Below are 102,818 nucleotides of genomic sequence, written 5' to 3'. Positions count from 1 at the left end.
TTGTCGTCTTATATATGCGTATAATATATTATATGCAAAAAAAAAAATATTACCAGAGTTGTCATGCATATAACTGCATGTACATGGGAATACGCCCTGCTCCTGTATGTATGAAATATTATATGTTTACAGTACGCACACGTGGATATAAAAAATAATATATTGTGAGACACTTTTCGTGTATTCCTTTTCAAATACATCGCGTTTTATTTTTTTGCCCATCCCTGTGAAATACTTGCGGGAGCTACAAAAAAATAGAGCGGGAAACGAAATTCATTTCCTAGCACATTTGCGAGCTGTTCATGTGATTTTTTTAGGAATTTCATTTCGCTTTCATTTGTTAAAATTTATTTGACGAGTTTGCCGATAAAATTTGCCTCACAAAATTTATTATACAAAATTGCCGTACAAATTTGCCGAAAACATTTGCTTAAATTTGCTTCACCTATTTATTATTTACCGCGCATTTTTGCGCTACAAATTTGCCTTTGAAATTTGCATTTTTCTTTGGTGTCTCGAAAGAGGGGCAACCATATGAGAAAAAGAAAAAATTTGTCTGTTATTTATTTGTGCACTTTAATTTTGTATGCAAATGGTACAAAAAAATAAGCAGATATATATGTTTAAAAATATTCTGTAGCAAAATTTTCACTTATGTACCATTTATATTCTTCCTTTTTCATTATTTTTTACCATTTTTTAATTTAAATATTTTTCGCATTTCGTGTTCGTATGCGCTTATATACTGGTGCACTTGAAGGATTATGTTATGGCATGACGAAAAAATTGTGAACGTGTATTTTATGTAATGTTTAAATGGTACCATATTTTACGGCAACGACTGTACAATCATTTTATAACCTTATCGTACATTATTTTGTACCATATGGTATAATGAGAATGTGAGATAAGCATAAATGCAAAAAAAAAAAAAAAGCAATTATAATCCGCATGTATAATATTTTTTTATTCAATTTGGAACCCCGTGTTTATAGTTTATATTAATTTGCGCTCCCTTTTGATTCTTTTTTTATTTTTCCCTCAAATAAAAGTTATACATACGTGTATATATATATATATGAATAGAAAAAATTCAATATAAATTTCTTTACGCGAAATATAAGAATTTATTTTCCTGTTGTTTTTATTCATTCATTTTTTTTTCTTTTCTTATTAAAATTAAAGAAAATTTCCAAAGGTAATTTTTTATATAAATTTACCGAAGCGAGTATCTTTTGTTCCTTTGCTTAAGTTTCGTTTTATGTATTCATGTTTTTATTTTGTATGAATGGTTAAGCGTTTTGAGAAATCATAGAGAAAATTCGCAGATATGTTACATTTATATGTATGTTTGAAAAAATAAACAAGTGAATAGTGAGGCTTCAAAAAAACACTTTTGGTAGCCTATACATATATGTGAATGCATATTTTAGCACACGTTGAACGCAGAGTATGTACTTAAATACGCAAGTACATATTTTAATACAAGTTTAACACATTTATATGCATTTTTATGATTTTCCCCACGCTCCTTTTTTTTACGTTCTTTTATTTTTGTTCGTTTTACTGTTTCACCCAAACCCAACCCTTCGACCTTTTGAGTGTTATTACTTTTTTTATTTCATCGTATCACCCGCACAGTCCTCACATCGCTTTGGAAAAAAGCATTATTTATTTTTATATCGAAAGGTATACTCTGGCGACACAGAGGGAGAAGATAGCATACTGCATCTTTCCCGCGTGTATATGTACATAAAACATATGCACGCCTATTGCAATCCGCTCCATCTCTGAGCGGCATATGCATGTCCCTATATGGCTTATAAGCAAGCAAAGCTTTTTGAACAGAGCCATTTTTCTGTTCCATTTTTCAGTGTCATTTTTCAGTACCATTTTTCAGAACAATTTTTCAGAACCATTTTAGAAAACACATTTGAATAGTACATGCACTCCGTATGCCATTGTGTGTATTCGCAAAACTGCAGTGTGCATGTTTTTAATTTAATATTTCGCCCTGCGTTTAAGCAAGCGTGTATGTGTATATGCATATAGTACATATGTGCATACGCATATCGCTGCCTTTTTTGCCTTTGCGTCCACCACCTACTCACATATAGTGTGTACCTGTGCGCTATCAGTTAATTACTGCTACACTGGTAACAAATAGGAAAGATAATCTTCCTTTTTTTACGTTTTCATGTGTAACAGTATGCCCGTGTGCATATAAATATATGTGCCATAATATATGCTTATGTGCACATGTGTACGCATCCCTTTTGTAAACACTTCTCTCTGCATATTTCTGACACACTTGTTTGCTCAATAATTGGCCTTTGCGTTTTCCCATTAATTGTTCGTTTTGGCTTCCCATTTAGACGTTTATTTTAATTTTTATTGAAATTTTTACTCAAAATTTCGTCATTCTTTTTTTTTTTTTCATCTTGAGCTTTTAATTTTAATTTTATTTTGACGTTAGTTATGTGCCGCCCGTGAAACGCGCCCTTTTTTTTTTTTTTTTTTTGGACCACTGGTTTGAGTTTACGTGATGCGCGTGTATGTGTATATGTGAGCATACGCATGTGTGTACATATATATATTACACTATATATACAGTAGGTATGCGCATATATATATACTCACACAACACGTGTAAGCATTTTTTTTTATTTTTATGCATTTTCGACCCTGCTCATACCCCTTATTTTTTTTTAGCATTCACTGAACTGTGCCAGAGCTACAAGCATATGCGCACGGATATGTGCAAACGCCATTTCGTTTGGTAATGTACATATGTAAGAACACATGCATGATCATTCATGCACGTAAGTAATGCATATTTGCGCGTATGTGTATACACATATAAGCAAATAATGAGCAAATGTTTGTGTACCAATTTATATATACCGCGTTTAGTCCTATATATAAAATATTCGTATTAGCATTGTATTATCGTTAGCATAGCGTTAGCGTAGCATTAGTGTGTTTATTGTGCATACTTTTATCCCTAGACTTCTCTTTGGCCTATAATTTGGGAATATTGTTCCTTTTTACGCCCTCCCCTTTTTTTTACTGAACCATATTTTGCCGTATTTGTATTGCATCTGATAATTATCGTGATAAAAGAAAAAATTTTTTTTTTCACCTTTTTTATTCCATTCTTTCGCTCTTTATCATTTCATCATTCTTCTTTTTCGAAAGTTGTCTTTGTTTACGAAAATAGCCCATTTAGTGAATTCAGAGAACTTGGCACACTGGAAATTAGCGAACGGGCAATTAGCGAGTGAGCAGTTAGCGAATGAGCAATTGGCAAAAGTAAAAGCAAAACCAGTTAGCAGTTAGCAAATTTAAAAAGCCCATCCACTTTTGTCCCAATTGCTCATTTTGCTTTTTTGTGTGCTATTTTTTATGAGTTTATTTGAAGAACGAATAGGGTTATTTATTTATTTATTTTTTTTTTTTTACACATGTGTATATGTAACATCTACCTTATTTTGAAAATTTCTGTGAGGCATATGTAATTTATTTACCATTTCTTTTTTTTCCACACTTTATTACCTTCGTAATTTACAAGATTCCCATTTCCCCTTTTTTTTTTTTTTTTATGTGATGCAATATTGCTTCAGTTTATAAAGTTCAATGATTTAGCACCAAGTTATTTTTTCACACACGCGTTTTTCGCAATTTACACAATTTGCGCATTTTTTAAGTTCGAGCATACACGCGCGCATACGCTGCGTATACCTAATATGTACCGCTCTTTAACGTACGCCCCACTTTGACCACCTTCCTGAACACCTTTTTGCCCAGCCCTTACACACATTCTCGTACGTATGCCAAGTGCCTGACCAGTTCACAAGCTGACCAATTGGCCAGTTATTTTATCACCCCTTTTTTTTTTTCAGCGTTTCGCATATATATATGTACCTGTGTGAACGCACATTTACATAAAAAATTGTGTATATGTGTAAGCACATGATATGCTCATTTGCTCGCGTATGTAAAACCGTACCTTCTTTTTTTTCTTTTTTTTTTTGCTCTCATTTTTTACGTTTCAATTGTAATTGTTTAAATATAATTGCATTATAAAAAAAAAAAAAAATAAATATAACAAAATAAAACAAAACAAAATAAAATAAGATCAAGAGTACATTGCGGATTACGGAGAATCTTACGAGAATAATGAAATTGTACACAATCCAAGTTTGCCAAGCAAGGAGTACTTTTTATATTATAAGCTACCCGAACAGGAATTTTGTACGCACAGTTTTTACAGTTACACCTTTTTTCACGCCAAATTTGTCCCATTTCAAAGGCGTCATATAGTACACACCGTGTGAATGTGCACAATAAGTGTTCCAAAAAAGTGGCTACACGTGTAATATAGGTTACGTGAGAAATATATACATATTTGCTGTACGATATAGTGGGTATGTGCCTCTAATTTTATGTGCTTGACCAAGCCAAGGTGTTGTTACAGTTCCGCCCACCGCGTCCTATTTGCCCAAAATTTACATAATGCGTAATATATGAACGGAACATTTGTCGAATGACATAACACAGCAAACGCGCAACTTTCGCAGTTTGCACCCGTTAACGGTTATCTTACCCATACACGTGGGAATTGTGTTCAAGCATATGTATTTATATATGTACGTACCGACCAAGCATCGTTTGGAAATTTTCTTGAGGGTCAAAAGGAGGCACAATCCAAGGTAGAGCGAGAGAGAAAAAGACACAGAGCAACCAGCAGACACTATTTGCAGCTTCACGGAAGGAAAAGGGACAAGCGCACAAGTGTATTATTTGACTAAGCGAATGAACTTTTGACAGCGAAGCGATATTCCATTTTGTTACTGGAAAGGAATACGTGTGGAAGTTAAAAAATTTTTTTTCTTCTTCCTGCGGGGGTGATACCTTAATAGAAGAAGCTTTTCGCTTTAGCGAGAGGGCAACACGGATAAGGAAATCTCTTCATTAAGCGTATTCTCCATTTTAGAGAAGTGCACATTTAGCAGCTGCGGAAGAGAGTCTGTTTGACAAAGCGAAGAATTGCCTCCGTTACGAGAATATATCCCCAGTTCGATTCATTAGAAGAGTAGCACTACCTACCAGTCCATATTGTTATTTGTCCACATATTTGACCCAACATGATGAACAACAAAAACGTGAACAATAACACCCAGGGACAACAACAGTCCTCCTTGGTGGTGACCCAAATTCCACGAAAGAAGCAATTTTACAAGACGAAGATGTGCCCCTGGTTCTTCTCTGGGAGGTGTGACAGAGGCGTAGACTGTTTATTTGCACATTCACAGGAGGAATTAAATCCAATTCCTGATTTATCCTTCACTAGTTTATGTCCTTTGGCCAAAAAAGCAGGAGTATGCAAAAATGAAAAATGCAGTTATGCGCATTCTGTTTGTGAGTTGAGGCCTACTGGAGATTTATACAAAACTGCTCCATGTACGAAATTTCTGAGAGGAAAATGTAACGCTGAATCTCATTGCAGGCATGCACACTATATTGAGGAATTACGTCCCCTGCCTGGAAATATGTCCCCCTCGCAAAATGCCATCAACCTTATGCTCGCCGCCCCATTGGCCGGTTCGACTCAAAAGGGCAGCAAAAATAAGAACAGCGGAAATGGGGCAAATAACGGAAACGGTGGCAACAGCGGCAGCAATAGCAATCACACGAACCACGGCAACCACAACAACAACAACCACCACAACAATCACAACCGGAGCAGCGCCAATGGATACATCCAAGAGGAGAACAAGAACAACGAAAACATGTTGAAGCCGACGAATTCGTTACTCTGCAAGTTTTCTACACAAAACGGAGCGAACGGTAACAACCGATTTAGCAAAAATTTCGAGAAGAAGGGCACGCCTGAAAATAACATAAGCAGCAACGTGAACAATGTAGGTGCAACTGGCAGCATGAACGGCGGAATGATTAGCTGTAACGTGAATGGCAATGTCAGCAACAATGTGACGAGCAAAATGACCAATAAGCTGAGCAATAATTTGAACGGTCATGTGAAGAACCAGATGAACGGAACGGGCAGTCGTGGCATGAATCGCAATTTGAACAATAACAACATGGGCAATGCGATGAACAGTTGTATGAACATCCGTATGAATGGCCGTATGAACAGCCGCATGAACAACAGCGCAATCAGCAATTCGATGAACAGTGGAATTAACAACGCAGTGAACGGCGGAATGAACAGTTGCATGAATAGCCCCGTGAACGTGACCAGGAACTACCAGAAGAGCTCATCCTACCCGAACAATCTGTATGCGCTGCTAAAGAGCAAGGAAAACAACGAGGAGTACAACAACGCAATGAGCACAATGAACACCATGAACACAATGAATATAAAGAATTACATGATGAATAGCAACGACATGGAGAGCGCAAACGGACTTATAAATCCCTTCAATTTGAGGAAGTTGCAAAATATGTGTAGCGGATCGAATGAACCAAATGGTGCCTTCAAGTCAATAAACGAATTGCTGAATCAGGATATGAACATGAATCGACCGATGAATGGAAACATGCACGGAGGGAGTCTACCCACGAACCTAAGTAGCGGCATGACCAACATGACGAACAATATGAGCAGCGCCATGGTGAACAACATGGGTGTCATTTCGAGCCTCTCCAATGGCAAGGCAAACATGAGCAATATGAGTAACATGAGTAATATGACCAACATGACCAACATGACAAATATGAGTAACATAACAAATATGAGCAACATGACCAATATGAGCAATATGACCAATATGACGAACATACCCAGCAGTATGAACAGCACCCAATACTACAATATGAGTAAGCCAAAGAAGAGTGACGTGTTGACCAAGTACCCCTCATTCCAAAGTAAGGATTCCTCCTCGTCTATGAGAATATCGAGCAATTCTTCGAAGGAATATTCACAAAATAATGAAGAGAAAAAAATAGTAGATACCATCGAACACATGGAAATTACAGCACAGGATAGTGCACTTAAAGTTATAGAGGATGACAACGAAAAGTTGAACATTGCCGATATTAAGAATTTTCTCAAGTTGTTGCAAATGACGAATGCGAATAATTACAAGGAGGATAGCTTTCTGCTGAATGAGGAGTTAAAGAATACTAGCACCCACCTCATGCATGAGCAGCAAGCGCAGCCAACGCATCAGGCACAACATATGCAACACGAGCAACACATACAACACACGCAACATGCACAACACGAACAACATATGCAACACGCGCAGCAGTATAATAACCCCACACCAGCGGTAAAAAGCGGCAACAACCACCCAAAGCAACAGCCTCAAAATATGGAAGTTATGCCTGGCGCCCATTTACCCGAACATTTCGTACACACCGGAAATGTGCCCCACGTGCAAAATGAGGAAAATAGGATGAACAAGTATGACGTAAATGGGGATGTAAAAAATATTTACAAGTTGAACAACAATTCACTGATTAGCTGTTCCAACTTTTGGAATTACCCAGAAGATGAGCTCAACACGACAGCTTCGAAAATTGTGCAAAACGTGGAAATCTTCGATTACTAGAAGGGCTATGCACAAAGGGAATAAATGAGGAACAATGGGGAGGAGAAGCATTAACATATGATATTTAAAAGTGCATGAACAGTGTGGCAATTTTTCTCCGTAAATTTGCAAAAGGGTCAAAGGAAGGTCGTCCAACGCATATATGTATACATATATATTCACATGCACCCGCGTGAGAACAGAACGACTAAGCAAATGAATAATCGAGTGAAGAGAAAAATAAGTCACATGATTCCTGTTGTTCCTGTAATGTTCGCCTTTTAAGCATGCAAGTATAAAATGTGTACACAAATGTGTGCGTGCTGCGTGCACGTCGGTATACGAATCGAGCATATGCGGTTTTCCCCATCCCCGCAGCAGCAAACATTTTCGACGGTTGTAGTTTTCCCAAACGAAGCAATCGAATAAAATATCTCTTATTTTAAACGTGTCAATTCATCCATAAAGTAGCAAAAGTTATGTTTTTTTTTTTTTTTTTTTTTACATATGTTCGAGGACCCTCTGCGTGGATATCAGCGCAGATTCCTGCGTGAGCACCTGTGCTCACCCCTACACCGACCCGGGTGTAAAATATATATACCCCGAAGTGTGTGTTAAGGCATATGACATATATCATACCTTAACGTGTATAATATGTGAAAAATACGAAAGAATACCATTTTTTTTCGCCCGCCATAATAAGCACATAATTAAGAATGTTATACATGTATTATGTATGTTTTTATATATTTGTATATATTCGTATATATTTGTATAACATAGGTAATTTTTTTTCGCACTTGGTTTTCTTCACCTGCCTGTTTTTTTCGCACCTTTTCTTCCACCCGCCACTTTTTTTTTTTATTTAGTACCAACCATTTGTCTCAAGTTTCCTGAGTAATGTTTTATTTCCCTTTTAAATTACCATTTTTGTTTTAAAATTATTCGCGCATCCCATTATATTTCGCCTCCTTTTCTTGTTTTATTAAAATATAAGTGTGCTATAAGCAGAACTTCTATATTTTTATGGGACAGTTCGAAAATGAAAAAAATTAATATTATATTGAAATATATGTAAACATTCAGAAATAGTGTAAAGTTATATACCACCGTGGGGTGCACGAGCCCTTATGGGCAAAAAAGTGGGTAGCTTGGCTTGCAACTAGGCAACACAAAAAGCAAAAGGGAAACAAATTAAGTTAACCTGCGATAGAGCCATAACATTTCCGTTGTGCGAATGCAGGATGGAACGGCCAACTCTGCAACATGTTGTCCTCTCATCGCGAACAAAATGGATGCGCGAAATATGTGCTGTTCTGTGAAGGTGAGGAAAACATGCCAACCTTTTTTTTTTTTCCAGTTTGAAAATGCACCCCATTTAAGTTGCGCTTGGAAGTATATTACCTGTAACGCTTTTTCCTCCACAAGTGATAAGGAGAATTACGTTTAGTTCTAGCAACTGCAACTGCAGCAACTGCGCTTCCACATTTGCGTAAGTATCATAAGTTGCAATCCTCGGCAGTTACAACACAAAGGTTGTGCCTTGTCGGAAGGCTAATTATTTTCTCACCATGCAAATATTATTTAGTAATTACCTTTTAACAAATCGAACAGGAACAGGAGTTCTTTTCTCTGAGGGGTAAAAACGACATACGCATTACTGAACTAAAAACGATCATCTGTCTTTGTGCACACACGCATTGCCCCAAATGGGCCTACAAGTACACGAAGGGGAGATGCGCTTATTAAATACTTTTTCCCCATTTCGTCACCTTCGAATTATAAGAAATGAGAAAAATATGCCCACTTGCCAATAGCGCGATTGCACATTTGCACATTTTCAAATTGACCATACGTATGACAGCACCGCGATAGGGTGTCACAAATGGTGTTAATAAGAACGACCGAGTGTTGTATTCCCCTTACTTTTGCGCCAAAATGGTTTATCAGAAGGGGGGGAAGAAAGTTTTACAAAAAATTAAGTCACCTAAAACTTGTAAATTAATTTATGTACTCACGAAATAGTGTGTATCACGTGGTATGCGCGATGTAGGTCATCGCTGTGTGTGACGAACTGTTCTTTGTCTTTTAAATTTGTGTTGCAAACCAGATGCGCGAGTTTATATGCATTCGGGATTTGCGCCCCGGCTAGGCTACGTACAAGCCTGCCCGTATTAATTTTTTCCGAGTTGGCGAAAGGGCCATCACTCTCCTGGATGCCCATTTTTAACTTTCAAATTGTTCTGCATCGGTTGAAAAGCAACTCCCTGGGGCATATAAAAAAAATGTTAATAATTTTACACCTCTGAAAAATTGAAAAATAAAAATTGACCCTCGAACATTGACAAAAAAAAAAAAAAAAAAAAAAAAATTTTCCCATCTGAGGAATGGCGCAGATAACACTGGCAATGGTTATATTACAAACAAACCGAAACGCTGGAAGAATTTGTGTGTAAAAATGTACGAACAGAAGGAGAAAAAAACAAATCGTCATTTGTGAAGGCACACGCCTGTGGGCCAATCGGGCAGTATATACTGATGGAGAAAAATGAAAGTAATTTTTTTATACTTAAATTAACCTAATATGTAAAAAAAAAAAAATTGTTAATTGTTCATTCATGAACACCTTGTTTTTAGTGCAAAAATGTAACCTAGTAAACGCAAATTTAGCATTGCAGGGAAAGAGAAAAATGTTACGTTCACATTTGCAATCATAAGTTGTGCTCGAAAGAAGTTGCAGGAATACAGGAATGTGGCACCCAATGCACTTAGCATAATCGGGAAGGCATGGTCCGAGGATAAATGCCAACCAACACGTGTGCAATATTACATTAGCACAGAGCTAAGATGTACCCCCCTTAGCACAGCGCACATACAAATAATACATTTGAATATTAGCGCTTAGCGCACATTCTTGTAAGTATAAAAGAGAAAAAAAAAAAAAAAAAAATGGCTTCCATCAGGCTTTTTTAACGTATGTGTTTAATGAAGAACATTAAAAAGGGAAAAAAATCAGTGTTGACTTTATTTAATTTTTTCAGCAACTCTTTTTCCGTCATTTTTATTCTAATTTTGACTCCCACTTTGAAGTAGCGCTTTTAGCTTCGCATTTTAGCGGCATATTGCATCTTCACACTTTAACTTCCCATTTTAACTTCCCATTTTAACTTCCCATTTTGCTCCCATTTTTGTTGCATATCCTTCGGAACGAACTTAGCAGAGAGCATCCAACCTGCCGACGACCGAGCGATCTGCAAAGATTTATACACCCACATAATATATGCACATACGTACGTACAAAGGTACATATGTAAAGGCACCATATTGGTACGTCGACCGATGCTACCGTGTTCGTTGGCTTAAGACCATAGATGTGATAGGGCCTCAGAGTGTTACTTCCTTTTTAGGTGTATCCAGACGAAGTTTTTTTTTTTTCCGACAGAAAAGCGCACTGTTGTTTTGACAACTGAACCGCATATCACAGATTGGTAAATTAATCGTAAAGGTAAGTTTAACCGAACGTACACGTTACCCATGTGGAGGTTACCAATTTCGTCTTCTGCGCGTGCTGCACGAGTTTTGCTTTATCTGAAGTTTGAGGTCGCGCTGCAAATATATACTCCGTTAAATAAATGTGGAGCACTGTGGTTTATTTTATTTTGCGCAAATAATTATACCTAGCGGGAAGTAACCCCTTTTTGTGTATGCGTTATTACGTAAAATCTTTTGAAAGAACACGCAGTTATCAATCGCATGTCTATTCGACCCCGCATGGATGACTACGCTAAACAGTGTGCAAACTTCATTCCGCTATGTATCACATTGTAATGTCGCCTTTTCCCGTTTTGCTTCTTTCCTCTTTTTAGTTATACCCCCAGAAGGAGACTCTCCCCCCCCGTGCCGCGCCACAGAACCCCTGTATACTTGAATCTTCGAATAGACTCCCCCATAAGGTAAAATGTTCAAGACTACAGGGGAACTTTTGTACTCCGTGAAGGTGAGTGAGCCCACGAGGGAGGACGCAACGGGGGCGTACAGGAGCCCAGAGTATAAGGACAAGCTATATGATAACTTCGAAGATAATCCACTGAACAATATGTGGGAAATGTTCGATCGGGTGGCAAAGAAGTACAAAGATCGAGATTGTTTAGGTACTCGAGTGAAGGTGAACAACAAGTTGGGTCCTTACAAATGGAAGTCATTCGCGGAAGTAAGGGAATTAATTTTAGCAGTAGGATCAGGTTTAGTGAATATGAATGTATGTCCAGTGATCAGATGTGATGACACAAAAGTAACGAGGGCAAGATTTCTAGGGTTCTACATGCCAAATTGTGAAGAGTGGAATATTTGCGATTTGAGTTGCAATGCATTTAACATAGTAACGGTGCCGTTATACGATTCATTAGGTATAGAATCGAGTAGATTTATTCTAGAGCAGACATTAATGCAGACGATTATTTGCACTAAAGGATGCGCCATGAATTTGTTCAAGTCGCTAGATACGTGTGAAAGAATCTTTTTAAAAAAATTGATTTTGGTGGAGAACGAAGCTGATGCAGAGGTTAAAAAGGCTTGTGAAAAACACCAGCTAGAAATTATTTTGTGGAAAGATCTAATTGCAGCTGGGAAGAAGAAGTTACAAGAACCGAGGCCAGGCAATTTAAAAGACATTGCATGTATTTGTTACACATCTGGAACGACGGGATACCCCAAAGGAGTTATAATGACAAACGGAAATTTCGTAGCTCAGCTAACTTCGTCAGTAACAGGCCCTTCAAGAATAACCCTTTTGGATATAAACGAAAATGACACCCACATTTCGTACCTGCCACTGGCGCATATATATGAAAGGATTATGGTGCTTGTTTTTTGTGCACAGGGGGTCAGAACTGGATATTACTCAGGGAATATCCAAACGTTAGTGGAAGACATTCAGGAGTTGAAGCCAACTTTGTTTATTAGCGTGCCTAGATTGTACAACCGAATTCATGAACGCATATTAAATTCGTTGAAAAAAAAATCGTCAGTGGTTCAATCTTTGTTTAATAAGGGGCTGGAGAGTAAAATAAAAAAGCTAAACAGCACTGGTATGCCCTATCACTTTTTCTGGGATAAACTCGTTTTTAATAAGGCCAAGAAGATCCTTGGAGGAAACATTAGAGCTATGTTGAACGGATCGGCACCGATAAGTCCCGATGTTGTGAAGAAATTGAAGGCCATTTTCTCTGTACCCATATTTGAAGGTTACGGAATGACAGAAGCACTTGGTCCAGCTTTTATGTCACACAGCACAGATGTGAATATAGGCCACATAGGGGGTCCTGTCCCGTGTGTTGAATATAGAGTTGTATCTGTCCCGGAAATGAATTACCTAGTTACAGACAACCCACCTAGAGGTGAACTACAATTGCGAGGACCAGCTATCACCAGTTTGGGTTATTTCAAACTGGAAAAGGAAACGAACGAATTTATCGACAGCGAAGGATGGATAAGCACAGGGGATATTGCGTCCTTTAGTGAAAATGGGTCCATTACCATTATTGATAGGAAGAAAAATATTTTCAAATTAGCACAAGGGGAATACGTAGCAGTGGAAAAAATCGAATCCGTTTACAGGCAATCACTATACATTAGCCAGATTTTCGTTTTTGGATACTCGTACGAATCTGTCCTTGTGTGCATTGTGTGCCCCTCCTTGGACACCATAGAAATATGGAAAAAGCAGAAGAAAATTAATAAGACGGATGAGGAGGTGATGCAGATGCCCGAGTATAAGAAGGACGTTATGGATGATCTAATCAAAATGGGGAAGAAGGATGGGTTGAAGGGGTACGAACAAATTAAGGACGTGTACTTTGCTACGGAACCCTTCACCATCGAAAACGATTTGCTCACACCGACGGGCAAGATCAAGAGGCACGCTGTGCAGAAGAAGTACAAAGAGCAGATCGATAAGATGTACGTGAAGCTGAAGGCGTCGGCTTGAGTGAAGGGGTCGTCCACTGAAAACGCATTGAACGAAGAACCTTTTATCGAATCCTTTGTCAGTCAATTCGTTCCCTTTTCTGTCAGCGATCCGATTGCTAATTGCATACGTAGCGTAGTACATACTAGGAAGAGGCCTTCCTGCTACTTGTTTTTTTAATTTTCTGTGGGAAGGATGGTGTTCATGTGGCGCTCTCTGTAAGTTATGTGGCTTCCAATGGAATCCCCTGCAGATATAACGAACCAGATAGGCAGGCACAGAGAGCCCATCTCCAGGCAAGACTACAATTCGCTCCGCTACATGAGAAGGGTGCCAGATCACCCATGCAACATGTTCGCATAGGAGTGGCACCCATGGGGGTGTACTTGCTCGGCGCTTCCGGTGTTCTCAACGTAGGACGAACATGTATGTACATACATAAGTAGGCATATATGTATATATATGACGTTATGTTTGGCACCTCTTGTCTGGTTATCGAATTTGTTTTAAGCCGCACATACGTATATACATATATATGTGCATATGCTTGCACGTGTATGACCCGCCTGCGAGAATGTAGGAACATGTGTACCCATCTTTGCCCCCACCATTCTGAAGAATTTTTCACTTCGCGCTTGTCACGGCAGAGGCATTCATACACAGAACAGTTATCCCTTTTTTTCTTCTTTTTACATTGTAACAGATTGAAAAAAAAAATTTTTTTTAATAATTTTTAAAACTTTTATGCCATGTTTAAATTGTTTCTCAATAAGGAGAATCTTGGGGGACGGCCCAAGGTGAAAATGTGAAAATGTGAAAATATGGACGTACACGCAGGTAGACTAGACGGGTGTGTTGTGGAGGGAAAAATACATACATAAATTTATATATGTATATATTGTATATGTGCATGTGCTACATTACAGTTGATGCTGCGTCAAACGGGGGTTATTTCTCACCAATTGGAAGGTCTTCACTGGAAAACTGCCAAAAGGCGAACCTTTAGACCAAGCGGATGAAGCGAGTTACGCCTTACCATTATTCCTTTTGTAAACGAGTTGTGAAGCGCGCTTTTTTAAGGTGTTCCTCCTTCACAGCATGATGTGATATCATATGACGACATAACCAGTGTATTTTTTTTTTTTTTTTATTTTAAATTTCCGAGGTGTACGCATATGGGACTACTTGCGAAACAGATACATACACTGGTCACTCGTCGGCAATTTATCTCTTTTGATATGTTTTTGAAAATTGTATTTTGAATTTTTTTTCTCCCGCACGTGGTGAATTTTTCCTTTTTGAAAAAGTGTGAAAAAAGGAAAAAACTTGAAACCGTCGCAAAGGAGGCGAATTTTTTGTGCAAAATGTGCCTGGTACGAGTGATGCGAAATATAAACATGCACAGAGAAGATTTGCAATCCTGGGCAACTACTTTTGTCACCCGATATTTGGAATGACCGCAATGTTATTTTGAAGGAAAATTACAGCAGACCTGTTTCTGGGTGTGCGATTGGATTGGATTGCTTTATTTCCCCCCCCTTTTTTTTTTCCACCGTTCTGAGGTTTCCATTTCAGGAGAGGGACGCACACGTGAACCCCAATTTTGTGTGCATTTTTGGCTACTTGTTGGATGGGCGAACAATTTTTTGTCATTGATCTGTGGTGGTTATTTTCCGCTCTAATTCGCATAGCTCATTAGCACAGCCCATTTTTATGACCCATCCTTTGACCCACTTTGTAAGACTTTTTTTTTTGTCGCCAATTCGACTGAGTGGCCTTTTGGGCTTTCATCCTCGCAGCTTACATCGTTAAACATGTGACGCTTTTAAATTGGGAGGGGGTACTTCCGGAAGACTAGCGCAAGCAGCGAACTTATCCACGTGGGATTGGTTAAGAAAGAGGAAAAAAGGAAACACCAAAGGAATAATCAAACTTACCCAATTAAGCAGAATAACCAAGTTAACGTCAGCGTAAAAACGTATAAGAACATTGCTGTCACATGGAAGGAGAAAAGAGCCAACCTGCTGTGACCCCCACTTGCCGTTCACCACCCGAATGGACAAATCGCCAACCCCTTATAACATGAAAAACTCCGAATCGGGAAGCACGGCGTCGTTAGAGAGCGGTACGAACGTGCATGAGAGGAATGGATTTTTTGAAGGGAAGGAAGGCATGTCTAGGTGCAGGAAACGGAAGCGAAAGAGGAGGAGGGGACATGCACACGAAGTAGGCACGTCGGACGAATGGGAGGAAGAGAAGGACGCCAAAAGGGAGAAACGAAAGGGGCGTTCGCGCAAGAATGAAGACCTGCAAACCAGTGACAGCATTAGTAACTATGAACACTCCAGCGGCATTTCTTTATCAGATGGCAGCTGGTTTAAAAGGAAGGGTCACTCTCCTAGTGGAGATGACGAAATGAAGGTTAGTCTGCCGCATCGTGGGGATACCACCACTGGCAGGAGAATGAAGAGGAAAAAAAAAACCTCAAAATTGGGAAAAGGGAAACAGAGCAGCGCTGACGATTATGCGGAGAGCCACAAAGAGGAAGATTTTTTTACATACCACTCCCAAATTGACAGTGTGTTCAAGGGGGAACAGGAAGAAAAAGAAGTGGAAGACGCGAACTATGAGGAGGACAATGGTAACTACAACGGCTTCGATAGCGGTGCCGAACGGGATGACCACTTATCGGATGGGAGCCCCCTCAAGGAAAGCGATGCGAATGTGCTGCGTGATTGTGACCTGAGGGACTTCCACGGAAGCACGGGGAAAATAATCAAATTGAGAATCCGCAATTTTTTAAACCATGAAAATTTGGAGATGTCTTTCAACTCAAATAAAAATATAATTATTGGAAAAAACGGAAAAGGAAAAAGTGCCATCGCTCAGGCCGTTGCAGTGGGGTTAGGGAGTCAAGGAAAGCACGCAGGTAGAGATATCAGCCTTTCAAATTATATAAAGGATTACGATAAAAATAAGAAAAATTTAGTTTGCTATATAGAAATATTTTTGTCCAATTCGGGGAAGAATTCTTATAAGAGGGAATTATACGGAGATATTATTGTAGTAAAGCGGGTTCTGTCCGCTCATACTAGTAAATTCTTCCTCTATGGAGTGAAACAAAACAGGAAGGATGGTAGTTCCATGTATGTGCACGCCCTAGAGGGGGAAACGCCAGGAAGAGCGAACACTACCCCGTGTGGAACTCCCCACAAATGGAGTCAACCGAACAGAGCGGATTCGCAACTGCATCTGCGTAACTCAAACAGGAGTGCAAAAAGAAAGGCATTCATAGATAGCTACCTCAACTTTATCAAACTAAATATAAGAAGCCCGTGTGTGTATTTGGATCAAGAAAAAGGAAAGCAATTTTTCAGTAATATAACGGAAAAGGCATTGCACAAATTTTTTATGAATTCAGTGGGGCTAGATATAGTCGAATCGGAAATTGAAAAAGAAAATGAGTTATTACAAAATTGCGTTCTTCAAATAAAGCACAAGGAGACGCAATTATCCCCACAGGTGGAAGAAATGAAGCGAATGAAGGAAAGAAATGAAATGCTAAAAGGTGAATTTGAAATTTTGAAAAATTTGGATAATAGCTACAAAATGGTCGTCTTCTTTAACCTGCTAAAGAATACCATCATTCTCTTCAATGAGTATTTAAAGTCTGAAAATTTAAAAAACGAACAGGTAATTTTTAGTATACAGAAAAAGATGAATGGACTTGTGGAGAAAATTGAACTTGTCAAAATGGATGTAAGGAAGGTCATCGAAAGGGATACAGAAGTGTACCTTTTTGTAAAAAAGAACCAAGACAAAGTGGAAAAGTACAAAGACATGATTTGTCAGCTGAATGAACTGAAGCATGAATATGCCAACCGGAAAAACGAAATTGTGAATTATTTAAGTTCGTTTGAGAAAGCCAAGGAAAATAAAAACCTCCTGCAGGAACATTTGCATAATTACCAATCTGAGATGGACAAAATTAATGAAAAAATGAAGGAAGAAACGGAGCGTGAAACACAACTGCGTAACGAAATCAGCAAAAGGGAAAACCAAATCTACGAGATGGAGTACACCATAAATAAAGGAAAAAATACGCTCGAGGAGATAAGTAAACAAATGCATCTCCTCAAAATACACTCCAATAAAATTCAAAAAATAAAAAACACACAAATAAAAAGGAAGATATACACGTATGGGTATGACATATACTCAGTTAGAAGTAATATTTTAAAAAATTACAAAATAGTCAATTCGTCTGAGGAGTTTTGCTCCTCTGTGCTTTACCCACCAGAGTTGTTTCCCCAGGGGAAGAACAGCGTGCTGGTCCAAAACGAATATGTGAAACAAACAAATATAAAAGAGGAAAACCCCGATTTCGTATTCAAGTACGAACCAATAGGACCAGCGGGCGAATACATACGACTGAGGGAACCTGTCCTGAATGAGAAGGTACTATCCATCATCGAGAAGCATCTAGGGGATCTCTTCTACTCCTGGCTGGTCAGCTGTTATGAAGACAAAAATAAACTGAGTAACATGGAAATAGAAAATAAGAACAAAATTAGCATAATCGTAACGAACGCCTTTCAACATATAAACAGAAAAACGCTGCTGCAAAATATTCACTCGATTCTTAGCAAAATGAATGGAAAAACTATTTACTCCTTTTTGAATGTCGATCTTCTTCCAACTGCGCTGCTCTTCTATCTGCATGATAATTTCAAAGTGGTGCAAACTTTAGTGTGTAACAATTCGGAAGAATTGCATGAGCTGTTACGAACAAACGATAGGAAAATTGTTAAGTCGATCTACGTGGTAGATGAATTTGTTGTAGTGAAGGTGCTACCGAACGGGGGATTGCATTACCAGCCTTCCAAGGATGACTACTACAAAAAGCCCATGTTTCTAAACATGCACAATGAGGAGAAATCCCTCTATAAGGCAACTGAAGGGGGCACAACCCTAGACCACAAGCATCAGAACGGGACGAATGTTGTCACAAATGGGGCAGTTGCCACGGTAGGGGACTCCAATGGCGTAACCTTAAACGCGTCCACGAAGCAGCACCCTCCTGATGATGTCGTGACAAATTCAGATTACAAAACGAATGAAGAAAATCTGAACGAGTTAGAAAAAAGGAAGGAAGAAAAGAATGAAGAAATTGTGAAGACGTCGAAAAAGTTACTATCTTGTAAAAACGTCCTAGAAAGTTTAAACGAGTCTTTGAAAAAATGCCAATATGCGCAGGATGAACTGAAGTACCAACACCGAAATATCGAGGAGCTAATACAAAACCATGATGACATTTTTTCCGAACAAATGGACTTAGAAATTAAAGAAAAAAATAAAGACATCGATGAAATAAATGAAAATGTGACAGAAATTGATCAGTATGTAGATACACTGGAAGGGAAGAAGAAAAACACCCTTGATATTTGCCTAACACACAAACGGTTAGTATCAACACATGCTCATTACTTGAGTGAGAAAAAAGACAAAATCGCTAGCATGATTGAGGAGTATAACAGTCTGTGTGAAGTCTTAACCAAACTGGAGCGAGACAAACTGAGAAATGATGAAATCGCTTCGAAAAATAAGAGAAATTTCTTAGTAGCCATAAACAAGCTACACAACATTTACTTTGAATACCTTACAAATGAGTTCCCTATCTCGGAGGCACTTTTGGAGAGTCCTTTCCTGGTGCTAAGGGGAAGGACCGCTAATGTGCCGATAACGAACATTCTCATAGACCGCTCTGGGGAGGAGAACCAGGTGAAAGATACCAAACCTAACGGGGTGGAAGAACCCCTTGGGGAAGACAGCACCAGGCACGACCAAAGTGAGGAGGAAACAATTGAGCAAGGAAAAAATGACGACGCTGCAGAAGAAGGCACAGTGCGTGTTACCTTCACTGTGGAACATCCGAACAGCGGTGCAACCAAGGGGGAGCGCATCTTCACCCGTGTTCCCCTCTCAAATCTCAGTTCCTTTAACCAGCTCTTTGTCCTCTCGAGGAAGGACGAGGGTGGGATGCACAACGAGGAAAGTACTTGCAAAGTTCCTGTCAACTCGTGTGATAAGAAGAGGGAAAGCGAAATAAAGGCCCTTCGCGATTTGGGCCAATATGTAAAGGGGGTACTAACCGGGGGTAGTACTAGCACTACCACGATCAGGACCAGTGGGGCTCCAGCTGGGGGAAGTCATGACAATTTGTTTAGCAAGGATGGCGACAGTTGTGAGGAAGACTCAGCGGGGAAACCTCCGGACGATGGTGCCGAAGCGGAACATATCTCCGTTGACCTGCTGGATGAAAACTACGCCGACGTGCTGTGGAAAAAAAGGTGCGATAAAAAGAAGGAAATCACGGAGCTGCTTAAAATAAACGGCTTTAGCCAAAACGACGGCACAGACAACTCCATAAAAAACTATTTCCACAGTTTAATTGAGCAGTACGAAAATGAAGAAAAAAGTTACAACACACAAATGAAGCAAATTAACGACTTGAAAAATAACTATGATATGCATTTGGCGAACATAAAGCTGCGAAGATCCAAATTTTGTCACGTTTTAAAAAAAACAAAAGAGCAAATAACTGCACACTTTAAAAATATGCTGAAAAGTATGAACAATTACCAAGGCAAAATAGAGTTTGACGATTTGAATAGAAATTTAAAAGTTTTGGTTTCCATTAATCAAGATTTGTCCAAGAATATTTTTATGGAAATCAGCTCCTTGTCCGGTGGGGAGCGGTCGACCATTCAAATGGCCCTCCTGGCATCTTTGTCCCTCACGGAAACGTCTTCCTTCCACATCTTCGACGAGCTCGACGTGTACATGGACGAGCTCACTCGGGTGAAGAAGTAAGGCGGAAAATGCGCAAAAAAAAAAATAAAATAAATAAAATAAAATAATGTGCAGAGAACTACCCGGGAGACTTACCAGAGAAGTTGCAATTTTATCCCCACGGTGTTCACATACTCCCCAGGAAGGGATGCGAAACTGTGGAGTGTCCATAAAAGTGCTTACCCGCATTTTGCCCTCCCATGAAAGACACATTGCAACATTTGCAAAAACGCGCACACATATTATTTTTTTTTTTTTCCCACACCATCCTCATCAGCATGCAGCGCTTTTGTGAATTCATAGAACAGAACAACGACAAGCAGTACTTCTTCATCACGCCGCACATCGAAATAACGGAGTTGTTTTTAGGTAAGACATGCGTTGAGCAGTGCAGTAGTGTTTGTGTCTACGCATAAGGGATAAAGATGTTAGTAAAACTGCCCTCTTTGCAACACATTGCTATGCTTGCCAGCTTTAATCCCATCCAAGGAGTTGCGCATGTTTAAATGAAAATGCGTGAATCCTTTTTTTTTACCCCCTTTGCAGGAGATGCCAAGGAGAGGAAGGCCAAAATATTAAATTTGTCCTGAACATTTGAATTAAAAAAGTATGTTTTTTTTTTTTTTTTTTTTTTCCCACAATTCCTTTTTTTTATGTTTAAGTTGTTTTCTTCCTTGATAAACCGAATTATTAAATGGTGTGGTCGTACGTGAGCGCGTATGGCCCCGAATGGTTTGTCGCCCATTCGTTTAGTTGCTTCTTCCTATTTTCCTCTTTTTTTTTTTCTTTTTTTCGTGTTTGTGTGTACAAGTACACAGTTTTACAAAAACACTGTCAATAAACAATTGCTCAATTTTGCGCTTTCAAAAAAGGAAAATATGTAACATTTTAAATGATCACACGGTCAAGCATGCCTTTGGCTTTCTCAATTGATAAGAAAACCGTCACATTTATTTACTCTGTGGGCTTATCCATTACACGCTGCAACACAGCGATACATTCGCCGCCCAGAGGGACACAACAACAACGGGTGGAACCACCTCTAAAGGGAACAATAAATCTTTCACTGTTAATAATGTTAATTTGATGAAACGTTAAATGAGAAAAAGACGACAAATTGTTTAAAAAAAAAAAAAAAAAAATTAAACTGATATCTCGAGGATACTATGGGTACGTACACACCAGGACTGGCACAGCGTACAAGTTAATTTGCACATGCGACATCACACATTAGGCATGCGTTTGGCATTTTAAAATTAGTACTATTAAGGTGGGGGGATATTCAAAAAAAGGAAAAAAATAAGTGAAAAAAAAGCGAAGGGATAGAATATCGAAATGGAAAAAGCGTAAAAAGGGAACACTCTCGCGCGATTAGGAAATATTTTTATAAACACGATTTGTTAAACGAAATTTAGACAACTGGGAAATTAAAAGTCTTAAAACAAATTAAAGAAATTTTTTTTTTTTTTCTTTGTATAGTACGTGATGGAACTATATCACACTTTAAAAGATTTTATGAATAACATTGAAAGAGCGCAGGGGTGGAAGGGGAAAAAAAAAAAAACAAAAAAGGACAACAATTGCAATGGTATCGCAGTGGCATAGTGGCAAAAATGAAAGGCAACATGGGTGGAAAAACAAAAATTACTCCAGGTCAGAGATCCCAACTACGTGATGATACCTCCGACGGTGAAATTTGGAGGTGGTCATACGTGTATATTACACGATACGCGCTTCGTTTTTTTTTTCTTTTCCCATCTTTCCGTCCTTACTGGCGATCTCTCAACTGATCAGAAGGAACACGAAGAAGACATTTCAACGAATCATGAAATTCTCACAATGCTCCATTTCCCCGTGTCATAAAAAGTAGCTATTCTTATACACATTATCACTTAAGCCATAAATTTTATTCGTGTAGGATTGAAGGATGTTATTTTCCTGACTGTTGTCATTATCGTAATAGTTGCTTAAGTTCGATTTCCGGCTGTTGAATTCTCCATTTTCATGGTTTGAATGAATGCTTTGGTGTATATTATTTATGTACTTGGATATTTGGTCTTGGTTTTGTTGCAAGAAGCGCTGTGCTTCATTGTTTATTTGTTCATTGTAATTTTGCATGCGTTCGTTGATGCCATTTTTTATTCCATTTAAAGTGTGTGAGTTTTTTAAAAAGTTTCCTGTTTTGTTTTGGCTTTGTGTCATTTGCGCGGCTCTCTTTTTTGACGTGGCGGCTGGGATGTTTTGCAGACCTTCATTCTTGTCCACTGCAAAGTGGGTCATCACGTTGGATGGGTATTCTTCTGCGCTTTGAGGGAGTAGTGCGTTGTACTGGCCTCCACCGACGTGGTTTCCCATTAAGTTGTTGTGGCTATGGTGGTTACTGCCGATTCGGTTGCCATTGACGTGGTTGCCATTGACGTGGTTACCATTGATATGGTTACCACTGATATGGTTACCACCAACATGGTTACCACCAACATGGTTACCACCAACATGGTTACCTCCAACATTGTTCATGCCGACGTGGTTGCTGCTCATGCGCTTGGTACTCATGTCGACGCAGCTGTCGTAGATGCCTACCGTGTTGTCCACGTATTCACTGTCACTGACGTTTTTGTCATTACCCAAGTGCGAATTGCCGTTCACTATGTTGTTGAGGGCCATTATGTTAAAAACGTTCTCCTTATAATCATCCGTGCATGAATGGAACTGGCTGTAATAATCGTCCCCATGGTTAAAAGAGGAACCATTCTTCTCGTCTTCATTATTCACACAATGATCACAAGGATTATTAGTCAAATTCAGTTTGTCCTCATAATTTCTTTCACAGTTGTACTGTCCTAGGTTATAATAATTTTCGCTAAAAACTGGGAAATTCTTGCTGCGATTATTTTCCCTTGCATTAATATACGTCGAAAAGAATAAAATAAGTTTCAGCTTGGCAATTAATCCAAGGGCTGCCAATACGTACAGTCTTTTAAATTTATCTTTTTCCTTTTCTGACATATTTACATAATTCAGTAAATTGATTCTCAAAAAGGTTAGCTGTGCTGAAATGGGCGTAATTAATCCTTCTATAAAATATATGTCCTTCAAGTGTATTATAATATTTTCGCTAGTCACTTGGTAATTCATTGCTTCCGCTTCCCAATCCTTTACAAAATTCCCGTCAACCTGGGGAATTAGCGACTCCTTTAGCTTTAACAAAATGTGGATTCTTTCCTTGAAGTTTATTAAAGCCATTCTATCTTGCTTTATCTTATAATTGGTTTGAACAAGTAGTCGTGTGCACACACTTCGGCAATGTTGTTAAACGGGTGAGCACAATTTTTATGGCAACGTGTTGGCACTTATCCTTTCGGCTTGGGGGTTGCCAACGCCTTTGATACCCCCCTTGCTGCTTCCCTTTTGCTGTCCGTTTCCCCCCTATCTGCGCTTTCCCTGCTCCTTTTTGGCTCCTCCTTTGGTGGCAGGTTGGACAAAAATATTTTTCGAACAAAATTTTGTTAACAAGCTTTGGCCATAAATTGCAGCCCTCACGATCGCACATGTATTTAAACACACAAGCACGGGGGGGCTGGAAGTTAATTCTGGCCTGCTGAACATACGTAGGGGCAGGTATTTATGTTCGCGTGGGGAGGACCACACCAGAAGGCACAAGCATATGTAAACATGTGCATATGTACATATATACACATATACTTATATATATACGTACGTGTAGGCGTGCAGACCTTTCTCGCCTCTCCCTTTTAAAGTTAATTTTTAAGAAAAACAAAAGGACAGTGCGCACGAGGTGGGGAAAATATAAATCTACTATAAAACAAATGACATAAATTATCACAAAAAATGTTTAAAAATGCTTGTTTTAAAGGCATTCACAAAAAAAGCTGTCATTAAAAATTTTGACATAGAGACTGGATTAAGTACAAATGAAAGGTTAAAAATGTTTGTAGCAAAATGAACAAGAGAAAAAATATGAGCCATTGTCATATGAAATGGCACAAAAAAAAGGGGAAAATAAAATGTGGAAAATAATGGGTGGGTGAATATGTATAGGCGAGGGAACGTGTAAACTTGTAAACGTGTAAAAGTGTAAACGTGTAAACGTGTAAACGTGAACAGATGGGAGAATAAATTCATGCGGGTATAGTGGGCGAGTGGGCAAGCAGGTGTAGGAAAATAAACGAAGGGGAAGTGTAAAAAAAAGGAAAATAAAGAAAAGGCATGAAAATGAATGTAACACAATCACATGGAAAAATGACAAGCAAGAGAAAGGTCAAAATAGTTTCTCAGTAGGGTTTAAATACTATGAAAATAAATCGAAAAACGCAAAGGAAAAAAATTAAATGCAAAAAAAAAAAAAAAAAAAAAATATAACACCCTGAACTTTATGGCATGGTCAGGTAAATATAGAGTACAGTGGGGAAAAATAAAAACAAAATAACGTCGCAGGGTGGAAAAAACATGGGAAGGTGTAAAAAAATGAAGCGTTGAGGTCTTCACATTTTTGGCACCCTTCAGAGGGTTTAACCCCCATCATTTAACTCCCATCATTTAACTCCCAACGTTTAATCCCCACCGTTTAATTCCCACCGTTTAATCTCTCACACTCTTAACCTTTTAACAATTTAAACAGCAACCGTTTCGCCCCACAAGCGCGCAATCCCCGTGCCCTTACACCTTTACACCCTCTACAAAATTCCCTAAAATTCCCCCTAAAGGAAAATGGCTTAAATCCTTCAAAATGCATATGTCGTGGTTTTTTCCGCTGTTTTTTTTTTTTCTCAACATTTAAAAGGTAAATTTGTTAACATGTTGGAAACACATTTATGTGAAAAATCAGAAAAGTGAGTTTCCGGCGGATGTGCATAGGAATGTAAAAGTGTACTCATATGTAGTAAGCAGAGTTCCGTGTGAAGCGCGCTCTTGAGAGTTTTGACAAGTGCCTTTATTTTAGCCCCATGAACAATCTGGGAAGAGACAATTTTTATTTGCCCCTACTGGCGGTACCCCATTTTAACCTCCCCCCACGTAAATATTTATTTTTTTAAAAGTGGCATTATCACCGAACTGTTTTTTCTTTTCTTGCATGTACACATTTAGGCCGCAAAATGGGAGTTTCCGTGTGAACAAATCACGGGGCTGCAAAATGTGCCCAATTTTTTTTTCCCCCTCTTTCATTTTTGTTGTTTCTTACGCGAAATGGTTAGGAAAAATATGTTGCTTTCCCTTTTTGCCATTTTTCACCTAAATTACTATCATGCAGTTCCACTTAGGTTGTTTCACTTGCTAATTTCCCGCGCACCTATGTTTCCCCGTTGCTCTTAAAAGGTATTTGCCCTTTTAAATGACGAAAAAATGTACCGCAAGAAGTGTAACGAATTTGAAAATTAAAAAGGGGGACAGGGGCATCAATTTTTAAAATGAAAAATTAGCTTTATGGGAACGTTTTTTTTTCTTTTAATATATTTTTTTTTTTCCTTCCCACATGTAGGAGTAACTCCAAAGGGTCGCGTTTTACTCACATTCGCAAAAAGTTAGGGTAAATTAAATTTCTCTTCTTTTTCCTTCACGGTTTATTACAACCGATTTGCCTCTTCCACGTTGATCTTATTGTTTGCCTCAAAGGGTTGACTCATCCTACTGCGTCGCTAACGAGCGGCAGTTAAAACGGGACTTTCTTGCGCCACACAAAAGTTTCTCCAAGTGGGCACATACGAAGGAGAACGCGGTGATGATCCCATTGAGCAGATGTGTACACATTTTATTCAATGTGCTGTGAGCAGGTTTTCCCCGCACTCATTCCATCGTGCAAGTTAATTTCCCCTCAGATGGAACGAACCATTTTTGCCACATACAAAATGATAGATAGGATGACCAAACTATGAGGGGTTGTGTCTATATCCCCTGATGGGGTGATAATTCATGTGGGGGTCCCCACTTCTTTAAAGCTTACGCTAACATGTGATAAGGGCATTAGCGCAAATATATCCAATTAGCGTGTCCGCGAAGGGGGGGAAAGCTCCTATAATTACTTCTGGGTGCTCACACAAAAGTAGCATCACTGTTAAAAATGCGTAAAATGTTATGTTAGGAGAAAACAGAAAGAGCAGTTCTTAAATCACCGCAGTGATGACACGGAATTGAAAAATAACTGCGCCATTTATGTTGTTTCACACTGTATGGCAAAGTTGAGTAAGGGTTATCAGGGGTATTTTTCCCAGGGGGATATTTCCAAACTGAAAAGTAAAACGACTGCACTCCCCTGTGGCATGCTGCGTTTGAGACCATACTAAAAATTGCCAAAAGGGGTAAGAGGTCTTCTTGTTTTTTCAATGCCTTTTTGAACTGAACGTGTGCAGAATTTTTTTTTTTTCATGTGGCAATTTGCATAAACCGTTGGACGCATGCAAAAAAAAAGTGGCAGAAAGGAACCCACACGGTTAACATTTTTTTTAGCGAATAAAAATTGCCATTTGCACTTTAGGGGAACTTCATCATGATGATAACTTTTGGTATATTAAGTATCGTTACATTCTCCGGACACAACCATTTTTGAGGTTAAAAAAAAAGGTTTATCCTTGTGTTTTCCCGAATAAGGCTAAATTTGCCATCAACTGATGTGTTTTTTTTTTTTTTTTTTTTTTTTTTTCTCCTTTCGGTGTTCCCAATTGGACTTCCTTTCCAGACAAAATGACACTACTTGTTCGTGCGATATGTACATATGCGCACATGTGGCTTACCCCCCTTTGCATACACAAACATGTTTAAACGTGCTTATAAGTTTGTATGCAACGGCACACACAGGTGGCCACATCGGCAGGGGTTCGTAAAATGGCAGGAGGCACTTATTTGGCAATGGCGCACCAATTGAAGCCTTCTAAAATTCAGCGTGAGGACCTGCAGTGACGTAATTTTGTTTTTTTTATGTACATTACTTTTTTTTTCATCTACCGTTCTTGTTTTTTATATTTTCATTCCAAAAAGGGAGGTGAAGCTTTTTTTAAAGAAGTAACCTGCAGTTTTCGCAAATCGACGTGAACTTAACAGGAGAAAAAAATAAAATAAAATAAAACGAGCGGGAAATTACATTACAGAGGAATACGCAACGGGAAGAAATTTTCCTGTATCGAAAAGGAAGAGCATAGTGCAACACAAAAAGGGGGCCACACAGGAAAAGGCATTTAGAGCAATAGGTGCATAATTTCAGGCACTCCGCCACCCCCCCGTCATTGTGGAAGATGCCGACGGAGCGCATGATGGAGGGGAGCAGCCGCTACATTTCCAATGCATATTTGGAGGAATGCACCGAATCGGACAATAACGAACAGGTGATAAGGAGGAAGATAAACGAGTATGCTTTCAAGTTAAATAACGAAATGGAACGTCACTCGAGCCAGTCCATATATTGTGGAGTGGGTGGAATTCTCTACATGGATATCATCCTCTACGAAGGGAATGACGATTACACATTTTTACAATTTGGAAATAACATAGTGAGGAAAATAAATTCCTACAGAGGGAAAGACGCCATTAGTTTTTTAGAAGGACCCAGCGGATTGTACAGCTTAGCTGTCATGCTGCATTACTATATGGAAAATAAATCAAGTGTAGAAAAGTATATACAATTTTTGGTCACCTATTTGAAGGATAAAAAGGAAGAATTGGTATCCATAAGTGGAGAGTGTGAATTGCTATATGGAAAATGTGGTTGCATATATTCCTTCCTTTTATGTAAAAATGTGTGGATAAAATCGGATCATAAATACACCATATTGCAGAATTTGTATATTATTATGACGTCCATTTTTGAATATGGCTTATTAAAAGGTTCCACCATGTGGAACGTAACGTCTCTGTCACTTTACTTCGAATGGCATGAACAGATTTACCTCGGGGCTGCCCATGGGTATGCAGGCATTTTCCTCGTCTTATACAAAATGATCATGTTTTTTCATAACAATTTGAAAGAGCTATGCGAAGCGTTGCTAAAAGTGGACAGTATCCCCACCCCAGAGGTAGATGATGAGGCAAAATACAAAAGGTGCAAAAGCAACACCGTGGAAAAGCTGAATGAATACCTGTACTTGATATATAAAGTAACAGACCAAATCATGGACCTGTACCTTACAGACAGTTGTAATGTTTATTCTTCCATTAAGAAAAATAAATCACAAAAAAAAAATGACACATTAGTTCAGTGGTGCCATGGCAACATCGGCTTCGTCATCCTAATAATTGAGTTGTTGAAATGTCCATTTGCCCCCAACTATTTTGTCAATAAATATAGTAAAGGATATTTGGAAAAAATGGGCCTCCTCATATGGGAACGGGGGTTACTATATAAAGGGATGGGACTCTGCCATGGCATACCAGGAAATGGGATCGCCTTCTTATATCTGTATAAACATACAGGCGACAGGAATTGGTACATTAAAGCCTTGAAGTATGCCCTCTTTTGTATTAAACATTTTGATCGATTTTACGGCGTGCCAGACAGACCCAATTCGCTCTTCGAGGGGTATGCGGGGTTGGTCGTCTTCCTTAACTTTGTCTTGAAACCCGACTCGACTTACTTCCCAGGGTACGACATCCCCCCCGATTTGCTTCCAGTGGTGGGTTAGCAGGATTGGGAAGGGGGGGTGTCCTCCAAAATCCTTCCCACAGCATGAGGAGGAGTTCCAACACACACATGTATATATGTATGCATGTATGTATGTATGCACCTATTCACACGCGCACGACCCCCTTGGGCCATCCCAGCAGGGGACACAACACCGCATGTACATTATCATATGTAATACCATTGCTACACGCGAAGTGGTAAAACAGCCAATCGCATGGCTACAAAAAAAAACAGGCAAAGGTGTTACAAGAGTGTTACTTTGGGATGTACCTGCCTGGTACCTTTTTGCACAGCGAAGGGACCGCTTCAGACAGGTGAGTTAGAACTCCCGTCACCAACATTAACGTCTCCGTCCGCCTAACTACATGTCTACTTACGCATACCATTATTTGAACGCATGCATACTCCTTGTTTTAGCCATTTGTGTGTGGCGTTTACGCTAATTTCATCCATCCTCTTCAACCCTGTAACGAATTCATGTCAGTATAAAATATACCCACCTGATTAAACGCGCTAAATGGAAATGATCCTTTCAATTGGGTAAGTCTACAAAGGGACATATGCATAATGCCCCTTGTTAATCGAATAATATTCTTTGTAGCAACCGCGTGGGAGAATACTTCCTATGTCGGTCAGTCGCCCCAGTGGGTAGATGATGAATAGGAGAGTGCCCCCTCGAAGAGGCATCCCATCGGTGCAGTGAAGATTAGAAGTAGAGTGGGGGACAAACGAAACGGATAAGCGTAAAATTTTTTACTGAACGTCAAATGACGAATTACTCTCCTCTTTGCACAAATAAAAAAGGAGGCGGATCAGTATCTCCCTGGGCAGTGTTTGTTAACATGTGTACAAGTTAAAAAGGGAAAACTATCGAACGAAAAAAAAAAAAAAAAAAAAAAAAAAAAATAGACATGTAAGAGGAGCGCACACGATGTACGTATAAACTTGGCTGAGGCCAAAACGAAAGAGGTGGCCCTGACACGAATAAGATGAAACGGATGAAAAGTTGCCAAGTGGGAGATGAGCACACACCGCAACTATGTGGCGACATTCAGGAAGAAGGATTCCAAACTTCCATTCGACCCAGCCACGGTTAAATATACACTAGTGGGAGAGGATCCAGGAGGGATGGACGAACGTTCTGACCCTTTCCTTACTCTGCCAATTGGTACACTATGGGGGGGATGTTCCCCATTTGGTGATGCCATTTTGGGTATTTCCTTTTTCCTAATTACATAAACATTTATGCACGAAACATCATAGACAGCCATTTTGATTTTTTTTTCCCTCTTTAAAAAAATTTTTCCATTCTTGTTCCTTCTCACCTTCCAAATGGAGATGTACTGATCCCAGGAGACGCTTGCCACAAAATTGGAAAAGAGGGCCAACGATCTGATGGAGGACAAATGCGCGTTGGTAAAACTCCTCTTTTGTACAACTGACAGGTGTATATTGTTAGGCTCTCCATTTAGCAAAGCTTCGGCAGGAAGACAAATTTTCATCGTGAGGACATTTAAGGACTGATCATCCCCACAGGTGAATACCTCTAATGTGTCCTTCTTCCTCTTAACGCATATTTTGTTTATTCCATTCTGATGCAACTTCACCTTCTGCATCAGCGGCATTAGCTTTTTTCCAAAATGGTAGAAATGAATCTGTCCGTTATTTAATCCACAGCATAGTATGCTCCCCAGGAATATCTTACTCCCCTTTCGTTTGTTTAGGAAAAGATGCTCAGTCGATTCATGCGGATTGTTGGGAGGGGACGTCAAACCTTCATATTTTTCTGCTTTTTCCCCCCCATTTATCTGCTCAGTTTCAACGCTATCATTGTCGTTATCGTTTCGCGTGTGTAGATGCCCCCCAAATTGTTCACATGAACAGCTTCCTTTTTCATCCCCTGCAGAGTTGTCAAATAAAAGCCTTTTTTGAGAAGAGCAACTTGTTAGATGGCCCCTTCCATCGTGTAACCCACTGTGTGCCAAAAAAGCACTCAAAAAAATGTCCGTTAAACTTAAAGCCAAAATGGTGCTACCCAAATTGTATGAACATACAAGATGGGCCAGCTGCACAACTTTGCAAAAAATGATGTTCTCGTAATGCGCAAATTCATAGTCGCCTGTATAGTGAAGTATATCCCCAAGTGATGTGCCAACGAATAGATCCACCCTAAGGAGGTGTTTATTTCCATCGGTGAGTAACACACTGAACCTTCCCTGCACAGATAGGAAGCGCAAATCGCTGGAAAACTTCTGCACTCGTACCTTTTCTACGTGATAAATTATGGGTGTTTTTTGAGCATCCATATGTAGGTAAAATATGTTGATCGAGTTTTTTGCTCCAACGCTGGTCAGCAGTTTTAATTTTTTAAAATGGTGAAACGGGCTCTTTAAGAAGCACATGTAGAATATTGGCTCACTGTGGTTATACACATTTTGGATAATGTCCATTCTATGATTTAGGAGGTTAATTTGGCTTTGCCTGGAGGGGGAGTAATGCTTCTTCCCGGGTGAAAATTCCGTGCCGTCAAATTTTCTGCTAGATAGTCTAGCATCCTGTTTGCCCTCCTTGGAGGGAGCGCCGTGCTCTTCTCCCGACCTGCCACCCATGTTATTCCCCCAATTGGTATCATTTCCCCTGTTTATGAAACACTTCCTTTTCGATTTTGCAGGACACCACTTCTTCACCTGAACAATCTTTATCGTTCCATCTTCTGAACATGTGCACAAATATCTTTTACTTACCCACAGGATGGATGAAACATTTTTGGCGTGAAACCCTGCGTCGATGTATATTTGCTCGTACGGGACGGTGGCCTTCCGGTGACTGCTGCACAACGTTTTCACGCAAAAATGGACATTCTTCTCTTTACAAAAACAGAAGGAAAATGCTTTCATCACATATGGGGAAAATTTCGTGAACATGCTGAGGGGGCGTCTGAAACCACCGCACTCGACGGACAGGTACTCCACTTTGTTTCGCAAATCGTAAAGAACGAATTGTTTATCCTTAAAGCAGCAAATGAACATGTTCTGTGTATTTTCCTCCTCACCGTGGGTGGGTGCAGTGCTTCCCTGCAATTTGATGTTTGTGCATTGCGTGGTGTCTCCACGGTATTCGTGTTTTACATTGCCCGTGTGACCCACTTCTTCATCCAGCGCTAGATTGGACCCCGCATGTACCTCCCTATCCTTACCAACTGACATGGGCAGCAACTTATAAATGGAGGTATAATAACCAACTTTAATTAAGCACAGCCTGTATAAGGTATACACCCCGTTTCCATCCTTATACAGCTGGTACTTAAGGACTTGCCCGTTCTGCCCACACGAGTACACAAACCGATCTATTATCTTAATGTCAAACACTTTTCTGTTACTATGGACACGTAATTTATGCTTCGACTTGACAAAAGAATTAGCAAAGTCGTAAAAGACTTCCTCTGAATTCTGCTCAATGGGTGTCTTTACATAGATAACGAAGATACACCCATATTCATCGCCCACCAAAAATATGATACCCATTTTTTTTTTCCTTTGCTTCAAAAGGTAATTCACTGAAATTATTTTGGACTTTTTATTCTTCACGTCGATTTCTGTTTGCGCGACTTTGTTTACCTGCATTTTGTGTCCACCTTTTTCTGCGCTGAATATTTGAATAGCTCCCGTGTGGTCAAAAACGGCTAGAAGTAACGCACGGAGGTGTACCACTCTGCTCTGGCGTGGGTCCTTCTCATGGTTATACACAATTTGGTAGAAGCTGCCCATTGCGCTGGGGTCACCATTGTTGTACCGGTTTCTACTGCAGCTCCCTTCGGAGGTCCCCCCTTCCACCACCTCCTTCTTCACCCAGGCGTGCAAAACGTCTTCGACATTGTCATACCCCCCATGGGAAATCAACATGTCGTAATTCACAGATGCCAGGGGGACCAAACACATCTCACTGATGCGGTGGTTGAAGCATTTGAAATAAGTTAGCTCCTTGTTCTGTTCATCAGATTTTATCGTCTCGGTTGCAACATTTTCATTTTTTAAATAAATGAAGGAGCAAAATCCGTTGCTAAATCCGAGACATATATAATCCAAACCATGAAAAGCCAGGCACGTCAAGAAGTAGTTTTTTTTTTCCTCCTCATAAATTAACAATACTTCTATATTTTTCGTGTCTTTCGTTTTAAGGACGTATATGCGTCCTGCATTGGTGCTGATTATTATGTCGTATAAATTTACGTAGCTTACCGACCTGATCCAGTCGTTACTCTTTTTCAGTTTTTCCTCCAGGTAGTCCACTACAAAGTGGACGGAGTCGTTTTGCACCACCAGGTCCTTTGCACATGTGTATTGCGTACCCGGCTCGTTTGGTAACTGGTTGCAGGGGGTACTCTGCTTTGTATATGACGGTTGATTAACGTTGGAAATGCTTTCATCGTCGGTGAGATTAACCCTTTTCGACTCAGCCATGTGGATGTCATCAGTGTGGTCCCTTTCGGAATGGCCACCCATGCACGCACTGTCTCCATTCGTTATTTGCACAGTGCTCGTGTGAGTGGATTCCTTTGGTTCCGCTTGGCCGGCTACACCGTTGGGCGCAGCAGTAGTGGCACAATTTTTGCTAACCCCCCAGGACAGGGACCTGACATGCACAGTGCCATTGTCACTACCCGAAATGATCACCCCCAAAGGTGCGTGGAAGCAGATACATCTGACGGTGCTTCCGTTATTGTTTCCGAATTGGAAGTAATTCTCGGTATTCCCCCTTTCGTAGACAATGCAAGTGGAGTCTTCGCTGCACGTCATGAAATAAATCTGCTTGTTGAACACTCCCATGTCGATGTCCCATATGCGGGCATCGTGCCCAGTTAGCACCCTAACGCATTGGTAGTGATAATGTGCGTGGTAGCGGTTGTGGTTGCACTGGATCAATTCGTTTCCATTTTGTGTGTTCATAAGGGGGTGTTCCTTTTGCGCTTTTACAGACATCCGTCTCCATATGCGCCCCTCTCTGTCATCCGAGACGGAACCGACATATTTATTCTTTCGAAAAAACTTGACCTTAAAAATGATTCCTCTGTGTCCCGCTAATTGTTCAGTATGTTCCAAAGAAGTGATTTTTTTGGGATGGCAAAATTTTAGAATTTTTTTTTTTTTTCTCAATTTGAAATTCCATAATAATATTTTGTTGAAAGGGGTTCCTCCAGCTACCTCAATTTTGTACATTTTTTTTTTCTCATGAATGGAAATGTCTGCACTGTATAGGAGGTGTATTCCTCTGAACTTATACTTCCTCGAGCTGATCCCTCTGTAAATGTGTAGTAGTACAATGCTTCCATTGCTTAAGCATAGAAGAATCACATTGCGGTTATCCTTTGTGCCACGAGTTCCTTTCACATTCTCATCGTAGTATCCCTCATCGGTTTTTTTATAAGTGGGGATTAAGAACTTTGCCCGTAGTATCCACTTGTTGGTGCAGTACTTAGTAACAAGTTTTAAATCACAGGTTTTTCCATTTGAAGAAATATTTAGCTTATAGCAATAAATTTTGTGCACCCCGTGGGCAATTAATATGCCACCATTTTGGGACCTCCTTTGAAATGTCAATCCGTAGATGTTGCTGCTTGTTGAGGCTGCAAAATGCAGAAGCACATCTACAGTTGTTACGTTTATTATTTTTATTGTATTTCCAAAGGAGACGCACACCAGCTCTCTGTCGATAATGCACACTGCCTTGACGCCGTGGTTCGCGCATATTCGTCTGCTCTCGATCATTTCGTGGTTTCTTCCTGTTGACGTTTTGGGTAGACCGTTTACCGATGCACTTTGAATGTAGATACAACCTTCTTAGAGGAACTTTTTCTCGTCATGCGCTTTGAACTCTCGGATTCTTTCTTTAGCAGATGTGCTTTCATGACAGACGCGCCTTTCTACTAGATGCATCTTCCCCACGTTGCTCTCTTTTCGAATCCACCTTACTGTGGAGACGCGGCCTGATTTGCTTCCGAGAAGTATGTCCTCTTCCAAAAGTTGCGGATCCGACGGGTCAACTATTTTCCGAAGCTTATTTTTACAGAATTGTTTCGAACACAGATGAATATTTATATGTTTAGATCTTATTCAGCCAGGCAGAATAGCCCTTGCACGTTGTGCATCTCATACCACCAAAGGGGGGTACGCTCCACGGATACGATGCGATGCGACTGAAATGAGATTCAGAATTCAGAGAAGCAGAAGGTTTCACAATAAATGCTGCCAAAATTTACTTTCATTAATTGGTAATCCTTTACATTATTTTTTTATATTACTTCGAAGCGCAAATATAATGACGCCTCCCTTTTTTGAAACCTTTTAAAAACTTAAGCAACTGCCCCATTGTGGGTTCTACGATGAGGCGCACGTATTCACATCGATCCTGTGAACCATTTTGCCAATTTTTTTTTTTTTTCTTCTAGTCTTTAGCTTTAGCAACACTGACTTTTTGATTAAAAAAGTAAAAATTCGCCTGAACAACATGAACAGAAAAAAAAAAAAAAAAAAAAAAAAAAGGTAAAATCCTTACTAAAGCAAATTCGATCGTTATCAGAATTGTACTCACCCCTAAATGGGGTGAACATCATTTTCCGTTATTAGCACAACACGTGGTGGCACTCATGCAGATGCAAGTGTGAATCTATAAGCGATTAGCACCATGGTGCTCGTAATTTTTCCTGATTTCCCGTTTTCCCTTTTCCCAATTTTTATGGAAATCCCTTTTATCTTCACACTTTCACGAATATCCATCCTGCGATAAACTCACCTACGCCATGCACTTCAAGTAATGAATCAAAATGCTTGCTGCAACGTAGACGTTTAAAGAGTTGGTCATTTCGTGCATGGGCAAACTTATCCTACAAAAAAGGGAGGGGGGGACAAAATTCGCCAACATGTAAAATTAATTCACAAATGAAACGATTTGCAAAAGGCATATCATCGTGGATTTCCACAGCTGCGACTTTTCACGTGCGCGCAATTTTTATGTTACGGTTTTGCGAAGCTCAACACGTCCGCGTGCGGGCCAGTGGATTCATTTCCCAAAATGAGACACACCCCCTTCCCTTGTTCACTTGTCTCTTTTAAAATGTGGACTGGATTCACCCCATTGGTATGTGCCACAATTGGAAGCAACTTATGTGCATCACAGAATTGTCTTAGTTCTACATATGAGCCGAATAGATAAGGAATTTGAAAATGCGATCCGTTGGTCATTTCGATAACTTTGTGGTTAAATGGATCCACTGTGTTGTGAACGTAAAAGAGATAATCAACACCCATGGAGTAGGCTGTGTTTAATATTTTCCCCAAGTTGTATGCATATCGTATTCTATCAAAAGCTAGCAAAAATTTAATGGGTTCTTTTGCTGGAACCGACTTTGGTAATTTCACTACAGCTACAGCATCGTTTCTCGCTTCTTTGTTAACTTTTAGGGAGTCACGAAAAATGTAATTTATCGTGTCGATGTCTGCATAATACAGTTTGGAGCATTTGCTTTTAAAATGGTCCAACAGATTTTTGCTGTTTGATAAAATAACTTCAAATGTGAGATTATGGTTACTAGCCAAATGTGTAATAGTTGAGGATTCTTTTACAAAAAAGGAGTTCATTTTTTTTCGGAAGTTCCTTTTTTTCCTTAACCTTATTATGTACTTCATCATTTTGGATCTTTTGGAAATGCTCAGGTATTCATTGTCCCCTTTGGGGGATCTGTCTACATGGCTTGCTCCCCGCAGCACTTCCGTTATGCTTCCCCCCTGTTCGTTGCGGCTTATCCAGTGTGGGGGTGCACACTCACTGTCCTTACATTCGGGGCTGCTTGCATTGTCACTTCTGCGGCTCCCCCCGGAGCTGCTCTCACCCACAGCAGACGAGTGCCGCCTCTCTGGGCGAAACTTCGCTACATCCCCCAGACGGGCAACACATCCCGGATGTGTAAAAAAGCGCTCTGAAAAAAAACATTTATCAGTTGCGCGTTTCCTTATAACAGTTATAAAAGAAAACATTTTAATTAGTAGTTTTAAGAGAGTAGCATCTTCACCATCATCCCCTTTGCCAGTGGTCCATCATTTTGTAAATGCCCTCTCGATGGAGAAAAGGTTACTCCGACGTGCTTTTCAAAATAATATTCGCTTGTCAATGCGCAGTTTAAGGGTAAAAGAAAAAAAAATGTATGCCGTATGGCCAGGAAAATTTTTGATTAATACGCAGTCACAATATCTTCCTATGAAATGCATTATCCGTTGTTGCTTTACACGGTGAGGATAAATACAAAAAATGTCTTAGCACAATTTGTTTTGGCCAACATCGAATTATTCACCTTCGAAAAAATAGTTACATTGTTTGAAGGAGTGTTAAATGTGAAGCAATGAAAAGCGCCTTTTAAATCTTATTCATTTTGTATATCACCGGGTTTGTTCATGAAAAAGAAAAAAAACTCCTGCGCAGTGAAACGCGATTTTTACTGAGAAAAGCTCCGAGAGGGATCGAACTTACAAGCACGCGGGTACAATATGGCAAGCCTTTCTTTTATGAAGAGAAAAAAGGCACGGCGAAAATGAAAATACTAAAATGGTACATGTGATGACTACTAAGTGTGGGAAAAATTTACGAAAATTTCAGCCCTACGAATCACACCTTTACGAACAATTCCGTAGCACAATTTGGCAAAAACGAAAAAGAAAAAACGAAGTCAAAATAAACTGTTACAATCTGTTTTGCCTTCGCACAAACAGAAAAATGTTCCTTTCTCTTTTCCTTCCCTCCCACGCCCGCAGTTTTTTACTGCAAAAGGGACGGAAAATGAAAATAACGAATTAAAGGAGGAACACACACGGGAAAAATAATCGAAGGAAAGATAAACACTTGGCCCCACACTCATTTCTTTCATATCAGAAATGTTACTACGTACCTGTTTACTCTTTTTATCATTTGGCCTGAATTTTATTTTCGCATTTAAATCGAGTACCCCCCTATTGCCAAGTCTATTTTTAAACGCTTCACTGAGTTTGCAAGCCAATGGGCATAACGGTGTGTGCAAGAATAGAAGGAATTTTTCGTTGTATGGAGTTCCGAAGAAAAAAAGTTCGCATCGAAGAACAAGAAGAAGGAAAGTCGCGTGGATGAAGAAGAACCCCGCCAAGTTATACAGGGTAAGTGTTTCAAAGGGGGCCAACTAGGTGTGGGCATGGCTGAAAATGTGTATATGTACGCATTCATGTGTATGAATATACACACCTGTATGGAAGCCTTTTTATCGCCTCATCCCCGTTTACCTCTGTTCTTATCTACAATACATACTCGTAAAAGCGGTTGTCTTGCGCTTTTAACATATGATTAACGAAAAATTGTATACGCAAAAAAGGACCAGCACGAATTGAACGAAACGTTCGTTATGCGAATGCGCTACTTTATGTGGAAAAGAAGGTTTTTTTTTTTTCCCCTCGCTTCTGCCGTTTTTACACACACGTTCATGACACCACTTTTTGAGGCATGTTTTCCGAGTTGCGTCGCTTCACGTTGTAGATGAAAATCCGGTTGACATTTTCCTAATTTGTCTGCGTTATAATTTACCTGGCTAGCTATTTTTCCATTTTTTTTTTTTTTTTTTTTTTTTTTTTTGCGCGCAGACTAGCTCCTACGACATGGATGAAATAATGCGGTACACTGACAGGAAACTGACGGCACACTACACAACGAGAGATAGCTGGCTAAACCTGCCCCCAACAACCCTAATTAACGATTTTTTTTTGTTTAGAGAAATAAGAAATTGAAAGGGGAAGATTTTTTTTGAAGTGCCTATTTTCAATTCGGGTTGCACGCACACATCTGTATGTATATGTGTACATATATATATTTAAATATATTTATATACTCACACGCATGCACACGCGCATGCGCACACACAGGTGGTGTAGACCCATCGTGGGAGCAAATTGGCCGTATAGTTTCTAATTTTTTTACGCCTTTGCCGAGGTATGTATAAATATATACCGTGCCTCGCGTGGACTCATTAGCATGCCTTTAAAGGGTGACCATATGTGCGAAATTGAAAAAAAACAGGCAAAAAAATTCTGGCAATTTGTTCTACTTAACCAGAAAGGGAAGGAAAAAGTGAATAATTGATGACGTGAGAAGGAAACAAAATTCACGAAAATGTTTACAACCCACGTTTTCCTATAGTGATTGTTACTGTTACTTCAATTGTTGTTGTTGTTGTTTTTTATTTTTTTTATTTTCCTGTTTATGACTCTTTTTGTAGCAAATTAAAAAACAGCTATTTTTTGCGTGCGTTATGTTTTTTCAATTTTCACGCCTGCGTAAATTTTCGTTTAAAATTTAAGGGGTAGTCGAGTCGCTGCTGCGTCATATGTGTGCACAAATGAAGTGTTGTTTACAACATGTTTAACAGAACTTTCTTCTTAACTCCTCTTATACACCTGTTGAGGGGTAAATGTGTACAATTGTGCGCGTATTTGTAAGCAATTTGAAAAAAAAAAAAACGGTTTAAAAAAAAGAAAAAAGCTATCTCATATTTTACGCAGCAATTTGGAAACAAGTTTGCAACATTTTGTGTCAGCAACTTGCGTTAGCAATTCACGCTAATAATTCACACTAATAATTCACGATAAAAACTCATGTTAATAATTTAAGTCAGTAACTCCAATAACTTACGTCATAATTTATGTTAATTTTTTTTTTTTTTTTTTTTTTTTACCCGGGTTAACACTTTTCCGTCGTGAACAACATCACAGGTCTTCCCCTTTTAATAATTAATTTCGTGAAAAACTCTACCACTTCGCAAAAAGATATTTTTCATTTATCGCGTTTCAAGTTTAGATGTACTCCATATTTTGAAAGAAGGGAAGCCGCCTTTGTACACACTGTGTTGTTTTTACTTCGCCTAGTTTACGTAACATCGTTTAATTTTTTCCGCTGTTTTTTCCGTTATTTTCCCCGCTACCTTCCCCGTTGTTTTTTTTCCCCACGTGGATTAGAAAAAACACAGTTGTATGTGTGTATTGCGCTATTTGCCCATTTAACACCTCACGTAGAACAAAAAGAAAAAACACGAAACGGCAGTTTCGCCAGAATTTCTCGCCCCCCACGTAGAAGGTAAAAGTTCGCATCTGTTCCTTTAAAATTGGACTAACAGCTTAATTTTTGCCACCGCACTTCGTAATAACATACACATGTGTGTGCGTTATGGGCGTTATTTAAGGAACGGCAAAAATAGTCGTAACAGTTACGCGGCGTTCCCCGTGTATATGCGTAGAGATATTTCCACACAGCCCTTTTCTCTTCAATTAATTTCCTTTTTTAGCGAATCCTCCCCGAAGGTCACCCGCCTTTGGCATCTTAGGCCCCCATCCGTGCCATTAACGAGGAGTGGTTAATCCACCCTGTCGCCATAGCTGCGCAAAAGTTGAACCAAACGGAAAGCACACACATAAGTGTATATATATATACATATACGTATACCCACTCGTATATGCTCAAACACACCGTGTAATCGCCTCACACCCGCGAAAATGTGCTCGACGAACCAAAAACTAGCCTGTTGCTCTGGAGACAATGTCTTCGATTCCCAGGGAAATGAAAATGATTCGTACCCACAAATGGTGAACAAACAATTGCCACCGAAAGTGTTGGAGCCAATTGTACAAAATAAAATTGTTGAAGTGCCCAAGGAAGTGTATCTGGAAAAAATTGTGGAGGTGCCCCAAATCAAAACAGTCGAAAGGATAGTGGAGCAAATCAGGCCAGTTATTAAATACAAAAATGTGTACAAAACGAAGACAGTATATGTTGAAAAGATAAAAAATGTGGATAAGATTATATATGAAGAAAAAATTGTGGAAGTCCCACAAATAAAAACGGTTGAAAAAATTGTTGAAGTGCCAGTTTACGTTGACAGGGAAAGAATCATAACCGTGCCGAAGTACATGGTCGTAGAGAAAGTAATCCCCGTTTTGAAAACTACCAAAAAGGAAAGCGTCATGGAAATCCCAGAAGTTAACTGCCCCAATATTGACATTACTCAGGAGGTGGAAAGTAAGGGGGAAATTCAGATAGAGGATTTGAAAGAAAACCAGACAATTAACGTTATCCAAGAAAAAGATATTCAACTCCTGAACGAGCTAAGCATCCAGAAGATGCATTCCAGTGCAACACTCAATGCTGAAGGTGATCAGGACACCACCGTGGATACCATCCAGAATGAGAATTTTTGCTCAACCGTCAGCTGCAAATTCTTGCCCACGTATGATAACTTCCCAAAAATGCAATATTCCATGTGTAATGGATTTCCCGAAAGGGAAAAAAGGTTCTCAAGCATAAGCATATACAAATCCAAGGATGAGGGGTTCCCCAAAATTAGGATTTCCAAGACGCCTTCGATTATTCAGAGGAACTGCTACTGCAACTACGCCTGAGGGAAGGGCGCATCTGCCATTTGTGCACAAGCCGCGCATAAACCGCGTATATACGGTGTAGAAGTTGTGAAGGGGCTTTTGAGGACCTATTTATAAGTCTTTATTACCGCTTCTTATTCTTCTTTTTTAATCGACCGACGCTGATGTCCCCTCCGCTGGAGTCGAACGGCGCGCTGCAAATGCACATAAAATGCGCACATATACAACTTATATTTAAAAAGAAATATACTCAAATGTGTTAACTTTTTTAACTGGAAATTTGTTATTCCCTCTTTGCGACGATTTATCTTCATTTGGCGCCTTCGCCCGATCGACTTTTTTCCATTTTGCCTTTTCCTTCCCCCCTTTTTTTTTTTGTGCCGTATTTGTCCACCTTTGTTACATATGTGTGTAAAGTAAAAAAGTTTGAATTCTTTCCTACATTTTTAAATCATATGCGTAGAGATAAAGGTCTAATGATGTTACTTTAATGAGAACACATTTCCTTCTTATCATCACGTAATTTTCTTTTTTTTTTCTTACATAATGTTTTGATTCGTTTGGGACTTTCCGCCTATACGCTCCATTTTTAAAACATCATGTCAACTTTTTTTTTTTTTTTTTTTTTTTTTAATCCCTTTTGCAAGCGTATCATTATGGGTATAATTTCGCCTCCTTTTATTTACCTGTTGAATGTTCGCATATTATTGTGTCGTAATTTATTTTGCCTTAAAAATGTGTACCATTTAAGACAACTAAAGGAATGAATAAATATGTAAAACTTTGAATAATCCTAATCATGCTTCTTTTTTTATTGCTCTTTTTCTTTTCAAAATTAACTAATGTTTTGTAATTATAATGCTTTTTAAGGAGTAACTTTTTTTTTTCTTCTTGCTAATGTGCCATTTGGGGGGGTTTATAATGACGAGGCAATCGTGGGGCGCCTTTGCAAATGGAGCGAAAGGAATATCGTAAGGATGAATTTGTCTAAACTATTTCACCTATTGGAAATTTCTTTTTATCTGTATGTACAGAAGTACAGTTGCTCCCCCACATGGTCATTTTGCTGATAAGCCGGTGTTCTGTGTATGCGCCTTTTCGTCCTGTTCTGTATGTACACCATTTCTAGGGAAGCGCCTCTTCTTCGTTAGCTATATCTAACATCACACCCTTTTTGCTTAAATAAATGTGCAAATTTTCACGAAAGGGAGAAATGGCTCAAAAAAAAATGTGTGGGTAAAGGAAAAATGGTCCATTATTAGGATGCCAAACGGTGAAACGGCTTTTACTAATTATAAAGAAGCGTCCTTAAGGCCAAGTGAAAAGGAACTTCCTCAAATTGGGAAGTAAAAGAGAGAAAAATTCTGTTCTTTTGAGGGAGCGCAATTTTGACGAAAATTAATTAGGAAAATCTTTATATATATGTGATGTTATGCGATTTTTTTTTTTTTTTTTTCTGTCTTTACAACTTTCATCTAGGACAAAGGCGGACAGAACGGAGGTATCCCCACATTATCGTCCAAAATGACCACGTCTACATCGAAGAAAATAGGTCCTTATGAGGTTATAAAATCTATCGGGCGGGGGTCATTTGGAATTGTCACGGCAGTAAGGAACGACCAGGGGGAAATGTACGTGCTTTGAGGGGTTACCCTTGTAGGGAAGTGCCATATGTTTGGCTAGCGGAATTGAACGTGCTTCGTCTGTTAAGCGGGGCGAGTGATGGTTTTCATGTAAAGATGAGCTCCGTTCAGGACGTGTAGCCTCAGCTAGTGCACGTTTACACATAAACATATTTTCGCGCCTTCGTGTGCACACTCCCGCTCAGTTTCGTCGTTAAACAGCTGGACATGTCCTGCATGAATCACAAGGAGAAAATGAACGTCGTGAACGAGCTGCGAGTACGCATTTGAAAGGACGCGGGGAGGAACGAGCGCGTGAATGCACATCGATCTGTTAAATGGGGGATGTTGCTCATCCGAATTTGTATAACTTGATCATGCGTTACTTTATCATATTTTTTTTTTTTTTTTTTTTTTTTTTTTTTCTCTCCCCCTTTGCTTTTGTCCAAGGCATTAATCGAGGTGTCCGTGCACCCATTCATCGTGCGATATAAAGAAGCGTTCCTGGAGGACAATATTTTGTACGTCGCTATGGACTTCTGCTCCAGTAAGGCCTTTTTTTCTTTACAGACTTTTTTAACATTACTGTGAGTGAATATTTGCAATTTCTTTATGGTGATTAACGCCTGACCCACTTTTTTCTTTTTTTTTATTTTCACGAAATGTAGAAGGAGATTTGAGTAAATACATAAAAAGGTGTAAAAAAACAAACACGTTGATTCCCGAGAGGAAAATAAAAAGATGGCTCTTACAGATAATTACTGCGATCAAATTCATGCACGACAGGAAGCTTATACATAGGGGTAAGTAAGCGCTTCACTCTTCGCTTACATGAGCGAAATGCTTGTCCAAATTATGAAAAAAAAAAAAAAAAAATCGCCGCTTACGTTATGCAGCTTACCTTTTTACTCATGTCAACATTCCTCTGCTTGGCATAATGGTACTCCCTTTTCAGACGCTTCACTGTCTACGCATAAAATAACTTCCCTCCTTCCCCCTTTCTGTTAAGACTTAAAATGCAACAATATATTTCTGGATGATGAAGAGAGGGCTAAGGTGGGCGACTTTGGGCTCGCCAAAATTTTGGAGAACACAGATCAAACATGTACATTGTGTGGGACCATTGGGTACATGGCTCCGGAAATTTGCAGGGTGGGTCCCCTTCGCTTTTTCGTTTGTTTTGTTTCCCTTCACGTAGCGTGGACGTTTTATCATTCGACAGTTCGTCAATTGAGGTGTTACCCCCAATTTTGTATCCCCCTTCTGCGCCGCTGTCATCCCAGAACGCGGCTTACAGCTTCCCCGCGGACATCTGGTCCCTTGGCGTGATACTGTACGAGCTCATGTCCCTCCGGCACCCCTTCAAGTCGGAGCATTCCAACATGCTATCGACAGCCCAGAAGATTTGCGAAGAGGAGGTGAGCGCAGCGGGGAGGCAAAACGGAAAAAATTTCCACAAAAATGGCGTAAATATGGCACAATATTGCAATAACGTTGCCCCTTATGACAAACTTACCAACCTCGGTGGCAACAAAAATGCAACAAGACCACCCACTTTTAAAACCTTGCCCCGCAGCCAGAGCCCCTGCCAACGAGCTACTCGAACGACCTGATACACTTGTGCCACTGGATGTTAAAAAAGAACTCCGAGGATAGGCCCACGTCGTGTGATATTATCGCGTCCGATTATTTGCAGGTGCGGTGAAGTGCTCCCGCGTTGAGCAAACTTAAAATTGGGGTTGCACTCTACAGCGGAAAAAAAAAAATTCTTTTCTATTTCACAGACGGAGGCACATTTACTAAAAAAAGAGATATTAAGCAGAAAAGGAAGGGCGAAGTAGTTTTCCAGAGAATCGCCACATCTGTATGACACTCATTGGAGACCTTTTCACCCCATGGTGAAGGGGAACATGTGAACAAATCGTTTGAGGTGTCCACCCCTGTTAAAAAGGCATAATGTGGCTGCCCCTTGTTAAAGGAGCTGCATCGCGCGAAGCAAGTGTTGCTCCTTCTGATATTCGTGCAACCCATTCCAGTGGTAATACGAAACAGAAATGGTGTAAAAATTTAAATTCGAGAGGATCCACATTTTATACTTGGTATTGCAGTTTTGTTTCATTGTGTAGTGCACAGTGTCTGTGGCGTCTCCCCCTTTGGTGAGCATCAAGACGTAGTGTGTCCTACCATTAAACTCGATGGCGACATTTTTCTGCTGACCATTATTGCACAGCTTAACGTATACATCCAGAGGGATTTTTTCGTTCGTTACGTATTCATAGATTGCATTGCCGTAGTGTTTCCTCAACATGTGGAATATGACACTCTGGTTAAAGTAGTAATTTTGGCCCTCCTTTTTGAGCATAAATTTATTTTTAAAAAAAAGGGTTAGGTAGCTTATCTGGTGGGATAAATGGGAAAAGTCGTAAAGTACTTTGCTTGAAAAGGAGTAGTGAACATATTTCTTCTCAAAATTTAGAATGGCCAGATCGATCGTCTCTGTCCTTTCTTCACCTACATTTTTTATGAATCGATTCAGCACTATGTCCCATCCTAACAAGGTGTAGTAAATTTTATGCGTTGTGGAATTTTTAAATTTTATCTTATCCTTTTTTTTTTTTAAAAAATTGACGTAAAACTTCATCAGGGGGATGTTAAACAGGCCAACAATGGACGACACGAAAAAGAAGTTGCAAACGTCGGAAATGTGTTTCGTATCTTCTGTGTCCCCACTTAAAATGTAATGCTTGCAAAAGGTATATAAGTACATATTCTGGTCAGTCAGTTCTACCAACGTTAGCAATTTGAGGAAGCTGTCGAATAGGCCTCTTTTGCAAATGTGGGGGAAGTCGAGGTCGGCCCTTCTGAAAGAGCTAACCAAATGGGACACCAATTCGAAGTGAACAATTTTAGAATAGTACATCGTGTTGATGAGTTGGGAAGAGAGTACAATATCGTTTGGAATCAACTTACTTGGTGATGCCCCCTTTTTTGCCACTTCAAAATAATAATTCAAAAAACGTTGTACGCCCTTTTCACTTATCACTCCACATTTAGTTACTGAGTAAAAAAAATTAGCTAGCTGGCCCAGTTGCACACCGTCTAATAGGTCATAATTTAAATTCTCCAATACTTGCGTCATCAGATTTATTTTGTAAGTAACTATTTGGTGATATTTCAAATTGTACAGCTCTTCGTAGTGATAAGCGATGGTGGAATTTTCTCCACATCGGATCACTTGGTTGCTCTTACATTTCAATGTTTTAATGTTGTCTCCATAATTGTGGGTATCAGAGTGCAGATAGAGGAAGTTCAATTTTTGGAGCCCCTTTCTCCTGTGCAGATTGAAGAAAAAATGGAAAAATTCTGCGCAACAGTTTAGTATTAACAAATAGTTGCTTGTTGTGTATAGCCAGAGGCAGTTCATCAGATGCCCCATCGAAAGTTTAAAGACAAATATATAGCACGTGCTAATGTTTAGCAGGTTGTATTCGCGGCAAAATATATCATGTACTGCTATACTGGGGGGATGTTTCTCAGACACTGAACTGTCATATTGTCGATCCTTTTGTTCCATTTTGCAGGCATGTTTGTTTGCTTTCCCCCTCAAGAGATCGCCATCCAGGGGGTGAAGGCTGCTAATTTGCTTATAAATGTCTAGCCATTTCTGCTGATTGATTCGCATATTTTTTAACATATACGACATTTTCACTAGGTTCATGTGTAAGCTTTTCAATTTGTCATCCCGATCATACACTGTTTTGAAGTTGAGTAAGTTTTTGTTTTGCTCATTTTCTTCTGCTATGCATTGTTCCATGTAGAGGAGTGTCTTTTCTATCCTCCTGTTCTCCGCATGTATTAGATTTTCCTTGGCATTGCTCAGCGTTCTTTTGAAGGCGTTGAAAATAGTTCTATGTGGAAAGAATTTGGGAAACCCCCCCACGCACTGCAGCATTGTTCCTTCTTGGGAGGACTTTGAATGGGAATTACTCTTCAGGGTTGGACAATTCTGCTTCGGGCAGTTTTGGATACCTTCCGATCATCTTATGGTCTTTGAAGTATGTTCTTTGTTCATCCATTTGGGTAGTTCTTTCTGTGTCATTTGGTTCTTCCTATATGGGGTTTTACCATATCCACAGGGCATAAAAAAGTGGGACTGCGTTCAGGCACCCCCCTTACTGGTTTCATATTACCAAGTTGTTAGGTTCCTCCTACACCTTTTTTTTTATTCTTTGCGAGAATCCCTCATCATGGGAAAGGCTTCCCAGTCACCCCTTCGTAGCACGTTTTGCCGTAGCTGCTATGTCCTCCTCAATGTTCGCATGCCTCTAAGTTTGGCACGCTGACCGTCATATAAGAAGTTTCTTCCCTTTGTGGTGAGCATTTTGGTACTTAACGTAGGGTATGTTACTTTATAGTGTTTAACTGCAGATGGGCTACTTCCATTTGTGTGATGAATCTTGGCACATTTTCAGGACTACGTATTACACTGGCCACTTCTTTTTAATGGCACATCTGGTGTTTCCCCCTTTTTGTCAGTGGGCTTTTTATCTTCCGAGCGATTTTGCTCCATGTGGTTTGTTTCTTTCACAGCTTTGCTAATTTCTCTGTATATTTTTGGATTACATTTGGTGATGCGCGGAAGGGTAGTGGGTGTAATATGGTGCTTTCCTTTTACCCCTTTGCTTCTTGAAATGCAATAAACTGTGTCACGACATTTAGCAGAGTGCTCATTGTGTCATGCTGGGAAGAAGAACCGTCGTAAGTACACCTATAAACGGTCGTGCTACATACAAATACGTGGTTAATTTTTTGGGTATTCCCTACACTGTGTAAAATAAAACGCATGACACATATGCATCCCTCTGGCTGCTTCCCAGAGGAGAGCGTTACACATACAGTGACTGCTCCCAATCGTGGTGAGCAATTCGACAGGGACCATCGATGCGTGGAAGATACCTTCATGTGATCCAGTTCATCCCATAACGAATTCACATTTGGATCATTTATACGCATAATTAGCCAGTAGCTAATTTTCCCTTGGTTAGGATTCACCCTCTTGGAGCTTCCCCATTCCCCATGAGGATCTTTACACGAGTTAAAATGGATTAGTTGCACATGCCGCTTGACATGGAAGAAAAAAAAGAAGAACATCATAACCATCGAAAGATGAACCGTACAAAACTCCAAGATGCGAATTTTTTTTTTTATTTTTGCTTTATTCATAGCAGATTATATCAATGTGAAGGGAGCAGATAGTAACCACGGGGAGGGGGAACTGAACAGCGATTTTCTACTCCTACACAAGGCGGACATTACCGCCGTGGTGTTCTCTGGCCATAAGAAGGAGGAAAAGATTGTGCTAAGTGAGGTTTTCCAAAATGAAGGTACACACAATAGAGGTCCAAAGTCAGGGGGGTACATTTTACTAGACGAGCAGATAAACTCGTACGAAATGTTAAGCATTCAGTGCACATTTAAAGTACAGAAAAATTTCGATAAGACAAAGTTGGTCATTCTTTTGGTGAAGCAACTGGAGAAAGAGTGTGTCCACAAGGAGGGTAAAAAATACGCGTGCCAGAACACAGTGCAAGATTTAAAAGAAGATGAAACGTTTATTTTTACGAACGAGTTGGAGGACAATTTAGTCATTTCGAAGGTGTCCTTTTTGTTTGTTAATTTGATACCGTTTGATGGGTACTACACATTTGACCTCTTCATAACAGATGGGAGTAATTTTGTAAAAATCCATTTCTTCAAAATGTACTTGCATTTTTTGAACCACTTACCGATCGTACATTACCCCCTGTGCGAAGAAGGAAACGCCGTAGTTCGGAGCGTCATGAGGAAGGAACTACACAGAAGGGACAAAATGTATACGCATAAACACGTGATACAAAATTACAAGGATTATTACTCTCTTCCTATAATTCGGAAAGGAAGCGTAATTTGTGGAAGGAGTAAACCGAAGAGGGTAAATCCAATTATGCCCATGGCACTTATCACTTTGTTATTTTTCCTCTTTTTAATCCATATGTATTTTATTTTCCCCCATTTGAAGTACAACATGAAGAATATGAACACGAGTTATTTTAACTACGGTTTTTTGTTTTCCTTTGTGTGTGTAATGATTTTGTTTATTTTGTATGATTTGTTTTTTAACCTCCTTCAAATGCTTTATATTTTCCCCGTTGTGTTTTCCGTTTTTTTGGTATTTTTTTACAAAGCTTTGAATGCATTGCGTGAGTACAGGAAAGGCGCTTCCTGAGCGGACAACTTCACGCGGTGAGGAAAAGCAGAAAAAAAAAAAAAAAAAAGCCTTGCACACATTGTACATTTTACAATTTTAAATTAACCCGACTTACCGCTACTCCGTTGGCCTTTTTCGCAAATACGGGGAACTTTCCAACATGGGTTCCTCCTACTTTACCTGCGACGTTATTTTCCCATTTTTGCACTTTTGCAAAACGCGTTTATTCGTTATCAGAAAGAGGTTTAACTTTTTCACTTAACGTTTTAATTATACAAAAGCAGTTCGTCCACGCACGTAAACGGATCGCTTCATTAATAAACACAAATAGAAGGTGAGTAACTGGCGGAAATGAAAAGGGGTGGTTAACAAACAACGACCCGTGCGCGTGTGAGTGGTGTACACCACCTGTATAAAAACAGCTAACAAACGAGCGAAGACATACACACATGAATATACGCGTGGTCCAAGCAACTGTCCCTGTGCCCTTATATCAGTGGAGCACATTGCTACTGTTCTTGTTGTCTACCTACACGCGCATATATATGTTCATGTGTGCGTACTCACATGGACGCTGCGAAAATCACACTGCGGCAAGGGAACGTGTAGGGGCCACATGGACCCAGCGGTGTATTTTAAAAATAACAAATACTGCGGAGGGGTATGTCATTAAAAAAAAAAAATAAATAAAATACATAAATGCAAATAAATGTGGGTGATTAAACATGTGTAAGTGTACATATATGCATGTGCGTAGTATACACCCAGCTCTCACATAAAAAATGTCGTTTTGGTGAAAGTTCACGTTGAAAACCCAAACGGAAGGAGTAAAAAAAAAAAAAAAAGTTGATAAAAAAAGTTAATTACAAAATGAGACACTTATGAGGTGCACGCTCCATAACTGCACAACACGTTTGTAGCATCCTTCTGATATTCCTTTTAATTTTTTTTTTGAGGGGTTATCATAACATGAGGAGGCTCCCCTCCCATATGGAGCAAAAATGTGTGTCCCGTTGGTAAGGTTACATGTACTCCTTACATAGGCATATTTACATAATAACATTTCCACAGGTGTGCCCCCAATGTGCGTGCCACCACTGCGCCTCAGTTACTCAAAAAAATCAAAATCTTTGTCGCCTTTATTTTCATTTTTTAAATTGTTCGTCTTTTCTTGGCCGGTGAACATGTCCAAATGGTCCCTATCAGGATGATCACTGTTTGCATTTTTTGGACGAAAAACTTCGAAAGAATTGTGCTTCTCTCCATTTATTGTATTACAATGTATATTGCCCACATTATTTTTTACAATGCCAATTTGGCTATCCTGATTATTTAAGTTTGTATTAATTTTATTTTTTTCTGAAAAGGAAATATTTTTCGAGTTGGCGAAAAGTCTCGCAATACATTTTTTTGCCGCTTGCACTTTTGCGTCTCTAAGTTCTTTCTCCGAAAGGGAGCTGAAGCTACCGAAGTTTTTTTTGTCGCTCAGTTTGGACGGTTCGGTTCTCCCTCCGATATTGACCATGCTGCTACTTAGGACTTTGTTTTGGCTGTTGCTTCGGTTGTTACTCACATGATATCCACCTCTGCTGTTACCATTTCCCCCTGTTACCTCACTATGAGGGTTCAATTTTTTGGCTTCTTCCAAATAAGAAAAGCTCTTGTCCCTATTATACGGGTCATTACCCTTACCTGTATGTTTCACATCCTTCGGAACGTTCATGTTGACGGAGTTGTTACTTGAACTACCCACATTAACAAAGTCGTTGAAAAAATAGGAATCCTTGGACGGGTTCCTGCTATCGTTATTGCTGCTAGTGCAATTATTTTCCCTATAGGGGATGTTTTCAAATGAGTAAAAATTATCATTCATGTATATTTTTTTTTTTACGGATTCCTTCTTTGGGGACTCAGTTAATAGGTCTGTTTCCTTCTCATTATTGCTACTGCTCTTTTTATTTCGCATAGTCTCTTCTATTTTTTTATTATCAAATATTTTGAGGGAGTCGAAAATGTCTAAGCTGCCTACATTTTCCTTCATTTGTTCTCTGTAAAGATAAGGGGGGAGAAAGGTGTACTCTCAGTTGGTGGCGCCACTGTCGCGCATTCGTTTTACTCTATACGCATATGTAGAGGGATATGTTTCTGCGCATGCACATTCCATTATTCTTCGATGAGCTTCTGTTTTCTCACTTCACTTGCGCCTTCGCGGGATCCTGCGGTGGGAGGCAACTTGTGGGGTCCACCCCTACGAGACAGAACGGAACAGTGTACATGTGGGCAGAAGCACATTTGCATGAGCATAATTACATGCGCACATTTGCAAGGATGCACACTGGCTGACGTGTGCGGGTACCTTCCACGTAGTACTGGTAGGGTTCCTTCCTATTGGCGGGCGCGTACAACTTCTTTTCATATTTATTTTTTATCCAGTTTTGCATAATTCTGCACGAAGGGGGAAGTTACACCACACGTTCTTTTGAATGCATAAGGGTATATGTAAGCACGTGCCAGGGGAACAACTAGTTGTAGGTATTTGCATGGTCGCCCAATTTTGAGGGGAATGTGCACACGAGCACATATAAATACACACATGTGAGGCACGGACTGGCACGCGTTCCAAATGAACAACATCTTCCATGTAGGGGTTGCGTTTGCACATTGGGTGTGCTGGGGGCAAGGCACTCCTCTCACATATAAGCCGTGAAAATTTTAAGCAAAAGGCCAATTGTATGTAGGCTGTCCAACGCAGAATTAACATAACAAGTGGCTACCCCAATGACCTGTTACATAACTGCAGCTCATACTTACACTGAGGAATCTCCTTGCTTTGGTCTGTACGTATCCGCGGGTAAGTTGTACAGGTAGTAGGAGTTGGACAAATCGTTCCCTATGGACTTTATGCACTTCAGTTGGAATAAAAGGGAAAAAGAAAAAAAATAATAAAAATAGGATGAGGAATAAAATGAAGAGGACCAAAATAATGGCAGCAACGCGAAGAGGAGAGAAGATCAAAATGTCAACATAAAACCAAGCGGCATCCATTTGGGAAAAAAAAAAAATTACATGTATCCATTGTGGCATAATTTTATCCAACGTTAAGGACTTCACTTTGGAAATATGAACACCTAAATTTCGGTGAATGCCTGAACACTCTATGCATATTACGATGCCCAAGTTGATGCTTGCCCACCTTGGGCTCTTCGCCCCACAGTCGGCACATTTGTTGTTTCCTTTTATTTTGGTAATGTTTTCTATATCACGTTGGTAGGAGTTGTTGCTCTTGTTGGGAATATGCATCCTCGACCACGTCTTGTGAGCATAAGTATGTCTCCTTGGTGGCGGTGTTTTTCTCGTTCTTTCTGATGGTGTAGACCACTATGCAGGCACGTACATGTAAGCATTTGTGCATATGCTTATATGTATATACTTAGGTAAGTTATATGTATGCACACACACCTTCACGCGGAGTTAGCGGTTGCGTTGGACGTTGCGTTCAATTTTGCATGTGCTTCGCAGAGACCATTACACACGTGCACATGCGGGTGCCGACATACATATATGTGAGCAGCGCTGTGGTGGGACTGCGTCACCCGTTACTTCAACCAACCGTTAGCAATTTCTCCAAGCGCATAAAATGCCTCATTACCAAAAACGGTGTATGCGCAGTTTTGCATCCATATCAAGGTGTACACAAGTATATGACGCATGTGTATATCTTCACATAATTATAAACGTATGTTTTTACTTATCAACTTGTGTATACACAAATCGTGCTAACTAAAATAAATGCCTCATCATTATAACTTCAACTACAAGTTTTTTTTTTTTTTTTTTTTTTTTTTTTTTCACACGGAGGGGGAACTTAAATCATGTGTTTGCTTCATTTTAACACAATTCGATAATGTTGTCAGTTTGCTGTTTGAAGTGGGTTAATTTGTCGAGAGGTGTATCGCCAGTAAGCAAATCGCTTCGGAAAGCAGAATGGGGAGTGAACTGAGATGGTAGGCTATGCCGTGCTATACTATGCTATGCTCTTCGATGTGATGAGAGGGTGCAACATTGCAAAAAAAAAAAATTGACTTAATCAAGGATCGCCCTTGCACGAAGTCAACGATACGGGCATGCATACGTATATTTTCATATGTATACACATATATATGCGTAGGTTTATTTAAGGGCATCAATATGCTACTTATTGTTGCCACCTCAAAGGGCACGATCTACTGTTAAGTTTTAACATTTCCACATTTTTTGTTTTGTTTCTTTTTTTTTTGCCAACACGCGTGGTGGAAGTAACACGAAATTTCCCACGGGAAAGTTGTTTATGGTACGATCGTCCTGTAGAGAGGCTTGCTTTTGCTTACACCTTGCATACGCACGTAGGGAATTCGTATAGGAGTATGCCCCTATCGCACATATATACATGTACATATGTAAGGATACGTATGCGTTTGCTTCCTGTTCACATTTTCCGTGCGCACGTGAGAAACCCTCTTGATAGAGACGCTCCTTTCACGAGTAATTGCAGCCCCACGAACAGTAACAAGTTGGAATTGAAGGTGACCCAAGAGAGAAAAAAAAAAAAAAAAGACTTCCCAATTTTAGCGGCATTCTTATCATTACAGAACAAACAGAATTCCTATACGTCGATCAGCATTTTACTTTTTTTCTTTATTATTTGTTCATCCATTTTAACACTTGCCGCAAAGGGAGGGGGTAAAAATGCAGATCCGTTTTGAGCGTGCGTTTCCGCTGGTTAGGCCACTATGTATAGATAACCTTTTCAACATGGTACAAAGGTTATCTCGCGCCTTTTTTTATCCCCCGTGTGTGGTTCTTTCCCGTTGTTTCCACCCACAGAACGGTGTCCGTTTGAGGGAGGTTAATTCGCGAGGACACGTACGCACCTTGCGTGTGCGTTCCTATTTGCAAAATTTTTAGCGGTTTTGTTCAAATGCTAACAAACAATTGATGTAGGTGTGTCTGTGTTTGGTTTCCGCAGCTGATTGTGCGGAAGGAGGTTTAAGAAGGGGGGAGAGAAAAAAGGCAAACGGGTACGATCGCACATATAACGTGTATAATTATACACCAACTGGTACGAAACAACGTATGGTAGTAGGGGACTTGCGTATGTGTGATTAATCTGTAGACGCGTTAAGTGGGAGAGAACAATGCAAACGCTTTGAAGTCACGCTTGAGTGGGCCGCTTCACTACCCCCCGGGGCAAACAAAACATCATTATGTGTCCGTACCTACGTGCACATATACATACAAATATGACCACAGAGATGTACACATTTGAGTGGCTACAAACTGGTGAGGAAGAATACTGTGCTTCCCATAGTCGGTTGTTTCCATGGGAGGCACAGATATGGAAGCAAATTAAAAATGCCTTAGGAAGTTGGCGCAAATTTGGAGTCCCTAGATGGGTATGGTAAATCATTCCCTCCTACAAATCGTGGAAGAAAGACTTTTTCTTTTTTTTGATTCTGCCCGATGTATTAGAACTGTCCATATGAATTGGATAAAAATGAATAGAAGAATTGTGCGATATGCTGGCAAGAAGTTTTTTTTTTTTGTTAATTGCTAACTTTTCAACGCTGTCACCACCTTCCTGCCTGGCAATGACATCCCCCATTTTGTTGGGTAAAATATGAGCAACCCTTATAACCCCATCAGCCGTGCCAAACAGGATTGTATATTCATCCAGCTTCACAAATGTGCTTATCATATCTTTGCTGGCTTTGATTTTGCCCTCCATGTTAGCCCAAGGTTGTTTTGAAAAAATGGTAATATTCCCATTCATAGTGGTACACACAATTTTTGCATTATGTCCCAGTAAATTGGAGCACAAAAATTCATCCTTATATTCTTCCGATACACTATGGGTACTAATTTTTTTTTTATTTAGTATATCAAAGAGGGCTAAGTGACCTCCAGAAGAAACGATAACAGATTTCTCATCGGCATTTAAAACCATACTTGAAATGGTATCATCAAATTCTTTTATTTTGTGAATTGGTTTTTTCGATTCATCTCTCTCATCCCAGTGCTTTATAATCCCCGTTTCGTCAGCCGTTAAAAATGTATTTGCGCTTGTGAACAGAACTGAGCACACGGAATGCTTGTGACATGGGTTCGTCCAAATGAGCTTGCCCGTAATGTCTGTGAGGGAGCATTTATTGTCAGACGAAGCTGCTAGTATATTCTTCCCGTTACTTGAAAAGGAGACACAACTTACTGTTTTTTTGTGATTGTATATGTTCCATTTTTTTTCAAATTTCTTTTTTTCTTCCTTCAATTTGTATAATAATAAGTTCCCATCGAATAGGCCCGCACATATTACGTCCAATTTGGGATGAAATTCTACATCAAAAACGGTGGACTCACAGTCGATGGACGTGTATACTCTACTCATTTTGGAGGCGTCCCCGTTTATCTAGGAGCTTTCCCCGTGGTGTGCCTGCTGCATTATTCAGTGTTTAGCTACTGGTTATGGGGGACTCCTTCCTGCGGCGGATCAATGTCCCTTTTGAGGGCTTACATATGTACACATGTATAGGACTATGTAATAGCACGTTCAAAATTTTCGCCAAAGGGACTCCTGCTATGTTGGGAGCATTCTTTACGTGGCGACACCCTCTGTTAGCGTTTCATCCTTCTGTTAATACCTACTATGCAGGTAAGTTCAGTTTGGCTCTACACCCATAAGCATTACTGCGCAGCGTCCTTACTATACTATGTAAGCAACTTCGGTATAGTCACTCGTGTATTCCTTCCCTCACTTATGTGAGCTTCCCAGTGAAGGGAAAAAATCACCTTGGTTTCACAGAAGAGGGGCTAATTTTGACCGTTTAAAAGGACTTGGCGGAAAAAAAAAAAAAATGCTACGCTGAGTACAGCAAAAACAGCATCAAATATTCATTCATCAGTGGCTAGCTGGAGGGCTGAAAAGGGGACTTTTTCCAAAAATTTACAAATTGTTGTTTTTAAAAATTTTTCGGGAAAGGAAAAACCAAATTGGATACAAATGCACCACAAATTTTAGCAGATTTTTCCTCTTTTATTATTATTTTTTTTTTTGTGAAGAGGGGGAAGGTTGCGTTAAGTACAACATGGACCACTACGTTACGCCACTCCCTTAGCGTTCGCTCAGAGCGAGTGGAAATTTATCCCTTAATAAAGGAACAAATTGGGTAACCGAATGTATATAGTGTCCTCCCCAATTATGCGTGCGTACTTGTTGGCCGATGCATGAATGAGAGGAGGGGTACTCTTGTCCTTAACGATTTGCAGCGCGCGTTTTGAGGTAAACTAAGGCATAGCAGAAGTGGACGACTTTAGTGAAAGCACTGGTATGTTACACGTGTAGGTAAATAATCCTATGTTTATGCACGTGCGAAATGTCCATGTTAATGAGTTAAGCAAAAATCCCGGAGGCCGCTCACCAATTTAGCGTTTCCCGCAAAGGCAGACCTAGGGTCGGGGAAAAAGAATTTTGCGCTAAACAAACGCAGGAGGGAATAATTCATTCCTTCAAGGATTACACACCTTTTAGCTCTTGGGGCGAAAGTGTGAGGTGTCCTAATTTTGCATGTTTGCAATGTTAATGCAATGCGCAAGTCTAGGATCAGTGTAACTTTTGTACACATGTCATGTACTACGTATGTGTGTGCTCTTTACATGGCGATTCGTTCATCCGACAGGTGGTAACCCTTGGGGTGTATTTCTGCCGCAAATGCTAAACTTTTCCTAGTAGGAAGAGTTGTATATTGGCAATGCGTTCGCACTGGGAAGGGGTCCATCGAACGGTAGAAATGTTTTTAAAGCATTCCTCTGATAGGTGTATTCGTGTGTAACACTTCCTTTGCGTATCTTTTGTGTGAACACCGGGGAAGGTCCCTTTTTATAGCAGCCATGTTCCATTTACAAATAGGGATGCACGGCAAACAAAATGATTTGACGGGTACGTTTCAATCGCGTTGCCCTCGTTAAAATAGGCTACACCGCGCAAGTGGGACATTTCCCAACAGTGTGGTAACTCCCCACTGTGTAGCGCATCACCACCGGGGCGGGGGCGCTACTTGCCGAGCTTAAAACGAAAAACACCACACTGAGCAAGTTGCCCATAAAATGGAGGGAAAGGACAGGAACAGCACGAGCGACGCAAACCTGTGTAAATACAAGAACAAAAAAATAGTGAAAACAATAGATGACATAAACGAGTTTGTAAAAACATACCCTAAAACGAACAGAGAATTAAATACGTACATTATCAAAAAGGACAGAGGAAGCGAAGTCTCTCTTTTAAAAAGTTTCGTTTTTTATATATTTACCCAAATAACGAGTATCCTAGCTGTATGTTTGGTCATATTTTGCATTGGGTTCTTAATTGGAAATCACATTTCATCTAAATCGTCGGTAGTAAATTCAGTCATCTATAATTTCTACTTAGCAAATGACGTCGGTGCGCAGTTGTACGTGGGAAAACTTGCCAAACAGAATGGTACACATGGGAGTCAAGTGCAGGATACACTGGCACTAGACCTAATGATAAATTTTAACTTTGACTATAACAACCTATTTATGGGAACGCTTATTGGAAAAGTTTTATTGTATTACTACCCAGCTAATGACATTGGTGTGGGGGCTGAAGAACACTGCTACCGCAATGGTACATATATTGCACTGGCACGGTCCACGATCAATCCGAGGCAATTCCCCAAGTGGCAGAAAAACGATGAAGAACTGTTTGAAAATTTTGCAAAAGAAAATTCGCTAATTTTTTTAAATTATGCTATGAAGATGAAAAAGGAAGCTCAGATAACGTATATCAATGATTTATTGTTTGAGAATTTAAATGCCTATCCCATTGGGGGGGCAGACATTACCATATCTCCGGGTATAATGCAGGGCATTAACTCGATTAACGCGCTGGTCAGCATAAACCACATAATTACAGATAAAACATTGCTACAACAATTAATTAATGATTGTAAAAAAGGGAGGATATATGTACAGCTACACTTTGCCAGTAATCAAATAAAGACAATCCTCTTTCGCTTCCAACCCCAAACGGGGATTTTCCTACCCTTTAGAATTCCCTGCGAGATCAAATCGCACGATAGAAGTCCGAGCAATGAATTTCGCCTAAGTGTCATTAAGAATTATAATGTCCAAAAAACGGCTATCAAGAATATTAACTTTTTTATCAATTAGCCTTACAGTGGGCTCATTTGCACTCACAGGGATTGTATGCGTATAAATAGGGAAAAGTAGCGCGTCACATGTTCCTCCTCATCGTTTGTCCGCGCAGTTCATTCTGCAGATCAAAAGCGACGTGCACCTATTCCTGCCCGTGGGCCAATTTGCCACCCCGTTCGTACCCAGGGGCAGCCCGAAGTGGACGTCGAAAAAGTTCCTCTTAATGGACACTGGAATGCACATTTTCAACAACGTTTTTCGTGGCAGCAGGCAGATTCCTCCCATCTGTGCCTCACCCTGTTTGTGTATCCATGGGGAGGTGAAAGTTCACCCTTTGGCGGAATTGATTATGCCAAGTTCGTTTCACCGAGTTGTGTGCAGACCCGGAAGGCGCTATTTATATGTACCTACCCGTCAGTAAAAAGAAATTGTATTGCCGCTTAGGCATCTTTTTACATATCTCCGCGCGCATATTTAACTATAGCACGGGGTTGTGCTTTAACGCGGACTTGTGGACACATTAGAAGACCGTTTGTGCAACGGGGTGAAGACATCCTGGCTGAATTATCCCCATTTGGCGTTTAATCTTCCAGAGGGGTAAAAAGGGACGGTAGAGCGATGGAACATGCGATTATGCAAACGTCAAACAGAGCGAAGTAATTCACCATGTATACGCCATTTTTCCCTTCGTCTTCCGCGCCCGCGTGATATACCGCCTCCGTTGATAACAGTTCGGGAGAGGACTTCCCCAATCTTCTTGTGTCAAAAGCACATTTGTGTTATCACCATGCTTTTTTTTTTTTTTTTTTTTTTTTTTCCCTTAACCTGTGCCACTTGGGTGGATATTGCTCAGTTTTTTTTGTACCCTTTTAAGGCGAACGTAAAACACATCAACGCAAAAATGGAGCACCATTGTGGTACTTTGAACTTGGGGAGGGCACTCCAGAAGGTACACTGATGTTTGGCTCACCAGTGCTACATCATGCTTCGCAAAAAAATGCAGCAGAGGTATGCGAAGCCGATGCATATGCGTATTTTTCCATCAAAATGCTCCTCAAAGGGGGAATCATTTTGCTCCCAAGCGGGTGCCACATATGCTACGTGTTGTGCATACATTTGGAGGGGCATTTTCTCCATTTTTTGTTCCCACTTTGTAATTCCCTTTAGGTGGTGCTTTTATAAACCCCTCTGTGTACGTACAAACGTTGTTTTGTTTTTTTAATGAGGAAACATAATTTGGGGGACTATGCCCCACGTATTTGTTAATATTTGTTAAGGGTGAACAATTATTTTTTCCTGTGCGAGAAGCGCCAGGGGGTGCACGAGTAGGGCGTATTTGTGTCCCTATCTGTATGCAAGTACGTAAGGCATCCGCAGGCATTCACATATGAAGTGGTGGATATCTCGCTTTATGTCGAATTCGTTTGGGACTCTCCAAACTTGATGGAAGTTTACAGTTGGAGAAACGAAACCCCCTGTTAAGCATTTGTTTTTTTAAATCAACTTTGAAGTTTTTCCATTTGGACGTTCCTTTTTTTTTGTTCCACAACTGGTACCACGGAGGTGCCTTCCATGCCTTGGACGTGAGGGTTGATCTGCTAGGCGTCCTCGCATGGAGGCAGGCACTTCTGGTCCCATTCGCCCACGTTCAACCATATTTTTGCTTCCCGTTGGACTTCTTTCCCCCCCGAAATATGCCTATATAACATGTTTAGGGGGGACGCACTAAAGGGCGAACTAACCAGTGGGGCGGACAATGATGAACTGGTTACAGCCAAGCAACTCTTCGAGACACATTTGAAGGTGGATGAGAGGACCAAGCAGCTTTACAGGAACTTCAATGTGGAGGAGTATGTACTCGAGGTTATGCGAAGTAAGGGGGAGGAAAAGAAGGCTAATGATGAGGAAGAAAAAAGTGGCAAATTAGAAGAGGCCAACCAGGTTGAAGGCGCAAAAAGTGCAAACGATGTGAAGGGAGGCAACGAATCCGATAACGCCAACGAAGCTGATAACGAACACAGCGCTGGCGATGATACAGACAGTGAGTACCCCAAAAGGGATGAACAGGCATACAGAGAAGAACTGCAGTTTTTAAAATCCAACCCACTGCACCTGAGCAGGTGGTACGACTTCCTTGAGATGTACCAAAGGGAAGAAGTGTATGAACTCTTTCTCCTGATTTTCCCAAGGTGTACATTATATTGGACAAAATATGCAGAACTGAAGGTAAAAAAAAAGGAATACACAGAAGCGTATAAAATATATCGAAGATGTATTGATGCGAATATCTACGACTTGAAATTAATTTTCTCCTTTTTGTACTTTACGTATCACACGTCATCCATTCATGAGTACATCAGTTTTCTCTTCGAGGGACTGAAGTACGTAGGGACGGATATAAAGTCAAGCACCATTTGGGTTGAGCTGCTATACATACTAATAAAAATAAACAACACAAATTTAATTCTGAATAATGATATTCAGAATTTACTATTTGATCCATTTAGCAATATAAGTAGTAAAAAGAGGAATGAAGGGCCTTTGCTACCTTCAGAAAAGGAGCAAGCCATATTTAGCTCCTCCATCCCAAATAAAGGTGGGAAAACGGTGACCTACACGGAGCATTACACAAGTGATGGAAAGCTTCGAAAGTTTTACCATTGCTGGTTTAATAATCCGACAAAATATTTAGATAAAGTATGGAAGAACTTTTGTTCCTACGAAAAGACCATGACAGATAATTTTACCGTTAGCTCGTTAGCTAGCTACAACACACAATATTTAAATGCGAAGAATGCTTATAGAGAGTTGTCTTCCCTTTATGAGGAATTAAATCTCGATAGAAAATTCAAAATTGATAAAAAATTTAAGTTAATCATACCCATTAGTAGGAAGTATAAGGTAGAAAATTGTATTCTCCTCCGCAGGTGGGAAAAAATTATCAACTATGAGAAAGGGAACCCCCTGAAGTTGAGTCTCCCCCTTGTACGTAAAAGAATTATGTATGTCTACGAACAGGCCTTGGTCCATTTACAGTTTAATGCTGATTTGTGGTTTTCCTACTTCCAGTTTTTGCTACTAAGTAAGAAGTTTAACTATGCCATTCGGATTATGAGGGAGGCCATTGAGGTTTACTTACCCTTTGACGAATTGTTGAAGTTAAATTTTGCTTACTTCTTCGAAAGGCACGCGTTAATAAATCAGGCGCACTTCGTTTATCAGCTTATGCTTGGTGGAGTTTCCAAAAGGAGGAAGCAGTTTTCTCTGTCCCTTTTGCACTCCAAGGAGGGCTTCAGGAGGAAGTCTTTCACCCTTGTGAAGAAAAAGGCAGGAAAGAGAAAGAGGAAGGGTGCAGCAAATGGGGGGACTAGCAAAAGAGGGGAATCCAGTGAGACAGATGTTCGCAACGGAGGGGATGACCTGCATAATAGCAGAAACGATGAAGGAAGGAAGAGGAATAAAAGAAAGGTAAAAGCGGAGGGTCCATCTCGGGGTGAGGTAACCCCCCCGGATGATACCTACAACGGGGGGAACGAGCAGGATAATGAAGGTGCTAATGAGGAGGAAGACCTTAAAGACCACGGGAACGACCGCCCGAGTGAGGAAGTCAGTGAGACCCCCACGGGGGACGCGGGAGAAGCGCCCAGCACATGCGAAGACGACGTCAGGAAGAAATTTCTGCACTGCGATTACGAAAAGATTGAGGAACGGAAAAAATATTTCATAAATTACATTAACGTGAACAAGAAAAAAAGAAGAGACTTTGTCTTTACACACTTTTTAAATTTTGTTAGAAGGAATTACGATGAAACCATATGGAGGTACTACACGGAGATTGTGCTAAGCGAGAAGAGGTGTTCCCAATATGTGTATTACTACTGTGCAAACATGGAAAGAACAATTTTCAAAAATGAAAAAAGGGCGCTCTATATCATGAATGAGGGTTATAAGAAGTACGCATCTAACAAACGGTTCCTCCTACTTTATGTTAAGCTTCTACTAGAAAGGGGAAATATTGACGAGGTGAGATCGCTGATCTATAAATTTATTCACAATTTGTATGCAGAATTTTATAAGAAGTATGACAGCGAGCATAGCAACAGTGGAGGGAAAGGTTCCAGAGGAAAATCCGGACAGGGCGAATTTAACCAGTTCGATTCGAATTATCTAAAATTGTTGAGGAAAAAAAATAAAGCGTGCGATAAAATGTGGACTTTACTGATGCAGCTGGAAACGCTCTACGGGGACATAACCAATTTGAACCGAATTTGGGAAACCAAATTGAAATATGAGTCGGGATACAATTTGGAAGAAAATAAAAACGTCCTCATCGATTTTGACAACGTGTCTAATGTGAACGAACATATGTTTGTGGATGATTCTACGCTGACGGACATCCTTTGCAAGGGGTATCTGGAAAACTTAAAAAAAAATGACATTGATAATCTGCAGTTTAAGGTGAACTTAATCAGTTCGCAGCAATTCGGCGGAGCTTCTCTGAAGAAGACCTTCTCCTTTTTTCAAGTCAATGGCGAAAATGTTTTTACCGAGTTGTTAGCTCGAAATGAATGCGTGGTTAAGGTGCAGGAAGGGGTGAGGAAAAAGAAAAATGCACTGCGCCAGGGGGAGGAGCGGACGCAGGAGGAGCATATAAGCGAAAGCGACGTGAGCGAAAGCCGCATTGCAAGCGGGAATGGAAATCAGAATAATCAAAAGGGACAAGGAGGCGCCGAAGCCATAAATAACGACCAGCTTCGAAACGCACCCTTGAAAAAAGAAAAAAAGCGTTCGGCCAAAAGGGGCGCAGTGAAATCCACCTACGATTCGTTTAACTTTTTGGACTCGCGAACAAATGTGAAAAAAGAAAAAAAAAAAATTCGCAATAACGTTGCGGGAAGCACGAAGAATGAGGGAATTAAGACTGAAGAAAAAACGGATGTGATAGCCGACACAGTGAGTTGTATCAGTAGACCCAATTTAAAGAAGATGCTTCTGTACAGGCCGCTAGAAAATTATGAGCATTTAGAAGTAGGTGGGGGAAACATATCCTTGGGCGAATATCCCCCCTGTGTTAGCGACATGAACAGAAATGATGACAGGGATTATTTCTTCAAACGAGAATATTTCAGCATGCCAAATATAATAAACGACTTTTTAAGTTTGTTGCCTGAAGAAAATGCAGGCTTAAATGTGTCAGATAGTTCCATCGATTATTTAATTACGTCTCTGAAAAATTTGACAATCCCCACGTTGGAGACCTTTCCCTACGAGCCCATACCCGTGAAGGAAATCATACAGATAAAGGACGAGCTGAATGGTTAACAGGTTTTATTGTTTCTGGTCCTAAATGTTTTGAGAGGTAGAAGTGGCGTATACGAATGAGTATGTGTTGAAGGAGGAAGTTACCCGAGGGGGGAACTTTAAACAATGCGAAGAGAAAGTTGCCCTATTTTATTTCACAAAAGAGAACATCGCTTATCCGTGTCAAGCTTCGTAACCGTGTGAATGGGGAACGCGGTCCTGTCTTTTTGCCTCTCGCTCGGCGATCGCTTCGTTTGGACGACGCTTTGTTGTTTCGTCATTTTGTTTTGTTACTTTGTTTTTTCTTCCTTTTTGAACTTTCGCATTTCGAATTACTGCATTTAAAATTTTTCCATTTTTGAGTTTTTTCATCCTTCACGTTCATGCATAATTCGATTCGCGCAACTGACCCTTCTGACTTAATTCAAAGATTAAAGCGTAAAGCATGAATCACAAAAAATTTGAGGCGTAGTGGTGATTAAAGTGGATGTACGCGTTTGCAGCGAACTTATGTCTTTATGGGGCACCATCAAGTGGAGGCAACAAATGAACCTCTCATTAAATCAACACAGGGGGACAACAGATCACCCGAATGTGAACTTATGGGGGGATACGTGCGTGTCCTTTGGGCCTAACTCTTTACGCGTTCAAATTTGGAAAATATGAATATGCTCTACATTTAAAGGAGGAAAAATCCGTGAAGGGTAAAGATGGAAATACTGCGCATATCTTCGCTGCTTCATTTTGCCGGTTGGTCCAGAAAGTGCGCCATTTTGAGGAAGTAGAACTAGGTGTTTTTATTGTTGCTCACTTTTGGGAGGCCTCTTTAATCTGGGTTTAGATGTGTGTGTTTGGGTTGAAGGTGGGGAGGGTTAATTTATTTCTCGCCACTTTATTTTTCATGTAAAAAGGAAAAATGGAGCTTAGCTCATCCGTGATCTGTGCTTAAGGAGGCTTCCCCCTCATCTGTGCCAAGTAGGTATTTTACCTACTCGCAGACGACGACACACTGCATGCAGAGAGACGCGCATGCAAATGGGAATATAATATATGTATATGCATATATTGGTACAAATGATCTCCAATGTTTCCGAGGAAATTTTGGCAAAAAAACTGGCTAGCAAGTTGAAGTAGAGAATTGTTTCGACAGCTTGCAAAAGATGACACGCGCAGTTTTTCTTTGCGTACATATGATAGGGTGGTTTAACTTGGGCGATAATACAGGGCTATGTTTTCATTGTTTGACCATTTCGCCATATTACAGAGGACATGACCCACTTGTGAGTAATTCCGTTATGTTTCCCTTTTAACTGTTCCACCTTATAAGGCAGGGCTGGCATTCATTTTGAGCAGTTTTAACCTGTTCAGTTATCACTACTCTCAGGATTGGGGGGAGAGTATCTACCACAAGTGGCCAATTTGCACACTTCATTTTTTTCTCCATTTTATGATCGTTCTAGGTGCATAATTGCCGCTTCAAGCACATGATCGCACGCATAGGTTCCCATATTTGCATGTGCACATATCTAAGGAACACACACACGTATTGGGGGGCACATGTGTATATACAGCAATGCATGTATGCAGCTATACGTGCATGCACACTAGGGTCACATTAAGCATAGAACAAGTTCGAATGAGGGCATCGTCCACTGTTGACTGCAAGGACTAATATTCCCGTGGTTGATTCTCCCTATATGTTCTCACTTATTTGGTTCAGATTTTCATTTTATCGTTTTGGGAAAAACACCAAAAAGAGTGTTCTATAAGGCCGCCGTGGCAAATGACCGTTTATGCACCTCTCTTTCGCTACGGAATTTAGAACCGGAAGCGCACAAATCATAATGCCTTTCGAGAGAAAACTTACTTTTGCGTCATGATTTTTGCTCGCATGCGGGGCTTTCTTACGCATAAGGGTATGTGCATAGCCAAGTACCGCAGAAGCAATGCACACATGTACAAATGTACAAGAAGTACAAATGAACGTGAGGGCGTAATTATCCCCTCACCCCCACCCCTTCGGTTCGTCTTTTTCCACTTCCTGTTTAGAGGCAAAAACCATTTATATGGCTTTTTTTTTTTTTTTTTTTTTTTTAAATACAAAATAGTGAATTTAAAAAATAAATTAAAAAAAATATATATTTATATAATTCTACAGATGTAGAAACAGGAACAGAGAAGTTGTGTGCCTTTTCGTTAATTTTATTTTCTGTCAAATTTTCCACCACCCACAAAAATTTTTTCTCTTTATTCTCACCCCGGCTAAATGAAGATATATATATACATATGCTCGCATATGTATGTAGCTGTGCGCAAATATCGGCATCAAATGCATTCTTAAAAATCCTGTTTTGAAGCAAAATTAAAGGGAAGGTTATATGTAAAGATTTATTTTAGAAGTTAAGGATTTATATGTTCGTACAAGATTTTTTCTGTTCCCCTTTTTTTTATAATCAACGTGGTTATGAAACAGAATCACATGTTTTTTTTTTTCCTACACCACACTTGTAAAAGAAGGAATATCTCTTTTGCAGGAAAAAAGGCAAGAGAAGAAGGGAGCCCAGTATATAATATATACACTAAGAATTGTCCATAGGGACGATCCAATTCTGTTCCGCATCGCGCAGGGAAATATAAACCCTTCCGGATGTTGCTTACCATTCCCTTATTTTTTGTTTTTTTTTCCCAAAAGAATAAGCGCACGAATGGGGGAGTATTATCCATACAGGCGTATATATATACATGAATCGGCAACTGAAATTCCCAGGGACATAATTCTGCGCAACGAACAAATAGCACAAGAGGTGTAACTGTTGCATGCAGTGCGGATCACGCACTAACCCTCCTTACTTAGGAAAAAGAAGAGTATTTTGTGTTTACTAGACATGTCCATAGGTATTTTCCAGATAAGGGGCACACATTGATAGGTCATTCCAGTTGGGGAAATGCACACCACCGATTGGGAGCAAAGAGAAAAGAAAGTAATTTACCTTTTTTCTTTGTTTGCTTCCTGTTCAGGATACTCCACCCCATACCCCTTACGCAATCGCGTATTAACCCGACCGTTGCGTAACCAGCCGCACTAACATGGATTACACCCTTAATGACGACTGGATCATGAGGAGGAACAAGATATTTTGCGATGTCATAAACAACCTAGTGACAACTTTCTACGAAATTCAGTACAAGTTTTTCTTTGTCAAGAGTGAACTCCTACACATAAATGAAAACATAAGTCACGTGGACATACTCCAAAACATAGAGAACAACCTATTTCACGTGATCATCACCTTCGTCATTGATTGTAAAGCTTTATATAATCTGAAAAATGCAATCAATAAAACATTCCAGGTGTCCGATAAAAGTCGTGTTTCATACTATTACTACCTCTTTGAACATGAAAAATTTATGGAATTATTTAAAAAATTGGAAGCCTGTATGATGGGGTGTCAAAAATTAAACACTTATCTGTCGCGCCAAATCGACAGACTGAAGAATAACAGGACTGTAGCAGAATGTAGGCATACATGAAATGGCTAAGGAAGAAGCAATAGGAAAGTAATGGGAAGGAGGGTAGCGTTATCGTTAGTGTTCCACGAGCGCAATGGTTCTTCATCTGGAAAGTAGCCTCGAAATGGTTAAAAGAGAGAAGCTGCGCCAGAGAGTAAAGACGCTGGAGGAATCACATAGAAATTTTAGATTAACGGAAAAATGACCGAAGAAGTGTGACGCCAGCAGTGACAAAGTTAATCATCTAACATAAATGGGGATGCAGGTAATGGCACGGACCGCGACGCGCATAACCTGACCGGTCGTAACACAGGGCGATGCATATTTAGTACCCCCGTGGACGCGTAATCGACGGCCACCCGCCACTTGTCTTAAATTTTTGCACATTATAAATGTGTGCACGTACGTGTGGACAAATTTTCTCAGCACCTCAGCCTACACATATGTTTGTACATATGTGCGAAAATGCACATATGAGGCCACGTGTACATATGTCTGTTTTAGTCTTTAAGAATTAATTTTTGTATTTTTGCTATGTTTTCTTTAAATTTTATTACTTATTTCTTTTTTAATTAGATTGGCACTTTTTAAGAAAAGGGGAACTCCCTTTGTGCCACAGAATTAAGCACTGTGCAGAATGTACATCTTCCATTCCTAATGGTGTCAAAATATCGGTCGATCGAATTTCTGCATAAAAATAGCAGTGTTAAGATGGCAAAGCTATTTTTCAGCACGCTTCACCATGGAGGGTTTTTTTAAACAAGTTACGAGGTGCTCATAACAGGAAAGTAAAGCACGCATGTATGAAAGAATTCATGTTGTAAGAGCGAGAAAGAAGGAAGGAGGAAAAGGAATTTAGGAAATGGCAACATTTGTGAGCACAGAAAAAGTATACACATCTTTCACTACTGTTCTAATATTGTTTTTCCATTTTGGCAGCTAACAAAATTTCATTACCACCGTGGAAATATGAAAATTGATCACACACTCTGTGTGGGTGCGTGTGGTAGATACATTTTTACATATTTTGTCCTCATTACGCAACTACTATGCCTTCCATAATTCATAGCTTATGGATATGAATAAAATAAATGTGAACATTTTTCCTTCCTGAAGGATATAATAATAAGGTATATGTTCTTTATTCAATGTTTCACACATGGATGGATTCAACTGGGAATGCCTATGTGAAAATGTTACCCAGAGTCAGTCGTATAAGTTCCTTATGTAATTTTTCTCATGTTCCAATGAACGATTACTACCGGCATGGTGTCCTATGTTATATTTGTAAGTTCCCTACCAATTTGCCTTAATATGTTAGTGCACACACTTGTTACAGTTTCTCCTATTTTACAGTTGGATGTACTCTGCCTGGATTTATATATAACAAGGAACTTTATCATATTACTAGTGTAGGCACAAATTGGATTATTCCAGCTTGTTCCTGTTCCCATTCCTGTAATCCAGCTAATATTCCGAGCATCACAACCCCATCCAAAATGTGTGACACACATTTTACCTGTTCCCTTATGCGATGCACGAAGTTCATCTGATACATCATTTGATACAAGATAGTCCCTGTTAGGTAATGATTTGTTATGAACGATATATTCATTCATTCATAAATGCTTATATTGCTCCATGTTCCTATCTTTTCCGGTACATATGTATATTAATATAATATTATTCATTTATTATAAATTAATTTTCCTTGCACGCACAGATTTATTCTGCACAGTATTTTTAAATCCAATAAACATTTCATATAAATATGTTCAAGGAATGTACATTATGCAGTACGTATTAATGGCATTAGCGAAAAATGACATAACATTTCATTTAAGAAACATTTTAAGTTCCAAGTGCGGTATATCATATAACGTCAGTCAGGTGAGGAAAATTCAGGGGGGGAGATAACATTCCTAAGGGAAAAATTGTATTCATGAAATATATTGTTACATGTGAGCACAAATTTCAGTAGTACACATTACTTTTTGGAACGTTAAAAAATATATCATACGCAGATGTCTTACGAATCATAATGTGTCCCTTTGTAACTTATAGAATCAATGTAAGCTCGTAGTTGATTCCAAATTTAGTTACCCATACCCCAACATAAGAACGAAATAAAATTCTCTCCGGAAAGAGGATAAAAGACGTTTTCAGTAAGAATGGGACCTATTTCTACCCACTTCTAGAGAATGACTTAAGCTATACACATGCATAAAAGAAATAAAGGTTTTTGCTCAAAATATCATTAATGGTGTGAACGCCGGAATAAGCCGGATGCGTTATATCGGTCCTATTTCTCTTGATATTTATGCATTCAGGACTAAGGAACGAATTTTCCTCCACGCCCATGTAAATATGTATATATATATTTATTAGGTATATATTTGTTACATACACAGAATTATCCCTGAGGATTCATCAATGAATAGAATATGTAAACCCTAAATTTAAATCTGAAAAGCTTAACCCCTGCACATCCTAATACCATGAATCCTCTATTCCTATACCCCTACGCCTTTACACTTATACCCTCAACAATTTGAAACATAAACACCTAAACACCAGGACACATTTTGTTGTTCTTATACCCCAAAACAGCTGAACACCAGGCCACATTGTTGCCTTACGCCATGAAACAGCTAAATAATACGCACAATTGCTGTTCTTACACCTTAATGAAGCTAAATACCAGGGCCACATTGTTGTCCTTACACCCTAAAACAGATAAATACACCAAGCCACATTGTTGCTCCAAAACCCTGAAACACGGAACCCTAAGTTCAAAATCCTACACACATCCTCTAAATGCGAAATCCTACACATAAACCCCCTAAAATTCGAAATCCTACACACACAACCTAAAATATGAAATCATCCAACATAAACAACCCTAAAACGCGAAATCCTACACACACATCCCTTAAATGCGAAATCCTACACACACACATCCCTTAAATGCGAAATCCTACACACCCCCACTGATACATTCACCTCCATTTCTTTTTTCTTTTTTTTTCTTCTTTTTCTTTTTCCTTTTCTTCACTTTTTTTCCTCCCTTTCTTTTTTCTATGTGCAAACTTTAAATGTATACCCCTTCCTAAACAGCCTAACAGCGGGACACATTGTTATCCTAACACCCAAAAGCAGCTAAATTAGCACGCTGCATTTTGTTGTTCTTATACCCTGAAACAGCTGAACACCAGGCCACATTGTTATTCCTATACCCTAAAATAGATAAGAAAATGTACAAGGCCACATTGTTGACCTTATACCCTAAAGCACCTAAATAACGAGCCATATTGTTATTTTTATAACCTAGAAACCCTAAACCCTGAACCCTAAAACCTAAACCCTGAAGCCTAAAGCCAAAGCCCTAAACCCTAAAGCCTGAACCCTCAACCACTAAACCCTAAGCCCTAAATCCTGATCACTAAAACTCTAATCCCTGAGGAAAGGAGTGCAAAATAGAGAAAAAAGAGAAAAGGAATGAAGGAAGGAGAATAGAGGAAGGGGAGGAAGGGAAGGAAGGAAAGTAAAAAAGGAAGAAAGAATGAAAAAGAATGGAAAAGAAGGGAAAGGAAGGGTCTAAGGAAGGAGTAGGAAAAGAGGTTCTAAGGAGAGAAGGGAAGGAATGCTCTAAGGAAGGAAGGAAAGGAGGATCTGAAGGAGGGAAGGAAGGCTGTGTCAGGGATGCAAGGAAGGGTCCATGGATGAAGGTTGTTAGAGTTGGTGGAATGGAATGTTGTTAGGTGGAAGGAAGGTTGTTAGGGTGGTGGTAGTGTGGAAGGAAGGTTCTTAGGTGTAGTGGTTGCTGGAAGAAAGGTTGTTACGGGTCTTAGAATGAAGATTGTTATGGGTTGGCGGAAGGATTTCTGAGGAGGAAGAGGGGTAGGGGTCTAAGGTAATGGTCTAATGAAGGGGTCTAAGGAAGGGGTCTAAGGAAGGGGTCTAAGGAAGGGGTCTAAGGAAGGGGTCTAAGAAAGGGGTCTAAGAAAGGGGTCTAAGAAAGGGGTCTAAGAAAGGGGTCTAAGAAAGGGGTCTAAGAAAGGGGTCTAAGAAAGGGGTCTAAGAAAGGGGTCTAAGGAAGGGGTCTAAGAAAGGGGTCTAAGAAAGGGGTCTAAGAAAGGGGTCTAAGAAAGGGGTCTAAGAAAGGGGTCTAAGGAAGGGGTCTAAGGAAGGGGTCTAAGAAAGAGGTCTAAGGAAGGGGTCTAAGAAAGGGGTCTAAGAAAGGGGTCTAAGAAAGGGGTCTAAGAAAGGGGTCTAAGAAAGGGGTCTAAGAAAGGGTCTAAGAAAGGGGTCTAAGAAAGGGTCTAAGAAAGGGGTCTAAGAAAGGGGTCTAAGAAAGGGGTCTAAGAAAGGGGTCTAAGGAACGAGGTGGACTAAAGAGGAAAGGGCCTCAGAAAGGAAATATCAAAGGAGGGGGGAGGAGAGATGCAAGGGTTTTAGAGCGAATGTTCACGATTTGGGTTTCAGGGCTTGGCTTTCAGGGTTTAGGGTTTTAAGGTACAGGTTTAGGGTTTTAATGTACAGGTTTAGGGTTTCAAGGTACAGGTTTAGGGTTTTAAGGTACAGTTTTAGGGTTTTAAGGTACAGTTTTAGTGTTTTAAGGTACAGGTTTAGTATTTTAAGGTACAGTTTTAGGGTTTTAAGTTACAGGTTTAGGGTTTTAAGGTACAGGCTTAGGGTTTAGGTTTTAGTGTTTAGCGTTTAAGACTTAGGGTTTTCGATTTAGGTTTTAGGGTTTAGTGTTCAGGCTTTAGTGTTCTGGGTTTATAGTTCTGTTCTTAGAGTTCATACTTTATGGTTTAGGGTTCATGCTTAATGATTTAGGGTTCATGCCTAATGGTTTAGGGTTCATGCTTAATGGTTTAGGGTGCAGGGCTTAAAGTTTATTGTTTAAAATTTAGGTTTTAAGGTTAGGGGTGTTGTATTTGGGTTTTAGGATTTAGGTTTAGGGTTCAGGATTTAGGGTTGCGGGTTCAGTTTATGGGATTTATAATTTAGGGTTTAGATTTTTAGGGTTTAGTTTTAAGGGTTTAGTTTTTTGGTTTTGGGTTTCAGTGTTTAGCTTTTATGGTTTAGGTTTATGGATTAAGGGTTTAGGGTTTAGTTTTTAATGTTTAGGATTTAGGATTTAGGGTTTAAGGTTTAGGTCTTAGATTTCATGGTTTAGGGTTCAGGGTTTAGGGTTTAGGGTTTAGGATTTAGGGTTTAGGGTTCAGGGTTTAGGATTTAGGGTTCAGGGTTTGGGATTTAAGGTTTAGGGTTTAGTGTTTAGGGTTTAGGCTTTAAGCTTTACGTATTAGGGTTCAGGGTTTAGTGTTTAGAAATCGGGTTTCGGATAGAGGAATAGGTTTCCCGATATCAGTGTAATGTCCGGGTAGGAGTGTAGGATTCAGGTTGTGGGGGTAAGATTCTTTTCTAGGTTGAGGGATAATAATATGACCTGCTATTTAGCATGTTAGGTGGAAAATTCGTTTTGTTAAGGAGAAAGTTTTAAGTCAGGAGGAAAAAGGAAAATGGAAAAATAGAAGAAAAAAAAAAAGGAGGAAAAAAAAATGAAAATGTGAGGGAATTATGTAGAATGCATATGGAAGGAGAGAAGGGAAGTTTGAATGCAGGAATTTTTTAGCTTTTGTTATTGTTTTAGAGAAAAAGAATAAAAAAATGAAGGAGAAGGAGGAAAAACGAGAAAAGAAAGCAGGAAGAAAGGACGAAAAAGAAAAAAGAAGAAAAGAAGGAAAAAAAGAGAGTGTTCAGGGTATGGGTGTAGGGTTTATAATATGAGAATAGGGTATATGGTATGGGAGTAGGGTTAAGGATATGAGAATAATGTTTAGGGTGTGGAGGTAAGGTTCTTTTCTAAGTTATGGAACAATAAGATGGCCTGCTACTTAGCTCCTTAGGGGGAGGAAGGGGATGAACGGTAAGGAAGATAGAATGAAAGGAAGGAAGATAGAAAGAAAAGAAGGAATGAACGAAGAAATGAAAAAAAAAAAATTATAAGGAAAGGATGGAGAGTTGTGTTGGGTATCAGAGTAAAGCTTGAGGATGTGAAAATATGAATGAAGGTGTGAAGGTAGGGTACAGGTTGTTCGGGTGTAGGTTCCGGTTACTAGAGTAACGGTTCAGGGTGTAGAATTAGGTTTTCGGGTGTATGAGTAGGTTTCAGGGTATTAGAATGAAGGTTCAGGGTGTAGGAGTATGGGTTAGGGTATTAAGATAGGGTTCATGGTATGAGGGTAGTGTTTCGTGTGTGGGAGTAGGGTTCAGGCTGTTAGAGTAGGTTCAGGTTGTTAGAGTAGGTTCAGGTTGTTAGAGTATGTTCAGGTTGTTAGAGTAGGTTCAGGTTGTTAGAGTATGTTCAGGTTGTTAGAGTAGGTTCAGGTTGTTAGAGTAGGTTCAGGTTGTCAGAGTAGGTTCAGGTTGTTAGAGTAGGTTTAGGTTGTTAGAGTACGGTACAGGTTGTTAGAATGAAGGTTTCAGGGTGTCGAAGTAGGGTTCCAAGTGTGAGAGCAGGGTTTCCCGTATTAGAGTGAAGAATCAGGGTGTAAGAAACAGGTCCTTTTCTGGGTTATGGAACAACAATATATCCTGTTGTTTAACATTTTAGGGGGTGTATGTGCATTCTTTGCAGGAGGGTGCACAAAAGAGAAATAGGGAAATTAAGAAGAAAAATTAGGGAAATGAAAATTAAAAAAAAATAGCGAGAAAGAAAGGGAGAAAAAAAAAGGAAGGAAGGAAAAAAAAATCGTTCAGTGTATGGGAGTAGGTTTAAGTTTATGAGAATAGTGTTCAGGTTGTAGATGTAGGGTTCAAGGTGTGGGGGTAAGGTTCCGGGTGTGAGAGTAGGTTACAGATTGTTAGAATGCATTTTCAGGGTGTAAGTGTAGAGTTTAGGTTGTTAGAGTAGGTTTCAAGGTGTGGAGAATAGGGTTTCGGGTATTAGAGTGAAGGTTCAGAGTGTGAGAATGAAGTATTAAGGGTGTGAGGGTAGGGTTGAAGGTTGTTAGAGGTTTAGGGTTCAGGATTTTGGGATACGTTTATTTTCTAGGTTATTTGAAAAACAATATGGCCTGTTTTTAATATATTTTAAGGTGTATGAGCACTCTGTGTGGGGGGGTGGTTCTATAGAAAAAAAAAAAAAAAAATTAAATTAATATAAAGGAAAATAGTATGAAAAAGAGAAGGAAAAAAAAAAAAAAGAGTGAGGAACTGCAAAAATGAATGAAAAAAGTTCCACATATTTCTGGAATGAGCTAGTCAATCATAAAAGAAGTGTTAATATGGAAGTAGGAAGGAAAATGCATTACACATAGTACTTAATGATGATGTAATGTATTATTATTGTTCTTAATTTGATAAGTAAGCGATTTATTCCATTGTTGAATAATGTGTTAAAAAAAATGGCTTCGTCCAAGGGTGAAGATAAAGATAAAGTATTTGGCCCATTAAGGGATAGTTGGCTAAAGGCCAATGGATTTAGGGAGGACCGTGACAGGCGCGTAGGGGAGGTATAATAATGTAGTATGAGCTTCGTGTGAATTATCAGTACGTTGTTATATAGGATTATGTAATTCTTTTCTAATAGTAATAATTACATAGTATTCACGCAATATATATATAAAAATATCGCTTTAATTTATAGACACGACTAATGGGAGAAGTATCAAAGTGGACTACGGAAATGTTAGGAGAAATGATGAGCGGAAATAATCAGGGAATTGGTGAAGAGAAATGTCAGAATATTAAAATAAATGGAAGAAGAGTAACGAAGGAGGAAAAGAAGGTGTGTGAGTTTATTGTACAGAACTTATGGAACATGAAATTAATGAGTACTGGTCCATGTGAAAACAGAAGTGCTGCTGACAAAATGAGGGACTATGTTCACTGTGCAGTAATGAAGGCGTGGTCTTATTTGTACCTACAAGATCATTGTGATAAGGGGCATGTTATTCAGAAGGCATTTGATGAAATGAAGAAATTGAGCGAAACACTTGGTACTATGGGGAAGGTAGGCCAAGGATTCAATACTGGGGTTCAGTGTAAAGAATGTGATTATAGTGAAGTGCTGGAACCTATGAAAATATTAAGCAATTTCAGTTTGCTAGGAACTATTCTTGGTGCTATAAGAAGTAAGAAGGAAGTTATGACACTAATAAATAAGGAGCCACCGCAGGAACAATGTACACCAGAACAGAAGAATGCTGCATCGGAATTAGTAGCAAATCTTATGAAAAATAGTGGTTACGTGACTACTGGGTTACCATTGAAGGTAGCTCAGGCAACCACCCCGGAAACTAAGTTCAAATATGATTTTTTGTTAAAATGGATATTGGCAAGGGGTGACCCAAGTTTGAATAAAATAAATGTAAGGAACATTAATTATAAAAAGAACTTGGATAATAATACAAAAATATTATAATAAAGGAAAATTCGTAGTGTATAATTTAAGCAGAAAGATAATGTGTATATACATATATATATATATATATGTTTCTTCATTTGTGTAGAATGCGATATGGATTGAATTGTATACAGTATTTAAGGACATGATGAAAAATATAGATAGGGATGGGTTTAATGATAAAGGGTACTGTTCCGAGAGAAACTGGGACAGTAAAACTAAAGAGTTATGTAAAATTTTATTAAGACTATTCTTCTGGATGGATGGATTAAAGCAAAAATGGGAAGGGAAAACAGGCGATGAAAGAGGATACTTCTATTGGGACAAAAGGAATGATAATGAAATTACACCAAAAGATTGGAAACTCCAATCCTATTATAGATGTTTAGTTGGAAAAGTAACTATGATGAGCATGTTAGGCACACATTGCAGGATGGAAAAAGTATTACCAATAGTTACAGGTGGTGTGGGAGGGATGAGGATGGTTAAGAGTAGTGGGAAGGGGAATGAACTGTGTAGGGGATTGAATCTCCGGAATTTAAAAATGGGAAGAAGGTTAATATGGAGAGAAGTACTGCAATGGATAAATGACTATAAGAGGGAAGAGCCAGATCTTGGAATGGATTTACACGTAGTACAGGCAGGAAAAACTACACTGCACAGAATAAGGGACGAAGGACAAGATGAGAAATATTGCCCACACGAGAAGAAAATCGAGAGGGAAACATTAAAACAATTAGAAATAAGAGCAGACAGCGATGAAGACCTGTCTCTAGAGGAAGAGAATGAACCTTTGGACAAGTCTGCTCTGGAAGGACTACTGCAGAAAGCAAAGGAACTGCAGAGCCAGGGGCAGGATGCAATGGCGAAACAATTAGACCAGTCCTTAAAGGCATTATCAGTAAAATCAAGGACTAGGGCACCAGCAATACAGCAGAAAGGTAAGAAACAATTCTAAGATAGAGAGAAATAAACATTTTTGTGTGTGAATGAAGCAATCAATGAGTGGGAGTCAGTGAATGAGGGAGGGAGGAAGAGTTAAGGGAATGGTAACGACAGGGGGTTAAGGGAATAGTGCAGGGAGAGGGGTCTAAGGAAGGAGGAAGGAAAGAAGGGTATAAGCAAGGAAGGGGTCTAAGGGAGGAGGGAAGGAAAGAAGGGTCAAGGGGTTTAGGATTTAGGGTTTCACTGTTCAGGGTTTAGGGTTCAAGGAGTTATGGCCTGGTGCTTAGAAGAAGAAGGGGGATTTTGATAGGGAAAGTCCACTCGTAAGCAGAAGCGGTTACGTCCGATAAATTATAAGAGGCCACTGCCTGTTAGGAAAAAATGCACACAGACAAGCCAACCATCCATTACTTTAGAAGGGGCGCCGAGCGCCCCTTTAGCGGAAAAACTCCTCGCAGAAAGGCGAACCTGAATCTGTGTGATCCGGACAAGCCGGGTCCAACCGGACGAGGGGGACAAACCGGATACCGGGTTAACCGGAGAAGGGGTCCAACCCGACAAGGAGTGAACTAGACAAGGGGGGTGAACTGGACAAGGGGTCCAACCGGACAGAGGGAAGAATCGGACAACCCCGGTCAAATCGGACAACCCCGGTCAAATCGGACAACCCCGTTCAAATCGGGCAAGGGGCAACCCTTCAGGTGCACCCTGAAAAAGGGTGCATACAAAAAAAGAAAAGAAAAAGAAAGGGGAGAATGAAAGGAAAGGAGGAAAAGAAAGATGAAAGAAGGAAGGGTGGAAAGGAATGTGAAGGAATTTACCTTACTATTCATGTCTTTATTTTGTTTCCTCCTGTAGGTGAAGACTGTAAGGGTAAAACTGACCTATGTAATCGCGTAAATTGTGTATCAGATAAGTGGCACCAGAATAGAGATCATAATAACGGAGTGAAATGGGTAAGTGAATGCACAATATATATTGTCTCTATTAGAATTTAAAGGAACACAGTGTTGTCCATTACAATTAGAGACAGTGTTGTCTTCATTACACTTTGGGGACAGTTTTTTTTTTGTGTGTGTGTGCGTATTGCAGTTTTGTACAAAACGGATATACGGGGGAAAGAAAATAGGCGCACACATGTAACGTGCACATAATAATTATATAGAGGGGGCGTTGGACAACATAATAATTATAGGGGGATGGTCATAATAATTATAGGGGGATGGTCATAATAATTATAGGGGGATGGTCATAATAATTATAGGGGGGGGGTGCACATATAATTACATAGCATACATTTGTTTCTTTCCTCTCCCTCCCTCTCTTTCCTTTCATGAACAGAGTAATATGGAGAGTGATATTAACAAGGAGGCCGAAAAAATGTTTGACTATATATCTAATAAGAACGCAGATATGGAAACTCATTGCAAGGGACTTTCACAGCCAAATAGTAGAATAGTCACTGACCCAGAGAAAAAAGCATGCCAATACATCACTTCGGGGTTGAAGTACATATATGAAATTGAAATAGATCAGGATGATTTGAAAGATAAGGGAGGAAAGAAGAAAGAGAGTGACGGAGAGAGGAAGAGGAAGGCTGCCGATAACAGGGATTTTAAGCAAACTATGTCCTGTCTGCTCCTAAACGCCTATGCGGATAAGTTGCAAGAGAAGGTTACCTCTCCCTGTACGGTCGATGAGGCTACAATAAGGCAAGCATTTGGGGAAGGAAATAAGCATCATACAAAGTGGTGCAAAGATAAGAGTAATGGTTGTGAAATATGCAACTGGGATGAGAAATATAAAAATTGTAAAATAATCAATGGCAAAAACGAAGGAGTAGAGCCTAAGTTGAATTCCTTGTTCCAGAATAATGAAAAAAAAAATAAATTAGATAAAGCTATGAGTGATATAAGTACCTTATGCAATCGTGCACAATGTGTAACAACACAAAGGACCAGGGACAAAAGGAAAGCGAGGGGAAAAACGAAAAGGGTGGTTTGGGAGGTTTGACATACTTATATTTAGCATCAATGTCTAATTGTGTAGAATTGAAATTGGGCGACCATATATATATATTTTCTCAGGAAGAAAATAGAAAAAGTCTCCATATAAGTACTATTATATATACATGTTCCTTTCTTCTTTTTCCTTCTTTTTTCCATTGTATGTTCAGAAGAACATTTGGGAAGAGGGGGACGTGGAGAAAATATTGAAAGACCTTTCTGAAGCTATAAGCAAGGAAAATGGAATCGATGAAAGTTTATGTAAGGACACTGAAAAAAAAGGTAGTACAGCTTCGGACACAGAAAAGAAGGCATGTAATTACATTATGAGGGGGTTAAAACATACATATGGTATTGAGAAATATGGAGGCGGCACAAATAATGAACCAGAGAACAACAGAAAATTTGATCAAACTATGTCTTGTGCAGCATTAAATGTTTATGCAGATATGCTTATAGAAAAAACAGCGGGGCATGCGTGCCCCATCTTAGAGGAAAAAATACAAAAAATGTTCGAAAAAGGAAATACTAAGAAGGAGGACTGGTGTGTGGATAAGGAAACTGGTAAGAGTAATAATTGTGATGAATGCAAAAGACAAAAGTGTGAAAATGCCAAGATAGGAGGAAAGAACCTATGGAATGAAATGAAAGAGAAGCTGCTAAATGGGAAGGATAAGAGCAAAATAGAAGAAAATCTGTCTACTATAACTACTTTATGTAAGCTGAGTGCGCAATCGGAGGCTGCTGCAAAACCCGTTGACCACCAACCAGCATCACCTCCAAATGCAGAGGGATCAGGTAAAAGTGAAACTTCACAAAGTAGTCCAGGTAATTCTCAAAGTAAAAGTATCAAAATTAAGCATGAATATGATGACCCCAGGGAACTCATCACTCTCTTGGATGAATTGGACAATCAACCTAATAATCCTCATCCAGATGATGATAAGAGTGATGACTACTTGAATAAAGGTACTTGGGGAGAACCAGGTAGTAGTATGGGTACTGTTTCTGTACATAAAATTTCTACCACTACCACTTCAGGTCCAGATACAACAGTTGACCCTAAGAATCCAGGTTCTTCCAGTCCAAGTGCTACTGGTACTGAAAACACTCAAGGTAAGACCTATAACAGTAATCTGAACAATTGTGTACCATAGTGCACACAGTACTCTAGGTCTAATAGCTTTTTATTATGAATTAAAATCATTTTCTCCCTCTTTATATTCATACTTTAGGCGCTAACGACTCAACTAAACAAGTTCAAACCAACGAGAATATTAATACTCTAAAACCCGACGACCACATAGCCAATGTTAATAAGAATAACCCTCCCAATTCAAAACCCAACACAGATACTGATCAAAGCAGTGAATCTGGACAAACTAACCAGGATGGTCCCTCAAAAGGTCCGGATTATAGTGTCTCTGAAAATTCAGGTGAGGTTGTTCCAGCTGTTGGTGTACTGGGTGGTTTAGTACCGGGTGCTGGTGCTGTCGTACCTGGTCTTCCTGCTTCTGGTAGAGGAGGGAGTGCCGGAGGCACCCGTCCGCTTCCTGTTCCAGCCGAAGTTAGTAACAAGATCGACCTTTCCGACCTCCTTACCCCATACCTTCCTACCATTCCCCTTCTAATGGGTATTTCAATTACAACCTACTTACTTTGGAAGGTAAAAGAAACAAAAGAAAATAAATAAAAAAAGCAGAAGAAAAAAAAAAAAAAAAAAAAAAGAAAAAAGAAAGAAAAAAAGAAAATAAAGAAAAAAAGAAAATAAAGAAAAAAAGAAAATAAAGAAAATAAAGAAAAAAAGAAAATAAAGAAAATAAAGAAAAAAAAGAAAATAAAGAAAATAAAGAAAAAAAAGAAAATAAAGAAAAAAAAGAAAATAAAGAAAAAAAAGAAAATAAAGAAAAAAAAGAAATAAAGGAAAAAAAAGAATAAAAAGGATAGAAAGAAAAAAAAAAAAAAAAAAAAATGAGCGCGGATGATTCTGGGTTAGGGCCCGGGGGTTCAGTGTTACGGATTTAGTGTTCCACACTCAGGAGTATGGGATTTTGCATTTAGGGCTACGGTTTTAAGATGTAGAATTTCGCATTTTATGGGTGTATGTGTATAGGATTTCGCATTTTAGGGTGTGTGTATGTGTAGGATTTCGCATTTTAGGGGTGTGTTTGTGTAGGATTTCGCATTTTAGGGTGTGTGTATGTTTAGGATTTCGCATTTTAGGGGTGTGTTTGTGTAGGATTTCGCATTTTAGGGTGTGTGTATGTAGTAATTACTGTTGCGTGAACAAACATTTCACAACCCTATTAAAGAAACATTTTCTCCCTTTTTTTTTTTTTTTTTTTTTCAGTATTTTGCCTTTCTTGGTAAGGGAAGAAAACGTCACAGGAGAGCTCCTCAAATACGTGGTCCCTCCTTAGAACAGCAGATTGTTGACCATGTGGACCAACCTGGTCCACGTGAATATTACATTGTAAAGGAACGAAAACCTCGTTCTACGGCTATAAAAAGGAGGAAGAAACAGGGCGTTGGTCGTCCTCGTTCCGGTTGTCGTGGAGGCGTACGTCACCGCATGATTATTGATATTCATTTAGAAGTCTTAGACGAATGTCAAAGGGGGGATGTGGCATTAACGAAGGAGGACTTTTTTGAAATTTTGGTTCAAGAATTTATGGGAAGCGAATTTATAAAAGGAGAAAATGTTCCTAAGGAAGATGTTCCTAAGGAAGGTGTTCCTAAGGAACAGGTTCCAAGTTCAGATTCCGGGTTTAGGGAAGAAGACTTTGGTCTTAAGGAAGAAGTTTATAGGGAAGAAGTTCCTAAGGAAAGTGTTCCATGTTCAGATTCCGGGTTTAGGGAAGGAAGACTTTGTTCCTAAACTCAGAACCCTGAACATGGAACCTGTTCCTTGGGAACATGAACACTAGACGCGAAATTTGAACTTGGAAACTGTACCTCAGGGATACCTTCCTCAGAATACTGTTCCTTAGGAACAAAGGCTTCCTTCCCTAAATCCGGAATCTGAACTTGGAACCTGTTCCCAAGGAACATCTTCCTTAAGAACAAAGTCTTCCTTCCCTAAACCTGGAATCTGAACATGAACTTTGAACCTGTTCCTTAGGAACACATTTCTTAGGAACAAAGTCTACCTCCCTAAACCCGGAATCTAAACTTGGAACCTGTTCCCTAGGAGCAACTTCCTTAGAAACTCGTTCCATAGGAACCTCTTCCTTAGGAAAAAAGTCTTCCTTCCCTAAACCCGGAATCTGAACCTGGAATACCTTCCTCAGGATGCTGTTCCTTAGGAACATCCTCCCATAGGAACGTCAAACTTAACCCGGAACACACCTTACCATTAATCCGGAACCCACGTTACTCCTTAACCCGTAACCCACTTTTACCCCCGGAACCCAACCTACCCTTAACCCGGGTCCCACCATATCATTAACCGGAACCCATCTTACCCTTAACCAGAACAAATTTTCATTAAGGGACATGTAAACGAAATATAGGAGGAGGAATTATTCTGTAGAATAATTTCTCTAAAGAAACTTCCGTTGGACAATTTCATCTTAGTAACCTATAATGTTTTTATTGGTATAAAGAAAGGAACACAAAAAAAAAAATGGTTGAGTGAGGAAATATATAAAAGAATATTTCTAATATATATTATATAGGGGGAGAAACATATATTAAGGCGGAGGAAATATAACAATTTCCATAAATATATAATTCCTTACGCCTTTTTTTAAATTTCTATACCATTTAGATAATAAGAAGATTTATTTCGTTTTATGAATACAATTATAATGATGTTTGCATTTATTAATAGTGCACTGTAGAGGAAATGTTCCTTCTTTTTACGGGTAACCATAACCCCTCCACAATTTTGTTCTTAGAGGGAATGTAAAGAAATGTATGAAAGGGGTATAAATTTATTTTTTCCTTTCTATTTTGGAGGAATAATAAAAGAATGTGGAAATTATTATATATTTTATGTAGAATTATTCTGTTCTATGGAAGTTATAGTAACAAAATTCTTATAGGAGTATTTCTATATATATCGTAATTATTAAATTGTAAAATTTTTTTTATGGAACTATTTTTTAAAGGAAAGAGGCAAAGAATTTATAAATAATTTTATTTGACAAGTAATTTGCATGCAACCTCCTTTCCTTCTTATATACATTGTAGTCAGAAAAAGAAAAAGAAAAATTAAGAAAAAAAAGGAAGAGTTAGGTAATTGCTTCCTTCTCTTTAGAACAGTACAATGTATAAAAAAGAATGGAAGGGGAGGCTCTTCTATTTTTTTTTCTTAGAAGAATGCAATGTATAAGAGAAGAAGGCAGATCTCCTTTTTTTTAAGGAAGGAAAGGAAGAAAAAGGAAATAAAAGGAGGGTAACTCTTTTCTTCTCCTATATTCTCTTCTTTAAAAGGAATGTAGTATATGTAGGAAGGAAGATTGTACATTCCTTCAGCAGAACAGACCAAAACAATGCTCTATAAACAGTAGGTCCTTCCAACAATAATAGTGGTAGTACCACGAGTGTAGGGATTGGTGTCCCAATGGGTTCACCAACAGGGTCACCCACAGGGGTCACCACCGAAACAACATCAGAAGAAACGTGGGGATAACATGACAACAGCAGGATCGAATGTGGCGGATGCAGCCGCCATGCGGCAGCAAAAATTTTTCACTACATTATTAACAAAATGGATCATGGCAAAGGGAATGGTTCCGTCGAAGTTGGAAAACTTTAAGGTAAGGAACTCTTTAAATGTGTGAGGGGATTAGTAGAATAATAATGTATACGGAAGAAAAAATATTTATAATGGAAGGAGGAGTTCACTATGGAGGTTAGAAAGGAACTAACCTTCCTTAGAAGGGGGGTGGAAGGAATGTTGTGTTAGGGGTGGTATGGTGGAAGGAAGTAAGGTTGTTATGATAGTCTGCAGGAGGGTGCACTTAGGGGTGGTAGGGTGGAAGGGAGGGAATGTTGCTCGGGGTGGTAGGTGGGTTATTAGGGGTGGTAGAATGAAGGTTTCAGGGTATGGGAGTTGGGTTTAAGGGTATAGGAATTCGGATTTCGAGTTTAGGGTTCAGGGTTTAAGGGTATATGAATTCGGATTTCGAGTTTAGGGTTCAGGTGTTAGGGGTATAGGAATTTGGATTTAGGATTTAGGGTTCGGGGGTTATGAATATAGAAATTTGGATATCGGTTTTAAGGTTCAAGTTTTAGGGGTATACGAATTCGGATTTTGGCTTTTGTTTTGAGGGCTCAGGGTATAGGAATCGGATTTCGGCTTTAGGTTTAGGGTTTAGGAATTTGTATTTGGTGTTTAGGTTTCAGGATTTATGGCATGGTGTTTTAAAATGTGAAAGGTGTTTTTGAAAGGGAAGGACTCCTCGCAAAGAAGCTGAGCATCCATTACTTTAGAAGGAGTGTCTAGCGCCCCCTTAGGGGGGAAAAAACTCCTCGCGAACAATCCAACCTGAATCTGGGTCGAACCAGACAAGGGGGAAAAGGAAACCTGCCAACAGGGGAAGGAAACCGGACAAGGGGGGAAAGGAAACTGGACAAGGGGGGAAAGGAAACCGGACAAAGGGGGCAACCGGACAAGGGAAACAACCGGATAAGAGGGAAGGAAACCGTACAAGGGGGATGAAGCCGAACAAGGGGAAAGGAAACGGGAACAAGGGGGCGAACCGGACAAGGGGTTCAACCGGACAAGGGAGGAGAGGAACCGGAACAAGGGGGGGAAGGAAACGGGACAACCCGAGTCTAACCGGATAACGGGGGACATCAAAGTACACCTGAAGGGTGTATAAAGAAAAAAAAAAAAAAAAGGAAGGTGTTTGGGCATGAAGGATTAGAGGGTCGTGGTTTAGGGGAGGAAAACTATATATATAGCACACATATATATAGATGTGTGTACTAATGATAATTCACCCTTATAGACCGCAATATGGGTAGAGTTCGAGAAATTCTGGAAAGACATGATGTTTAATATACTGGATGATGGGGAAGAGGATAAAGAAATGTGTACCACTTTCGGCGAAAATGAGGAGAGGGAAAAGGAGTTATGCAGAATTCTAGCAAGAATGTTTCTTTGGATGGATGGATTAAAGCTAGGACGTAACGAGGCCGGAGGACAGGATAAGTTCCGATGGGTACAAAGAGGAGAGGAAGACGAAAAACTGGAAGAAAAGGAACTGAACTCTTATTTAAGATGTTTAATTGGAAAAGTTACTATGGTAAAAATGTTGGGAAAACATTGTCTGTTAAGGGAAGTAGCAAAAACCGTTGCAGGAGGTAGGGAAAAAATGAGGCAAAAGAAGGGTCTTGGGCAGGGGAATCAATTCTGTAAGAACGTGGATTTCGGAAGTTTAAAATTGGGGAACAGGTTCATGTGGGGGGAAATTGAGAAGTGGATAGATGGCTATGAGAGGACAGACGATTATGGTTTTGGGTTATCGCTAGTAGATAAAGGAAACAGCAAATTGCACAAAATAAGTGGCGAAGTAAAAGACAGTAGCATTTGCCAAGAGGAAGGGGAATTGGACCAAACAACCTTAAAGAATTTAGAAATAACTGTCTCCAACGACGATAGTAAAGACCTGTCTCTAGAGGACGACAAGGACACTAAAACTTCGGGGAAGGTGGAGTTGGAGGAATTAGTAGAGAAGGTCCAAGATGCAGCGCGTGCAGATCAAGCAGTAGAAGGAGCTGGAGGGGGGGCGAAGAAAAGAGTGAGGTGGTGCTGAAGATAATGAAATCATTGGAGCAAAGACTCCAACAACATATAGCAGATGTTCAAAGCAGGAGGACAACACAAGTAGCACCTAGCACAGGTGAGAAATATTATTAAAAGTATTATATGAAAAAAGAAGGAAAGAGAAGGAAAAATTTAAAGAATTTCAGGAAGAAAAAGAAATTTAAAAGAAAGGGGGGCTAAGGAAGAGAAGGAAGGTGGTTAGGTGGATCGAATGTGATAGGTGGAAGGAAGGTACTTCCTAAGGGAAGGAGGATTATAAGGGGTAGAAAAAAGGTTTTTAGGGCTGTTAGAATGAAGGCTGTTAGGTGGTAGGAAGGTTGTTAAGGGTTCTACGTGGGTTGTTAGGGGTGAATGGAAGAGGAAGCCTGAGGGAAGTGTGCAGGATGGTGCACATAGGGGTGGAAGGAAGGTTGCGTTATGGGTAGAAGAAAGATTGTTAGGGGTGGATTGAAGGAAGGGTTAACGGTGATAGGTGGAAGGAAGGCGTGTAGGTGTATACGAATCGTATTTCGGGTTTAGGTTTTCAGGGTTTAGGGTTTAGGGTTCACGATTCTGGATTCAGGGTTTTAGAGTTATAGGTTTCAACCTTCTAGGGTTCAGGGTTCAGGATTTAGGGTTTAGAGTTAAGGGTTTAGGATTTAGGTTATGGGGTGAAGGATATAAGAATAGGATTTCGGATTTACTTTTAGGGTATAATGGAATGAGAATTAGATTTTGGGTTTAGGGTTTCATTTTTCAGGGTTGAAGGTTTCTTTTTTGTGGGTTTACGCTTTAGGGTTTAGGGTTTAGTTTTTAGGGTTTAGGTTTTAGTTTTTAGGTTTTAGGATTTTATGATTTAGGGTTTAGGGATTTAGGGTTCAGGGTATAGGACTTCGTTTTTAGTTTTTAAGGTTCAGCAAATATGTCCTGGTGGTTTAAAAAATGAAGGATGTGTGTGGTGGGAGGAAAATCTCCTCTTAGAGAAACGGACCAATCATTAAGTTAGAAGGAGCATATAGCGCTCCTTATAGAGGAAGAAATCCTCGCAGACAGGAGGTTACCGCCGATTAATGAAAAAGGGGCGTTGGGCGCACCTTAAGAGGAAAAAATCCCTCGAAGTGTATGAAACCGAACAAGGGGAGAATGGACAAGGGGTAACGGAGTAATGGGTCAAACCGGACAAATTCTGTCCAACCGGAGAAGGGGAACAAACCGGAGAAGGGGAAATGTGGATAGGACAGACGAATGATAATATGTATGGGGTGGGTGTTGGGCCATATTCCATTATCCTCCTCAAGGGAGGATATAAAAGAAAAGAAGAGAAGGCAGAAAGGAGAAAGAATGAGAAAGAAAGAGAGATAAAAGAATGAGGGAAAAGGAAGTTAGAGAAGAGGAAAATGAAAAGGAAGAAAAAAAAAAAAGGGGAATGTAGATGAATGAATCTAGCCCTACTATTCATTTCTTCACTCACTGTTTCTTCCTGGCTTTCTTCCTTCTTATAGGTGAGAACTGTAAGGAAAAGAGTGACTTATGTGAGAAGGCAAAGTGCGTAGCAAAGAAATTGAAGACGAAGACACCAGGGAAAAGTGAGGTGGGAGGAATTAATTCTTACCACTGATGTTTGAACATATAGTATAGACATGGAGGAAATTATATATATTCAAGGGAAGAATGCATTATGGTTTTGTGTGCATAATGAATGTATGTACATTTCCCTTTTTGCTGCTCTCTACTTGTAGAATGAAGTATGGGATGACATTAACACGGAGGCCACAAATATGTTTGAGAAAATATCTCAGGATGGCAGCAAAACTGTGCCACCGTACTGTATTGATTCAAAGCCAACTAGTAGAATTGTCACTGACCCAGAGGAAAGGGCATGCCAATACATCACTTCAGGATTACAGTACATTTACGATATTCCGGAAGATGGAGACGAAGCACACAAGAAAGAGAACAGAGCGCTCAAACAAACTATGTTATGCTTTGTTTTGAACGCTTATGCAGATATGCTGAAAAAGGAGGTGAAATCTCCCTGTGAGGTCAGTGAGGAAACAATACAACAAGCATTCACTCAAGGGAATAACCAGTTTAATAAGGGGTGTAAGGAAAAAAAGCAGGATGGTACGGGTTATTGTGTTAAGTGTGAAAGGGATACAAATTATGCAAAGTGCGAAGTAAGTGAGAAGAAACTGTGGGATGAAATGAAAGAGAAGCTGTTCAATGGGAAGGAAAGGAGTGAAATACAACAAACTCTAACTACTATAAGTTCTCTAAGTAACTTATGTCACCGTTCACAATGTGTAATAACACAATGGTCCAGGGACAATTCAACGACGGAAAATAGGAAGTGGGAGGTTTGGAAGAATTCATATTGGACATTAGTATCCAAGCATATGTATTGCATGAAGAGTAGTTTGTATACGTTTAGGGGAAGGTATGAGTAAAGGTTTTATGTAAGAATTAAATGTAAGCACATGCCGCTCCCCCGCTTTTCTTTTACTTACAGACAGACAGTTGGAACGACATCAAGGATAGGATCAAGCCACTTGCGGACTCCATGTCTAAGGCAATAGAAAATGAGCATCAATACTGCAATGGTATGGTAGGGAAGAACAAGGAAGTATGCCAATACATTGCTAGAGGATTGCAACATATATACAACATTCAAGGAGAAGGGAAGGATGGGGATAAAGGTGAACACCAACAAAATTACAGATTATTTAAACAAACTATGGCCTGTCTAATATTAAATGAATATGGAAATCTCCTTAAGGAAAAATCTTGTATCGACGGAAGTACCTTAGAAAATGCCTTTAATATCAATGGGGGGCTTCACGAAACTGCGTGCAAGGACAAAAATAATAAATGTATTCAATGTAAGTGGGACACATGTTCAAATTTTAAAATTGGAGATAAGGACATCGACCGGCCAAAAATAAAAAAGGAACTCGAGTAGAATGAACAAATACAAAAAACTCTCACTACCATACATAATGCAAGTACTTTGTGTGCACGTGCACAGTGTGTGTGGAAAAAGTGGTTTCCAAATAGGAATATGAAAGAATCGAATACGAGGCACATTGTAAGAGACAGTATTGCGCACATCTGTTAATGTAAACTTAATGGAAAATACTCCTTATGCAGAACATAGGGAGGAAAAAAAGTTGGACATCCATGAATCCTGCGCATGTATAAATTACATATATATATATTTCTCTTCCCCCTTTTTTGTTCTTAGGGTATATTTTGGAATAATGACGTCAACAATCAATTGAAAAGTCTTTCTGAAGACATGCTCAAGAATAAAGACAGTGTTGACAGTGATTGTAATAGGATTCCAGGGTTAGATAATGCAAACAGGGAGGCTTGCAGGTTCATTACTGCAGGTTTAAAGCATATTTATGAGATTAAAAGAGGTAGACCGCAGCCGGGGAATGACAAAGAAAAGGAGGAAAGGAAGGTAGACGATAACCTCATATTCCATCGAACTGCGTCCTGTGTCTTATTAAATGCATTTGCGGATAGAATGATAGACCAAACGAAGGGTCAGCCGTGCCCCGTCACAGAAGAAGAAATAAAAAAAATGTTTAATGAAGGAAATACAAATAAGGAAGATTGGTGTAAGGGTACGTATGCTAATGGTGGAAAGATGGAATGTGAAGTATGTGAAAGGGTACCAAACTTAAGTTGTGAAATAGGCAATAAGAAGGAATACAATGTAAAAAACAAAGTGGATGAAATGTTCAATGATAAGGGGAAGAATGTGGAATCACAGAATGTTCTAACTACTGTAAATTCTATAAATAATGCATTATGTGCACGTGCAAACTGTGTAACAATTAATTGGTTTAAGGACAGAGACGAGGGAGGTGGCAAACAGAACTGGGTAAGGGAACAGCACTCTCCATTGTAATTAAGGTCACTGGAAGTCATAGTATTTCTTATACATAATTAGAGGGGAAAACAGAATTACGAGCCGTGTATATGTACATTAGGGTTACATATATATGTTCCATTTCTTCTTTCTTCTTCTTTCCTTTTCCCTTGAGCTCAGTGTACATATTGGGATACGGACTTCAAGAATAGACTGATGGAACTGTCTAAGGATATGACTGATAGTACTAAATCTATGGACGATGAGTGTAAAGCCTTTCAGGGGAAAGGTGGGTCAGATGATGATGCTAATAAAAAAGCATGTCAGTTAATTACTGCAGGATTAAAACATATATATGGCATTCAGAAGACTGCAGTAAAAGAAACAGACCAAACGAAGAAGGACAAGGCAGAAAAGAAGGCTGTACATAATGTGCAGTTTGAGCAAGTTATGAAGTGCATTTTACTGAATACATACACAAACAAAATAACACAAAAATGTACGACGGTGCAGGAAGAAAAAATAAAAATAATGTTTGATAAAGGTAATGCAAAGATGGTTGAATGGTGTAAGGGTAAGGGTCCGAATGGTACGGGTGATTGTATAAAGTGTGAAAGGGAACTTACCTTAGATTGCACATTAAACGTGGATAGTAACCTATGGAGACCAGATAATAGTTGCGACATTGACAAAGAAAAAGTAAAGGAAAAAGTGGAAGAATTGATCGAAGGGAATAATAGTAAAGTAGATAAGCCGGACCAAAAAAAAATAAAGGATGCTCTGTCTGCTATAACTGACATATGTCCAGTCAAACCTGCTACAGCAGCAAAACCTGTTGCTGCCAAACCAGCAGCAGTACGACCTTCTGCCGCAGGCACTGGAACCTGGAATCCAGGTTCATCCAGTACCGGTTCTACAGGAAACTGGAACCCAGGTTCTTCTGGTACCGGTTCCACTGGAACTTGGAATCCAGGTTCTTCTGGTTCCGGTTCTACTGGAACTTGGAACCCAGGTTCTTCTGGTTCCGGTTCTACTGGAACTTGGAACCCAGGTTCTTCTGGACACGGCAGTACTGGCATCCAGAACACTGGTAGTCCTAGACCAGGTTCTACGGGAACTTGGAATCCAGGTTCTTCTAGTCCTGGTAGTACTGGACACCAATCTCCTGGTTCCTCCGGACCCGGCGCTGCAGGTGATCCTCCTGCTGGAGGTGGTGGGGGTGGAGGGGGCGGACGAGCAGGACAGGGACCTGGTCCAGGACAACAACCTCCCCCTCCACCACCACCCCAAGACGGTAACCAATCCCAAGAACCATCTCTACCACCCCTAGCAGCTGCTCCACCATCGGTACTACTACAGCAACCATCATCAGCAACACAGTCACCAACACCATCACGAACACAAACAAGAAAGCCACCACCAATAGAAAAAACATCATTAACAGCGGCAGGGGCAAGAAGTATAGTACCCGCTTCTAGAGGGGGGAATGAATGGAATTTAGGGAAAGACGGGATCGTCCCTTCTGATATTACCCCATACCTTCCTGTAATCCCTGTCTTTATTGGTATTTCTGCTATGACCTATCTCCTTTGGAAGGTAAGAAAAAAAAAACGCCGAAAAAAGGAAAATGAAGCCAAAAAAAACACGAAAAAAAAGGAAGAACAAAAGAAAAAAAAAAAAAAAAAGAAAAAAAAAAGAAAGATGAATTAATAAATGCAGGAGGTGTGGCATTTCGAATTTAGGATGTGTGTAGGATTTCGCATTTTAGGGTGTGTATGTGTGGGATTTCACACTTAAGGTTATGGTTTCAGGGTATAGGAACAGCAATATGGCCTGGTGTTTAATTCTTAACAGACGGATTGCACTCACAAGTGTGCATCTAAATAAAGGAGAAAATAAAAGAGAAAAGAAGGAAAAAAAAAAAAAAAAAAGAATTTAAAATAAATAACACATCCTGTATGAGATGTAAAATTTGCACTTATATTATAATGATAATTCTTGTTTTAAGAGGAATATTTCGCACCTTAAAAATTACTTACCCTCCCTTTTCTTTCTTCCTTTCTTCCCTTCTTTTTTTTAGTATTTTTTCCTCGGTAAGAAAAGACGACGTTACAAAAGAGCTCATCAAGTACGTCGTCCTCCTTCCTTAGAAGAACCACTCCTTGTTCATGTGGAACAGGCGGATGGTCCACAGGAATATACCTTAGTAAAGGAACGTAGACAACCAAGATCTGTTCCATCGACAACGAAGTGGCCAAAAAAACGTGCTGTTGGTCCCCGTCCTGTTGGTCGCCGCACCATTATTGATATTCATTTAGAAGTCTTAGACGAATGTCAAAAGGGGGACCTGCATTCGACGAAGGAAGACTTTTTTGAAATTTTGGTTCAAGAATTTATGGGTTCTGAATTCATAAAAGAAGCAAATGTTCCTAAGGTAGATCTTCCTAAGGTAGATCTTCCTAAGGTAGATCTTCCTAAGGTAGATCTTCCTAAGGTAGGTCTTCCTAAGGTAGATGTTCCTAAGGAAGAGGTTCCAAGTTCAGATTCCGGGTTTAGGGAATGAAGACTTTGTTCCTAAGGAACCTGTCCAAGTTCAGATTCCGGGTTTTAGGGAGGAAGACTTTCTTCCTAAGAGAGATGTTCTTAAGGAAGGTGTTCCTGTGGAAGATGTTCCTAAGGTACAGATTCAAAGTTCAGGTTCAGATTCCGGGTTTTAGGGTGTAGGAAATATTTTTCTTTCTTTTTTTGGTACGTTATCCTTTTGTATTGTATGAAGGTGTTTTCATGTTCATGTGTAAGCAATATAAGCCGAAAGTTAAAAAATTTTTTTCACTTTATTTTGATTTGTTTGGGGAAATTTTTTTTTTATTAAAGAATTAAAAAATACTTATTCATTCTGTTATAAAAATTTTGACTTCATAATTTTTTTCGTCTTTTAAAATCCATGAATATTTCTTTAAAGGGGTCAGTACCTTTTTTTTTTCTTTGTTCTTTTCGCGCCTTCTTTGGGGGGTATTCTTTCCTTATGTGCTTATTCTAACAAACACATGGAAGGAAGGGAAAAAAGTAATGAAATATGAAGAAAAGGAATAAAAAAAAAAAGAAAAAAATATATATCCGTCTACCACCTCTAAAAATTAAAAAAAAAAAAAAGAATGGGGAAGTGTACACACACAATAAAAAAGGGGGGGAAGCAACAACCATCAAAAAAAAGAAAGAGTTTTTACTGTTTTTTTGCGCAAGGAATCAATTTCTAGTGCCCAGCACATCACAATGCGCTCTTCTTCGCAAGAAAGTGTCTTAAAAAGAAGAACTGTGTACAAATTTTTACCATGTCACACATGTGCGCTTCTTCTCTTCCTCCCCGCAAAAAAAAAAGTCTCTTAAAAAAAAGAGTGCTCTTACAAAAAAAAAAAAAAGAAAGGAACTGTGTGTACAATTACATAATTTTTGAACCATGTCACACATGTGTGTGTGCATACGGAAAAGAATCAATATTTTAAGGACAAAAACTGACACATTAATCCAAAAGAAGAAGAAAAAAAATATATCGGTCTATCCCCCTCTAAAAATTAAAAAAAAAAAAAAGAATGGCAAGCATAATATGGGAAGAGTACACACACAATCAGAAAGGGGAGGGGAAGCAACAAGAACCACCAAATAAGGAGGAACCACAAAAAAAAAAAAAAAAGAGGGGGGCTTGGCTTACTGGCACAAAAAAAGGAGGAGCTTGGCTTACACTGCTTTTTTTTTCTTTTTGCGCAAAGTTGTCAATTTAGCCAGTTGTTAATTTCTAGCCCACCTGCATCACATCACAATGCCCGTTTCTCCTCCGCCAAAGAAAAAAACAGTAGAAGCTAAGCCCCTCCTTTTATTTTTGGTTGCTCCTTATTTGCTTCCCTTTTTTTTTGTGGTTGTTGCTTATTTGGTTGTTGTTTCGCTTCCCCCCCCCTTTTTTATTGTGTGCACACTTCCCATATTGTGTGTGTACACTTTTTCCATTCCTTTTTTTAAAAAATTTCAGACGCGTAGACGGATATTTTTTTTTTTCTTTTTTTTTAATATTATGAATTAATTCAATTTAATTCAATTTAATTCAATTTAATTTAATTTAATTTAATTCAATTTAATTTTTTTTTTTTTTTTTTTTTTTTTGGGGGCTAATTTTTTTGGTGTGACAAATTTATATTAGGGCATTTTTTTTTTATTCGCCTAATATTATACTTAAAATCGAATAAACACACAAGGAATGGAAGAAGCTTCGCAGCTTCCCTTTTTCTTTTGTGAAGAACATTGTTTAATTTTGCACTTTTTATATGAAACTGCACATCTAAAATATGTGCAAAACATAAGAAGAAGGAGGGGGCGGGCGAACCTCCGCGAACCTCCTTCGCGAGAACCTTCGCAACTTGGAACATATTCCTAACAAGCATAATTGAACTTTAAAAGGAAAAAAAAAATTACTATGTTAAAATAAAAAAAAATTACAAAGACAAAAACTTGTAACAAAAAAAATTTTAATAAACCTATTGGATCTTCATTAATTTACCAACAAATCAGAATAATGTGGAAAATTTTTTTTCTTTGAACTTTTATTGATTACAGATTAGAATGAATACTTTAGTATAATAAAAAAGAAAAAAGAAAAAGAAGTAAAAAATGGATGAAGGAAGAAATGTGATTTTGCTCTTTCCACTCAGTATAAACTACACGGTTATTTATATCACCCTCGAGGAAAGCCATTCGTCCAATATTACATACGATGGTAACTTATATTCTGTCCGTGCTGATGCTGCTGTCTTCTACTATTTGTTCTTTTTCTGCTAGACTGTGTAGTATATGGAATAGAATATTCGGATGGATCTATTGTTGAAGCTGCTTCTGTTAAATACTCTGTTGAACCCATTGTAGAAGGTTCAGTTGAATACACTGTCGAAACTTCCGTTGAATCGAATATAGAGTCTGTTCCTGTGTATTCGGAGGCTGAGTCGAATGTGGAACCATCGTTCTCTGTGAATATGTCTAAGTTGCGCCTAGTGAATTCTCTTTTTCTTCTAGAAGAGGTACCGATCCAAGAGAATAAAGAAGTATACTGAAAAAAAATAAAGTGAGAAGTGGGTACCATATGTATATATAATAGAACATACCTTAATTCTTATTATCCACAGGAAGAATACTCATGAATCGTACTATGTATACTATTTTCAAGTGTAATAGCAATTACTTTATATAGAAGGAATGTGATTAAGGGAAGCCCCATTACTACGAATGCAGAAGAGGAAAAAATGGCTGTTAGTAGATTCTTCGGTATAGGTATTAATTTACTGCTCAAATCTAATATCCCTTTATGCTTTTCTCCTTCCAATTTCTCTTTAAATTCGGTGTAACATGCATATTTTTTCCTTACACATTCTTCACGTAAAGTCTTATAAGCTGAAATAATACTTTGCAGGTAATAATAATATCCATAAGTACAATTATATTGATTTGCTTGCAACCGTTCTTGTATTTTTTCATAGTCATAGAGTAATTCATATACTTTTTTCCTCTGATTAAATGTTTCCTTGTTAATATTAGTACATATAGTTCTATATTTCTTCTCAGGGAGCACTTTAGGTGGCAAGGGTTTCTTCAGTGCATCGTAAATTTTTTCCATAACACCCTTGAATGATTCAGTGCCGCCATTCACTTCTTTCCATACATTATTCCCTAACCAATAATAGAATAAATAATATACAGGACCATCCACTTTCTTCTCCGTTACTGTTCCTGCTGAGTCGCCTTCTTCGTTCGCACTATTAAGTACACGACACCAAGCTTTTGCAATTTTATGAGCATCTTTCGTAATATATTCATAGTCCCTTAATTCAGTCTCCAAAGTAGTCTTCACTGTTCCCACGTTACACCCATTATTACCTACCACAGCGCCCTCTTCCCCTTCGTCGAATTCTTTATACCTGCCTTTTGAAGGTAAGTCATCCAAAACTTCCATCTAAAAATATAATTGACATAGAAAGTAGAATGTACAGATAAATGTTATTAGATATTTTTGCATTCTTATTACTTTACATACAAACAACGATATTCATAATTTTTTATGTATTCTGGAAAAAAAAATATAACCCCTAATGCTCCCCGTGCTTTTCCTGCTGCTTCTAGATTCTTCCATAACCAATACATTTTTTAAAAAAAAAATTGTTCATATATATTTTATAGAATTAAAGGGTACATAAAAAATTTGCCCTTTACTTTAGGTTTATTAGCGAATATGACATTTTTACTTCTTTTTTTTTGAAAAATACACATTATTCAAATTTTCGATGGGCACAACAATAATATATATTATATGTGTATGCATTAAATGATCATGTATATAAGTAAAGGAAAAATAAAAACAACTGTACAAGAAATTGTAAAATAGAAAAGAAAAAACCAGGTTTTTCATATATATTTTTTATGTACACTCATCATATTCTCAAATTATGCATGATTTCTTGCAGCAATAAATTGCCCTCTACTACCCTATACTGCTACTATTCATATGGAAAAGCATAATTTCTTTTGACAAAAATTGTAGCATATACCCTTAGTTCATTTTTTTACTGTTTCTACAGGGGGGTTTATAAATTGTTAATATATATATTGTACAATTTATATATGCAAGGAGTCGCCTTCCCCCCTTCCTCAATATGCACATTCTGGAATATTGAGCAAGGAATATAAAATTATGAAATAGAAGAAAATGCATATAGTACAAAGAATTACGTAAATTATACATGTAAGGCAGAAATATATGCATCGCAACAGTATTACATACTGCACTCTTCCTTTCGATTAGAACCCCTTCAGCAATAATAATTTGCTTCTTTCCTACTTTTCCTTTTTTTTCTCCTGCTGAATACACCGTAACTTATATGAAGTATACATTATATGACCAAAGCCTTTTTTCCCCTCTTCTAATCCATACTATGCAAGTTCATCTTTTTTTTTTTTTTCTCTAGTTTAAATTTTAAGGTTTCTTAAGGGTTTATAAAATTTTAAAATAGGAATGGTTTTAAAGGAACTGGTTTTCCCGGTTTCCCCTTCTCTATGGTCATCATGATATTATATACGGATGATCATATATGTGTTCCATGATTATTATTTGTGTCATCATTTACTATAATGCATGGTCATGAGCAAAGAATAAATGAATATATTTTATGTCATTATATAGATGTGCATTTCTTCTATCCCTTGTATGAAATATAAATAGTAGTGTTAAGCAATAATAAATATATATAAGGGGAGGGAAGCGGAATCAACAAATCCTTACTGCGGTCAACTTCCGCGAAATGAAACAATGAACCGTTGTAAATGTTTCCATTTGTACACATATAATAACTATGATGTCGCTTTCTTCTACTTATGGCTGCAGGAAGAGGCCTCTATAGAATAATGAATAAAGAAAAAACACAAATAAATGGATACCCATTCATCTGTTAAGAGCAGGTACCCTCTATTCTACGCTAATACATATATGTTCTCAACTATTCATTTGTTACATTTTCCTATGGAGGTATTTTAGACAATTATTCCGGTTATGTACTCATTGATATGGCCATACGTTATTCATCCTGTTCTGCATAAAATGGAACAGTTGTTTTTATATTAAATATGTACATATAATTGTGGTACCTCCCTGTATACGATAAATATAGTATGGAAATTAAAATCTAAAATGTGGAGTAGGGTGATGTTGTTTGTCTAATATTTCTTTAAAATTGCCTGGATAATAATTTAATGGTTCTATGCTATACAACCCAATAATTTAACTTACACCTTCATTCAAAATTTTCATTCTACTTTTACTCTACACAAATTAATTATACAGCATTCCTCCTAAAGAATGTATAGTTGTATATAGAACAGATCATACATGCTACATGCATATTGTATAGGAAGGTATAATGCATAAGTTATTGATAAGATTGTGACACTTATATATAATTGTGGAATTCATTTTTCACATAGAATACAGCTTTAGGGTTGAAGAATCAAGGTTCAGGGTAAGGTGGGTTCCGGATTAAGGGTAGGGTGGTTAGAGGTTAAGGGTAAAGGTGGGTTCCAGGTTAAGGGTAAAGTGGGACCTAGGTTCAGGGTAAAAGTGGGACCAGGGTTTCAGGGTATAGGAACAACAATCTGCCCTGGTATTTAGCTGTTTTATGGTGTAAGGAACAACAATGTGGCCTGGTATTTAGCTCTTTTAGGGTGTAAGAACAACTGTATGGCCTCCTACTTAGTTGCTTAAGGGTGGGAAAGGAAAGGAACGAAGAGAAGAAAGGAAGAAAAAAGAAAGAGGGAGAAGGGAAGAGTGAGTGTAGGATTTTAGCACTTAAGGTTAAGCTTTTCAGGGTTTTTCAGAACAACAATGTGGCCTGGTGTTTATCTGTTTTAGGGTATAAGGAGAACAATGTGGCCTGATGTTTAGCTGTTTAGATGTGTGTGCGCGCGATAGGTTGGAAGTAAAGAAAAGAAAAAATTCTTTGCGCAGTGATACAAATGTATACAGCGCAAATGGGTAAATAATTTCTTTTTAGGGGCGCCTAGTGACCTAATATCGGACTTGCAAATGTAGTCGAGTCGCTCCCCGGTCCGCCACGGCGCGGAAGAGCCAGCCGCGCAAATGTACGGAGGATGAAAAGGCTGATCATCAACCGATCAGCCGATGTGCTGCTGCTGCCACGACTATGCACCTCGCGGAGTCGCTTACGGGGGACGAGAAAAGCGTTGCAACCCTGTCAGTTCAAAGTTGAGTAGGGTATTGTCCAATTTTGTATGGCTGCGCGTGCGGGTGTGCGGGTGTGCGTGCGCGCGCTAGCTACGTTTTTACACTTTTTGTCCTCATTACTACAACACTTATGCCTTCCATAATTCAAAACTTATGGATATGAATAGAATAAATGTGCAAAGAGAGATCCCTTTTGACAGTTTTTCTGCTGTTATATGTGTAATAAATAATGGTAAAATTTTTATATATAAGCAATGCCTCCTCCCCCCCAAGGGAAAAAAAAAAAAAAATAAAGCGGAATTAACAAGGGTTTAAATTTCCATAGGATGAAATAAATAGGATTGAGTGCAGAAATACCTTTGCTTCTTATAATTTTGCAAAAAAAAAGAATCCTCTCCTTTTTTTTAATTTCATAAAAAAAATAAAATACATTTATGTATATTTTGTTTTGACCTTCTTTTTTCTGCCGAATGGGGGGCGATACTGTTACTAGTTCCTTCCTTTTTGCGATATATTATTCAAGCAGTTGTATTCTGAACAGTTACACTAATCCGCGTTGTATGTTCATTCATTTCTGTGTGTGCATAGAAACGAAGGAGGAGGAGGAGGAGGTGGTTGTTATACCTTGATGAAAAGAAGGGGAAATGAAAAGGGGAAGCGGGGGGGTTACCACAAAGGGGGACCACTTTCCAAAAGGTGTAATCATAAATAGACCATCACCATTAGGAGTAACCACACATGGGTGTGATCGCAGGTGGGCACATATATATATACTGATGCACAGATATATGTGTAGGCATACGCGTAAAAGGGGAAAAAGTACTTTGTAACCTTAAATAAATGAATATCTAAAGGGGGAAGCAGAACCTTAAAGCAGAACATCAAACCTATTTTGTCAATTATAGTATTCATGATATATAAGGGACGAACACGCCTATTCTCCTTCTTGCGTCCATATAATTTGAGGTTTGTCTTCAGATTCGGGAAAATACTTTTCCAAATTATACCTATCAAGGTGTTCTACTGCCTTTTTTTTCAAAAAAAAAATTACTCCCGATTTGCATGATCGTGATGGTGGAAGAGGGTGTGGGGCACAAATGTCCCTTTTTATTTTCTTACAATTAATTGAACGGGGTTATACATTTTTTAACCATTCCTCGTTATGTTGACTATTGTGACATAGAAAAGAGGAAGAAGGAAAACAAAGGAAACAGAGAAAGGAAGTAGTGTATCCTCAAACATTTAACTAAAAATTACAAATGTTGAAAAAATTATAACGAAGTATATTTATAACAAAAAAAAAAAGGAGTTTCATCTTGTAAGTTTTCACTTAGTATTTACATCAGAACAAATAAATTAGGCAAATTTTAGGAGTGCACAATATATTATACACATGTTACTTATGTGCTTTTCAATGTTACGGTTAATATATACCACATTTACGTAAGGTGCAATTATAAAGGAAGAGGAGGGGGTGGTGCATATAATATAAATGGAATGGGCGTGACATATATATAATTGAAAAAAGAAGGGATGGGGATAGGGACGGGGACGGTGTTGGCTCATTATTCTTGTTCTCTTGCTCATTACTTCTTTTTTTTTTTCTATAGTGTGGAAAAAAAAAGAAGAAGTACTAACAGCACTTTAACTTAATTTTTTAAGCAGCATAATATAATTATGTTATTAGAATGAAATTATTTCCTTTCTATTATTTGTATAACTGTATTTTTTATATGTATTATTGTGCATTCTAATAAGTTCTAAATGAAAGAATATATGTACACATTTACACATCACTTAAAATAAGAACAACAGCGTCGAATCACAAATGTGCGCCCCCCTCCTCCATCCCCTCAAAGAAGCGACTTAATGAACATTTAGAAATAAAAAAAAAAAGGAAAAGAAATAATCATACAACCTGTTTATGCATATAGAAGGAGAATACTATTGCTCCCCCCACACTTTTAAAACATTTCTTCACTCTTAAAAGAAGAAAAACAAGATGGCGCCATTCCCTGCGAAGCTCCCAATATTAACATTAGCCCTTCTATTTTATTCATGTCATTTTGCCAGCTGGGTATGACCATAATAGGAACTACTACATTGTTGCGGTTTACGCACATATTCGCTTATGATTAAGAACATTTTTTCCCCTCCTTCAACCCTTCCCCCTTACAACCCCCCATACAGCCCGTCTTCTACACCCTCCTTCCCTAATGATAACACTTATATATATCTGTGATATGTGTAAATGGTGAATGTACCCCCCTCCTTCTAACACCCTCCCATTCTTTTTTTTTTAATGATCATACTTATATGTTACGTACATTGTGCACATACTCCTTTTTTCCCTTCCCTTGCTCTTTTTAGGTGAGTGCAATGGAAACAACAAAGAAAAGAAGTAATAATGGTAGGAGAACACGTCAACACAACAACGTCGATGTGAGTCTTAGCACATTATTAACACGCCCAACCCACATACCAACATCGGAAGATGGGGATGATTCCCTTTCTACTCTAAGTGGGAATTCCCTTGGGGATACCCCATTAGACGAGGAAGAACTCGGAACATTAAAATGTAGAAATCCATCAGGAGGGGCACGATGTGTGAGGAGTGGGACAAAGGATAGGGAAGCAGGGAACGAGAACAAAGCACTCCTTCAAAAATTAAAATGTTGTAGGATTAAAAATAAAGTACTTTTAGGTATTCTAATCACCATATTACTCTCCTATCATATAGTTTTGTCCATTGCCCCTGAAGCTGTCAAAGACCTAATTCCTCCTTTTCATTCATTATTTAGTGGAAATAAGTTCATATTCGAAATTACAGTTAACTTAATAGTGGGAATCGTTTATGTGCTGGTGTTATTAATATTTTACTATTCAAAAGGTGCAAAAGAATGTATTATGGAGGAGCTAAAATTATGGAGCCCCTTCCGGAATAAACTGCAAGTACAAACATAGTCAAATCTGAAGACCAGGGAAAATGTACATTTGTCCCAGTGCTATGGACAGTTCTCCTATTACATCACAATTTTAATGCACTTGTTACATGAACTTTCTCTTTGTGTATGACGTCCCTCTATAACTTATGAATATGGTAATGTTTGTTTTAAAAACTATTGCATCGCATTTTTTTTTGTGTAGCAACACTTTTTTTAAATTTGTAATGACCACCACTTTTTCCTTTTAATATTTGCGAATGGTTTATGTATATATTTCTTCCCCCCCTGCTCCTAAATTCCACTAACCACAGGCAGCGCATCCCGCCCCCGTCACACCTATATAAAAAAATATAAGGATTATATAGGAGCTGAGTGTGGTCATATGGAAGGGAGCAAACCATGGTCATGTGTATAAATTCCGTCCAGGGGCCATTGTCCTGGTAGGGGCAAAATATGAATAAATAAAATATGCGTATACATGAACGGGTATGTATGGGAAAAATACTTAGGCTAAATATATTAGGCAAAATTGGACGAATGAATAATTAGGGGCACCCATAAATTAACGTAAAAAGATGGAATAAGTTCATTCTATGCATATGGAGGAAAGTGATCCATTACGCTTAATTTTTCTTCCTCTATTTATTACAACTTTCTACATTAGGGGACCCCTACACAATGGAGACCCCCCTCCAATGTGGAACACACCCCCAATCGAACATTGCCTCGATGAGGACCTCCCCCCCTTCCACATCCATACCCCCTTAGACAACCTTCCTTCCTTCGACGTTCCTTCCTTAGATCATGCTTCTTCGTTCCTTAGACCCTTCCATTCCTTCCTTAGATACTTTCTCCCTCTATCCTTAGACCTTCCCTTACTTCTTTCCTTCTTAATATTCCTTTCCTTCTCTTTTATCCTTCCTTCCTTCGTTTCTTATTATACCTTATTTTTTCTTTCCTTTTATACTTTTCATTCCTTCATCCTTGCTCTTTCCCTTCCTTTCTCCCTAGACCCTCCTTCCTTAGGCCCTTAACTTTCTATCCCCTTGCCTCAAACCCCTAAAACACAAAACTAATCGCCTGAACCCTAAACAAAGAATCCCAAATACTGAAACATAAACATTAAAACCTAAACCCTGAACTATAAACCTCAAACCCTAAACCCTGAACCATGAGCCATAAAGCCTGAACTCTGAAACCCTAAACACTAAACGCTGAAACCCTAAACCCTGAACTCAAAACACGGCACACAAAACACGCCACCCGAAACACGGAACCCTAAATTCTGAAATCTGAAACCCTAAACACTGGACGCTGAACCAAAAAACCTGAAACCTCAATATTGAACCCTAAATGCTGAACTCTAAATCTAGAACCCTGAACCCTAATCCCTGAAACCCTAAACACTGAACACCATACAATGGAACCCTGATCCCTAAGCCCAGGAAGCCTAAACCACTTTTAAACTTTAGAAGCTTCAAATAATTAAGCAGTAAAATGATCTTTAACCCTATAAGGCCTCTTTCCTTCCGTTCAATCGTTCAATTCGTTTAATTCGTTTGAGCGGCCCTAATACGCCGGAATCCTTCATTATTATAGAGCAGGAGGATTAAAGAAAAAATAGTATACATTAATATGTCAGTAGTATTGTGTATTAGAACTAGAATAGCTCAAATAACATGATGTGTATCGCATATGGCCAATTCACACGGTACCTATCAAAAGGGAAAAGGAAAAAAAAAATATAATACGTGAAGCATAATAAACAAA

General features: G+C 39.1%; 17 protein-coding genes across 17 annotated transcripts; 11 read left to right on the top strand and 6 right to left on the bottom strand.

Moving 5' to 3' along the window:
- Nucleotides 1-11,517: 11,517 nt before the first annotated feature.
- On the top strand, nucleotides 11,518-13,545 carry PCOAH_00029100 (Long-chain fatty acid CoA ligase; the record flags this gene model as incomplete). Its single annotated transcript, XM_020059712.1, has 1 exon — nucleotides 11,518-13,545. The coding sequence occupies one exon, from the start codon at nucleotides 11,518-11,520 to the stop codon at nucleotides 13,543-13,545; it is 2,028 nt and encodes a 675-aa protein (XP_019915360.1).
- Nucleotides 13,546-15,579: 2,034 nt separating this feature from the next.
- PCOAH_00029090 (Uncharacterized protein) lies at nucleotides 15,580-20,966 on the top strand (the record flags this gene model as incomplete). Its single annotated transcript, XM_020059711.1, has 3 exons — nucleotides 15,580-20,393; nucleotides 20,654-20,745; nucleotides 20,923-20,966. The coding sequence occupies 3 exons, from the start codon at nucleotides 15,580-15,582 to the stop codon at nucleotides 20,964-20,966; spliced, it is 4,950 nt and encodes a 1,649-aa protein (XP_019915425.1).
- Nucleotides 20,967-22,233: 1,267 nt separating this feature from the next.
- PCOAH_00029080 (Uncharacterized protein) lies at nucleotides 22,234-23,619 on the bottom strand (the record flags this gene model as incomplete). Its single annotated transcript, XM_020059710.1, has 1 exon — nucleotides 22,234-23,619. The coding sequence occupies one exon, from the start codon at nucleotides 23,617-23,619 to the stop codon at nucleotides 22,234-22,236; it is 1,386 nt and encodes a 461-aa protein (XP_019915515.1).
- Nucleotides 23,620-27,620: 4,001 nt separating this feature from the next.
- Nucleotides 27,621-29,003, top strand: PCOAH_00029070 (G-protein coupled receptor; the record flags this gene model as incomplete). Its single annotated transcript, XM_020059709.1, has 1 exon — nucleotides 27,621-29,003. One exon carries the CDS (start codon nucleotides 27,621-27,623, stop codon nucleotides 29,001-29,003), a length of 1,383 nt encoding a protein of 460 aa, XP_019915352.1.
- A 1,039-nt stretch (nucleotides 29,004-30,042) lies between these two features.
- PCOAH_00029060 (Uncharacterized protein) lies at nucleotides 30,043-34,770 on the bottom strand (the record flags this gene model as incomplete). The annotated part of the gene is made up of 1 exon (XM_020059708.1): nucleotides 30,043-34,770. One exon carries the CDS (start codon nucleotides 34,768-34,770, stop codon nucleotides 30,043-30,045), a length of 4,728 nt encoding a protein of 1,575 aa, XP_019915452.1.
- Nucleotides 34,771-35,794: 1,024 nt separating this feature from the next.
- Nucleotides 35,795-37,035, bottom strand: PCOAH_00029050 (Uncharacterized protein; the record flags this gene model as incomplete). Its single annotated transcript, XM_020059707.1, has 2 exons — nucleotides 35,795-35,885; nucleotides 36,020-37,035. The coding sequence occupies 2 exons, from the start codon at nucleotides 37,033-37,035 to the stop codon at nucleotides 35,795-35,797; spliced, it is 1,107 nt and encodes a 368-aa protein (XP_019915202.1).
- A 530-nt stretch (nucleotides 37,036-37,565) lies between these two features.
- On the top strand, nucleotides 37,566-38,863 carry PCOAH_00029040 (Uncharacterized protein; the record flags this gene model as incomplete). Its single annotated transcript, XM_020059706.1, has 2 exons — nucleotides 37,566-38,181; nucleotides 38,659-38,863. 2 exons carry the CDS (start codon nucleotides 37,927-37,929, stop codon nucleotides 38,800-38,802), a joined length of 399 nt encoding a protein of 132 aa, XP_019915299.1.
- Nucleotides 38,864-40,560: 1,697 nt separating this feature from the next.
- Nucleotides 40,561-41,463, top strand: PCOAH_00029030 (Uncharacterized protein; the record flags this gene model as incomplete). Its single annotated transcript, XM_020059705.1, has 1 exon — nucleotides 40,561-41,463. The coding sequence occupies one exon, from the start codon at nucleotides 40,561-40,563 to the stop codon at nucleotides 41,461-41,463; it is 903 nt and encodes a 300-aa protein (XP_019915312.1).
- A 1,394-nt stretch (nucleotides 41,464-42,857) lies between these two features.
- Nucleotides 42,858-44,905, top strand: PCOAH_00029020 (Serine/threonine-protein kinase Nek1; the record flags this gene model as incomplete). The annotated part of the gene is made up of 8 exons (XM_020059704.1): nucleotides 42,858-43,073; nucleotides 43,271-43,343; nucleotides 43,515-43,611; nucleotides 43,733-43,867; nucleotides 44,074-44,216; nucleotides 44,348-44,482; nucleotides 44,641-44,760; nucleotides 44,849-44,905. 8 exons carry the CDS (start codon nucleotides 42,967-42,969, stop codon nucleotides 44,903-44,905), a joined length of 867 nt encoding a protein of 288 aa, XP_019915405.1.
- A 131-nt stretch (nucleotides 44,906-45,036) lies between these two features.
- PCOAH_00029010 (Uncharacterized protein) lies at nucleotides 45,037-47,140 on the bottom strand (the record flags this gene model as incomplete). Its single annotated transcript, XM_020059703.1, has 2 exons — nucleotides 45,037-46,972; nucleotides 47,052-47,140. The coding sequence occupies 2 exons, from the start codon at nucleotides 47,138-47,140 to the stop codon at nucleotides 45,037-45,039; spliced, it is 2,025 nt and encodes a 674-aa protein (XP_019915501.1).
- A 1,112-nt stretch (nucleotides 47,141-48,252) lies between these two features.
- On the top strand, nucleotides 48,253-49,329 carry PCOAH_00029000 (Uncharacterized protein; the record flags this gene model as incomplete). The annotated part of the gene is made up of 1 exon (XM_020059702.1): nucleotides 48,253-49,329. The coding sequence occupies one exon, from the start codon at nucleotides 48,253-48,255 to the stop codon at nucleotides 49,327-49,329; it is 1,077 nt and encodes a 358-aa protein (XP_019915254.1).
- A 1,090-nt stretch (nucleotides 49,330-50,419) lies between these two features.
- On the bottom strand, nucleotides 50,420-52,611 carry PCOAH_00028990 (GTPase activating protein; the record flags this gene model as incomplete). The annotated part of the gene is made up of 5 exons (XM_020059701.1): nucleotides 50,420-51,359; nucleotides 51,505-51,559; nucleotides 51,668-51,756; nucleotides 52,123-52,217; nucleotides 52,378-52,611. The coding sequence occupies 5 exons, from the start codon at nucleotides 52,609-52,611 to the stop codon at nucleotides 50,420-50,422; spliced, it is 1,413 nt and encodes a 470-aa protein (XP_019915269.1).
- Nucleotides 52,612-54,763: 2,152 nt separating this feature from the next.
- On the bottom strand, nucleotides 54,764-55,732 carry PCOAH_00028980 (Uncharacterized protein; the record flags this gene model as incomplete). Its single annotated transcript, XM_020059700.1, has 1 exon — nucleotides 54,764-55,732. The coding sequence occupies one exon, from the start codon at nucleotides 55,730-55,732 to the stop codon at nucleotides 54,764-54,766; it is 969 nt and encodes a 322-aa protein (XP_019915359.1).
- Nucleotides 55,733-57,447: 1,715 nt separating this feature from the next.
- PCOAH_00028970 (Uncharacterized protein) lies at nucleotides 57,448-58,533 on the top strand (the record flags this gene model as incomplete). The annotated part of the gene is made up of 1 exon (XM_020059699.1): nucleotides 57,448-58,533. The coding sequence occupies one exon, from the start codon at nucleotides 57,448-57,450 to the stop codon at nucleotides 58,531-58,533; it is 1,086 nt and encodes a 361-aa protein (XP_019915343.1).
- Nucleotides 58,534-60,225: 1,692 nt separating this feature from the next.
- On the top strand, nucleotides 60,226-63,840 carry PCOAH_00028960 (Uncharacterized protein; the record flags this gene model as incomplete). Its single annotated transcript, XM_020059698.1, has 1 exon — nucleotides 60,226-63,840. One exon carries the CDS (start codon nucleotides 60,226-60,228, stop codon nucleotides 63,838-63,840), a length of 3,615 nt encoding a protein of 1,204 aa, XP_019915364.1.
- Nucleotides 63,841-66,906: 3,066 nt separating this feature from the next.
- Nucleotides 66,907-67,350, top strand: PCOAH_00028950 (Uncharacterized protein; the record flags this gene model as incomplete). The annotated part of the gene is made up of 1 exon (XM_020059697.1): nucleotides 66,907-67,350. One exon carries the CDS (start codon nucleotides 66,907-66,909, stop codon nucleotides 67,348-67,350), a length of 444 nt encoding a protein of 147 aa, XP_019915308.1.
- A 7,648-nt stretch (nucleotides 67,351-74,998) lies between these two features.
- Nucleotides 74,999-92,050, top strand: PCOAH_00028940 (SICA antigen; the record flags this gene model as incomplete). Its single annotated transcript, XM_020059696.1, has 22 exons — nucleotides 74,999-75,712; nucleotides 75,855-76,689; nucleotides 77,552-77,649; nucleotides 78,035-78,700; nucleotides 78,870-79,815; nucleotides 79,935-80,135; nucleotides 80,262-80,365; nucleotides 81,050-81,158; nucleotides 81,294-81,549; nucleotides 82,599-82,605; nucleotides 83,295-83,462; nucleotides 84,360-84,509; nucleotides 84,660-85,404; nucleotides 86,959-87,047; nucleotides 87,196-87,813; nucleotides 87,966-88,411; nucleotides 88,511-88,541; nucleotides 88,698-89,345; nucleotides 89,514-90,929; nucleotides 91,414-91,426; nucleotides 91,652-91,767; nucleotides 91,877-92,050. 22 exons carry the CDS (start codon nucleotides 74,999-75,001, stop codon nucleotides 92,048-92,050), a joined length of 8,550 nt encoding a protein of 2,849 aa, XP_019915457.1.
- Between the last annotated feature and the right edge of the window lie 10,768 nt (nucleotides 92,051-102,818).

This window comes from Plasmodium coatneyi, chromosome 10 (genome assembly GCF_001680005.1).
Source record: "Plasmodium coatneyi strain Hackeri chromosome 10, complete sequence".
Taxonomy (NCBI): Eukaryota; Apicomplexa; class Aconoidasida; order Haemosporida; family Plasmodiidae; genus Plasmodium; species Plasmodium coatneyi.
This window is presented reverse-complemented; position numbering and strand designations above follow the sequence as displayed.